The sequence below is a fragment of the Macaca nemestrina genome, chromosome 10 (genome assembly GCF_043159975.1).
Source record: "Macaca nemestrina isolate mMacNem1 chromosome 10, mMacNem.hap1, whole genome shotgun sequence".
NCBI lineage: Eukaryota > Metazoa > Chordata > Mammalia > Primates > Cercopithecidae > Macaca > Macaca nemestrina.
In genome coordinates this window covers 131,285,077-131,388,928 of record NC_092134.1, presented here as the reverse complement: position 1 = coordinate 131,388,928, position 103,852 = coordinate 131,285,077, and the positions used below count along the sequence as shown (strand labels likewise).

Below are 103,852 nucleotides of genomic sequence, written 5' to 3'. Positions count from 1 at the left end.
TCAAGCCTGTAATCCCAGCACTTTGGGAGGCCGAGACGGGCGGATCATGAGGTCGGGAGATCGAGACCATCCTGGCTAACATGGTGAAACCCCGTCTCTACTAAAAAACACAAAAAACTAGCCGGGCGAGGTGGCGGGCGCCTGTAGTCCCAGCTACTGGGGAGGCTGAGGCAGGAGAATGGCGTAAACCCGGGAGGCGGAGCTTGCAGTGAGCTGAGATCCGGCCACTGCACTCCAGCCTGGGCGGCAGAGCGAGACTCCGTCTGAAAAAAAAAAAAAAAAAAAAAAAAAAGTGTCTGGCCCACCGTCACAAAGCAGGTAGGGGCGGAGACAGAGCCCAGTACACGGACCAACACACCACCCTGCCAGCCTGCTGCCAGGAAGGTGTCCCCCATTAGGACCCAAGGTCAGCTCCTGATCCTCTCTTGTGGTGTCAGGAGAGCCACAGGCCAGTGAGGGTGGCCCCGGGGATCCCTCACTCAGTGTCCTCTGCTCCCAGACTTGGCTGGGCTGAGCCTGGCCAGTCCCACCTTTGGCCACTGATCAGCCCTGCGGGAAGTGAGATGCAGGGATCTACACAGACTGCCTATGTAGACGCTGCTGCCCAGTGTTGAAAGCCTTATCTGGGCTGCCCCCCAAGCCGTCCCCACATACCCCTCCTCTTCCGGCCCCCGGCCCTCATCCCAGTCCCAGGAATCCAGGTTTTCCTTCTTGGAATCTCTTGGCCCCAGGGAACATGGCTCACACGGTCTCTTTGCCAGTTTACAGCAAGGAAACCGAGGTTCAGAGACTGTGGGTGTCCCACGTGATTCTTACATACATTGCACTCTCCCAGGCCCCTCTTTTCAACACTTTAAATGAGGTGACATTCACATCGCATGTGATTAACTATTTCAACGCCAATCATGTGGTGGCATTTGTGCATTCACAGTCCTGTGCAACCACTCACGCCATCTAGTTTCAAAATGTTTTCATCTCCCCAGAAGAAACCTCCCATCCTCACTAAGCAGTTACCCCTCCTTGGTATCCCCCAAGCCCCTCGTTTAATGAAAGGGGAAACTGAGGCCCGGAGAGAGACTTGCCAGTGGGCGGAGCTCTGAGAAGGAATCAGGCACCCATCTGCTGCTTCAGTCCTGGTTTGGTTTTCCACCCAGCAGAGGTGACAGAGCCTGGAGGTTCTGGGAGAGCCAGAGCCCTGCCCGGAGCCTCCCCACCAGGGGGCAGCAGAGAGCTTTCCAGAACCTGTAGCGGGGTGGCGGGAAGCAGTGGGTCAGATCTGCTGACAAGCCTCATTCATGTTGACCCCAGATCGCTGTCTCTGTGGGTTGATCTTGGGAATTGGAGGCCGCATGATTGGAAACATGAAGACGGCTCGGCCTGGCTGGAGCAGCGGGAAGCGCCGTCACGTTTACTGAGGACACAGACCTCCTGCCCGCTGGGCCGAGCCTGCAGCCATTCTTCTCAGGGTGGGGTCCGCAGGTCCGGGTTGCTCTCGGCCCCCGACCCGCCTCAGAGTCTGGGGGACTTTGGAACTGTGCCTCCCCATCTCCACCCACCGTGGCTAGTGCCATGAGGGGCCTGGATCCTGGGATCCTGTTCCTCTTGGGCAGCAGAGACTGGGGGACCAGAGGAGATGATGGGTCTTCAAGCCCCACATTCAAACCTCAGCCAGCCCACCACTCAGTCTGGGGGTGCGGGGTGAGGGAGTTGATTTCTCTGAGCCCCAGTTTGGTCACCACTAAAATGAGGTCGACCTACTGGGGCAGACTGCCAGCTCCAGGGCTAATAGAGGCCTATTTCCTACTGACAATACTTCTTACTCCTAGGAACAGCTCCAACAACCACACACTAGAGAACATTCAACCCACGCCAACTTGTCAGAGGCACGTGAACCAGAGCAACTCCATCTTGAATGGGGGCTGGGTAAAGGGAGGCTGAGACCTGCTGGGCCGCATTTCCAGGAGGCTAGGCATTCTTAGTCACAGGATGAGATAGGAGGTCGGCACAAGATACAGGTTATAAAGACCTTGCTGATAAAGCAGGTTGAGGTACAGAAGCCAGCCAAAGCCCACCAAACCCCAGATGACCACGAGAGTGACCTCTGATTGCTAAAAGACACTCCCACCAGCGCCATCAGTTTACAGATGCCATGGCAACATCTGGAGGTTACCCTACATGGTCTAAAAAGGAAAGGACAGAAACTCTCAGTTCTGGGAATTACTGGAACCCCTTTCCTGGAACACTCATGAATAGTCCAACCCTTGTTTAGCGTATGATCAAGAAATAACCATGAAAATGGGCAACCAGCAGCCTTTGGGGCACTCTGCCTATGGAGCAGCCATTCTTTTTTTTTTTTTTTTTTGGAGATGGAGTCTTGCTCTGTTGCCCAGACTGGAATGCAGTGGCGTGATCTTGGCTTACTACAACCTCCGCCTCCTGGGTTCAAGCGATTCTCCTGCCTCAGCCTTCCTAGTAGCTGGGACTACAGGCACCTGCCACCACACCCAGCTAATCTTTTGTATTTTAGTGGAGACAGGGTTTTGCCATGTTGGACCAGGCTGGTCTCGAAGTTCTCACCTCAGATGATCCACCTGCCTCGGCATCCCAAAGTTATGGGATTACAGGAGTAAGCCACTGCGCCCGGCCAGAGTAGCCATTCTTTTAATTCTTTTCTTTCCTAATAAACTTACTTTCACTTTATGAACTTGCCCCGAATTCTTTCTTCTGTGAGATCCAAGAACCCTCTCTTGGGGTCTGGATCGGGACCCCTTTCCAGTAACTTACTTAACCTCTCAGACCCTTCATCTCTTCATCTGTAACCAAAGACAAAGCCTTCCTCGAGGTTCCAACAGTGAGGAGAGAACGCATGGGAAACGAGGGGCACGGAGTTGGTGTGCAGAACCAATGTCACAGACTGGGTGTCAAGCCACTGTCATATTGGAAGTAATATCATGCTCTCCCCCACAAGTTATGAGGAACAGTATCACAGGGGGGTGTGTACCTTCTCTGGTAGTGGGAGTAGCATCACCATCTCTTCCTTTAGATGACAGGAACAATATCACAGGGTGGGTGTACACACCTGAAGCAATGTCATTCTCTCTTCTAGGTTTTATGATGCATATCACAGGCGGGGTGTATACCCCTTGTTATATTGGATGGAATCTCAACCTCTTTCAATCTGTATCTTTAGAACAATATCCCATGGGGGTTGTACATCTCTTCAATATTGGTAGTAACGCCATCTTCTCCTTTCCTGGATATAAGAAACAGTATCACAGGAGGGGTGTACACCCCTTGTAATATTGGTAGTAATATCACCTCTCCCCTGTGGATATTAAGGACAAAATCCCAGGGTGGCTGTAAGGTTCCTACTTTATTGGGAGTAATGTCGTCCACTCACCCCCTGGATAAGAGGAACCATATCACAGAAGAATTGTCCACCCCCTTTGATATTGTCAGCCATGTCATCTTCTTCCCGCCTGGATATTAGGAACGATGCCCCAGGGTTGGGGGCAGTGCACACCCACTGCGGTATCGAAAGTAAAATCAGCCTCTTTCCCACTGGATATTAGGAACTCTATCACAGGTGTGTGTGCACCTTCTGGGATATTGGGAGTACTATCAGCCTCCACCCTGTTGCATATTAGGAACAATATTCGGGGGGCAGGGTGGTTACACCCCCTGCGATACTGAGAGCAATATTCTTCTCTTTCTCCTGTACAGTAGGAACTACATCACAGGCGTCTGTACACCTGTGATATTGGGATTAATGTTATCCTCTCCCCCACTGAATATCAAAAACAATATCACAGAAGGGTGTACACCCCCTGCGATATGGCCAGTAATATCATCGTCTCTACCTTTGGATAGGAGGAACAACATCACAGAGGGTGTGTACACTGCCCTGCAATATTGGGCATAATGTTATCCTGTCTTCCCCTGGATATTAAGTACAATATCCCTGGTGGTGGGGGGTGGAGTACATTAAGAACAGTATCACTGGGTGGGGGTACACCCCCTGTGATATTGGGTGTAGTATCATCCTCTCTTCCCTAGGATATTAACAATATCACAGGAGGGGTGTAGAGACACGGCCCCTGCGTGATTGGGAGTAACAGCCTCTTCGACCTGTGGCCTTTCTATGGAATCTCCTATGACGGCCTGATAAACAGTGTCTGACCAAAAAATTGGCTGGCCGGGGTAATGCTGCACCACGTGCGGGGTGCGAGGGTGGAAGCACGTGTGGACATCTACAAGGTGCTGAAGGAGAGTGAAGCCAGCGATGACTGGACCCTAATGGCATTCAACGAACAGGAGTCAAGCGTGGGGCCCAAGGAAGTCCAGGAAACGAGCCGGGGCCAGCCTCGGCAAGGCCAGCATAGCACTAGGGAATGCAACAGGGAAAAGCCCAGGAGAGAGATGGCCCTCAGCTCGAGTGGGAGGCACACGAGGCTTCAGCTGACCTCACAGCCCCTCTGCTCCCTTCCCTGCACTGGAACTCAGTTCTGAAGGAAGAACCCGGAGCAGAACTACTGTTTTCTGAGGTTCTGTGCCACGCTGAACTAAGGAGTCTTCAACAGGGCTGGGAGTTTTCACCGCAAACTCTGGAGCCCTTCTGGATGTGAACATCCAAGGTAAAGGCCAGCGGCTGCTCTCCAGGAAGCGCCAGGCGGCCAAGCCACTGACGTGACCCCACGTGCCAAGGTGGCCACCATCCCGTCTGCAGCTGAGTGAGGACCCTCTCTGCAGCAAAGGCCTGTGGAACTACCTGACCATAGAGGTGGGTCAGCTTATCAGGGACTGGAGGGGCCACCATGCGGGTGTCAGCACCACGCCCATGACCAGCAGAATCCACTCCCCCCACAGCACATGTTGGTGAAGCTGCCTGCCGAGGAGGGCATGATTTCAGCTCTCTAAAGAACCTCTCATCTCACCAGGAAGGCTATGGTTCCAGGCAGCGGCCCCCAGTGGGCCCGGCTCTGTCCCAGAGCTCGTAGGTACCAGGCACTCAAACCCCTTCCTGCAGGCTCCCGCAGCTGGCCCTGCAGCCTCGCTACTCAACGCAGGCAGGAGAGGCCCGCTCCAGAGAAATGGTGCTAACGCTCCCCTAGTCTAGGTGGCATAGAAACAGGACCCCAAGGACTGGATATATCATCTCACTTTCTTTTTTTTTTTTTTTTTTTTTTTTTTTGAGACGGAGTCTCGCTCTGTCGCCCAGGCTGGAGTGCAGTGGCCGGATCTCAGCTCACTGCAAGCTCCGCCTCCCGGGTTCGGGCCATTCTCCTGTCTCAGCCTCCTGAGTAGCTGGGACTACAGGCGCCCGCCACCTCGCCCGGCTAGTTTTTTGTATTTTTTAGTAGAGACGGGGTTTCACCGTGTTAGCCAGGATGGTCTCGATCTCCTGACCTAGTGATCCGCCCGTCTCGGCCTCCCAAAGTGCTGGGATTACAGGCTTGAGCCACCGCGCCCGGCCATCATCTCACTTTCAATCAATAAAGACAGGCTCTCCCTAAGGCAGAGAAGCTAAAAATTTACCCTGTTCTGGCCAGTATGACCGACATAAAGCCAAGCTAGCAAAGGGTTGGGGGGAAAGAGTAATAATAAATCTGGCTCATTCTTAGCACAGAAGAAACAAGTTGCTAAAATAAAGGAAAGAAAGCAATGGGAGGAAACGGGGTTCTCTTACCTGGACAACAGCATTCAGGCCAGTGTCCGTGCCCAGGCTTATTTCTGTCCCCGGGACATTGTTGCTAATCGTGCCTGGCACCACACACGGGGGATGCAAAGCTCCTGGTGGTGGCCTCATGCCTTGGACATGTCGCACGTGCTCTTGTAAGCATGAAGCAGCAGGGCCAAGCGGTTAGCGGGGGTGCTGGGTGCTCACCTGCCAGCCCCAGGGCCTGCGCTGAGGTCCAGGAAGCGACAGGAGGGGCCTGAGTCACCAGGGGAAGCCCGTTCATGCGGGTCAAGGGGCCCAGGGGAGCTCTGGAGGTCATGTGGGAGCCGGACAGGCCTCAGTGACACAGGGGGCTGCCTGGGCACAGCCCAGGTCCTCATGAAAGGGGAGGCCTGCAGGCAGCACAGCAGGGTGGGTGTGAGGCAAGCAGCAGAGCAGGTTGCAGGCAGTGGCGAGTTAGTCACGAGCGGGACAGCTCAGCTCTCGGCATCTCATTGTGGGTAAGGGAGGCCAGGGCGGTCAGGACGTTTAAAGGCAAAGCCAGTCCTGTAGCTTTCTGCAGGCAGGCAAGGATGAGTGGGATGGGGCCCACAGCTGTAAGGACCACACCAAGTGACCGCCATCATCGTGCAGAGGCGGCCTCCACGCGCAGGCAGGGAAGGAGGCAGGCAGCTGGATAACCGGGGGGCCACACTCAGCCCCGGGCCGCATCTCTGCTCTCCGGCGGGAAGCCGCACACAAAGCCACACACGCGAGCAAGAACCTGAGTTGCTGCTCTGGGGTTCCACTGGGAAATGGGCTCTGGTGTCAGCAATGGGAGCAGTTCTCAAGCTTGTGTGCACCGGGGTTTTTCAGACTCCACCTCAGGGTGTTAACCAAGGTAACAGCCGGACAGGTCCACACGCCCACTGTTCCCACCTCCAAGCGGCCCCACACAGCAAGGTGTTTTGTCATCCACTTGGTGGCAAAACCAACTATTTATGGACTTGGATGTGTCCCTCTTCCTGTGAATATCCCCACATCTGCTGCAGAAATGCTACTGTTGGGACACAGGGCGGGGCCCACATCTCCCCAGGAGAGTTGGACAGTGAGCGACCCAGGCTCTGCAGCCCTGGTGCAACCCAAAGCATCCCAAGGCCAGGAGCCCGTGTGTGGGCAGAGGGCTTTGGACAGTGAGTAGAGATCCGTGGCAGGTGAGTTCACAGCGTGGTGGGTAGGAGAGTAAGGTGGGTGGGTCAGTGCTGGGTGACCACGAGGTGAGCTGTGAGCAGGGGCCCCCGTGCCCCCATGGCACAGCCTCCACATCCACCCAGGCCCAGCTCTTGGGCTGCTCTGTACAGGCTCTGGCCATGGCAGTCTTTGCAGGACTTCAATCCGAATGCCAGCCTGCTTCCCAGCCAGAAACACTCATCTGGGGATACTCACTGGCCTGGTGCCCAGGATGTGGCCCCCTCAGGACCACCACATGCGGGGCTCCTTATGCTTTTCAGACAGGTGACGTCACTCCTTTACTGTGGAATACCCTAGCTCAGGACTGACCAAGACTGGCTGCGGGGAGCTGGCTGCTTCTCCAAGAAGCCCTTGCTGGAAGCCAGAGGGTGTGGGTGACCCGGGGCCAGGAGGGGCCTGAGGCACACAAGAGGGCAGGTGGGGGGGGTCTCAGCTCCTTAACTCCACATTGAAATCTGTGGGAATGGCCACATTGCTGCAAATCCTCTCTCCCCTCTTCCCTTCCTTCAGTCTCCAAAAAAGGGCAAGGAAGCTTCAAGACAGGGGAGACCCTGCCCAGAAAAGCATAAAACTCTCAAGACCAAACACAGCCGGGCCCCTGGGTCTGTGGTGGGGCCACTATGACAAGGAATTACAAGGCTGTGGTCACCGCCACCTTCACGACACCTGACAGCAGCATGGCACCCACCTACTGTGTTTCTGATGTGACCTGATCAAGCTTACAGGACAGAGTAATGCACCAGCCAGAGCTAAGGAATGAAGAGTCCAACCGAAAATCCCTGCAGCCACATCCTGAGAATGTGTAACACCTGCTCTGAGATATTCCATTCATTCTGTTCTGCCCGGAAGACCCACTCGCCAGCACCGCATAGATTCTGAGGGGCTATGGCGTCAGCTAAGCATCAATGCTGGCAGGAAGCAAATCATCAGTGAGGATGAGGATGAGGACGCACGTGTCCAAAGCAGATGATGACTTCACCACATCAGATCCGCCCAGGACTTCTGAAGCGCAACATGGCCACGTCCTGAGCCAGACGCCTACTATGGAACTCGCCCTGTGCTTGGAGGAAATTTCCGCAGCGTCCCTTGTCTCCAGTCCCAGGTGCTGGAAGCATCCCTTCTCCCAGTTCTAACCAGAAACCTCCCTGGACGGTACAAACATCCCCTGGGGCACAATCACCCCATGAGAATCACCAAATTGACTGAACAACTGGAGCCATCCACAGACCCCAAACATAAATTCTGCCCAGGGCCAGGCCAGGAGTCATGGGTCACAGAGGGTGTGTGGCCAGACAGGGAAGAGACGCTCACTCCCACAAGTCCTCAGCCTCTGACGGCTTCAGGACAGTGGCTGGAGTGACCTGGAGTCACCCACGTCAAGTTGCCTCATGCCCTCATTTTTTGAGTTCGCCACCAGCTCCTGTTCTACGGCCAGATGAGCCCAGTTCAGACCCAAATTCAAACCTTCTCAGGATTCACCCTGTTTGGCCGTCAGTAAACAGGGCTCTGGAGAAAACAGCTGCCATGTCCACATCTCGGTCCCTCTCCCTTCAGGGGTCCACAGAGGGATCCTCGGCGGCTTTCTCATCCCTGCCCCGACTCCTGAGCAGCTGCAGCATTTGCCAGGGTGACCTCGATCAGCTCAGCCGGCGTCACTCACCCATCACCAGACTAGAACCACAGCACTCCCAAGACAGCCTCATTCCTCGGAGCTCAGGATCAGAAGGGCAATGAGGACACACACAAACACACTAAGGTGGCTGTGCCTGGCCAACGGGAGGCTCAACTAACTACACGCTCCAGTTCTTTCTCTATTGTAATCAGTTAACTTAAGGTCCGACACAGTGGCTCATCCCTGTAACCCCCGTGCTTTGAGAGGCCAAGACAGGGGGATTGCTTGAGCCCAGAAGTTCGAGACCAGCCCAGGCAACACAGGGAGACCTCGTCTCTGTAGAAATACAAAAAATTAGCCACGCACGGTGGCATGCACGTATAGTCCCAGCTACTCAGGAGGCTGAGGTGGGAGGATCACCTAAGCCTGGGAGGTTGAGGCTGCAGTGAATCATGATTTCACCACTGCACTCCAGCCTGGGAAACAGAGTGAGGCCCTGTCTCCAAAAAAAAAAAAAAAAAAAAAAAAAAAAAAAAAAACCTAGCTTTCAGAAACTCGAATGAATGAAAAACTGAATTTAAAACAATCACATAATAAAATCACACAGTGCCTCAAAGCAGGTGGAACTGACCATTTGTGGGGTGTTTGCCTCACGTGTTTTGGTTTTCAAATTTTGACCCTACACATTTGTTACATATTTACGATCTAAAAAAAAAAAAGTTATTTATAGCAGAGGACGCTGGAATTAAAGAGAGATTTTCTTCCTGAATGAAAGTGTACATCACATACCACAAGCATCTATGCTTTGTGTGGAAACTTGAAAATAAAGTGTCACAGGGAGATCAACACCAGCTTTGTCCCACATCTTCAGATGCTCAGCTAACTGCAGTGACTGCTCTCAAATTCTCCACCCATTCCCTCTGGGCAAGCGCCAATTAGGTAACGATTAGGGAAAAAAGAAGCTTCAATCCCTCCCATTGCATACCCAACTTTCACAGACTCAAAAATCCAGCTAAAGCTGGTGAAAGAGCAGTGAAAGCCATGCTGGAATCCCCCCTCTGTGAAACAGACACTCATGTTCACGTTCCCAGCGTGAAGGTCAGCCCAGAGCCGGGCTGGACCCACAGCAGCAAAGCCGTGACGCCCGTCACCAGGATTACAGAAGCAGTGTCTAGGTCAGAGATTAGTGACTGCCAAAAATAAGGTGAAAGTTGCCTCCAAAGCCAGTGAACATGGGAAAACCTGGGCAGGTTTCCTTCACAAAGAAAGTGAAGAAAGTTTAAGACACTCAGAAAAGCAAGAAATGAGTGCTAAGCATTTCTAACCATTTGAGCTGTATGTTAAAATCTTGTTATTTTAATTACCAGTGCTCAAAATAAGTTGCATGCCAAGGGTTTACAAAAAAAAAAAAAAAACTTTGAAAAATATTCGTGAGAACTAAGTCGCACAAGAAAAATCAAAACTTGAGAATTTCTGGAAAATTTTAGACATCAAGTTTTAAAAAAATGAAATGCTTCCTGCGTTAGGTACGGATCTTCAGATTCCCACGTGAATCACCAAGTGTGACACACAAACATGAGGATAGGCATATATTTCTTTTAGCCCAGAATAGCGGTATGTGCCTGTGGTCCCAGGTACTCGGGAGGCTGAGGTGGGAGGATCACCTGAGCCCAGGAGGTCGAGGCTGCAGTGAGCCGAGATCACACCACTGCACTCAAGCCTGGGTGACAGAGTAAGACCTTGTCTCACAAAGGAAAAAACAAACAGAAGAGTATGTTTCAGTATTGTCTCTTGGCAAAAAAACTAAACTAGCCCCAATATTGCCTTGGATGTAATTTAACATCCCCAGTTTACAAAGGGGAAAATGAGGTCAACAGCCAAGACCAAAGAGATAACAAATGAAATGGTGCGTTCAGGACAATGACTACAATTATAAAACATTCAGTTCAATTTCTACCCTCAGCATCAAGGTAGGGGTTCCTCATAATGGGAATTGGAGGCTCAAAGAAAATTTAGGCTCAACATTAAAAAAAAAAAAAAAAAAAGCGGATTTTAATGCTGGTGCAATCACAGGAGACTGCGGCCCAGCCATCCTCAGCGCCGCAGGTACTCACGGGCACACCCGGGGTCTTGGCCACGCTAAGTCCGGGCCGGTGGCCACACAGAAGAGGCGATAAAACTTTTTTGGGAGTGAGATCAAAAATGTTCACTCTAAAAACCTACTTTTCCAGGGGGGAGAAAAGAAGGAGAAGCTCTCATTCAGGGTATTTGTAAAAGGCTGTTTCTAGCGCACTGGTAGATAATAATGGCCGGGGCCATCGGGTTAGCGTCAGCGGGCGCCCACCTGGCGGGGCGCACTGGGACTTACCTCAGTGATAGTGTTCAGGGCTGTGTCTGCCCTGACGCTGAAATCGGAACGCGGCACATTGCTGGACACAGTAGCGGGAACCATGATCATAGGCACAACTCCTCGTACTTCTCCTGGACGGCCGACAGTTCCAGGAGTCCCATCTAAATTGACCCAGTATCTGCACGCTGGCTGCTCAGAGGCCATGGTGTGGAACGGCCAGGACATTGCTTAGTCATACGGGGCACAAGCACCTCACTTGCCACTCCTGTGCTTCTATTTCATCAAACCCTATTTTCTCCTGAATATTGACCATAGCAAAGTCATTAGCCTTGGAGATGCATTTGAAACATCAACTTGCTTTGTTCAAGAGGTTTAAGACACACGTAAGTCTTTCTTGCCATGCTCAACACACACAGCCTGCGGTTTCTGAAGTCAGTGTTTCTGGAACAAAAGCCTTGGCCTGCCCCGTGAACATTCACGCTGAGCACACTGTGGCGAGGCTGCTTGGCAGCCAGCAGGGGGCAGGAGAGAGCCACAAGTGCCACGTGGGGTCCCTGAAAACTGCACCTCTCTCCCTCAATCAAGGGGGGTGCCTCCTGCCCATCCAGCGGCTTCCTCCAAGGCCTTCCTCTAAGGCCTCTTTAGCTGCCACGGCACTGACTTCAGACTGCTCAGCCAATGGGGCAACAGATTCAACAGAGTTCCATGTTGTTAAAGGAAAACTTCTGTTACCAGGCAACCTTAGTATCAGATTCAAGGTAAAATAACCAACAAGATTGTTTCCAAACCAACATGCTACTAGTGCCTTATCCTTCAATGCTGCTTAAACATGGGGAAGTATGAGGAACAAAGAGCATGGCACTTACTTCTTAAAAAATAACACCTCTTCCAGGTTCATGTTACCCATATCATAAAGACTTAGAACTGTGGATTCCCTACAGAAACGTGGAGTGGGGGTGGATCCCCACCGCTGACCCAGCCTCCCCCCAGGTCAGTCACCCCCCTCACCACGGGGTTCACACCTCTCCAGACCCTGTCACCTCAGCAAGGAAAGGTGGCATCTCTGAGCTCTCTTCACAGGTAGCACCCGGGAGCTAGAGAGACACACAGACACACCCATAACTGCTTTAAATTCCTGAAATGCAATACATATTCAAGGACTTCATTATTAGTTTTTTTAAAACTGTAAGAACAGAGTGAGCCTGGTTTTAACCTCTCTGCCACAACAACACCGTGTACATCTGTCTTTTACTGTTTGTTCCTTCTCCAGCAGCTGCTGCCTGGCTGGCCGACTGCAGAAGAAGAGTCTCTGGTACTCCCGGTGGGCCCTCGGTAAAAGCGTGAGCACCACGATCAAGTCTCAGGACGCCGCACACGTTAGGGTCGCCCACAGACCGCCATTCCCAATGCCTAGAAGGCACTGAAGGGGCCTCCTGCTCTTTGTAAATGTCAACTCTCCTAAGCTATGCTGTGTAGAAAATTTTTAACTGCAGTCCACACATACTTTCTTTCTGTCTTGTTTTTATCCTAGAGGCATATTGTTATGGAAAATTAAGTTTGCAAGGTTGAAGGGTTTTCTGAAAGTCGACTTCTAATCCTGGAAGGAAAAAAAAAAAAATGGGCCAGATGTGGTGCTCACGCCTGTAATCCCAGCAGTTTGGGAGGCTGAGGCGGGCAGATCGCTTGAGCCCAGGAGCTCGAGACCAGCCTGGAAAACATGGCAAAACCCTGTCTCTACTAAAAATACAAAAAAAAAAAAAAAAAAAAAAAAAAAAAATTAGCTGGACGTGGTGACATGTGTCTATTCCCTGCTACTCAGGAAGCTGAGGTGGGAGGATCACCTGAGCCCAGGAGGTGAAGGCTGCAGTCAGCCTACATTTGCATCACTGCACTCCAGCTTGGGTGACACAGTGAGACCCCGTCTCAAAAAAACAAAAAGCAAAAACAACTGTATAAAAAATCATTACAGAAGGGAGCTGGCTGGGCACGGTGACTCACGCCTGTAATCCCAGCACTTTGGGGGTCGGGGTGGGCAGATCACCTGAAGTCAGGAGTTTAAGACCAGCCTGGCCAATATGGCAAAACTCCATCTCTAATAAAAATACAAAAATTAGCTGGGCGTGGTGGCGGGTGCCTGTAGTCCCAGCTACTCAGGAGGCTGAGAGAGGAGAATCACTTCAACCCGGGAAGCAGAAATTGCAGTGGGCCGAGATTGTGCCATTGCACTCCAGCCTGGGCAACGAGAGCAAGAGTCCACTTCAAAAAATAAAAAATAAAAATGAAAATAAAAGGGAGCTAATGTTTTTCATTTAAGGGAAGGGAGAATAACATTCAGTATTTATACATCTCACACACACATCTGCAGTGGTAGCCTCAAGTATTCAAGATACACATTCCCACAAATATAGTTCAAAACTACCCACCAAGTTACACGCTAAGAGCACATGCATTGTAAGAATGCTACATTATATTTTTTAAAAGCATCTGTATCCAATATTTTAGCATACTGGCAGTTTTCCCTTCAGGTGCTGTATGCCTAAATTATTACATGTTTAGTCATTCATTTTAGAATTTATGGCCTCCTTTAGACAAAAGAAATATATTTAAACATAAGCTACTAAATTAATGACTTAGGGGAAAAATTACTAAATTAACTTGGAAGTTAAACTTTGCAAACTGAATTTGTTGGACCTCATGTAAGCTAGACGATCAGTTTTTTAAATTGTTGTGTGTTTCCCTCAAGGATGGAAGTCTCCTCTTGTCTCTCATCCACTGTGCACACCACTGCAGCCCGCACCTGTCCTCCACGGCGCCACAGTGCGGCCTGCAATTCACCCTGTACCACGCCTTCCACACCTTACCTGAAAGTCACTAAGTATAACCAAGAAGGCAATGAAAAGCAGATAAATGACCTCCACCCCCACTTCCAGCATGCAAATGTTAAACATTCATCAAAGTAAAACCAAAAACCAAAAACAAAAAACCCATGTTAGCTCAAGATTGTAACTGGTAGAGTTACGTGCATGGCAATTTTAAAAGTCCAGTTAAGTAAAAACCTAATTGAAAGTCTCAAGAAATACGAAGTTTATACAAGAAGACATCTGCAAACATTGACAGTGAGGAGAGGACTTCACTCTGCATCCAGCCTGTCCTGGAAGCCACGGCCAAACGCCAGGTTGTATAGATCTGAAAAGCAGAAAAAAACAAGCGTTGAAATGTGTACAAGTCTCAGCAATGTACAAATTCGAAGTAGGATGCTCAGAAACCTTGAATTTCCAATCAGAAAACAGGAACCTGAGCAAGTTCCCCAGCAGTGCCCACCTTCTGCCTATGGCACATGTAACAGGATCGCTGGCCACCTCGGGGGGACAGAGGCTTCCTGGTCACATTCGCTCTGGCAGCCGCACAGCTGGCCCTGCCACAAACACCTGAGTAATACTGAAGAACCACCCGCTCCCTGGGCTTTGCTCACTCTAGCCGGGAGAGAGTATTTACAGAGTACATTATCGACTGAGCCCTCGTTCAATGCATCAAGCTTGTTGAAGGCAGTGAACTGAGCAGAGCAAATGTCCCCAGTTGGACGGCACTCAGTCACGACAGCAGCAGCCACTGTTCACAGGGCACTGGCTTCGTGCTGGGAACAGTTCCAAGCGTCTTCTTTCTGTCCGAGGAATGTGCACTGCAACTCTGTGGGGCCGTTTGCAACGTCCACCAGAGTTCTGAGGCAGCAGAGTCCAGGCTGTCTGTGGGCCTTGCCGCTTGGCCGTCCATGTCCCCTGCAGATCAGACCTCACTGCAGGGACTGCGGGTTCCAGGGCTGCCTTGAGGCACATGCTCCCCCTTCGCCACCTCTTCCTGGCCCCTGACACCAACCCTCACCACTGCTGCCAACACTTTATTTTCTCATGGCTCCTGAGGGGCCTGTTCTTTCTGCCCTTCCCTGCTCCCTGCGTCCGGCTTGGAGGATGCCCACATCAACGCCAACGCTCATGTAATCACCACCCCTTCCATGGGGCTTGACGCCTAGGAGTCTCAATATCAGAAAGTCAGATTCCTGTGCTTCTTGGAGAATTTCTTCCCATCGTGGAAGTGAAGGAGATCAAATTCTAGGTGCCTGCAATCACCTCATTTCCACAGCTAAGCAACTTCAGTAGTAGCACAAAACAAAAAAGCTTTTTTAAACTTCTTTTATACAAGCTAAATACAATTTTTTTAAAAAATTTTTGGGAATTTATTGATTCGCATTTAAAAGGAACTGCTGACAAGGAGTCACTGGTAATAATCTGAACAAGTTGGAAAATACAGGTTACACTACTGAAACACTACTAAAATAATTCCAGGACACAACAAAACTTCTTAGATGCTGTCTTTGATGTGAAAATTGACTGCTTCTTACTTTTCTAAACACATGGTGGTATAATTAAAAATATTCAATCACTTCTGTTCTTTCCTGCATATATAAAAATTAAAATACCAATTAAAAAACTAATATATCCTCTCTTTATTTCTTACAGATACGAGTTCAATGTTTCACTCAATAGTGGTGTGGGTTAAGAGAATTTTTTCATTTACAAGTTAAACAACAATCCACCCAAAGGGAACTGATAGTCTATAGGCTCATAGTGCAAATAAACAGTTTAGGAATGCAGCAACTGACATTTCTAAAGTACAAAACAGATAAAATTCTTAGAAGATACATGCAAAAAGCTCTACTAAGCAGATGGCCACAGAACTAGAACACTGATAATTTTACTGGCGATGTCAATAGGACTCCAGATGTTTCCAAACTCAACTTGAACTCTCATCTTAGGCTTTGTATTTTGCTTTTCCAGTTTCACTAATGACACAAACATGATTCAAATCCCTGAAGTATTCATTATAGTCAAGGGCATATCCTACAACAAACTTGTCTGGAATTTCAAATCCAACAAAGTCTGGCTTATATCCAACACTTCGTGGAGTCCTTTTCACCAGCAAGCTTGCGACCTTGACCATCTTTGGATTATACTGCCTGACCAAGGAAAGCAAAGTCTGAATCGTTTTGCCAGTGTCAATTATATCTTCCACAATCAAGACATTCTTTCCAGTTAAAGTTGAGAGATCATCTCCTCTGATTACTTTTATGTCCCCTGTTGACTGGTCATTACAATAGCTCTTCAGTCTGATAAAATCTACAGTCATAGGAATGGATCTATCACTATTTCTATTCAGTGCTTTGATGTAATCCAGCAGGTCAGCAAAGAATTTATAGCGCCCCCTTGAGCACACAGAGGGCTACAATGTGATGGCCTCCCATCTCCTTCATCACATCTCGAGCGAGACGTTCAGTCCTGTCCATAATTAGTCCATGAGGAATAAACACCCTTTCCAAATCCTCAGCATAATGATTAGGTATGCAGAATAAATCAAGGTCATAACCTGGTTCATCATCACTAATCACGACGCCAGGGCTGCGGGTCGCCATAACGGAGCCGGCCGGCGCGCGGGCTGACTATACAATTTAATTTTTACATCCACATTCTCATCAGCTCCCATCTGGTGAGCAGGCAAATAGTAATTTTCAAAGAAACAAACTGTTCCATAATTTAAACACTTAGCATTATCACTATTAAGCAAGAATTATCCCAAAAATACAAGATGATCTTGTTCTCACATTCAAAACTTGATTGTCACACAGTGAAATAGCACTTAATGCAAAGGAATGTTTCTTTTCAGGTTTCTGCTCTGGGAAAAAAAAAAAAAGATTTCTGGCAAAGAGATAAACAATTATGTAACTATCCAAAATGCCTCCGAGAAAAATAATGTCATCAGTTAGTTCTTTAAAGTGTTACAAATGCAGCTGAGTTTTAATAGTAATTTGTCCACAATTATCAAAAGAATCTTTAAAAATCTTAATAGTGAAAGAATAACCATTAATGGATATAAAACGCAAAGCAGAAGAGTTAATATTTGGGATAGATTTTGGCCCATATTTTTAACATATGCATAGTTATTTACCTAGCTGAAGTATATCCCTCTCCTCTTAGGCTCTTCAACAAGCCTGATTTTCAAACATAGACTGGCTTTTGGTACATGAAGGCAGCTTTAAAAGATGTCAGGATCGGGCCGGGCACAGTGGCTCAAGCCTGTAATCCCAGCATTTTAGGAGGCCAAGGTGGGCCAATCTCTTGAGGTAAGGAGTTCGAGACCAGCCTGGCCAATACAGCAAAACCCTTCCTGTATTAGAAATTTTTGTAATTAGCCAAGCGTGGTGGCACACACCTATAATCCCAGCTACTCGGGAGGCTGAGGCAGGGAGAACTGCTTGACACAGGAGGCAAAGGTTGCAGTGAGCGAAGATCGCACCACTGCACTCCAGCCTGGGTGACAAAGTGAGACTGTCTCAAACAAGCACTTAGACCTCAGAAAAAACTTGAGCATCCCCCACCCCAATCAACCCAAGGAATCACATGGCAATGGTTATCATGTGATTTCGACACAAAAAAGTTCTGTTCTCTCTAAACACAATGGTAAACACTTGCCATCAGCCCACAGAAACTCCCAGGACCCAGTAACACCGGACTAGCAAGAATAACGGGCCACGTACGCAGTGTTCAGCTGCAGAAAGTGATGGCACCAAGAATGTGTGTGCGCTCAAACCAGATTCCTCGCTTTGAGGGTGGAGGGTCTCCCCGGGAAGATCATCCAGCGGGATGGTTTCCACTTCCACCATGAGGAGGAAACGGGGGTTTCCTGAGGGCACTGACAGGACTTGGGTCTCTGCCCTTGTCCTCTGTCCTGTTACGGGATGAGGGTGGGCTGAAGGCAGGTTCTCCCTACATCTTCCGGGCAGGAGAGATGGAGCTGACAGGTGGACGACGGCTTTTCCAAAATGTTCCCATGTTTATAACCTGTTATCGACCTGCTTTCCCTGGAGATCAGTGAAGCCGCATCATTGCTTCTCTTGCATTAGGGACAACCCGTTGGTACGGCCTCTGGGTCAGCCTCTGGGCGGGTCTGAGTCACTCACTTGTGCCTTGGCCTCAGCATGCTCGTCTGTCAAATGGGTGGCCCCACAGACCAGTGAATTTCAACCGGAGCTCCAAGGAGGTTGCCCAAGGACAGGCAGGGAGAAGAGAAGGAAGAAAGCTGTCCGAGGAAGTGGGGGAAGGGGAGGGCTGTCCAAGGGAAAGGGAGGGGCCGGGGGAGGAAGAGGAGCGTGGAGGGAGGAGCAGAAGCGGGGTTCTCTGAGGAAGAGGACCAAGTTGCTGAGGTGTCTTGGAATCAGAGGTGGCAGTGGCTTGGGCTCTAGGCCCTCTGTTACATAGTTTTAGGCTTTAACTATTTGTTATTTGTGGACTCTTTAAAAGATTTAATTTGAAGAAAACCGGAGATGAGGATACCTTGCTTCTAAAACACAATTTCTCAGGCCTGAGACTAAGTGCTAGGCATTGCTCATTCTGTTACCGTCATTTCCTCCTATTTAAAATCAGCCACACACCCCCAATCTCCCTTCAGTGTAAGCATCACCTTTTCAGAGGATCTCAAACAGCAGAGTGAGCAGCCCGTGACCCCGGCCGTGTGCACGAGGAGCGAAGAGCAGACGTGCAGTGAGGGCTGCGGACAAGGGAGGCTGCGGACAAGGGAGGCTGCGGACAAGGGAGGCTGCGGACAAGGGAGGCTGCGGACAAGGGAGGCCGAGGCCCAGCACCTCCCTGCACCGCTGTGCTCTGCCAGGCCTAAAGGACACCCTTGCCTCTGGGGTGAACAAGCAGCACAAGCTATCGACACTTATTCCAAAGGAACAGGAAGAAAATTCAAACGAAGTTAACACAGTTATCCCAACACAACACTGCAACAGCCCAGAAACAGAAGGGCCAGTGAGCCTGAGATGGGTGGTTCCCACAGCGGGACTGCAACGTTGGCATTAGGGCTTTTTGGCAAAAAAAAAAAAAAAAAAAAAAGACAAAAAAGGTAACATGGGCCACCCATTATTTCCTGCCAGTGGAAAGACACCCACAGGCCCCCAGATGCCAACAGGCCCCTGGAAATGAGCCCATGCAGTGCCTCAAGTCTTCGCACGAGCAGGCACGTGGTGTCCTCAGCACCCCCACCCGGGACACACACACACCACACTTGGCTCCCACACCTGAGGGTCCAGGGGAATGGCAGGAAGTCCCCGCAGGACAGGGCATCCTGTGAGGGCACTGCAGGGCTATGCACCTCAGAGAAGCCCCCGGGCAGGTGCTCTCTCCCTAGAGGATGAGCCAGTCCTGACCACACCCAGATCGCGGTGGCCTCCAAGCCAAGCGCCAACATCTCACGTCCAAAGGCATGCGCAGGTACCTGCTGTGCGTGGAGCCCAAGCCCCTCGCAGAGGTCAGGACGAAGCCAGTGTCTAGTTCCGGGGCCGTCACCAGCCAGGAGAGGCGTCCGGGGCCCTTCCCAGCAATGGCCATGGGAAGTAACAACTCAGGCCCGTCAGGGGCTTCCGCACCATGCAGGTTTTAGAAGTGGAGACAGAGGTTCAGGTCTAGTGGCACAAACATTGACAGACCCCATGGAAATGCGGGCGCGACCCCTCCATCCCACCAGCTTTCATGGCTGCTCCTTTCTGCTCCCATCACACATGTCCCCACCCAGCCAAGCCCCTTCTCCTTTTCCACATTGGATTCATCAAATCAAATGTCGCTGTCCTTGGCAAATGTACCATTAATTTATTTACAAAAGCACACTTCCAGTTAACATGACACCCCCGCTATGATAGAACAGCCTTAATTCAGACATGACGTGGAGGAACAGAGGGAGGAGGGGTCGAGGGCCGCCCTGGAATCGGCAGCTGTTTTCTGGGGAAAGCCTCCATCCCACCCGAGCCCGACATCGTGCCACACTGTCCCCATGGTGTCCGAAAGCTCCATGAAGACGGGGTCACTCTGACCCCTTCGCACCCACAACTCCAAAGAGGAGCAGGTGTTGAGGAAAAGTCTCCTGCTAGTGCTGAAGACAAAAATAATTCCTTGTGGTGCCCAGAATGTCAGGAGAAAACAAGGCACCATGTGGATGGCTTCCAGGTGAATTTTGGAATGATTCTACCGAATGCCAGTCATCCTTTTTTAGAACAAAATCCATACCAGAAAACATATGTCGCCAGCAGAGAGATGGTCCCTTTCACGGCTTACAAACACACCAACGTTACACTGAATCTATCTCAAGCCACCCTCTCTGTGCTAATGTAAAAAGTGTCCCTTATTAACCAGTAGCCTTTCTCATCTGGTGCTTTTTTAACAAGCAAGAGGATCCTGTAACACTCAGGCATTGTCTGAAACATCAAATGGAAGCCTAAAATCCTCTTCCGTGCAGCTTCACTGCAAAGTATTTTGACGTGAGCCAAATCGTGCTATTCCTACACCTCCACAGGAAACTCAATGCTTCATCAAGGAGAGCAGCATGATTTCTGCTAGGCACAGAAACTGGAGGGGTGGGGATAGGGTTGAGGGAACATTACATAGAAAGCACACCCCGATAATCACCTGCATGAGAGTCACACTGGCCGGCAAGCCCCGGTCGGCTCAGTCTCTGCAGTCACAGGTGTGAGGCCTGGAGGGCAGACACCTGGCACTGCTGACCACCCCAAGGTCATGGCTTCTGCCCCTTCTCTGCTGCCTGCCTGGCAACATTGCCTGCTGCCCTGCCTGACCGACTCTTCATGAAAAGCAAATGTTGCCAGGATAGCTTATGAGTACATTTACCAGGAAAGCAGCTCTGATTGACGCTGAAACCCCCTTCTCACAGCCCTGGCAGCTCCCCTACCCCCGATGTGTACATGCTTGCAGCTCTGACCTCGCTCAGTGTCCACATAGGCTCTGTCCCCTGGACAGCCCAATGCAGACTCAATGTTGAGTCAGAAATACACAAAGAGGCTGACGGTTATGAACCGCCTGCCTGTCCCCAAAAACACAGGTTGAAATCCTCACCCTCAGTGCGATGCTGTCAGGAGGTCTTTGGGAGGTGATGAGTTCCCGAGGCTGGAGCCCCATGAATGGAGTTTATGCCTCAGACAAGGAGCCCAGCAAATCTGTCACCCTCCCACTGTGTCAGGGCCAGAGAGAAGGTGTGTGTGAACCAGGAAGGGGCCCACACCAGAACCCACCCGTACGGCACCCTGATCCCGCCTTCCAGCCTCTAAAACTACGAGAAACAAATTTCTGTTGTTCATAAGCCACTCAGTCAATGGTGTTTCATTGCAGCAGCAGCCTGAGCTGCCTGAGGTGACAATGCTCACCGTCCTATAGAGACGGCTACTCCCCTCTCCCAGAAAGAGGGGTTTAATTAAAATCCTTGTCTCTCCTCGCTGCCACCACAGATCTCATTCCCCCACCCCGTAAGCCAGCAGATGCTACGATTAAAGGAAAAGGAGGATCGTTTTAGACCAGCCCCTCCATGTCGGTCTGAAGCATTTGACTTTGTCCACTTCCACGGTGGCCGTGTCACCAGATTCCCCATGCCAGCTCTGCATCTGTACCGGGTCCCAGGTTCTGCACAGACTTCTCCAGTTGCCCATCCAGCACACCTATTTTCCCTTCTCCTTTGCAGATTGTCCTTCAATCCGCAATCTTCTGGTTGCCTCTCTACAACCCAAGGCCTTCCAATCCAGCCATTCAAGGTGAGCTCAGCCGTGCACTGGAGTCCTTGGCTCAGGTAACCCAGACCCAAGCCATTGGCACCAACCACCTACTGGCTGTGGGGTCTGCACAGCCACCAGCTGCCCCAGCCACACCAGGGCCTGGGAGGGGAGGCAGAGGAAGCTGTGAAGCTGCCAACAGCGGGGACAGGAGCCTCTGGGATGAGGATGCCATGGAAGGAAATTCAGAGAAAGAGCCCCAGGGCTGGACGGGTCATGTCCAAAGTCTGCACTGCTGAGTTTTTGAGGTTTCTGAACTCAATCGCTGACCCCGCGTGGCGTTGGATACCGCAATAAAGCAAGACCCTCACCCCCACCCTCCCCCCACCACATACACGGGGCCTCTGTCCTGGCGGGAGGTCAGGCCTGGGCGCCCAGCTGGCACAGCCAGCCTGGGAAGGGGGCCATTTCAGACGGCACGCCTGAACTCATTAGGGACAGACACTGTCGCCTACTTATCTCCAACATTTTCTCTGCACGTCTAGTTACAAACGGACGACACAGTCTCGGAAGCACAGATCCCAGGCCTCCCCCTGCTCCTCTCCTTGGTGCCATTGACAGGGTAGGGGCCCGTATGGCCACGAGGCCGCACACCCACAGCCACACTGCCGCTGAGAGGCGGGCCTTTGACGGTTACTTCTGCCAAAGAACCCTACTCCATCTTGGAGCACACCATGGCGGGAGGGAAGCTCCACCCGGAGAAACAGCGATGCTTCTCCCCAGGGCTAATGGAGGGCACCCCCCACCCTGCATTCAGCAGCTTACTTACCTTATGGAAAACATCTGAATTAATGGGGAACACTAAAACGAAAAGGTCACGCAAGAAAGTTTAGCAGGCCCTGTGAAGTCTCAGCAAGTCCAAAGGTTTCTGAACCAAGACTGCTGGGGTCGACGAGCTTACAGGGAAAGTTTCCACACGGGCCTTCAACAAGCAACGCTCAGCAGAGAGCGCCACGCTCTGGGCAGAACCTCTGACACCACAAAGTCACATCAGAGCCAACAGCAACTGAAATACAGCGCTCTCCTAAGATGTGTGCGTTACCTGCAGGAAGTCACTAGACACTAAGATGGGGGAAGAAAAGGATAAGATTAAAAACAAATTTAAAGTAATTTCTGCATACAAAAAAAAATTCTATATCCACTGGCTTCCTTTCTGGGAGTAGTAAGTTTTACATGAGATGCACATCCCAGTTGGAAGGAGTCTGGGTTTTCCATGGGCAGAGACAAGGGCTCTCCAGGAAATGTGAACCCTTTCTCACTGAGCCGCTTTTCCTGAGGCCATCCTGACCTGTCTGAGCACCTCCCTGCTCTGCCTCCAGCCAGCTCCTTCCAGCACTCACCCCGCTGCTCCCAGAGCCTACACTTGCCCAGGATCTACTCTTCTGCTGCTGTCAATCTTCTCCTGCCAAACTTTCACGTTAGGGTAAATAAGTTGGAAACTAAAAAGTTGTAAGACCCCTTGGTTTTTTAAAAATTTGTCTTCTCAGAAAACAAAGAACACTAATTCTACTTCCATGGTTTAATATGTTGTCCCCATCTGCATGCTCATGGATATGTGCTTATATATATATTTTAATCAAAACTTAGAATACTGTTGGCTACATTCAGTTTATTTACATTTGAGGTAAGAAGTCTTAAATTCAGTGAATTCAGGCACTCAAAATTTAAGCCCTCTGACATCTATTATCCAAATGGAAATATGAGAGGTAGGTATTACAAAAATCAAGAGAAGTGTTTAATATAAATCCTGGACTTTTAGATATTTCCAGAAATGTAACGTATATATTAGTACACAAACTTTTTAAAAACCACCAGAAATGCTGGGGGCAAATTCCACCGAGCAGCAAATAATGAACCGCACCCAACAACCCAGGTACCTCCCCCCCTGAGGCATCTGGAACATGAGAATTAGGAGCAGTCTTTGGTTTCTGAGGTGCCCGAAAGTGGGGACTCCCGACTCCCCAAGTCTAAGAAGGCCTCAGTGATAAGGAAAACTAGCCAAAAAAAAAAAAAAAAAATCATCCATGCCGGCTCCCTGCCATGGGCTCCTCCCTGCCACGGGCTTACAGATCTCACTTCCTCTCCGCCCCCCAAAGCCTGACTCCTGGTCCCAGCCCTGCTGCTCACTGGGGTGAGGCTGTGGGTGTCACTGCACCTGTAAGGGGAGAAGCTGGTCAGGATACAGGATTCCTGGCTATCCTGGCAGTGCTCAAGCTGATACTGTAACTTTGTAGTGAGTTACTTAATGCAAAGGTTTAACTTCTGAGTAATTCAGATATGTGTATTCTAACAGGGAAATCCTGAACGTAGAACACAGGCCACACCCTCACACAGATGCTATCTGGCTAGCACTCTTTGGCTAGCATTCTTTCTTGTTTGCCTTTTCAATAGACGTTTTTAAGAGCAGTTTTCAGTTCACAGCAAAATCAGGAGGAAAGTACAGAGTCCTCACATATCTATCTCCTTTCCCAGCACAGGCAGAGTCTCCATCATTCTCCTGCCCCCACCGGAGCAGCACACTTCTGTATGACCGACAGACCCGCATCAATGCGGCACCACCACCCAGAGTCCACAGCTCCCACGAGGGCTCGGCCTGCTGCTGCTCACTCTGTGGGTTTCACAGACATGGAACGGCATGGATCCCCCATGAAAGCCCCATCCGGAGTTGCTTCCCCACCCTACACATCCCCCTATGCTCCTCCCATTCATCCCTCCCTTCCCCAACCCCTGGCAGCCTCTGACAATTTTACTGTCTCCACAGCTTTGCCTTTTCCACACTGTCCTGCGGTTGGACTCACACAGCAGGCAGCCTTTCCAGATTGGAGACTCACTTAGCAACATGCGTTTAAGATCCGTGTCTTTTCATGGCTTAGTGGCCCAGTTCTTTTTAGTGCTGAATAATATCCCAGTTTCTGACGTAACACAGTTTATCCATTCACTTACTGAAGCACATCTTGGTTGCTTTCTAGTTTTGGCAATTGTAAATAAAGCTATAAAGCTGCTGTCAACATCTGTGTGCACATTTCCTCGTGGAGGTAAATTTTCAGCTCCTCTGAGTGAACGTCCAGGACTGTGATTGCTCCTGTGGTCGGATTGCTTAGTTCCATGGAAAACCGCCACGCTGCCTCCCACAGCAGCTGCCCCACTTCCCCCAGCGACGAGTGACGGTCCTGACACCCACACATCCACCAGCTCACGGTCGTGTCGGAGTTCCAGTATTGACCAGGCTGGTGGGTGTGCAGTGGCGCCTCGCCCTATGACATAAGACACGGGCCATCTTTCCACGTGTAGATTTGCCATCTGTGTATCTTCTTTGTTGGGGTATCTGTCCAGGTCTTTTTTCCATTTTTAATCAGGTTGTTCATTTTCTTGTTTTGAGAGTTCCTTGCACGGTTTGGATAACAGCCTTTATCAGATGAGTCTTTTACAGATACGTTCTCCTCGTCTGTGGCCTGCCCTCTCATGCTCCTGAGACACTATTTTAAAAAACATTTTAGACAGAAGATGGACCTCCCAGCCCACCGCGGTTCTCATTTTGGCCGTGGTCACCACCCTCCCAGCCCTGGTTCCCACCTTTCCACGATCTGCTCGTCCTAAGGGGGTTTCTCCATACGAAGTTCCTAACATATCTCCAACGATGGCAACATAAAAGCAGGCAGTTTGCAGATAGCAGGGAGCTGATGGAGGCCGGAGCAGAGTGTGAAGGCCAGCGGCTTCATCCTTCGGGGACAGGCAGGCCTCTCAGATGTCCCTCTGGGTCACCTCCCAAATGAAGTACCTGCCTTGGCCGTGGGCAGGAAGCAGGACCTGGCCCAGATCTCAGCATATTTGACTTGGCACGGCATTTACAGGTGAGCCTCCGTAACCGGAAACTCTACTCTGGGGAGAACACATTTTCATTATCAAGGCTTATTAATTAAGAAACCAAAGAGCAATGCCTGGAGCGAGGATACAGGGACTCTGTGTGACCCACACGCTCGTTTCCACCTGGCGCAAAGGACCCTGGAGTGAGGTGCAGTGCCTGCTCTGAGTCACCAGCACCCTCGTCGTTTCTACATGAAGAACCCAGTGAGTCTGTCCCAGGACTTTTTAGCCTAGACTTAAAAATTCACAGCCCAGGAAACCCTAACCATTTTAGGAACCTGAGGGGTGGGCCAAGGGGATCTCACAGTTTGGTGCTGGCTTTGGAGTCAGGAAAGGGTGGTTGGGGCTTCCCGCAAGCACTCCCGGGAGGCCATGCACTGGCCTGAGGCTGGTTCCACCTCCTGTCCTCGGTTCTCATGCCCAGCAGTGACAGGAGCGCTTCTTCCGGAGCAGTCCCTGGCTCCAGGCCCTAACTTCCATGTCCAGGCCCCAACATCCATGTCCAGGCCCCTAGTGGGGCAGCTTCTACCCAGGGAGGCTTGGACTGGAGACAGCCTGGAGCTCTAGGCAATCCTGGCAACCACCTGCTTCCCGAAGTGGCTGCAGACAAACTCCTGCTTCCAAAACCTGGCACGGGCTGTGTGAGGCCTGGAACATGGGAGGCACACTTCGCAGGGTCCCTGATCAGATGCAAAAGCAAGGCTAAGAGCAGGAAAATTATTTAATTATCCTCTTGGTCATCAAATAAAGTCATAGTCACTTAGACCTCTGTGTGACTAGAAGTATACACATTATAGAAGGGTATATAAATGTAAATACATGCATGCTTATTTTCGTTTTATATATCTTACATATATATATCCATACATGCATATATATAAAACATTGATAAACCGTAGTTAAGATTTCAAATCTCAGTCACAAAGATCTCAGAAGCAAATTACTATCCTTAAATTCTAAACAAAGACGTAACATTTTAGATTCTTGTGAACAAAAGGTTCTCTATTAGCATTTTATTTTAAAAACTAAGATTTCTATTTTAAATAATCACTTTCACTGAGAGATTCTATAACTTGCTACACACCTTGATTTCCAACAATAGCTCATTAGTTTAAGAAAAACTGCTCTACGGGACTTTTGCTATTTTAAAGCATAATGATGTCGTTCTCTCTATACGCAAGAATAGAAAGATGCCCGTGCAGATGTTTCCAAAGCAATTCAGATGAGATGGTCTAGACACACAGTTTAAGACCATCACATTTTCAAGAAAAAAAAAAAAAAAGAATTACATTTTCAAGAAAAAAAAAAGAATCTCATTTTCAAGGGCAGAAGATCAAGACCAAATCCAGGATGTTCTGAAGGGGTCACCTTATATTTAAATTTCATGTATTTGTAACTTGGGTGGAACACGACATCCTTAAAGATAACCAAATAATGTACCACAGCCCTTAAAACCCGCAGTATAGTATCTCTTTTGTTTGACATACACTTAAATTTTGTCACATCTTCGTTTTATAATTTCAAGATTTCTAAAGCTCCTAAAGCCTCAAATCGAGAGAGAATTTGACTTTGGCAATTCCCAAAGTCACAAGCAGGTTGTATGTCCACAGCTATTTGGCATGTGGTTTCTGATGGAAGCTTCTATGAATGCACATGAAATCCCTCTGGACTGCAAAGACTGACTCAGCGTGTCTCAGAATGAAAATATGTATGTTTGTAATGGACAACAGAACAGATCCTAATTACTAAAACAACAGGAAAGTCTACAGCACTTCTCATACAGAACGAATGCAAAGTGTTTGAGGAAAAGTCTTTGCAACTGAAAATATCAGAGCTGATTGGAACAAAGAAGATTCTGAAGATGATCCTCCCTGCTTTATGAGACTTTTAGAATTTTCCTCATCTGCAAGTGAAAATGAACCTCCTGCTTGCCCACTGAGGACAGGGAGAGAACAGGGTAGGATAACAGACCTTCAAACACTTCATAGCGGGAGAAAGGAAGACAGGCCAGTCCCGTACACCCATCGGCACACCCACACCAGCTGTGCAGATAACTGTGATAGCCGGGCATCTCAATGAGACAGCTGGGCACGGGTGATCTGCCAAAAGACAAGATGGCCAAGTTTGGGCGGAATCCCTGGAGGGTGGTCACTCCAGGGCCTCTCAGGTCTGTGCCCAGGAATCTGCATTTCCAAGTAGCCCAGATGAGCTGCTACCCAGAGGCCCTCACCAGTCATGGCTCACACAGGCATCGGAACTCCACACGCCTCCTCCTTCTGCAAGGTCTGGCGTGGATTTTCCTTAATTGCCGACACCGTGCTCCTCTACGCCTACTCTCACCATTGGTCCCGAGTTTACTGAACTTACAAACAGAACAAGAGAAGGGAACTACAAGGGAAAACATCCACCTGAAACAGGACTGACCAGGGCTTGCGTCAGCGGACACAGCAAACACAGCACATATCTGTGCACGGCTCACCACTCACAAAGTCCACAGCAGTGCGGTTTCCACTCAGAACATCCGGGTGTCTGCGGGCATGGAGAAGATGCTGCACAGCTGTTTCTATGCTAAATACTTAAAGGTGTGAATTTTATTACATATAGAAAAATGTGTGTTTAGAATACAAATGTGTGCATTTATGTTAAATACATGAAAACACGTAATCCAGGTGTTTCGGTTCATACCACTGTGGAGACTTTTTGGTTTTCATACAACTGCCTAACTGGGGCCCAGAACCAACACCCACCAGCTGTGCCACTGCATCTGTTTTACTGTCACAGACCAGCCCTACCCCACAAAAAAAAAAAAAAAGCCATGTCACTTATTAAAAAATTAATTTGACAACATTATTAGAGATGACTTGTGGTCCTCTTTGAAGAGATTGCAGCACATGAGGGATTTCAAATACACGTATGTTCTGGGTCTCCTGATCTTAGGACCTGTCCACACTGGTGGCTTTAACGGTGCTTCGTGGAAACCTCTGGAAAGCATGTGTGTCATGTCTAAGAGCAAACTAGAGTTCACACCTCAGCACTTCTTTCCTCCATCCCACAGGCACTGCCTTCTCCCAGGGAGCTGGTGCTGTGCCTCTGTCCCGCCAGTCTCCGCCAAGTCCCTGGTGCCATTGTGGAGAACCAGCCTCCGTCTGTCCAGGTGTGTTGTGCAGAAAGCAACTCATCCAAATCTGTTTAAGAAACACACATTTGAGATGCCTATAGGCCTCAGAAGGTGGAGGCAGACAGGATAAAGGCAGCTGTCGTAGGGGCTGAAGATTAAGCCTGTCTAGCGACTGATGGACGCTGTCTGCAGTGAGCCACCGCACATTTAGCGAGGCTGTCTGGCTACTCACCTCCACCAAGCCTCCACCCGTCATGTCTGGCCTCGATTCTCTGACGCCTGCACGACCTTCACCTGGTTCATAACCCAGCTCACAAAGGCCCCCGTACAAAGGCCCCCGTACCGCAGCAAGGACGGCGGTGGTCGCACCTGCGGCCATTTATCCTCTCTGCATCTAGCTCCTCTCCCTGAGGCAACAGCACCTCTGGAGTCACAGCCTGGCCTCCCAACTCTCCCCCATCCAGGGCTTCTTGGTGTGTTGCTCTGCTTCACACACCTCAGCAAATACTGCTGATTAGCCAGAATCACCCAGAAATCTCTTGATTCTGGCTGCTTTTGTAATTTGTAATATTTGTACTTCTGGTGTGATTTGAGGAACAACAAATTTTAAAATTAGAGAAGATGTGGTTTTTATTCTCTCCTTTCTACTTGCAACCTTGAAAATTCTAGCAGCAGCAAGGGTTTGCTGAAAGTAACTTCCAACGAATAGAACCTATTACAAATGTACTACAGAGTGTCAAATAACCACATAGATGTAAATAGAGATGCAGACACAGATATAAAATCCAATGGTTAAACCAGATTGAGAAATGCTTGCCAGTTTGTAGGACTTCTAAAACTTGACATACATGTTGGCTAAGGGATATAAGATGTTTTGAGATGAGTGAGATGCTTGGCCTAGAACCACAGGCTCTCTCCTCTTTATAGCAGAAAATCCATAAGAAGGTCAAATCTGAAAGAACCAGGTACCATTGAATGGCATGATCAGCCATCCTTCCCCATCCCTGGGCCAGCTGCGGTGAGTGCAGCCAGTCCTTCACCAACATCCGTCCTCCAGACCATGGCTACACTTTACTCCCAGCTCCCTGTCATTATGTAGATTAGGCAAATCATGGCCACTCTCACCCTAAGCCTCACCCCCACACCCCACTCTGCCAGCGTGGCACTCACCCAGTCCCAACCACAGCAAGGACAGCCGTGTCCTTGGGAACGCAAAGCAGGGGTCTGGAAGGAACTTGGATCCCCAAATACCTCATGGAGTAGTCACCAGCCTGGAACTTCCTCCCTGAAGGGTTTGCAAGAGAGAAAACCTCCTTTGTTCCTGAAGCTACAATCCTGCAGAGTCTCCGGTCACAGCATCCTTACCTACCCTCATCAGGAGCCGTTCATGCTCATCAAGACATGAGAACAAAACTGCAGTGGTACAGTCACACCCCCCCAGAACGCAGACCACCTGCTGCTCACATTCATCGTATTAACACCAAAAAGCCACCGCGGTGGATATCCTGGATGTGGAAACTCTGCGGCCTTTTGCTGGAGATGCGCTTTGTGCGTTTATCGCACGACCATCTTGGTATCAGGAGGGGCTGCGCAGATGGCAGCTGTGCACGTCACAGGGAGTCTTACGCACTGGACTCTCGGCCAGCTCCCAGCATCAGCGCCCACAGGGTCCTCTCCTCCGGGAGGCACGAGCTTGAACGCCAGAGTGTCCTGTGGATCCACACAACCGCGCTGTGTGCCCCAGGAGCTTAGAAACTACCATTGCATCCACAGGTGACGCCGGGGGCAGAAGCCAACCTCAAGCAGTCATGGTCCTCTGTGGGGCTGGCGTCCAGGCAGGAAGGCGGCTCAGCAGCTCTCCTCTCACTGTGGAACTTCCTAGGTCTCCACATGAACAGAACCTAAGCAACAAACAACAGGAACGAGAACACGACCAGCAGCTTCTAAGATGGGCAAGCTGGGCTGATCATGAGACACCTGACGGGGACGGTGCCAGAGCCCCTGCCAGTGACCCGTGAGGACAGCGCTGCCGACATCTCCCTAAAACCAGCCCAAGTCGAGTTAGACTCGAGGCTTCCCAGGAGTGGGCAGATCCATTCAATCTCCACAGTCTGAACCTTCTAGGCCATCTCATGGCCCTCATCTCACAGATGGGAACCAGGACACTGCACCATAGACCCTGCCCCAAGCCCCCGTTCCTTCCTCTATACCACACACCAGTACAGAGAACACTTAGGGACTGGCCATTCATGTAAAATACCACTTAACTCAAACTTCTGATTTAGAAAATCTAATTCCTACTCACAGAGCTGAAAGTGTTCTGTGCTGGGAGGCGGCAGCTGTAATTAAGCATGAGAGAAGGAGGAGGGATCAGAGTGGTGCCAAGTACTAAATATTCATCTAAATCTATTCACCACACCTACATGCTCCTCTCATCTGCTTCATTTTCTTTCCTTAAAAGACACCATAATTAGGTGTCAAAATACACAACCTGTTTTACTGATACTTAACTATAAAGGAGGGAGCTATGTATCCAAAAGAGATATGGGAAAACAGAAAATGTCCACAAGCGATCGGGTGGGAGGGCAGCTGCAGCAGCACCTGGCTCTGTTGCGTTGTGAGCCAGCTACGTGGGCTGGACAGCTCATTTAACCACTGAAATTACATCATCTAAGATTTTTGTTTCAGTTACTTTGATAAATTCTCCCTCCTGCTATGGAGAGTAAGGGTTTAGCTTGCTTTCCTTTTATGTTTTGAGTCGGAGTCTCGCTCTGTCACCCAGGCCAGAGTGCAGTATTACAGTCATGACTCATCGTGGCCTTGACCTTCTGGCTGAAGCAATCCTCCCGCCTCAGCCTTCCAAGTAGCTGGGACCCACAAGCGAGTTTCATTTCTTTGCTAACCAATTCCTTTTCACCACCGTGCTGTGAGCCCATCAGGACCATCTGCCTGGATGTCCACCTTGCTGACCGGCTGTGTGGTCTCTAAGGAGGATGCACCCTGGTTGCCCAGGCTCTGCATGCAATGCTGAGTCTCCACGTCTGCCGCCGTCTAAGGGATTGACAGACCGGAGCATCCCCACGTGCCACCGTAAGCCAGGCTTTATTCCACAGGGTGACTCTGCTTCCCGTGACGAGATGCAGCACGTGAGCACAGATCAAAGGGTGTGAGCAATAACACATTTCCCAGATACTAAGCAGAGGACCAAGGCTTTAGTTCCTTACTTATTTGCCATAGGCTAGATTCAAAACAGCTTTCTGGGATCCTGGGGACAAACGTATCTAACTAGTGAGAATTCTGGGTTCAGTAACGGAAGACTCAACTAATGCCCACTTTGTAACTGCTGTTTCCATCAGAACTTGAGGCCGAAGAAAGGGAAAAATAAAAGGGGGACCAAGGTCCTGACACCCCAGTTTGTACAAGGCCAACCAGCCTGCTTGAGGGGTGAAAGGAGCAGTGTTTTTAAATTGCCGACTTTTAAAAACATGGCTGTAGGCTGGGCGCAGTGGCTCACGACCGTAAGCCCAGCACTTTGGGAGGCTGAGATGGGAGGATTGCTTGAGACCAGTTCAAGACTAGCCTGGGCAACACAAGACCCTATCACTTTAAAAAGTAAAAAAAGTCTTTCATTAAAATAGTAATAAAAAGGTTAATACAATAAATTACTATGTCAACATGGCACCCCCTGCTGTCAGACGAGGTGGATTCTCTGTGGCTACAATGAGGCCCAGAGAAAAATGTAATCGGCATCACAGAGAGGAAGGTCAGCCTCGAAGCCCCACGACACTAACTCCTTTGCAGTTTGTTAACCAGCCTGAAGTCTCCTCCGCCATCAGACAGAAGCCTGGTTTAGAGGAATGCTGCCCACGGGACCTGGGTGGACTTCCGACGCCAGCCAACCAGACAGCCCCACCCTGGGACCCTGCCGGCAGCCCCAACTGGAGAGAATGGCCTCGTGAGTGTCCTTTCCCGCCAGAAACCGCAGACTCTGAGCCAGTCCTGGCTGTGATTGAGGCTGCGCATAAACGTCTGTGCCCAACAACTCACCTTTGTACATGACACGCTGAGTCCGCCTCATTTCAAATGTTACACTAGCCCCAAGGCGAACATGGATGTTACAGGTTAACTCACTGCGCATGTGCTAGACTTTCCCTGTAAGTGTTCAGACATTCCACGAACCGGATGAAGAAACCCCACTTTCCCTGTAAATGTTCAGACATTCCATGAGCCCGATGAACACACACAGCAAACAAAAACCGGAAGGTTTAACGCCACGGCCTCCCCCCTTCCTGAAGGATGTGTGCTTACAGCTCCCCCGAGACCACATTTCCCAAAGCACAGACTTACTCTGAAAACAAAACCTCCTTTTTTCCTTCCTCTGTACATTTCATAGGTCATATTAGCAACTATTGCTCCAAATGCAAAGAAATCGGGTATCATCCGTGCTGGTCACCCAGTTCCTACCACCAAAGCTTCAGGGCCCCCCAGTCTGATGGAAGCTTCTGTCGCCCTAAAGCCAACTCTGGAGATGAAGGCCGAGCTGGGGAAAGGCTGCGTCACCCACAAATCCACACCCCGGGGCCTTCTGCAGCTGTGTGTAAGGAATTCTTGGCCTGTCCTGGGGTTTGGGGAAATCAGGATGCAAGCAGATACTGTACGCTCTGCAATAGGACCATGAAGTCCGCAGGACCTCAGAGGAACACAGACAAATGGCTGCACGAGTCCCACAGGCCGCACCTCGATGGGCACCCGTGTCAAGAACACAGACACGCCAGGAGAGGCAGCCGATGAAGGCAACGCTTGCAACCCCAGCACGCGGCAGTGTCCGAGTGTGGGGGTCTCTGGCCAGGCTCCACCACAACTGCCATATTCTGTGACAAAATTTTAAAAATAGGTTTTAGCTATTTACAACTCTAACTTGTTTTACAGATAAACAGAACACAGGGTTCCAACAGGCTCCAAAATACTTTGCCTAGAACCAAGTCTAGAATGCAGATGGCTGCTGCTCCGAGTGTGATGAGTCCCCTGTAGTGCCATAAATCCTAGATCTAGGTGACTAAGTGCTCTTCCTAAACCAGAAGGCACCCTCTGTCCCCAGACCAGTCCATCAGCCCTGGCAGAAGCTTCTAGAGTAAGAGCCTGTGGATTTGTATTGGATGGATGTAAACCAGGCAAAGTCACTGGGGCTCATCCTGGAAGCCCATCCATTTATCCTCTCATGCCCTGAAGATCCTTGCCCCCAGCTCCACACCCTCAGTCACGCTGAAGCACAAGAACTGGCTTCTAGGCCTTAAGCCACTCCCACTCTCCCCTGGACAGACCGTTCTCAAACCATGAGGCCCAGAGTAGCCTTAACAGGTGGTCCCAGCAGACCTGGCCGCTGCATTTTCTTACTGGCAAAAGAGTCAACAGTTACCCAAGTAGAGCAACCAAACAGGATGTTTTTCCACTTAAAAGATCTCATTTTTGTCCATTTAGAATTGATACTTTGTGTATGTGTGTATGGGGATGTGTGTGGGGTATGTGTGTATGGGGACGTGTGTGTGTGGGGACGTCTGTGTGTGTGTGTGGTGGCAGGGGTTCTCGTTCTGTCACTCAGGCACAGTGCACCGTAAGTACAGTGGTGCTATCACGATTCACTGCAGCCTCAACCTCCTGAGTGGCTGGGACCACAGGTGCACACCACCACTATTTAATTTTTTGCAGTGTCAGGGTCTTGCTATGTTGCCCAGGCTGGTCTCAAACTCCTGGGCTCAAAATTGAATTTGCTCACCTCAACCTCTCAAGGTGCTGGGATTAAAGGTGTGAGCCACTATGCCCAGCCTAGGATTGATATTTCTTAAACTATTACTGAGTTTAACACATGAATTCCACTGACATAGATACCAGCACACTCTCACAGCTCAAAGGTTTTTCTGAATCTCGATTCTGTCCATTCAAGATCAATACCTAAAGAAAGGGCCAGAACTGACCCTCCCCCTCAATGAAGCCTAAGGGCAAATGCAGCAGCATCTCAGGGTATGAGGAGACAAAGTAAGAAGGGTGGAAAATACACATTGAAATTCTGGTGTTAGAATCATAGTCAACACTTTAAGAGACAATCTGCTTTCAAAAACATGTAACTGCTGGATTAACCTCAAAGTCACCAGATTCCACAGGCAGGTGCTCAGAGAGGCACAGCTTTCTAAGGCCGCCCACGCCGGCAGCCTAACAGTCTCGGGGCAAATAAACAAAGGCTTGTTTCTCTCAAGGAAGAAGGTGCTCAAGTCCTTCCAAATAGTTTCTTCTTCTAAATCAGTTAGAACGCCTCCTACAACACTGTTTAGAGTGCCAGTGTGTTCAGAAGTGTGAAGTGAAAATACATCTCAGGACCCCGAAATCACTAAGCTAAAGTGAAGTCAAGGTGGGAAACGGCTTAGGGCAAACCTGCCTCCCATGCTCCTAACAGAGACTAGAGGGGGAAAAAAAAAAAAAAAAAGCCACGTACCTCCCTCACAACCGTTGGTCCACAAGGAAATTCCTCAGGGACAGAGGGTAGAACTCAAAGTCACCATCTGCACACGGAGATAAATGTGGATCTTACTGCTTTCTCTGGAAAGGCTCACCAGAAATGCATCTGTCTCTGATCTACCTGTGACCTGGAAACCCCTCCCCGCTTCGAGTCATCCCTCCTTCCTGGACCAAACCAACGAACATCTCATAGATTGATGTCTCACATGTCCCTAAAAAGTGTAAGGCCAAGTTGTGCCCCACACACCTTGGGCACATGTCCAGGACCTGAGACTGTCACGGCGCATCCTCAGCCCCTCCTAAGGCTGGTGTCCCGGGTGTGTCCTCAACCCCTCCTGACGCTGTGTCTTTAACCTTGGGAAAATGAACTTTCTGAATGGGCCGAGAACTATCTCAGACGCTTCTGGTTTACAGGAAGCATTCTCTCCTGCGGGTATAATGCAATCATGTGGAATCACAAAATGCCAGTTTAGTAAAGGCCGAAGGAATTAGGGTTGGATGTGCTTTAAAAAAAAAAAAAAAAAAAAGGAACGTTCTATTTATCAATGGACCATGAAACCCACACCCCCTTCTGCAGTGATGTCAACTGGGACGAGGGGCCCCCTCCTGGGGATGCAGCAAAGGCTACCCTCTGACCCCACTCCCCAGAGTCCCGGCTTCCTGCTGCTCAGGGAACAGCAACTCCAGCTTCACGGGGCTCAGGCCGCCAAACCCAACTCCCATCCATGCTGGAGAATCACCCCAGGGACTAGCGAAATGGCAAGTGCAACTCTCACCTCATCCCCTTAAAGGAGAAAAGGCACCTTCCCACTCCTCTTCCTGCTGGTGGGAACAGGAACAGGGGCAGGAGCTGGAGGGGCAGGAGTCGGGCAGCAGGAGGGAAGCAGCCTGGGTCCCTGCTAGTCCCAGGTGGCAAATGCCAATCAGCCCTGACCTTCGCTTTGCAGAGAAGAAATCCTTCTCTTCTGGCAGGTCCCTGTTAGAAGTTTGCGCCCATTCCTTTAAAAAAAAAAACTCAGATACAACATGGGTGTTTTGCTAACAATATTTCAATTGCCTGGGGGCCTTGGGTTGAGTGACGCCAAAACAGGAACCTGAACCCTGTTATTCAGGAAACCACCTTCCAGCCCCATCTACCCTCCCAGGCTGTCACCTTATGGTATTTGTCTGCTGGATGATTATTTTTAACAATAACTGCTCTTAAGAGCGAGGTGTACAGGACAGACAAGAAGTCAGCTCAGGTTGAGGGGAAGCAGGAACAGACCCCTCTCCCTGCAGGACAGTGAAGGGACCTTCAGCACCTGGGTTTGCAAGATGCTGGATCTCTGAGAGCATCGCTCACAGCTCAAGTACGGCCAGACTCTCCTCTGCCACAGCCTGTTCAGGAGAAGGCAGCACCTACCCTAGAGACCCACAGCCCTGTGTGGGGTTCAGCTGGAGCTGAACTTTCCTCCCTTGGTAAGAGCCAGAGCCAGAGCCAGAGCCAGAGCCAGAGCCAGAGCCAGAGCCAGGGGTGAGGAGAAGAGAGAAGCAGCAGGTGTGAGGGGCACTGTGGCAACTCCACACCACGCTAACTCTCATCTGACGTGCTCCAGCCAAAGCCACGCTTCTCGGAGGGCATTTCCCTTCACATGTCCAGAAATCATTAACATCTAGTCTCCCCACAGAACAGATTCTTCCCCAGGAGGCAGGGGCTTGGCTGTAACATGTGATAATGAGGGGCGCGCCTTCGTGCCCATTCCATAGTGTTTCCTGTTACCTATTTTACTTTAAAGCTAAAAATGGTCCCCGTTTACACTCTGTAGTGACACAGACAGCAAAACACACGAGATTCAGTGTGATCCCACACCCGTCACTGCTGACCTCAACATCTTTATTTGTTCATTTTGCTTCTAGAGTTTGTACTCTATCCCCGAGTTCCAGGCCTGTGGATTCAACCAAACATAGACCAAGAATACTTTTTTAAGGTGTCTGTACTAAGCATTCAGACTATTATTCATTAAGCAATATCGTTTAACTACTACTCGCATGGCATGTCCATGGTATAGGTGTTACGAGCAACCCTGACATGACTGAAAGTCTGCGGGAGGATGTGTGTATGTCATATGTAAACACGATGCCTTTTATACCAGGGACCTGAGCGCCCACAGACCTTGGTGTCCATAGGCAGTCCTGCAGCCCACCCCCGTGGGCACTGTGGAATGGCTATAATAGAAAACAGAGATTTTAAACAGTTATGTACCAAATCTAATCTTTTGTTAAGAAATTCCTGTGTATCACGTGTATTATTTGCAAGTCCTTCCTGGCCCAGAGACTTGACATGTTCTTATCATCTTTTCTTCCACTGATCTAACGAGTCATTCCAGTAAGTTTATTGAACACGAATCAATTTTACAATTAAATTCTTATGGGAATCACACTCATACTCTAAGCTGCTTTGGTTTTTAAAGTGAAATAACCAATAGTTTTGAAAACCAGCTATATCATAGAATAACAGGATAAAGCAACCCCATGACATGCAGAAACATGGGGTTTCAAAGCTAACCAGTATAAAACACGTTACAATCCCCTAAATTGAAAACGTTTTACACCACAACAAATATTCCAGAAAAAAACAAAATGTTCAAAAAAGACTTATGTAGAAAACCACTTTCCCCCTTCATTTTTCACACGGTTTCCAGAAGCTTGTGTTTGGCAATAACCATGAACCAGAAGTAGCGTCCGCTGCAACTGCTGCTACTGCAACACAGAATATTAAAGAGAAAAAAAAAAAGGACACAGTATATTTCCTATTGATGAGAACAGGTAGAGTGTTATAAGAATGAGTGTGTTCTAAAGTCAACAATGTTCCATTTCTAGGTCTCTTGCAGACACTAGACGGCAACCACCAAAGCTTATGTACTTGGCAACGTTGGAGGAGACCAAGTTCAGAGCTGTCACAATACAGCACCATCCTCACACGATTATCTCAGGAGGGTTTGAGGGCAAGTGCCCCCATCACAGCGGGAAAGCTGCCCAGCCCAGCACTTCCTGAGATCACAGACCTTCGCCTTCCCACGTCTTCAATAGCTCCTTTACACTGGGAACCAGAGAGCAAAACCTAAAACACTTCCTCAAATCTCAAGAGTTTTGAGAGCTCTTCTCCTCGCCCCTTCTCTTACTGAAAAAGCCTCTTTTGCAAGCAATCTGTGGTGCTCACCAGAGCTGCAGCAGGAGGAGAGCTAGTGTTCGGTAGACCGAGTTTCAAGCATGGGGAGACCAGGAAGCTCTGGAGATGGATGGTGGTGATCGCGGCATGACAGTGTGAACACACTTAATGCCCCCAAACCATACACTTAAAAATGGTTCAAGTGCTATATAACTTTACCACAATCAAAAGACTGAGAAAAGTCATCTGTAATTACTGTCTCCACTATCTTGCATCCTGTAAGATGCATTTGCTTTTGGAAATCCTCAGAGCAATCATGAAAGATTAATACCCTGTCGTCTCTGAAACACAGGCAAAGTCAAGGCTTTTGATTATAGGAAAGTAGCTGGAGAGCACAGCGTCCGTTAGACACGGCATCCGTGGTAGGACAAACACATGGTAGGAAGGTGGTGGTCATGCTACACGCAGATGGGAAGGCTGTGGGGAGCCACAACACCCGATGCTTGGGAGGCACCTGGGCAGGAGCTGAGAATGTACCAAACACGTTCGATCACGCAACTTTCATGGACCCTGAGTCCAGCCACGGCCGCTGACATCCACTGTGCCCGGGGTGTCCTCTACCACAGAGATACGCACCCCGTGGAGGATAGTGCACAGATTAAATGCCAAAGCACAGAAATGCTCAGGTCCACCTTCTCAGATAGAAGCAAAAACACATTTCCCAGACCACAGCAGCATGACTCTCCACCTAAATGTACCCCCGTCCCATTTATTCTCGAACCCGTCTCTTCCGGACCCCACAGCATGACTCTCCACCTGACTGTACACTGTCCCGTGCATCCCCGCACCTCTGTCTCGGCCCTCACTCACTCCCTCGTTGGATCAGGCACCAACAGTCCACTGTGTGCCTGGTGCACTGAGCCTTGTCAAGAACCTCTGGGCCGTGTAACAGGACACGCACCTGGAAACTCCCAGTGCACACGTTGGCCTCCTGCAGGACACTTGGCTCTTCTATCTGCGGGAGCCGGCACCCACCCCTGACTGAGCTCTCTGCAACCTCCACCTCCCAAGATTCAAGCAATTCTCCTGCCTCAGCCTCCTGAATAGCTGGGATTACAGGTGCACGCCACCACACCCAGCTAGCTTTTATATTTTTAGTAGAGATGAGGTTTCACCATGTTGGTCAGGCTGCTCTCCAGCTCCTGGGTCTTGTAATCTACCCGCCTCGGCCTCCCAAAGACAGGCACCTGTTTTAACAGCCACTCCTGCTCCCAGCCACAACACGACTGAAAGTTGGCAGAGGATTAACTGAGTTGTTGATTCTCTTAATCAGAAAAGACTTCCTAAATCTGAATATTTCTGCCAAACAAACATTCTCTCCTCTGCTTACAAGCTGTGAGCATGATACAGAGAAGTTTCATTTTGTTTTTCTGTGACAGAATCTTGCTGTCATCCAGGCTGGAATGCAGTGGTGTGATCTCTGCTCACTACAGCCTCCACCTCCCAGGTTCAAGGGATCCTCCCCTGCCTCAGCCTCCAGAGTAGCTGGGACTATAGGTGGGTACCACCTCACCCGGCTAATTTTTAGTTGAGACAGGGTCTTACCATGTTGGCCAAGATGGTCTCCAACTCCTGACCTCAGGTGATCCGCCTGCCCCGGCCTCCTAAAGCGCTGGGATTACAGGCATGAGCCACCACACCTGGCTGAGAAGTGTTTGACAGAGGCTGAGGGGAGGCTCCTGTCCCACCCTGGGACATCCACGTCCCACCCAGCTTCCCACCCCGACTACAACACTCAAAGCGTCACAGCAAGGGCAGCTGCATCCCCGCGGTTCTCTGCACTAACGTCACAGCTGTGTGAGCTGCCACAGCCCTGGAGCTGCCACTCAGCCTTATCATGCTGGCACAAGCACAGCAGAAACTACTGAGCTCCAAGAGGGAGGAGTGGGGGCCCAGGGGAGTGAACCAGGAGGCAGGGGTGGCGGCGCAGGGGTGGCGGCACAGGGGAGTGAACCAGGAGGGAGGAGTACAGTCCAGGGGAGTGAACCAGGAGGGAGGAGTACAGTCCAGGGGAGTGAACCAGGAGGGGGGAGTGCAGTCCAGGGGAGGAGGGAGGAGTACAGTCCAGGGGCATGAACCAGGAGGGAGGAGTGTGGTCCAGGGGAGTGAACCTGGAGGCTCTAAGGGTAGCAAGTTCACACACCTCAAATAACTCCCACATCCATCCGCGTGCAGGGAAGAGACGGAAGCCATGCAGGACCTGCAGCACTTTCTCATCGCAAATGAGAAGTGAGGATACCTACTCATGCATGAAATCAGAGCTAAAGTTCTACCGTGGTGGGGAGACGCTGTTCAACAAGTTTCATAGACCCAAATGGGAACAAAAAGAAACCAATCATACAAGATCAGTGGATGGAAAGGGATCAGAAATTTAAGCCTGTAACAAACTTTCAGAAAAAACCTCACTTGATCTGCAAGATGGCTGCGGCTCTGCCTGATCATTTCTGAAAATGTCTAACCCTCGATAAGCCATCTCAGAACCGATAAAGAGGAGTAACAAAATCAAAACGCCAAGGCACCCTCCGTATTTTAGATGACCTGCAACAGTACAGAAATGAGCAGCGGTGCCAGAACTTTCAAGTTTGTTTGAAGCAAATTCCAGCATGAGGGCAGCATCTTTCTAGCTGAACCAATGAGGTGGGCTCCTACTCACTTCATTGAGCAGGGAGATCAGCTTTCAGGTAAGGTGCTGTCAAGGGTCTGCAAACCATGATCCCCGAACCAGCCTTGGCCAGGGAACCACAAGTGGTTTTTACACTTTGAAGTTTTAACAAAAGAAAAATATGCAGAGAATTCTGTGACCCACAAAGCATAACACGTTGCCTACCTTGCCCTTTACAACAGCTTCTAAAGCTTTGTTGTCAGTTACAAAGTGTTTCTATAAAATAATGTCACTGATTCTCAAGCATGCCAAGAAAAGTCACACTTCAGAACAACCCTCAATGGAGATGCACCATCCTGTGTTTCAGTTTTCTAAAAGCCCAAATAAGGAATGTAATTCTGTGAGAAAATAAACTAGCTCAAAGTCAAACACAAAATAACAAACCAAAGCATGTTTTGGCCTCTCAAAGTGATCAGTGAAATTGGGAAGAACATTCACATAAATCATACTTCAAAAAAAAAAAAAAAAAAGGCAAAAACAAAACAAATTCCACTTCACCATTATTCCTTAAATTTATTTAACTACTGCTGCAAAATAAAGTGGAGAGACTTCTTACTGCAGGGTAATATTCGGCCATCATCACCATGAAACAGACCACTGTACAGACTCAGGCCCTCCTGCCCACAAAGGCAAGGGGAGGGAGGAGAAACGATGGTCAGAAAGAAAGGGACAGGGCAACCATGACCTAGTCAACAATTGTACCCTCCCACCTTTCTTCTGGACTTAAAATTTTGGAGGCATCTGGGTTTACCTTCCTGTGTCCATAAGTCAACAAGTTCTCGAAGCCAGAAATCTACAATACTTCTGGCGGCCAACTCCTCTCGACCTTCCCCCAAGTTTTAGGGTCCCATCAGCTCACCCCTGGATAGTATCAATGGCCTCGGAGCTCCAGTCAACCTTGCACTCTACAGACTGAAATATGCCAAGAGCCACTCGAGGCTGCCACTGCCATGACCAAAGGCTTTCAGAGACAGTCACAAGCACTGCACAAATCCATGTGGCTTCACCAGACACAAAGTGGCTCCAGCATTCCATCCAGCCTGTCACTGCCACCATAGCTGTGAGCCTATGATGTCAGAAAGGGAAGGAAGGCACCATGTAGATCATCTCATTTAAGCTTCAGTGTCACAAGGTGGATTTTGTAGTGCCCATTTTATGGATCAGGAAACAGTTTTAAAGAGGCCAAGCACAGGACCCTACTGACACAGCAGCAAGCCCTGCAGCAGCCTGGGCATGACCCCCACCCCATGCTCCCTGGGTCCTAAAGTCCACTCCTCCCCCATGGGAGCCTGATCCTGGGTCTGCCTGAATTGCTACCATTCCTAAGACACGACCCACGTGTGCCCACCTCCTCCTTTATCTGTTTCCTGCAGCCTAGAGGCATGTGCTCTTCCATCCAGCCAGACATCACACTTCAGCACCCGCACCTGACACCACTTCAGCCAAAAGCTTTTCTCAAACCTCCCCCCACACCTGCTGGTCACACAGATCTGCACCTATCACCTTTCTCACATGAATTCTCACGTATTCCTGTGTAGCACCATCCAACTGATTGTTGAGAGAAAGAAGTTCTGTAGGTAAGTCCACATGCTAGTTTGCTCCCAAGCACACTGTCTTGCATGAGGCAACCGATTAACAGCAAATTCATTTCAGCACATTTCCATTGAAGAAACGCAGAGCATAGAGCTCTGGTCATAATTAAAAGGGCATTTCATTTGTCATTGAAATTCCATGTACTGCAGCAACAGCAGCGCCCCCTCCTCGCCAGGCTCTGCTCAAGGGACATCATTCTTTCAGTGCACGACTCCCATCAGAGCCCCGACAGCAAGAGCCCCACAGGCTTCCCAGCGCCTCAGGCTGCAGCTCCCACGCTGGGCCGGCAATGGCCTAATGACAGGTCGGGAGTGGTGCCCCCAACAACGACAGGATCGGAAGCTGGCCGACTGCTCTGTAGAATGGAGACATGTTAGTAATCCCTGACATTTCCACTGACAGGCTGCTCAGCTAAACTGGGAAAAATCCACAAAAGAAAGAACTCATGGGGACGAGCACTTCTCTCTCCAACCTGACGGCAAATGGTGGCTGTGCAGACGACCTTACTCTCTTCGGGATAACTGTCAACTGCATCTCAGGTCAGCAACAGCCCCACTGAGCGCCAAAAAATCAGCTCCCCCCGGCACTCACTTCCTAAGGGGCAGCCTTCCCGGGCCGCCTCTCCTGGAAGATCAGCTCTGACGCACCCACGAGGGTCAGGAACCGGTTCTGGGGCTCATTTCCCAGGCTCCTGCCCACCGCCCTCTCTTCCTTCTCCTCCATCTCCCTCTTCACTCCCATCCTCCCTCCCGCTTTCACTTCTCTTCTCTCCTTTCCTCTCCCTCCCTCATTTCCTTTCAGCCCTCACCTTCCTCACTGCACTTCCCCATCCAACTCAGCTGACGCATTCTCAGGTCAGTAGAGGGTTTTCTTTCACTCCATGTTTTTATTGCAATGATCATTCTTAATGAACAGAAACCTGTTTCAGACCATGTGGATGCCACCTCATGACCAACTGCTGCCCCATGGCTCCATGTCCACTCAGTGTCCTCACGGCGCAGGTGCCCAGCAGTATGGCCGTGACCAGGGGCAGCAACATGGGAGAGGTATCCCAGCCAAGAGGCCCTGCAAAGCCTCCCCAGCAAACCGGAGCAAGGCCCAGGGCGGTAGGGAGAGCGCCGTGTTCATGATGTAGGCAGTTCGGCTTCCGCAAACTGTCCATCGACTGCAAATTACTTTCTTTCCATAGTTACAAAAGAACCATAAGCATTCTGAAATATGTTCTTGGTTTCATGTTTGTGAAATCTAAGCAACGTAATAATAAAAATCACCGAATTCTGCCAGAGGCTCTAGGGGTGTTTTCCTCTCTGAAAGGAGCCCCTTCTGGGACTGGGGATTGAGCGACAGCCTTCAATCACGGTTATCCTGGTGGTAACAGGGAACTCCTCAGCCTGCCGGGAGCTGGGGCCCTCGATAGCCTCACAGCTCCACACGCCAGTGTTCTAAGGATCACACGCGTGCACTTGGCAAAGCTTGCTGTACACACGTCAGGTGCTAACAAGCCCCAAATGTCTCACTCATACTTGCTAACCACATCTCTTCTCTCAGCCTCCACGGCGTTTCACGCTCTGCCTTTATATAGAGATGAACCGCGCATCCTGAGCGCCACCAAAATTCACCTCCTTCTGGGCAGAGGGTTGCATCTTTCCATCACGGGGGCCTCACTCCAGCTGGTACAGAATTTGCAGAGTGGGCGAGTCTAACGTTGATACTTTCTCAATATTCCCTTCACACCCCTCCAAAAACAAGAGTACTGCCAGCTTCTTACCGAGGTTGTAATGAGAAAAATATTTTTCTCTTGTGAAGAACGTGACTCTGTATGTACACTGTTAGCACCCACACCGTGAACATTCTGCTCTCCCGTGACTGTATTCACAGGTCACAGGGACAAAACTTCTCCATAGTAGCCAAAAAAAAAAAAATTTTTTTTTTTACCATGACTCCCACTCATCTGAAAGACACAGATGTGGTTTTTCCCCTTCATAACAAGATCCAAATGATCCACAAGCCAGGTTTAATAAACACGTTGGTCCAGGTGGGAAAATGACCCCTCAGTCTCACTCCCCTCAAAGACCAGGGCAGCCAGGAAACTGCGCTCTCCAGTCAATGACAGCTGGCAGGATTCCCTAAATAAGCAGCTGGAAAATTCCCATCTCGCAGAGGGCGCCTTTCAAGACTCAAGATGTCCCCACACTCCCTGAATGTCCTACCAAGAACAGGGCTACCCAACTGAGGACTGAGGCAGTAAACAAACATGTTTTCGGCTAGGTGCGGCGGCTCACACTTGTAATCCTAGCACTTTGGGAGGATGAGGCAGGTGGATCACAAGGTCAGGCAATCGAGACCATCCTGGCTAACACGGGGAAACACTCGTGTCTACTAAAAATACAAAAAATTAGCCAGGCATGGTGGCGGGCACCTGTAGTCCCAGCTACTCGGGAGCCTGAGGCAGGAGAATGGCGTGAAGCTGGGAGGCGGAGTTTGCAGTGAGCTGAGATCATGCCACTGCACTCCAGCCTGGGCAACAGGGCAAGACTCCGTCTCAAAACAAAGTAAAATTTAACAAGTTTTCAGCAAATAGCATCATCGACCCACAAATGAGAGGTACCGTTTTCATTTTAGGAGGGAAACACTACAAAGCATATACATTTTAGCCCATAAGTGAATTCTTTGGGTGTTCCTGGGTCTGCTGTCAAATGCAGCACATCACCTCAAAAGGCAAAGTTCTGTAAGTCACATTCAAGGTGGGGAAAAATCATTCTAAGTTTTAGCAATTCAGTAAGAACCTGATCAAGAGAAACCTACTTGTTCCAGACTCTAAGCAGCAATATATTGCTACAATGTAATGAAAACAAAGAGATGATTTAGAAAATTTCAATGCTAATAAAAGACAAAAATGTAATTGGATTTATTCTACTCTAGACAGAGAGCAGCCGAGCAGTTCACCCATAAGTTATTATTGTTGCTGTTTTTCAGACAGGATCCCAACTCTGTCAACAAGGCTTGACAGCAGGGGGGTGATCTCCACTCACTGCAAGGTCCACGTCCCAGGCTCAAGTGATTCTCTTCAGCCTCTGGAGTAGCTGGAACTACAGGTGTGCAGCCATCACATTGAGCTAATTTGTGTGTTTTCAGTAGAGATGGGATTTCACCAGGTTGCCCAGGCTGGTTTCCTGGGTCTCAAGCTCCCGGGCTCAAACAATCAGCCTGCCTTGGCCTCCCAAAGCACTGGGATTACAGGCGTGAGCCATCACGCCCCGCCTTTTTTTTTTTTTTTTTTTCTTTTCTTTTTAAGTGATTAATGTGCTTCAGAGTCTTGTAGACATTTAGAAAAAAAAAAAAAAGAACAAGCAAATTCTGTAAGGGAAAGAAACCATTAACACGTTTTACACATCTCAAAACTGAAATGCTAAGAATAAAATGTATTTTTATTCGCAGAAGCAGCATTCTTAAAGTTCTGTAAAAGTGATACCATGAACACCACCACATCACAGACGAGCATGGCAGGACTGCTCAGGTTCCGAACACATTCTCCTGCCAACTTTCCTCAATGGGAACACTTTATTCTGTCTTTTATTCAAATTAAGTATCTTGCAAGGGAGTTGAAGAAAACTGCATAGCAGATTTTAGAACTTCAATGTTTTCTCAATTTTCGCCACATTCTGATGCATTTTACTGACTACACGGCCAATAAGTTTAAAGCTTTTTGCATCGATAAAGACAACGCTCCTTTTAGCAATAGGCTTTTTCTTTTCATACAAAGATCTATACCTTAAGCTAGTAAACTGGGCATTTCACAAAGATCTGGCACAATTCCTAGCACAGATTTTAGCAAAATAACACCGTTATCTTTCCACAATTAAATAACCAAGCATAGGAAACTGCACAGTTAAAGTAACGGTTCCATTATTTTATATAAACCCAAGTGATAAAGTAGAGTATGCTTTGGAAAACAGTATTTCCATATGCTAACGATGAAGCAGAAGACAGTTCGTCAGCCTCATATGACATTTGACAACCGAAGTACTCTGGCCCAAGCCCAGCCCGGTTAAATGGAAATGAGGTAAACGTGTGAGTGACTGTGCTGGGGCACTCGGATAGCCACAGTCCGGGAAAGAACAGCTAACATCTTTCTTCTTCATGGGAAAACTGAAACATACTCAAGAGACCTTGATTCTTTAATACAGTCTGCCCCAGTACTAACCTTAAGCTCCCATTGATAAAGACTGCGATACCCACAAAGGTGTTATCCAGGCCCTCGAAAATCACGGACATGGTACATACACAATGTTTTCAAACACTCAATGCTGTCAGTATGTTAAATGCGCTGTGATACTGGAGGTCTTGGGCAGGACCAGAAGCGTCACAGCCTGGTTACCTGTCCTGGTGTTCAATGCTTTGTATGTGCAAAGCCTGCTGTTACAATTTACTGGGCCTAATATGATTCAGTTCATCACAGAAGAGAGCTATGACATTTACTTAATTCCACACAGGGATTCTCAGGTTCACCTTCCATGAGTGACTGCTCTGTCCACGAGACAGCGGAGGGAAGACCCAGGAAAGGCCCGGGAGATGCCTGGTGCTCACAAACTGGTATCAGTCTGCTGCTTTTGGCTTAAAGGAAAACAGACATAGAAGGAACTAAAAGGGCTCACTACACCTAATATCACAACGTTCTCAACTTTACCTTAGCCAAAAATGAAAGCGGAAAAGCGAAACTACTCACTCCAGGGCATGATTCCAGTGCTAATCTGAAACATGGAATATTTAGAAGACAAAGCTTATTGTGAGTGCAATTATAATACGCACATAAAACACTGGTTTCACAAAACCCAGTCTTTGTGATTGCTTTTATAAAAAGTAAAATTCTCATGAGGATCGCATACATTAACTGATTTTCAAATGAAGGGACTGGTAAACTTCAGGGCATATGATTTCTGCCACACACGAGGGGAGCAGTGAGAGAGGAGAGCTAGGATCAAGTGTGCTGAAGCTGTCCTAGGACTGACATTCAGTTTCTGCCAAAACAAAAACCCAGGAGTCTGTCAACTTCGATAGCAAGCTCTGCTTGAGAGCGTCAAGATGTTAAAGTTGCAAAGGGGCTTCTCCCGGCTATGGGTACGTGTGATCCTTGCAAAAACATAGCACAGCATCATCAAAAACCAGGAAAGAAGAAAAGCCTTCCAGACATGAAATCCAAGAGCAGAAGGGAGCAGAGTCCAAGCTTGCTCAGCAGAACTGTTCCTGGAGGAGAACGCACAGAGGACGTCACAGGGAGCGCAGGGCAAGCAACAGCGGCTTCCGTCTCACTGCAAGCAGAGCCTGAGCCAGAGGCGCAGTCTCCTCCAACCTGACAAGGAGGCACGAGGAGCCACAGAGAAGTCAATTCAGGGTCCTTTTCAGAAAGGGGCAACAATGAGAAAATCTGGTCTTACCCACACCCCCCCCACCCCACGGTAAGAGCTGAGCTCGTCTGTCACGTTCCCCACCCCTCATGCAGATGCTTTTCCTGCACCAGAGTGCCCGTCTCCATGCTGCTCCTGAGGCCACACCTGTTGTCATCCAGTAGTGACCAGGAATTCACCTTTGTCCGGGACAAGCAAACGCAGAGTTCACACACTCCTGTACGGGTTTGCTGGCTGAGAATCTAACCGCGCTGTCCGATTCCAGATGTGCTGGTACCAAGCAGAAGGTTCGATGTCCGGCATTTATAAACGGTATCAGTGGGTTCTCCTGGGACTCCCAGGCAGCCGCAAGAGGGAGGGAGATGTTGCCCTGTTACCCCGAGCCAAAGTCACGCTGTGAGGCAAACACCACGGGCCACATCACACTCAAGCACTGACTCTTGACAACTGCTTGGTTCGTGTGTTAAGAAGAGTTCGGGGTACAGGCGTCAGACAGGCCTGATCTCAGCCATGGGACAGCAGTGACTGCCCACAAGTCCCGTATCGAAGCCCCGACTTACCCATCTGGCCTTCCTTCAGGAACAATGCCCAACTCACAGTGCTGCCATGAACGCTAAGTCAGCACGTACATACACAACCAAATTCATTTCAATTGTGCATTCTACCCCAATTTAATACAACCAGGCGCTATCATCGAGACTGAATAACCAATATTAGAACAGAAGGTCAGGCCAGGGATGGTGGCTCAGACCTGTAATCCCAGCACTTTGGAAAGCTGAGGTGGGTGGATCGCTTGAGGTCAGGAGTTGGAGACCAGCCTGGCCAACATGGCAAAACTCCACCTCTACTAAAAATAAATTATCCGGGCATGGTGGCACACACCCTGTAACCCCAGCTACTAGGGAGGCTGAGACATAAGAATCGCTTGAACCTGGGAGGTAGAGGTTGCAGTGAACGGAGATCGTACTACTGTGCTCCACCCTTCCAGCCTGGATGACAGAGCAAGATTCTAGCAAAAACGTGAAAGGTCAAGATGAAAACTGATTGCCAAGGTCCACGTTCCATGTACTTAAAATATAAAATTCGTTAGCTGATACTTGATCAAGTTGTTGTTTACTTCATTACAATCTTGTGTATCCTAACAGAGCTCAGAATGTTTATATTTGAGTACACCTCACGTATAACAAAAAAAAAGTGCCGATATTTCGTAAGAGAGCAAGTTCCAGAAAGGCTGCATCCTGCCGTAGTTAATCCTTTGACAACGTAAAACTGAGCCATCCTGACATAGCACTGACAGATGGTATAAGAAGAATGACCTGCAATTAAGTCGCTAGATTTAGAGGACACATAAATATAGTTTATCACTAATTCACTAGCGATTAGCAAGATGGTAAAGGAAGAAAAAGTATCAGGACCGTAACTAGGAATAAAGGCAAATATAAACATGAGAAATTAGTCACGTTTAAATCAATACCCTTTCAGTGGGGCCGTAAGAGTGTGCACACCTGTTGTGTATACTTTATCATGCTAAGCTGTCACCAAGCTCTCTATGAAGGAGGTAAGAGCGTACCAAGTCGCAGAGCCTCGTATTCCTATTTAAACCCTAAACAGCCAACACCACACTCAGCACGCAGTGAGAACTCTGAAAGCTCAGGGGAACGCATGATGGGATGAAGGGCCCTAGCCCTGCCATCACCCTGCTGCTCATTAAAAATATAAAACAAAGCCTTGTCTTCAAGGTGCTCAGATCTAACTAGTACAAGCTTTTGCTTTCAACAAGTTAACTACAAATGAAAACTCTCAACAGCTGTGAGAAATGTAAGGCAACCTGATAAGAGGAACTTGGCTGAGACTAAACCCAGAGATGGTTTTTTTTTTTTTTTTTTTTTTTTGAGATGGAGTCACGCTCTGTCGCCCAGGCTGGAGTGCAGTGGCGTGATCTCAGCTCACTGCAAGCTCCGCCTCCCGGGTTCACGCCATTCTCCTGCCTCAGCCTCCCGAGTAGCTGGAACTACAGGCGCCCGCCACCACACCCGGCTAGTTTTTTGTATTTTTAGTAGAGACTGGGTTTCACCGTGTTAGCCAGGATGGTCTTGATCTCCTGACCTCGTGATCCACCCACCTCAGTCTCCCAAAGTGCTGGGATTACAGGCGTGAGCCACCGCACCCAGCCCCAGAGATGGTTTTTTAACCACAGAAGAGGAAAGAACTGAAGAACCTTACAGAAAATTGGCAGCAATTTCTATTTGTCTATGGTAGAACCTGGAATTTACCTTTAGAGACAGACTGTCCCTTCTGTTCTGAAAAATCAGATTATTCTTGCAGTCCTCCATCAGGAGGAAAATTCCCAAAGGCATGGAAAACCAAGTACTAATGTTAAAAACCCAAAAAACTACCTACCATCTTAGATGTGAGATTTATTATTCCCAAATTCCAAATTTGGAAATATTTTGCACTAAGCCCTTATTTTCCCTGTATACTTGAAAGCTCTCTATTCTTTTGTCCTAAATATCTTCTTTCTCATCCTTCCAAACAGTACCTGAAGATGAACTTACATATCATTTTCAATGTTAACAAAGAATATACTACATTTCTCATGAACTGTTTATATTCACAACTCTAGAAGGGATTTTGCTACATCGTGAGGAATAACACAAGGCAGTAAATATGCCACGAATAAAGAACAGTAGAAAATGGACACATTTCCTGATGAGTGGCGATTTCTCAGTGAGCTGCTGACAAAGTTATAATATGGAAAGCTAGACAGCTGCTATGTTCATTCTACCTCACTTCAGTGACCGAGTCATTGTTGTTTCGGTTCCCTCTCTCATCTGGGAATGAGACACACCTCACAGAGCTGTTTGTGATTTCAGGAACACACACATCAATGAAGTGATTGTTCCTTAATCGTTACCAAGGGTATAGGAACCTGCCAAATTTCAACTCGGTTGCAACAAACAACTGTTTTCATCCTACACTCTGGTGCCAGCGAGATGGTGCGTTCTTGGATCCCTGCGGGAGCCCTATTCCTGGTGCCATAGAACGCACACACATTTACACTTACATAGTATACGTATATGGTACACTGTACCACGTGTACATGCAGAGAGCGTACACACATCCCAATACGTATGGTGTACATAAGTGCACTACATGCGTACAGAGTGCACACACATCCAGATCCATGTAGTGTACCTGCATAGTGTACACATCCACATATGTATAGTGTACAAGAGTTCACTACGTGTGCAAGCATAGAGCATACACACATCCCTATCCATATAGCATGTGTACGTAGGTATGCTAACATGTATGCACATGCATAGCATGTACACACATCTATATGTAAAAAGTATACACAGATATACTATAACCTGTATGTACATGCATATGGCACACACATGCACATCCGTGTGTACACAGGTATGCTATTTGCTATATGTATACACGTCCATATAGCGTACATTCTTATCCAATGTATGTAGGTGCACTACAGCACGCATACACATGCACAGTGTACAGATATGCACATGTATACACTGTACATCAGTACACTAACGTATAAAGTCTAAGGTATACACATATGCAACAGTGTACATACATATGCAGCATGTATATGTATTAGTGTGTACATATCCAGAACTTTAGTGTGCCTAGTGTACATGCATGCTTGTGTGCACATATGTATATATACATGTGTACAAATAATGTGCACATAACCACATGGTGTACGTACACAGGTATGTATATGGCATTAAACACATGCATGTATGTACACATGCAGAACAGATAAGTGTCCAAGTAGTGTGCATATAACCATAGTGCCCAGTTACACACATACACGTGTACATGCATGCCTACAGCATGTACGTGTGTAGGACATATGTAGTGTACATACCTATACACTGTCAATACATGCAGTGAAATACACTTAGTATGCATACACCACATACACACATGTACATTTATCCAGTACACATATACCGAGACCCAGAACGGGTCATGAGTATTAACACTGCGGAAACGCTTCCAGTTCTACCTATGTGAATTTTTTTCCAAACTATAATAGAACTCATACAAAAAGGGTTTTAAGGAAATTAATGAATAAAACTAGTGACAGAAACAGTGGGAAGGGCACAACCACTTTCCCTCAGAGCTCTGGGCCTGACCGTGGAAGTTCAGAGGTTTCCTAATGCAGTACACGTCAGGACTGACTCACGATGAAGCGCTCCTTAAAAATTAGAAGTGTGTCCTCATGTTTTGGCCTTTGAGACAAAGCCTCTTTTATTTAATCGAGTTTTGACTGAATTTGACTCACGGTACTCTGGCAGATTCTTCATTTTCTGGTGAGACAGACGAATGTCCCAGAGTGAGGGCAATGCCAGCCCTTTCAGGGTCAGCTTTTTGAGGAGCAATGTCTGGCAGAACACAATGCAACACCATAGTAGGATCCCCCACCCAGCCACTTAGACGCTTTCTGGTACTTACTCTAGTCTACTTGTTTCCCTTTCTTGAATTCAGCTCGGGGGTGGGGGGAACAAAAAAAAATCAAAACCAAAAACAAACAGCCCATGTGTTTGTATGTCTGAGAAGTTAATACATCCACATCCAACTTTCTAAATGAGACGACAGGTATGATGGTCACAAAACAGTGGCCACTGTTGACAAAATACAAAGTCTTCTGCAAATATGAACGAGTTTCTAGGAATACAGAAGTCAAGGGAATTTACTTCACATATTAAAGCTGTCAAGGACGCTCATCAAAAATGTACTTAGAGGTTTTCTTTTCAAGTTATTTTTGAAGATTTTTAAGTTGCAATATTTAAAAGCCTCTGGGGAAAAAAAAAAGGATACGGGTGTCTGGAAGATTTATACTCAGTGATTTTAATTTTTTTTTGATAAAGTTAAATCAGGTCAGCCTTGAAGTAATGGGTTCCACTACTCTGAGGCTGTGGATGGAATCCACCACACGACGAGACAATTGAATAAACAGCAAGGCTGCATACACAGGATGCAGGCAGTGAGCTAGCCTGACTAATCATCAGGTTCTGGGTCAGTTCTACCCAGTTCTGCCCAGGCCCCACTGGAGATGAAAACCTGCCCTTTAGAAGCCTTCAATCCCCCACCTTTCAAAATCTAATCCTCTCCAACTGCGGCCCGAGTCCAAAAATCTACTGACATCATCCACGCGTTAGGCCAGCTGTCCCCCAGCCTTTTTGGCACCAGGGATGGGTTTCGTGGAAGACAATTTTTCTTGGGGGGTGGTTTTGAAAGCAACTGTCCCACCTCAGGTCAGGCATTGGATCCTCATAAGGAGAACCTCCGAGATCCCTCACATCCAGTTTACAATAGGGCCCCAACGCCTATGAAAACACACAGCTTATGATTGGACCCCAGCACCTAGGAGAACACGCAGCTTACGAGAGGGTCCCAGCATCTAGGAGGATCTAATGCTGCCGCTGATCCAAGAGGAGGCAGAGCTCAAGCGGACATGCTCACTTTGCCCACCACTCACCTCCTGCTATAACCCCGGTTCCTAACAGACCATGGACCAGTACCAGTCTGCAGTCCAGGACTAAGCCCTACTGGCCAGCACACACACCAGCCCAGGTGGAGACATCACTCGTGACCCTGCTGGGCAGGAAGGAAGCCTGAGGGCAGCTTCCTGACCAGGATGCCACACACCCAACCCAAATACAGAGGTTCTCCATAAAAACCCACTGTACACTCAACAGAAAACAGAGCCACACCTGGGCAACATAACAAGACCCCATCCCTACAACAAAGAAAAGAAAATTAAAAAGAAAATTAGCCAGGCACGCTGGTGCGCGCCTGAGGTCCCAGCTGCTCGGGCGACTGAGGTGGGAGGATCGCCTGAGCCAGGGAGGTCCAGGCTGCAGTGAGCCGGGATTACGCCACTGCATGCCAGTCTGGGTGACAGAGCAAGAGCCTGTCTCAGAAAATACAAATAAACTAAAAACCAACAGAAACTGGGTGCATTTAGGGTGGAAGAAACCCCGCAGGAGACTAAAGAATGGCATGATAGGGTTTCTATCAGGAAGAACAGCGTGTCTCCAAACCAAGTGTTCATGCCCTTATGAGACCCTGTGCTTGGGTAGCACCAGTGAGGCCACATGGCTGGTCTCTTCCTGCTTTAAATAAAGTGGAACCAGACACTGTAATGACACAAAGGGACTATGACAAAACCTGGAAGTTCTAACTGGAGAAAACAATTACATGTGTGAGTTCCTATGACATAGTCTCATAACAATGGAAAGAAGGTATCATTTTCAAATAAGACAATTTTTGGTGTCTATTCAAGTGTTACCTCTTGGGAAAATAGGGAAGACTAATTTTCTCCACAGACAGAACACACAGACCACTTTGCCACACATCATACAAGGGGATTTATGGCAGTTGCCGCATATTTTCACATGTATCAACTTTTGGGCATCTTCTAGGTTTGCAAAAGCCAGTGACTACTTTTATTCCCCACAAAACACACAAATGCATGAGAATATCTCCTCCAATGGAGCATCTACACTAATAGGAAGAGGAATGTTGTACTCCAAGTGTATCTGCAAACACGGTTTCTTCTGAAAATCCAAGCACATGCAAAGCAAACACAGGATATCACTAAAGCGCACAGGAGAGGAGCACCTCTTAGTAGAAAGAATGTATAGGACAGCTGGTTGGGAACATTACTTTAAAAAGTTTGTATGGAATGAGTTATCCCAGGGAGCCTGTTTGGTACCTGCATTAAAAGGCCATTCATTATTCTACAGCGAACCTTTACAGAAGGTCCACAGTAAGATCCCTGGAAATGGCATTCCTCTAGCGAATTTTCAATGCGCAGATTTCATTATCGATACAGCTTTGTAAGCAGTCAGGAGAGGGGTGGCTCAGAGGCCGAAAGCACACAGGTCAGGGCCCTCCTGTGTCCGACACAGCCTCGCCTGGGCCTTGCTTTCTGCACCGCCCAGGACTACTCTTGAGATTGTGCCGAAATGGATCTGTGCACGCCAAACAGCTCTTAGCAGGCGCTCAACAGCTGGAAGCAGTTCCACCACCTTCATCCCCCTTCTAACCAAATAGAGAACACCTGATACAGAAACAGGAGAAACAGATATTAAATGAGTTGGCAAAGCCAAAATCCACCCGATCTACCACTCCAAAACAAACGTACACCACTGCCCAGTATTGATGTGAGCCAAAAACATGGAAGCCCTGAGGGCCCACACTGACCACAGCCAGACACCACTTCTGCAAGAGAACCAAGCACACGCCAAGAGATCACCCGTGATGACCTAGGAGAGCAGCTTTGAGCAGAGGCAAACGTGAAGGAGAGGCACAGGGGCGAGGGTGCTGGGTGTGCCCGTCTTTGTGACCTCACTGAGATTGCTGACCTCTGGCCCTTGGTGTCCATCCTATGAAGGAGGTAGCCCCCCAATCCCTGCCTCCCTTCATCACTGACTGAGGCTGCCCTGAAGTCTCCCCGGGGCTGAGACTGCTTCTAAATCCAGTTAACTGCACACCCACATATAAAACAAAAAACGAAATATCAAGTATGCAGACAGGAAAAGAAAAATATGTGAATCTTCCCCTATTCAACAGGCATTTAAAAAGTAACAGGAAAATTGTGATAGTCTTTGAACCACCACCAGCTATCACATCCTGTTGACATGTTTTAGCTAATCAGGAACATCTTTACCAGGCACCTGTGTTTTTAGGAAATCAGCTGACAGATTCCAAATCACCTCGCAGCCTGTGACCTGACCCCCACTCATGAGCATCACCTCTCCAGCGGAACAGGCCCTGGACACCATTCAAATGGTGAGGAACAGGAACAAGGGTAGCTTTCCCTCAACACCACAAAACAAGCTCGACCCCGAGGAGCCAGGAGAACAGCAACGTTTGTTTAGACACTTTCCCACTGACCTTGTCAGAGCGAACATTCCCATCCCACGGCGCCCAGTGTTTTACTCTCCCTGGCATACCAGCAGCCGTCAACCCTCACAAACTCAAAACAGAGGCCAAGCTGACAGGAGGCCTCTCTCCATTCCCCACTGAATTCGCTCAGGACACAGATGTTTCCAAACACACACGGCCCTGAGTATTCCACACCTGGAGAACATTCAAACAGACGCTGCAAAGACGTTCCGCTAAAGAGAAACTCAGTTTCTAACTTCCCTTAGGGAAAAATATGAGGCCCAGAACTTTCCAGAAAATCAAGTCTGGAAGGAAACCACTCACCTCTGGCACTTCCTAAACCTGCCTCCCCCACAGGTGCTCAGGGATGTCCCCGCGCCAGCCCCGTCCACCCAGGACGGCAGCAGGGCTCAGGCAGCCAGCACCTGGGCAGCTGGCGAAGCAACGCCAGGGTGAAAACGTCATCCCAGGCACTGCTTCTCGGAGCCCCTCAGCAAGAAAAACAGAGGCGGGACAGAATTGAGGGCTGACTCGAGGCTGGGGAGCCACAGACCCGCACAGCTCAATCATCAGACACGCTCTGCTGTGCACAGAGCCCAGGGAGAGGCCAGCACAGAGACCCTCATGCCAGCTCCACGGGCCGGCGTCCTCCAGGGCTGCAAGTTTGTGATCACAGCTTCAGAATCTGGTTCCAGAATCTTCCAGAATCAAAGACACACCAAACTGTAAAGCTGCCAGGACAGCAGGGCCCAGGAGCAGGCTCAGGGGAGGACCAGGTAGAAACCCCACACACAGCACACACGTGTGCATGCTTACTCCACACACGCCACCCCTTCACCCAATACTATACAAACACATGTATGCACTCCATACACACCCTCAAATACACTCACCAAATGTGATGCGTGTACACGCTCCACACACACCCTCAAATACGACACACATGAACATGCTCACTCCACCCACACCTGCTAAATACACTCACCACACACGCACAATCGTGACACACGTGCACACTCATTCCAGACATCACACCCCTCACCAAGTACACAGGTGCACACACCCCCCAGTCCAGAACCTGCAGACTCCACAAGCTTTGGTTTCTCCCACTGTTTCATCACATGAGATCGACACACAGGTGTCATTTACTGACATCTAACACCCAGGGAGGCCCTTAGAACTGCAGTCACAAGTCGGCTTCATTCAGGCATTCATCACCAGTCTCCTGAAGCCACCTCCTGTCCCCAAGGGGAGCGGGGGCTGAGACCGGAGACGTCACTGGGCTTACAGATCCCCAGGCTGGAAACCCAGCGAAATCAGGAGGGCTCGGCCACGGCCCTGGAGGGAGACGGGTACTGGCCCAGGTATGCGGAACATGAGTCCTCATTTCCATACAGTGACACCTACGACAGCATCAAGTGAAAGCCAGTGGTTTGGCATTCCTGGGACAGACAGTCCTGGAATTACAAGGGAAGCTTTTTACTCCCCTTCCCTCTGAACACATGAGGTCCATGGTTCCCTCACATCTAACCCTGGGAATCGGAATCAGTGACTCCTTGTCCACCTGACCACCCAAGAGGATCCGCACACCTGCTGCAACAGCAGCACTGCACCTGGTCCGCACGGGAGCAAAGCAAATCCCACCTTTTAACTAAAACTGGATTATCCCGACACTGGCAGCCTGCAGTGTATATATCGTCAAGCCCTCACAACTGCGCCACCTGCAAGAGGAACACAAGCCCTTAGTCCCAGGTTCTCAGGACGGCCTGTGAGGTGGATGCTGGCACCTTCTCATCTCCCAGTGGAGAGGAGAGGAGAGAAGGCCAGGGTCAGGGCTGGCGTATCAGGAGGGTCAGGGTTCAAAACCCCATCTGCCTCACGAAGAAGCCCTTACTGTTCAAGTGACTTCTATCATCAGCCTTAAAAATGTACCACAGTTACCAGCAATTCTGAGTGCTGTTCCCTGGGACATCATAAGCAAACATTTTGTTAGAAAGGTTTTGCCAAATCTGCTTTCAAAATCCTATGTTATGAAATGACTAATGAAAATTTGAGCTATGAAATAAACCACATATTTAAATGAATCCCAAAATGACTATCACGAAGGAAGTTTTAACTTGATGTGAAAAATATCCTCTAAATGACATCAGCCAGAATTATCTTCTATCATTACTGATCCCATATGCTTAATGAATTATACAACATCACCTCAGATATGAAGTTAAAACCATTAGCTGAATGCACGTTTTAGCACAACCGAAGTTCTGCTCTAATAAGCAGCACAGGCGCTCTACAGAGGATTTTAATTGGGACTACAATGTGCACGATCATGGTAAGAGGTTTCATGATGGCTGTTCTCCAAGGTGCAACACAGAGAAACACCACTAACCTCGAAGACACCTGCTGATTTGTAACGAGATGACGAGAGACCATGTGGACAGAATACTCTAAATACTTGAAAAGGAGAAACAATGCAAGGAAAGAATCTTATCAGTTACTCTTGACATTCTTAGAAAAAACCGATTTCTCTTTTGGGATGATTAAAAAAGAAAATGATATTTCTGGATTTTTTTTTTTTTTTCTTTCTGAGACAGGGTCTTGGCTGTGTCGCCAAGACTGGAGTACAGTGGAGCAATCGCAGCTCACTGTAGCCTTAAGTGATCTTCCCACCTCAGCCTCCAGAGTAGCAGGGACCACAGGCATGCACCACCACACTCAGCTCATTTTTCTGTTATAGAGATTGTTATAGAGATGGGGTCTTGCTATGTTGTCCAGGCTGGTCTTGAACTCCTTGGCCTCAAGTGATCCTCCTGCCTTGGCATCCCAAAGAGCTGCCATTACAAGCATAAGTCAGCATGCCCAGTCTTTTTCTTAATTCTATAACAATTGTGCCACATTCAGAGAAAGTATAACTATTATAATAAGAAACTTGGTGAAGAAATATGTTGATACAAAAACAAAATGGTAACAATTCTTCATTTTTAAATTTGAGTTTGAATATTTGTTCCATTCATTCTACGCCACGTTAAATAAAAAAATGAAATTGTTTATACAAAGCAAAAGTGATCGCTCAAATCAGGTTTTACAAAGAAGTCCAATAGATTATGATTCCAAGTGTATGTTTATTTCTAGATTTTAGAAAGTAAGTCATAGCCAGCTTCTACAGTTTTGTTGCCATAGGCTCAAGATTAAATCAAAATGTGCGAACGTGCCGCCTCAGGGTGCGGCAGGGAACCCCATGCCCACCAAGCACGCATACGCAGAAATATTTTGCCCAAATCTATTTTCCAACATATAATTACAGAGGTCCCAGATATACTTTTCTCTCTCTCCCCACAAAGTATGTGAGGTCAAGTTTATCCTAGTATTCGGTAAAAAGGCTCAAGTGAAAAAGGTAACAGCAATGCTCAGGCGACTCACGCAGGCCCCAGCAGACGCTCTAGCAGAAGGGATGCGGCACAGGCGGGGCTGTGAGTGCACCCTCGCTAACCTGGCTAACCTCATGGTGCAAAAGCACCCGAGGCTCTACAGATTCCATTCCCAGAGTTAGTGGAAAACTCCATCCTAGCATCGGGATGCTCTGTGTTCCTAGATCTACCTGCTTTAAGATATGCGTGAACTGTTCTTACTCTACACACGAGACTCACTAGGAGACACTTTCAGATTTAGCCTAAGCGTACGATGTTTTATCGGAAAATAGACATTCCAGCAAATGCATTTCTATAAGATTTTCTACCTCTTTTCACTGTGGGGGAATAAAAGGTAACTTGCCTCCAAGGGTTGGAGACAAAGATGTTACTGCACACAAGAGCGCTGTGCACCCCGGGAACTGCTGCGCCACGAGGAATCCGTGCACCCTGGATGCAGGAGTAGCACACGAGGCTAGCACAGGCTGATGCCGGCCCTCTCCAGAAGCAGGCCTATCATCCTTCCTCCTCCCTCAGCCCCCAGCTCCCCTCCAGGCCTCAGTGGCTGCTGACAGGGCAGAGGCCACAACTAAAGGAGGCTCTCAGCTCCAACAGGGACAGGAGGCTCCAGACGCTGGGGACTCCACTGCTGCCCTCCGTGCCCACCCCCTCTGGTCCGCCCTTCTCAGGAGTCAGGCAGGGCCACTTTGAGCCTCTTTCCTTCTGTGGCTCCTACAAAACCAGTCCAGGGAGCCCAGGCTGCCACGCACACCAGGGATGCCCGGCACAGGCCACATGTCCTCATCCAAGCTCCTGGGACAAGAAGGGTCTTGCAATATTTCACTTTCTGGTTGAGCATCCCCAGCCTGAAATCCAAAGTGCTCCGAAGAGCATTTCCTTCGAGTGTCATGAGGGAGCTCGGAATGTTTGTTTCAGAGCATTTTGGAGTAGGGACGCTCAGCCTTAATTTGAACCTCTTCAAGGAAGCCACACACTGAAGCCCCCGATGTCCGCCCCACACAATCCCAGCGCACCATCTGAAGTCCTCAGCAACAACAGATTTTCTTTCTTCAAAAATAACCACAAGTCACATAAACTCACACGCAACCACAGAAGGGATTATGGACACCTGCACAGACTGGATGAAATTGAACTGTCACATTTTTACCTGGGTAATTTAAAGTCATTCCTCAAAACATACCTGTTTTACTGAGTTGCATTTTAAGGTGAACACACACAAATCATTTCAGGGAAACAAATGTCACTTTGGGCTGTGTGTGGTCTCTTGACTCCTGTGAATAACTTGGCGTTCACCCTCACTTCTGGATAAGGGAGAAGATGCCAAGAAATCTGTTAAAACAAAGACATGAAAACAAGATTAAGAAGGGTTTGAAAGGTTCCTCCTGACTCCCTGGAGGGGAGAGGAGGCCACCTGGAAGGCTCACAGGGGACAGGAGCACAGCCTCCTCAGTGCTTTCTACACTCAGCAGCGTCAGAAATTCCCGTAGAAGCAGAACACGTGAGAACCGAGACTGGAACACCCCAAAGAAAGGGGATGAGGGATCAAAAAAAAAGCATTCGTTCCTTAACAAGTAACACGGACAAGAAGCCGCTTCAAAGAACGTGTGAAAAGTCACTCACAGGCATTTCAAAAAATAAGGGTAGCATGAGATTGCTTGATCAGCTCAAACTGGCTGCCGTCCCTCAGGCCATGAAGTCCCTGAGATGAGCCTCTCAGTGAACAGAAGTCACTCGCATCTCTCTGCCAGAGAAAGTCCTACAAGCCGACATGTGACCTCACGAAACCTGGGCTTCAGCCCATCGACAACAGTGAGTCTGACATGGTACATCCCTCCAGATGGTTAAAGACCCCAGGGGCTCAGACAACCTCGAAGGACTGTGTCTGACCAGCCCCTTTCCAAGTTCTGGACGATTTTTTTTAATGTACTATAAGCAGCATGTTCCAGTAGAGACGTCATTAACTGGCTCTGGGTCCTCTTAATTTTGAAATTAGAAACATGCTTGGCCAAGCACGGTGGCTCATGCCTGTGATCTCAGTATTTTGGGAGGCTGAGGAAGCTGGACTGCTTAAGTCCAGGAGTTCGAGGCCAGCCTGGGCAACATTGCAAAGCTCCATCTCTACAAAAAAAAAAAAAAAAAAAAAATAAGCCAGGCATGGGGACATGTGCCTGTGGGTCCTGGCTACTCAGGAGGCTGAGGAAGGAGGATCGCTTGAGCCTTGGAGGTCTAGGCTGCAGTAAGCTGTGCTCACACCACTGCTTGGGCAACAAAAGTGAGACCTTGTCTCGAAAAAACCAAAGAGAAAAAGAATTATATACATGGCTAGGCCAAAATAAGAGGCCTGGTGGGACCACCTGAAGCACAGCTGCAAATTCTGGCAGGGCCTCCCCTGGCTTGATTTGTGGTGGGCGTGGGACCGCTCTGAAGGATAGGACCCCAGGCACCTTCCGAGACTAGACCTTATAGTACAACTTGCCCTTACTGGAAGGAACACTGGTCTTGGAGCCTGGGACACCCTGGGGCCGTGCCACCATCTCGAGGCCGCCATGGCACAAGGAGGCCCTAGCATCATGGAGCCTGAGATGTCCATCGGAGCAGGGCCCCTGACCTGAGGCCGCCATGCCAGGGGAGCCTGGACATCATGAAGCCTGGGACATCCTGGGGCAGTGCCACCAACCCGAGGCCGCTGTGACACACGGGGGCCCTGGTGCCCCTGAGAGGCTGCACAGCAGGTCCAAGCCCAGGCCAGGAGTGAAGAGGCTCCACATCCTTTCCATCCCTCCAGCTGAGGCCACAGACGTCTCGGAGCAGAAGTGCATCACCCTCAATGCCCATGGGTAAGTTTTTGGCAACAGAATCTGGAAGCATAAAAGATGGCTCTGGGTTGGTTGGTTGCTGGCTCGGACCAGGGCTCAGGCTTCTGCTTATGACCTGTCCTCTTTCCACACAAAACCTGGCTCACACCAAGCAACGTCTAAGTCCTGGAAGACCTGCTACACACAAGTGCAGTTACAAAGCGGAGAAACAGGGATGCCTGGAGGGGGCCGGGCGGGCCGGGCCGGGCTGTGCTCCAGTGGCACCGGGGTTTCTCAGGAAGACCCTGGGCACTACAGGGTCCAGGGCCTGGAACAAGCACCCATTCCCCGGTCCTGTTGAATATGAATCGGCTAAGGGCCGATTCCCTCGGAGGACTGAGCACCGCTCCACAACCCATACCAAGGTAATAACAAGCCCAGTACGAGCAGAAGGCTGGTGATGAAGACACGAGGACCAGATGAGCACGAGGCATCCTGACAGATCAGCCCTGGCACCGAACAAGGGGCGGACAGCCCCGCCTGTTCCTGACGCATCAGCCCTGGCACTGAGCGAGGGGTGGCAGCACGACCTGTGCCCCTGCAGATGCAGAGGGATGTGAGGGGGGCGCAGACCCGGCTTGGAGGCTAACTCAACCACCTCCGCTTGCACTTCCGTTCCTCATGGCGGGGAGGCGAGGCACAGGCAGCATTAGCGCTCACCTTGTCCCCGGGCTGCATTTTTTTCTGCTTATGAGTCGTGTTCGCTTTACGTGGACAGACATAGCCATAATAACGGTTCCCTGAGTATTTTGCTGCCTAAAGGGCTTTCAGAATTCACTTCCATCCTTAGGAAAGGCGGCCAACACCAGGTTGTCTCCCTTAAGATGCCATGTCTCATATGGGGAAAAAAAAATCAAGAGAAATCAAATAAAGGTCATAAAATATATCAGTTTCAACATTAAAATTTAATAGTATGCTTTAAATTGAAGATGAGTTAAGTCACATTTCCAAACCTCTGAAAGAAAAGTTACTGGGAGGGAGTGGTTTGCAACACACAGTTACAGGGAGGGAGTGGTAGAGGGGCCCAGGCTGGACCAGGTCTCAAACGTCAGTGCAAGGAGAAAGTCTGAACAAACGCTCTCCTGCCCTGCAGCTGTCCTCTTCCAAAACACACCAGTTATCTGTCAGTTTAGAACAAGGCCTGGGGAGGCAGGAGGGGGGCCTGGGAGGATCACCTAACAAAACCAAGCTCCTCACCCGCACCACGCTGAGCTGAGCAGCACACACAAACACCAGTAATTCTCCCCAGAGAGAAGACGGAAGGCAGCACACTGCCACACCAGGCGAGAAGACCGAGGGGAGCCAGAGGCACGTTTAATCTTGCTTGCATGGCGGAGGGAGGGGAATAACGCCACTCTCACTCAAGTGTTGCACAATTCTTTCTAGCACTGAGCAGCAGAAAACAAAAATTATAGATGCTTCCTCAGAGAAATGTTTCCCAAGAACTACACATAAATTACGTTCAAGAAATAGCATTTGAATGCCTCAAAGCGCTTTTATTTTTAATAATCTCCAAGTAATTCTATAAAACCAGGAATCACAGTCTCACCCAGCTCCAGGATCACGGCCCAGGTGACATGGGCACACACATCCTGAAGATCTAATGTTCAACTAAAGTGGGGGGAGTGAAAATGATCCTGGGTATAATTTACACTGACACAGGAAGGTGGCTGAGCCCGAAACCCCTAAACCAGGAAGACTGGCGTCCTGCAGAGGCTTCACCTCTGTCCTTCCCAGCCTCTGGGAACCACCACTCTCCTCTCTACTGCCACAAACGGCGCTCCAAGGTACAACCAGGAAGATCATTCAAAACTGAGGAATGTGGCAGAACAGAGCTGTCAGGAGACTTGAATCACCAACAACGCTGGTTACATGACCCAAAGATGATTAAAACCCCAGGCCCTTCAAGACTGAATGTTATCTATACTTAAATGCATTTAATCACTGAAACTAGGCCGCATAAAACTTAGAAACTAGGCCTCATAAAAAAAGAACTTAAAAAAATTAACACCAGGTGGCTCTGGATAGGGTCCCACCCTGCCTCGATAGGGTCCCACCCTGATAGGGTCCCACCCTGCCAATTCCTGAAACAACCTCATGGGGTCCCACCCTGCCAATTCCGGGGGTCCCACCCTGCCTCGAAGTTCCCGGAATCAACAACTCCAGGAAAAAAAAACCTCATAAGGTCCTGCTCTAACCAATTAGAACAAGACACCTTGCTCAGGCCATAGACCGACCCAATTACCACGCGCCTAAAGCTTTGTTTGAATTTCGCGCCCTAAGCTGTGTTTGAACTTGTGTTTGCCTATATAAACAGCCTGTAACAAGCAGTCGGGGTCCCAGGGCCAACTTAGAGCTTGCGACCCTAGCGCGCTAGTAATAAATAACTCTCTGCTGTGAATCTCGTGTCGGTGATCCTTCGCGGCGACCCCTGCCCAGGAGGGAATCGACAGTTCGGTTCCAACAATCACCACATTGGGGGGTTATTCCTTTGTTTTGCTGCAAATATATCCAACGGCTGTAAAAGGAAAAGGCAATTTGTTAAAGAAGCTTCTTGGAGTGTCTCAACGGGCCTCAGAGGCAGGATAAAAGGCAGGAATTCCTGGCAGAAACGCTCAGCCCAGGGCAGGCGGAGTTCTTGAGCACCAACCAAGGCAAAACAAGGTCGAAGACCACACCACACTCTCTTCAATCACGTCCTTCATTCCACGTGTCCTTCTATTTCTCGAGACTTCTCTGGGAGAGAGAATTAAATTGTGCTGAGCCTCTGAAAGCAAATGGAAACACACACCCGCAAAGTCCCTGCAGATGCTGAGAATGGGTGCAGCCGTCACAGCCCGAATGTCCTTTCCGGACCATCTGACCTGGCTGCGATCCAAGTATCCAAAGTGCAGGAATGTATGTCGGACCCGTGAAGCCAGGATTACAGCCACTGAAGGGCAGTTTTCCATCCCACCGCAACCGGCCTTGTTAGGGGCTTCCTCGGGGACCACTGACCTCACGCCACCACCCCTCAACTACTTCAACTAACTTACATCATGCCAGAGGCCTCTCCAGGCCGACCAGCCCTGCCCAAGTCCTGCTTCACGGCAAACCCTCCAGGCAAACGTCCTCAGCCTCCTCCAGGAGGCTGTGCTCTGATGGTGCCCTCACATTTACTTCTGTGGCTCTGAGACATTTAACTAGAGCCCAACACACCTCTTCCTGTTCACAGTATTGAGTTAACAGATTTTTATGGTGAACTTTCACTGGGAAGAACACTATTTCAGGAGCCCCAATGACCACAGTGAAAATGCTTTTTACCTCCCCTTACGTGACATCCACAAGGCCAGGTCCAAGGAATGTTCTGGATCTCAGAGAATGGCATATCCACTCGTAGTAAGTCTTGGTATTGTTTCACAAGCTATCAAACGCTGCCCCGAAGCAGGAAAAACCCCACAACGTGGCAGGGAGGGGCAACCAGCGTGAGTTCGAAGGCCAGACCTCGCGGGTCTGCTGACAGCGCGGCGAGGGGTAAACAATGCAGGGTCTAAGGTCAGACCACCCGGGTCCCGCTGACAGTGTGGCTTCAGGAGTTTCTTAAACCCTTTGCTCTCCAAGTTTCATGTCAGAAAAATGCGGTGATAACTGTGGCCACCTCGTGGGATGACGGGAACACACACAGTAACAGTGTCAGCAGGTGACTTGCTGGGCACGTGGTGAGGCCACACTGCTGTAGGTTGCCCCACATGAAATCCAATTCGCTTTAAAAAAAAAAAAATACCCCAAACCTACAATCCTATAAAGGTCATTAATCCTAGCTATCCCTCAAGGCATTGAACGAACAATAATGAGCCATCCATCCCCCTGCTGCTGACCTGCCTCAGCCCCACCCTCCGGAAACTGAAATCCCACAGCAGCCACTGCCTCAGCCCCACCCTCCAGAAACCCCGCATCCACACAGGATGAGGGCAGGAAAGGAGCAGGACTGTGTCTTGGGAACTTAAACTCTGGAAGCTGAGTTAAATCAGTGCCACTCAAATCTTGTCACCAACGATCTTGTTAAATTGGAAGATTCTGTCTGGGCATCTCGAGGGAACCTGAGGCTCTGCACTGAGTGAGGTGAGCACTCGTGCTGGAATGAGACGTCAGGGAAAGCAACCGAATCTGGGGTCGCAGTTGCCCGAGGCTTGGGTCCCACTGGAAAAGTGGCACCAGGGCCCTCGGGACAGTGGCGGAGGTCCCAGGAAGCAAGTCCAGGTGCAGAGACTCGTGGACCCAAGGCTTGCTCCAGGGCCAGGAGGGGCTGCTCCGCTGGCAGCCACGAGGCAGGCAGCCTTCGAGCTCCTCCACCTGCCGTCCTGCAGGCAGGGAGGACAGTGCCCAGACCACCCCAGGGCTCCCCCAGCCTGCCAGGCTGGTACTCTTACTCCAGCCACTGACAAGAGTCCCCATGTTCCAAGCTAGGTTGAAACAGTGCCCCAGGCCTCAGGGCACACGCACCCCTGCAGGGCCACTCCTACCCAACACCTGGGGATGGTTATTCCCACACATCCCCAACTCACAGCAAAACTTAAAAATGAAAGTCGGAACATATAGCCAGGAAACAAATGCTCAAGAAGCAACTCCAGGGTGACTACTCCTAGAACTATTGCTACTGAACATCTTTAAAAACATTTCCAGGGTGACTTCCTAGAGCTATTGCTGCTGAAAATCTTTCAAATTCTTCATTTCAAAATTAGCTTTTATTACACTGTCTCCCTATTCTACCCAGACTCTAGAAAACAAAATCATTACAAATTCCAATTCTATCTTATGGCAAGTTAGAAACACACATGTTTCCTCAAAGGATTCTACGTGTTTCCACGTCTTTAGTGGCTGTCTCTTTGTGAAAAAAGTAATTCTGTCTGGAAGCAAAAACCACATTAGAAATGCTCTAAGTAAGTTTCTTCCTCTTGTCAGGAGAGCAAAGCCACCGCCCTAAGCAGAGGTGAGGGCTCAACAGCTCCCAGGCAAAACCTTAACACACAATGGGGAAGGCAATTCATTTCAAGATAGTTACCAAGGGCCACAACGTGAGACCAGCATAGCCATGAAAACTGCAATCATTTCACAACAGAATGAAATTCATAAAGAACTGCTGAGAGGCATGTGATAAGTTACATAAATCACCGTTCCTTAAATTCTGACGGTTGACTAGAACAGAAGTAGCTTCACGGTACAGTTCAAACAGGAGAAAGGCAGGGAGGGGTGGTTTCCACACCACACAGGGCCTTGCAGGAAAGGGACACTCTTCCTGTAAACGGGAGATCCTGGGAGTGATGTGATAAACCACGGTGACAGGCACAGAACTGTGCAAGCCGGAGTCGCGGCCTGGGCCCCACCACGGAGCTTCTGTCCGTGAACGATGAGGCTCGAATGTCAGGCCGGGGGCAACCGAGGCAGTTATCAGGGAAAAAGAAAACGAGAGCACGGTGCGAGGCAAAGGTCTGAAACTGCGCAGCAACTTCGAGTCAAGTGGGACAAACTGACTCAAAATACAGGTTCTAAAAACACCACAGCGAGCTGTTCCTCAGCTCTGGAAAGGCTAAGTGACTATTGCCCACACTGAGCATCTGCTCCCAGAGACGACCCTGGTGACAAGTAAGGCCCAGCTCCTCCGAACCTGTGCCGAACCTCAGCAAGGAACTTTGCTGGTATCTTACGGCATATCGACATGTTCCTTTAAAATCTGATATTTCATCAACAATGCAGGCACCAGCTTTGACTCATTTACATTTCGATTAAACAAGATAATTTACACCCTGACCATGCCAGCTAAGAGTTTCCTACAATCTTGAAACAGAGCCAGAGGCTACAGTCTGCTCCTACACAACACTACGTCTCTACAAGTTCGATGGGTTTTTACTTTCCATGTCTTCACTTGCCTAGTGCTAGAAAGCAGATTAAAAACAGAAGCAGCTCTGAAACACTATTGAATGAGACTCAAATATCTTGCAGTCATCATGCTGATGCGATGTTTATTCAAGAGAAATGTTCTCACCTGTAGAAAGCAGCACACATCAACACGCACCGGTAACTGTCACCAGCATTCCAGATCATCTTCCCTTCCACGGCCACCTGCAGACCCACGGAAAGCGGGGTGACACGGCCGATTCTTGCAGCGAGCAGGCCAGGGTGCACTCAAAGTGCATCTCTTTCCAGAGGGCCGCCACAGAAAGTTACACATTTATTCCATGAATTAATGGCGCTGCACCAAACATTTCTGTAAGATTCTCTAAGCAAGCTTTTCCTTCTGCCTAAAATGGCCCGACACAAACTGAAAAAGCTCTTGGAGCTGGCAAAGACTTCAGTATCTCCTTAACTATTGTCATGCGAGCCCGTGTGAAGAGACCACCAAACAGGCTTTGTGTGAGCAACACGGCTATTTCACCTGGGTGCAGGCGGGCTGAGTCTGAAAAGAGTCAGCGAAGGGAGGTAAGGGTGGGGCCGTTTTATAGGATTTGGATAGGTAAAGGAAAATTAGTCAAAGGGGGGTTTTTCTCTGGCGGGCAGCAGTGGGGGTCACAAGGTGCTCAGTGGGGGAGCTTTTTGAGGCAGGGTGAGCCACGAAAAGGAATTTCACAAAATAATATCATTGCTTAAGGCAAGGACCGGCCATTTTCACTTCTTTTGTGGTGGAATGTCATCAGTTAAGTCCAGGCAGGGCATTTGCACTTCTTTTGTGATTCTTCAGTTACTTCAAGCCATCTGGGCATATACGTGCAAATCACAGGGGATGCGATGGCTTGGCTTGGGCTCAGAGGCCTGACAATGATAATCTTCACTTCTAAGGTGTGGGGTAAGATCATATAATCCCCAACTCGGCTCCCGATGCTGCGTCTGGCATCCAGCAACAGCACGTTCCATTCCTGGATTACATTTGAGTCAAGAGTCCACAGTGAGAACGATTTCTGGTGAATGAAACACCAGGCAGGAGGGCGATTCCGATGGGCAGCTCTTCACACACAGCCCAGGAGCTGGGGGGAGGGGGAGAGGAAGAGGCCGACGCGCGTCCACCATGCTCACGCCCCCTTCGATGCCCCCCACTCCTAGAGGCCCGGACCCAAGGGAAATCTGACCTGAAAATGGGCAAACCCTCACTTTGGCAGAGGGACAGGGACTCGGGGCCACACCTTGACCTCAGAGCAACACAAGTGCAGACACAGTACCCCAGGACACCCTCCCCACCCAAATTCAAGGAAGAAAACCATCGCCTCGCACCTTTGCGGAAACCCCGGCTGCTGGAGCAGATGCCTGCCGCCCGGTGTGTGCAGCCTCTCCCGTCCCACGTTCCGGGCTCAGCACCTGTGCCTCAGTCCTGGCACTGCTCGCCACACCCACAGGTGTGCCAGGAGGGGCAGGTCCTAAGGCCTCGAAAACCTGCAAGGCGAAGGGGCCGCTCACTCCAGCAGGAGTCCAGAAGCAGTGACTGCAACAGCGTCAGGGGGTGAGAATTCTCCCCTCGGTCTCCGAGTCTCCAGTCTGTTGCCCGCCAGAGTCTTCTGCCAACCGCGAGGCCCAAGCTGGGGGGCACATTTGGTTCTGACCATTTCACTTGTCAAGATCAATACTGCAAACATATCCAATTCATCCTGTCACTAAAAGTGAAATAATCCGCTATCTCCATCACAGATGACGCAGTCAGGTTTCCATTACCGGGGTGTTTTTCCTTTTTTTTTTTTTTTTTTGAGATAGAGTTTGTTCTGTCGCCCCAGGGTGGAGTGCAGTGGCGTGATCTCGGCTCACTGCAACCTCTGCCTCCCGGGTACAAGTGATTCTCCTGCCTCAGCCCCCCAAGTAGCTGGGATTACAGGTCCCCGTCACCGTGCCTGGCTAATTTTCGTATTTTCAGTACAGATGGGGTTTCACCATGTTGGCCGGGCTGGTCTCCAACTCCTGATCTCAGGTGAGCCACCTGCCTCATCCTCTCAAAGTGCTGGAATTACAGGCGTAAGCATCCACGCCCTGTCATTACTGGTGTAATTTCTAAGCCACTCTCTCACACCCACTCCCATTTTTTTTTTAAACCAGCTTTATGGCTATCTTTTCCAAGAGAACCAGTTACCCATTTGAAGTACAAATAAGACACCATATTTAAAAACCAAAAATGCCAATTTGCACAGAAGTCTCCAAATACCCAGTCGATTTGAGCCTTGAGAGTAAGATCAAGCTGTTGGCTGAACACAACTTTCCTATCCATCTGTCTGCCTGTGAGTTAGACACAAGGATGAAGCCACGAGCTAGGGACATAAAGGCAGGAACCACTAAGGCAGCCGAGACTCCAAATAAAAGCTTGAAGGACCAACACAAAGGGGATATTATTTTGAAGCTTGTCACAGGAACAGTTGGGAAGATGTTCACATTTTTAGAATTTTCATAGTAATAGTTATAATTTACAAAGAATTTAAAATTGTGTAGTCATTATTTTGCTTTTTTCTAGATGTGCCCCTCAACAGGGTTGCTAGCTATAATTCTACATCACAGGATTCAGAACAGTACCCTTTTGGAGCAGATGCCTGTAATCAAAGAATTCCGCCTGGTCAGTTCACTTTAAGCGTGAGACGCCCTCCTCTCCTCCTTCCTTTTCAGAACTTCCAGAGGATGAAACAGGGACCTTCTCAGACGTCCCACGGTGCAGGGGGCCAGAGGGGAAGGCAGCGGCAGCCTGAATGAGGCGACCGGGAAATCACATTCCACAAACAGAAATTCTCCATGTGCTTTACATGCGCTGTCTCTGAAGAACTATGTCAGTCTAACAGTCACTGGAAAACTGTATTCAAGTGTCATTTCACATTTCAAGCAAAGAAAACAGTGGTGGGGCATGAGGGAAAAACATAGCCATGTGTTCCGGGATATTAAATAAGCTTTTTTCTGTTATAAACGTATAATTATACATTCTCAGATTTCTGTATAATTGATATGCTTCCTAATTAGCAGACATAGTAATAAAAAGTGAATTCCAAGTGTAAGATCGGAGGACAAGTTCACATGACTTCAGGATCTGCTACTGGGTTTCAACTTAAACTGGTTCTGTGTACTGGTAACAAGGCATGAGAGTCTGTGTGAGAGTCTGTGTGGCTGTTATCAGGGTTCGTTTGGCTCCGTAGCAGAGGATGTTACACTGTTATATTATCTTCTACAAAAAATCCTGAAAAAATGAAGGCTGAATAGACATACACACTCTCCCAAAATAATCCGGATGTCCACCGATATCAAAAACAGATGAATTACTGTTTCCATCATGGAATATTCCATAGCAGTGAAAACAAACTATAGCCCCAGGTGCCAACTAGGATAAAGAAAATCTTTTAAATACGCTAAAAGTGAACTGACTAGGCGGAATTCCTCGATTACAGGCATCTGCTCCAAAAGGGTACTGTTCTGAATCCTGTGACGTAGAATTATAGCTAGCAACCCTGTTTAGGGGCACATCTAGCAAAAAGCAAAATGATGACTACACAATTTTAAATACTTTGTAAATTATAACTATTACTATGAAAATTCTGAAAATGTGAACATTTTCCCAACTGTTCCTTTGACAAGCTTCAAATACCTGGCATTGCTCCCCACACCCACAGGTGTGCCAAAATAAATGAAAATATAGTCCAAGATAGTAGAATCGAAACCTGAAGATGTACGAGCTGTCCCTGCCTTGCTATCTATACATCGTGTAGAAATTTAAGAGCAGGTAGTGACACTGCAAGGCTCAAACTAGCTGCGTATTTGGAAACTTCTGTGCAAATTGACATTTTTGGTTTTTAAACAGGTGTTATTTGTACTTCAAACAGGTAACTGTTTAGTTTTCTTGGAAAAAATACAGCAATAAACCTGGTTTAAAAACAAAAAAATACGGGAGTGGGTATCAGAGAGAGCTGCTTAGAAATTTTACTAGTATCATCAGGGAGCAGTGGCTCATGCCTGTAAAATCCCAGCACTTTGAGAGGCAGGCTCCACAGGGCCTTTGAGGGCACTGGTGTCCTCTGCTGCCTTCCTGCTGGACTGACCCCAAGACATTCACTGGGTTTCCACCCCTGTCTCATTCAACATCCCCCCAAGGGTGGTCTTCATCCCCGTCTGGGGCTGAGCTCTGCCCCAATTTCCTAAATCTCTGCCTTCAGAGCCTGAAAACACCCATGCCCAGGGTAACCTTAAGTCCAAGTTTACCCCAGAGAGTCCCGATTTTATCTGTTAACCCAGCATCGCCTTAGTGATAATTTATCCTGTAAATTCCAACTGCCTTCACACCTCACCCCTGCTGTGTCCCAGCAGACCCCACTCAGATGCACCTGCCCCAGACCCCACAGCCAGGTCTGTGCATGCTGCCCTGCTCCGCCCATGTGGGGACCACCTCTCTTTCTTGAGGAATCAGCTGGCGATCATTTCCTTGTGGAGGGCTGCCCTGACTTCCAACCCTCTCCGGCAAAGACAGAAGCCGTCCTCGGTACTTCCCCCAAAACTCAGGCCAAGTATGAAGATGGCGCAGATGCTAACTGTGCCTGGGATGCCATGGGCAGGGTCCCCAGATGCTCTGCACATGGCCCGGGACACCGCCTGAACACAGTAAGTGCTGAAGAAATAAAACGGATGTGCGCTGACCTCTGATAGGGCCTCCTTCACCATCCACATCTGTCTCCCCCTCTGGACAGTAAAATCCACAAGACGGGGAGGGCTTGTCTCACTCATCTTCAAACTCCCAGGGTCACCCTGGCAGGTAAAGGGGACTCAAATGTCTTCTGAAGGCAACAGCTGGTTAGCTGCCGAGTTAAAGGGTCTCTGGAATTCAGAGCTCTGCGTAGGAGTCCAGCACACTTTAATATGAATGACTCCAACCATGGCAGAAGTGGCTGTGGAACCAGTGCTAACCAATTCAGGGTTTGTTCACTGTTTCTCAGTTCATTATCACAACTCACTCTAACAGAGCAGCCGCGCACAGATCCTCAGACATCTACAGAGTGGGACAATGGCGCCGAGTCACGTGAACATCCCGTTGCAGACTGGGAGACACCGGTCACACGAGGACCCAGGGAGAGCGCAGACCTCTCGTTAAATTGGTTCCGTGTAAACAGCACTCCCTGCCAGGCCCTTTCCTATCTGTACAGCTTCTACAAATTCAACTCTCGCACCTGACACCAAGAATAGTGTATACCCCCATGTGAACGCCACACTTACCTCCCAAAATGACCCAGCATGGCCCAGTACAAACCATTTCAACATAAGGGAACTGGAGGGCATGTGGGGCTTTCTCGAGTCCCTGCTGCCTCCTGATGGGAAGGTCCAATGCTTCACACCCCTAGTGAAGAGCGGGTCTCTTCGGCCCCCTCAGAATCAAGAAAACCCATGTTCACTTTCTCAAGACCACACACAACCGAGTCACAAAGCAGGGCGGAACCTCGACTCTCTGGGTTCAAGTCATGTCGAGTTTACAACCTGCTGCTGTGAACACTGCAGGAAATGATGAGCCTGATTCCGGCTTTGACCTCGAGCTCATCAGCATTAACTAATTTCACTTTCCAGGACCAACTTCAAAGGCCTGCAAAGCCAGACAAGGGAGAGGAGATGGAACACGCCCTCAACCCCAGACCTGCTGCAAAAGCACACACTTGTCAGATGCGTCCCAAGGTGCACAGCATGTCCGATGTCTGTTCACGTTCAGCGACCTGCAGGTCTTCTATGTGGCATCAGCCTCCTGGGCACTGGGGACATGAAGTGTAATGGCAAGTCCCCTCTGCAGCAAAGGTGAGGTACAGGGACCCAACAGAATAGAACTGACCTTTTTCTGACAGGCTCAAAACAGAAGAAAATACTGTACAGCCAACCTCCCCTCACACAGGTTTATTTACCTGTGACTCACAGGCCATGACAGACAACTTCAGGTTTTTACCGATTCCTATTCTCCCCATCCAGGAAGGCTTTGCTTTTAATATTGTACGAACTTGCCATTTTGTAGGCCAAAAAGAGCAAATATTGGCAGTTTGCTACGGTTCAACCGAATAAAATATGATCATGACCTTTTGTGAAACCATGAAGAAAAGGTGGATATCTCAATATGTGTTTCCAGACTGGCTTTGTTCCTGAAGCACCAACTCTTTTCACTCAGGATTTTAGACACTGAAGAATAAACATCAATATCCCACCAAGGAAACCAAAAGAATGAAATAATTTTGCATCCACCTTGGAGCCTTTTTAGGACAAGGCAGGACACAAACTTTTAAAAAGCTGCAGTTGTCCCTCTGTATACACAGGGACATGGATTCCATAACACTCCCCGAGTTTACCTAAATCTATGTATCCACAGGACCGGCGGCCACCCTATGGAACCGCATGTAGGAAACGTCGGCCCTCCACAAAGCCAGGGTTTCTCAGTAAGGGTTAGGTTGGAAAAAAAAATTAACAGAAGTGATCCTTCGAAGCTCAAAACCCATGTCGTTCAGGGTCAGCTGCATTTACTACTTGTGTCATATCTGAGGCCTGAAAGCCATCATTCTCGATACCTTAACGTGACGGTTAACAAACTAACTGTTCATTCTGATAAGAGGAAGCAGCTTATTTTTACAAGCTGACAATGACAGTGGACGCTGCTACGGTGAATGGAGAACAGACCTAAGCAAGCACCAAGGCTGGGGTGACTGCCTGTGCTCAGACCCACTAGGGCCTGTTCCTCCATATCTCTCTGCTGAAAGGGATAACTCCTTCTCCCCCACAATGAAAGGGCTTTTTTAAAATATTCACACGAGAAGTGCTATGAAAAGCTGAAAGGTCACAGATAACATTTTTAAAAATAAACATTGATGTAAGCATTTCACAAGCCCATTATGAATAAAAAAAACAAAAACAAAAACGGTATTAAGTTGCTGGGTGCAGCGGCTCATGGCCATAATCCCAGCACTTTGCGTGGCCGAGGTGGGTGCATCACCTGAGGTCAAGGGTTTAAGACCAGCCTGGCCATCATGGCGAAACCCCGTCTCTAATGAAAATACTAAAATTAGCCAGGCATGGTGGCAGACGCCTGTAACCCCAGCTACTTGGGAGGCTGAGGGAGGAGAATTACTTGAACCCAGGAGGAAGAGGTTGCAATGAGCCGAGATCATACCATTGCACTTCAGCCTGGGCGTTGAGTGTGTAACATCATCTCAAAAAGAAAAAAAGTGTAAAGTTTTCCTTCCAATGAACCTATCATTCAGCCACCGAGGTATCCTATAGCTACTTATTCAGCCATGAGATACACCACAGGAGACATAGGCGAACAGGACACAGTTCCTCCCTGAAGGAAGGCTGCACCCCAACAGAAGGCAGGCACACACTGCGAATGGAATCGGCGTAGGGAACACAGATGCTGCTGCAGGTGGAACTGGCTGCACAGAGCACCCGCTCAAGTGTCTGAGAAATAAGGACCCGTTGGTGGCATCACCTTCCGCACCTCAGCTGGGGCAGTGGGGAGCCTGTCACCACCACCACCCGGGGCAAAGACCCCCAGAACCGCTTGAGCTTACAAAGTCACCGAGGCGATGACCGAGCAATGCGCGTGGAGTGATGCGAACACGCAGACGTCAGGGCCACGCGCAGCGTTCGTTTTGTGCCTCGACCTGAGCGTGCCTTGGGTGCCCAGATGGCTGGTTCTGCATTATTTCTGTGTGAGATGCATGTTTGCCTCTGGACTGAGTGGAGACCCATCCTCGCCGGTGTAGGGGGCACCACCCTATCCACCCAGGGCTCGAGTAAAACGGCAAGGCAGGGAAGACTGGGCTCACTCCACCTGTCTGGCTGATGGGCCAGTGACATCCGTCTTTTGCCACCCGTGCTCCTGGGTCTCAGCTCCTCAGACCCAGGTGGGATCTGCACCCTCTACTCCTCAAGTCTTCAAGCCACACCGTCCCAGGACTCTAGCTTGCAGGCTGTGGGTCCTGGGACTTCTTGGACTCCGTAGCCCCTGCAGCAAGCCTTCCCCTGGAGACACACGCACACGTGGCTGGCTGTCTCTCTGGAGAGCCCTGACTAAAAGCTGCCCCTAAAACAAGTGGTCTTCAGAGTTTCTTTCATAGCCCTAAGATCCCAGCGCCCCTCCTACAATTCTAAACGGAAAGATGAACGGAGACCAGTGGACAGAGGTGTGTGCCGAGGACAGCGGCGCTGGGCAGGAGGGCACTAACGCTCTCGCTAAGCAAAGAATCAATGTTGCTTTCCACAAAAAAGAGATCAGTAAAGATTTCTTCAAACAGAAATGAGTTTCATGATTTGCTCTTAATACATAAGAAATCATGAAAGTAGGCCTATTAGCAATTACGTAAGTCTTTAGAGGCCCTTGAACTACTTCTGTCCCTTTGTGTTTTTATACAAAATAAGCCTGAGGTTAAAGAGAATAACGTCACTGGCCACAGCTGGGGCCACGCGAGGACACAGCTTATACCCATGAGGTCCCTGGGTGCCCCGAGTCCTTCCCTTGCTATTTATGGAATTATGGGAGAAACCAGGAGGGTCTGAGCATGGACCTGGCCATGCCCCCAGGGGCCGAGGAAAGCATCCATCTGTCCAGTCTTCCCTCCACCCCGCGGTTCCCTCCTACCCGGACTCTTGGGCTGACGTGGCTCATGCACTCAGCAGCGCATTCATTAAGTGTTTAGCTTTGCATCACGAGGGCCTCCTCTGGCCTCCTCTGACCACCCCTGGACCTGCAGTCAGCACTAGTCTGCAGGATACGCGTGGACAAGGTTGATGGATCACGGCCTCCAACGAGGAAGGTGCCAGGCAAGGAGTCGGAGACGCCGGGGATGGGGCAGCACTCACCCGGGGAGGCGAAGGCCTGCAGCGGCCACCACTGAGGACCTCCCTTCCCACCCTGAGGGCAGTTCACCCAGGGAGGCTAAGGCCTGCTAGCACCGGCCACCACGGAGGACCTCCCTTCCCACTCTGAAGGCAGCTCACCCAGGGAAGTGAAGGCCAGCACCGGCCACCACTGAGGACCCTTCCCACCCCGAAGGCGGCTGTGATCACGTTTCCCATCGCACTAAGAGACCCCTGTATTGAGCACAAACCTTTTCAACCTTCGAATCAATAAAGAATCACAACACGGACATTCCCTCAATCCAAATGACCAACCCACAAAACAGACACGCAATCATACACATTTCCTGTGGGAAAGTCAGTCCCTCCCTGGGGCCTCGCGCCAGGGGTGGGGGAGCATCATGAGGAGACGCCCCAGCCCCAGCCTGGCTCCTCCCCCTACAACTCCTTTTCCCTCTGCCCCGGCCCCTCCCCACCCCCTCCTAGCTTCAGAGGCTCCTTCCTCAAATTCTTTCCCCTTGATGAAGTCATTCATTCCCAAAATACAAAGCAAAGGCACGGGGGCTCAAGAGAAAACCCACACCGTGGCCTGTATTTTAGATTCTCATAAGTTTGAGAATAACCAAGCAAGAATCTTTGGCATCTGAATGTGGTCTGAAGGCATCTCAGCACAATGCCCGGCACTGGCCCGGAGTGGATCATGGGTGTCTCGGACGTCTTCGTAACTCTACACCAATTATTTTGAAACATCACTAGCAGAATAGAACCGTGTGAATAGTTACTTCTCTATTAAAAGTAGCAAAAGACTCCAAGCTGCCCTCAGGGAACATCCTTCCCACGAGGAGTTTCTGCATCGAGCCTTTCAGGCACAGGCCTCGCCCCCGGGCCCAACTCCCTCATCCCTTCTCATAAAGTAGCAAAGACCGCGGCAAATAAAGCCAGTGAAGGAGTCGGTCCCACACAAAACGAGCTCCAGAAGCCACAGCCACTCTCCCAGTGTGGGAGCCAAGTCCAGAGACCTGGAAACCCCAGCGTTCCCAGCGAGGAGGGCAGAACAATGCCATTTCCCCCTAGTTTAGGAAGACAGCACCCCACGTCCTCTGGCCGTAATAGAAGAGAGACTTCACATAAATGATTAGAATGAATCCACCACACACAGAAAGTGGGCTAAGGGCTAAGACACCCATGTACATGCCCAGCAAAAACACATTAAAGGAACACACAGATAAGCAAAGTTCTCCTGTTATCCACGAAATATTCAGAAACAAATCCAGCAAGCAATCTCTTTGCAATCAAAAGAGCAATTCAGAGGTGCAGATTAAAAATCAAGATACAACTGAACCCCGAATACACCAAGAACCAAGCTCCACGGAAGTGAAATCACATCACCACCTCCCAGCTGAAGGAAGCAGCCCTGGCCACTGGCCAGCTGTTCACTCGTGGGTCAGTGAACGAAAGGCAATGCTGTCCAGGACAACGAGGAGATGTTAACCTGAAAAGGGCAAAATCGCAGAGGCTGGAGGGACTTTCCAGGTAACCCGGCCCCCTCAGTGGACAGAGGACCCCCGTGGGGCCACAGAGCCCAGAGCTCCAGTGTGTACGGGGCAAGCACTCAACTGTAACCCTGATGATGTCCGAACGCCTTCTACGTCTCTGTCCCATTAACAGGGAATCCGTGAATGCTAAGGAAATCTAATCCATTTCACAATACATTTAGATTTTTAACAAATTAAAGATAAACAGTGAGAAACTTTGGGAATTAACCAAAATATAGTTCACTGAATGCCCAAACTCAAAGTTAGTCTCCAAGAGGTGATAAGCTGTGTGTGGTGGTTCATGCCTGTAAATCCCAGCAGTTGGAGAGGTTGAGGCAGGAGAATCACTTGAGCCTGGGGTTGAAGGATGGGGTTGCAGTGAGCTGTCATTGCACTACTGCACCCAGCCTGGGAAACAGAGTGAGACTGTCCAAAAAAAAAAAAAAAAAAAAAAAAAAAAAAAAAAAAATTTTAAAGGAGTTCAAACGAATTTGCCCATACCCTTTAAATTTTCACTTGGATACATGGGGTGATCTAGTTCCTTTTTCCCTTGCAATACATGAATAATCTAACAAATAATTAAATATAATCTAACAATTAAATGGAAAAATTTATTTTCCCATTTCATTCTTCCCTATTTCAGGGAAAAACTTAAAATTATTCCCTCTTTCAGGGAAAAGCTAAAAATCATTTTAAACCTTCCTTCCACAAAACAGTATACTCAGTCATCTCTATCTGCTTTATAATGTGGAATTCTGCTTCACATGTCTACAATACAGTTTTTGTTAAACAGCGTTTATGTAGACAGGCAAGAGAGAAATACTTGGTCTATGTAGAAGCAGCAGAAGACACGTTATAACAGAAAAGGGAGAAGATACCACACCGCGTGGATCATCCGGAAATTCTATCCTAATCTTGTCCACACACACAGAAAACACCCAAGCACGTGCCTAGTGTCCAACAGGAGCACAGAAAGGACAGGGATCGCTCCAGTTGTTTCATGACCAGCCCCACTTGTCACCGCCACATAACAAAATCCGCGTGGCAACTTCAGCACGTTTCCTTCACGATTCCACAGAAATCAGGCTGAAGAACTGAGAGATGTTTTGCCCACCTTTAAAACCCAAGTGTGGGACTCAGAAATAAATCCATTATGGGTTCACTTAACTTTTCCAAATTTTTACTTGGTGAAACATATAAAGTTCTTGTCAGTTACATTAAGTTTTTCAATAATTTTTAAATGCAAAGGTCGGGCAAGACTTGTAAAGAAGTACACACATATGGCCCGGGACAGTGGCTCACACCTGTAATCCCAGCACTTTGGGAGGCCGAGGCGGGCGGATCACGAGGTCAGGAGATCGAGACCATCCTGGCTAACACAGTGAAATCCCGTCTCCACTAAAAGTACAAAAAATTAGCCAGGCATAGTGGTGGGCGACTGTAGTCCCAGCTACCCGGGAGGGAGGCTGAGGCAGGAGAATGGTGTGAACCCGGGAGGCGGAGCTTGCAGTGAGCTGAGATCACACCACTGCACTCCAGCCTGGGCGACAGAGGGAGACTGTCTTGAAAAAAAAAAAAAAAAAAAAAAAAAAGAGGTACACACACACATGCCAAGTTCTTCTCTCAAAGAGACGGGCCCTTTTATAAGATTCCAGATGTAAATGTGGTTGTCACCCTTCTTTTGAGAGGATGGGCTGTTTTAAGCATGAACAGACTTTTCCTCCATGCTCCCAGGATGCACCATGGGGGACAGTACTGCCGCCGCCTCCCCAGTCTCTGCTCAGGGCGGGGCAAGGGGAGCTCATCTGTCTCCCACGTACACCGTCTACAGGGCCAGGTGCTCAGGAGGGAGCTTCCAGGACTCGCTGTAGGCATTCGTCAGCAGGGCAGGCAGTGCCTCGTGCTGATGGGCATCCAGCAGTAAGGGGGTCTTGCACTTCACTACACCTAGGCCCAGCCCCAGAGGGGAAAGAGACACCTGTATCGTAATTAATGTGTATTTATAGACACACAGAGATTCTGCAGTGCATGGCGCAGAACTAGAAGGAATCGTGGAAATAAGAGGAAAGACATTTGGTTACGACTGGCAGAGCCACCTCAAGCCTCGGCACTTCCTGCTGGAGCCCTCACTGACCAGACTCCTTCCGGGGTCACTGCCGCTGCCTTGCCCAGCTCACGACAGGGCAGACGGTGACAGAGCCTCAGAACAAACTCCCACTACATCCTCACCAGCCCAGGGGGATGAGCTGCTCATGAGTGTCCCAAAGCCTGAATGCGGGAACCCAGAGGTGACTGAGCAGAAAGGGGGACAGCCACAATGGCCACGGGTGTGCAGATATTGCTGGGCACCCCAGCAGCCCTTTCCACCTTAAAGAGGACAGCCACAGATGTGCGGATGCTCCCGCGTGACCCAGCCATCCTTTCCACCTTAAAGGAGAATGGTCACGGGTGTGCGGATATTCCCGGATGCCCCAGAGCCCTTTTCACCTTAAGGAGATGTTCGCAGTCTCATTTCAGTCTCCAAACTATTCAGTGAGGTGGGAGGAGTATCACTGTGGACCAACACTGATGGGCACCAAGTAAGGGCAATTTTACAACCACGTCTCGACCATGAGACAATCAGGTCTTTGGTCATCTTGGTCAAAGCTTTTTCTGTAACAAAGTCGGATAATTAAGTTGAACTTTGGATTTCCAAAGCTTCTTACAGAAACCACATCTTCCTAGGTGTGGCTCCATGGTGTCACGTGCACACATCAGTAGGCAGGCTTGTCAAGACTCACGGCACGTTACACGTTCACCTGAGAAGGCTGCTCAATCGTTGATGGCTCTGGCGTGCTCTGAAATGAATTTGCCACTTCAGCCTACACTCTACTCCCTTGTTTGGTTCAAGAAAACCAAAAGGCAGAATTTGTTTTGGCCAATCGCCTGCTGCACCCAACTGCAGAGGTTTTAATTATACTACTTTCATTGCATCAGAGAAAGCAGAGTCATATAGATCAACTTATTACCACTCCAAAGGTTTAGTAAATCTCCAGATAATCAGGCAAACATTTTAAGAAGCTACATTAAGGTTTACAATACCCCAAATTTAAAATTCTATCCATGCTTCAAAAACCACCATTCCCATTTTAGAAGGCCAAATGCATAGGAGAAACAAAGAAACGTGCCGAGTGCATTTTTTTGGTAATCTTACGGAGAAACTGCCACTTTAAAAACGGCTCTAGTTCCTGGTTCCAGATGTGTGCTGGGCTGCCTCACTCAATTTCAACTCCACCTGAAGCTGGGACACTAGAAATCCATTCCCAGACTGCAGGGCATGAGAATTCCCACTTCTGGAAACAGCCTGGAATGCAGACTTGCAGCAGAGAATTCTTTCCTGCCCACCCTAACCGTCCTCTGTGGAAGGCAACAGTCAAAGACAAGTCCACCCCCCTAGGCGCAACCGCACCACGAAGAACCATTTCAAGGTGGGAGGTGCCCACTGCTCCAACGGCAGGCCTGCCGGCATCTCAGAGCAGCCAGAACTGCTCCCTCCTTCACAGGGAAGGGGAAACAAGGCCAGGAGGAAGCGATTGGGGAAGCCAAGGGGTGGCTGATTGGGGATCAGAGGTTTCCTCAGAGGGGCCTCAGGCTCGGGTAAGGAGAGAAGAGGAGGAACCAAGATTTGGCTAACAAGTGTTTTGTTCCGATTCATCAGTGGGAACAGGCAGTTTAGCTAATCACTTATAAGGCAGAGAAGGGGGATTTGAAGGCCTGTGTCTCGCCCTGTCCTCGGTAAATGGTCATCTGAAAGTCAGCCTAAGCCACATGGGAAGGGGCTTCTTGCAGTAAACAAAGTGGGGGCGCAGTTGTGGGGAGGGGGAATGTCTTAACCATCAGTTTTACAGGATCACAAGGCTCAGGCAATGTTCAGTATTGTCACACACCAAGGTTTTAACAGTCTGAAGAAAACTACAGTCCTAAGGTGTCAGTTCTCAAAGCCCTTAGGTTCCTCCTGCTAAAACTCCCAGAGGGTCTCCACTTCTTGCACCGAACCCCAACTTGCACAGGCACCTGCATCTTCCTCCTGCAGCAAATGCAGATGAGAAGCTGTGGCTCTGATGCAGTAGTGACTGGAAACTAAGAGGTGGGGAGGGTCTTTGGGAGGCCCCGCTCTCAGAATTGGGGTTGGTGTCCTTGTTGGGAGGCCTGAAGGAGCCCTCCTGCTCCTCCACCACATGAGGCCCGAGGAGACGCCTGCTGCCACGCGAGACCCGGCGAGATGCTGCCATCTGTGAGCCACAGGTCCTGGGGCAGCAGATCTGCAAGTGCCTTGACCTTGGACCTCCCAGCCTCCAGAACTGTGAGCAATAAATGTCTGTTTACAAATCACCCAATCGACAGCAGCCGGACAGAGAGACAGTCATGTTACAATATGAATCACATTCTCAGTGGGCCAGAGGCCTCCCCGTGAGCCACCACCGTAAAGCAAGAACTCCCTGGAGGATGGAAAGGGGTTCCCAAGGAATTCTACCCAGCATCAGGGCATCTATCCTTTCTTGCAGGAAGATAACTGAGCCATGGCAGGAAACTACAGGGTGGGTGGGTTTGGACAGTAACATGTCACCTGCTCATCTAAGCCTCAGTCTCCCACCTGTCAACACGACAGCGGGGGTAGCACCCCTCACCTGAGCTGTTGGGGGAGGTAAGAGTGCTGGGTGATTAACAATTGTTAGCTCTGCAGAAATTAGGCAAAGAATCCACCGCTACGTCTTATAAAACCAAACCAGCCCAGAATTCCACATCACTACTAATTTGCATGGGAAAATGCTGGATTCTCATAAGTTCTGGCATGTCATTTGTATTAATAAAGTTTGCAGAGTTTTCATATACTAAGTATATAAAACAGGAAAATAAATCATGCAATTTGGAGGCTGAGGCAGGAGAATCACTTGAGCACAGGCGGCGGAGGTTGCAGTGAGCCAAGACCGCGCCACTGTACTCCAGGCTGGGTGACAGAATGAAACTCCAGCTCAAAAAAAAAAAAAAGAAAGATTTTGCTGCTTCATACTAGTAAAGTGGGCAGATTCTACACGCCAACTCTTACTTGAAGGTCACCTAACACTGACTCAGGAACTCTGTCCCTGATGTGCTTGAAGCTTTAATCCTAACAGTGTTAAAGACCACTCCCCCAGGAGCTCTGAACAAGTATTCCAGGTATACGCTGAACAAGACCACACACACTCTGACCGAAATCTAACTTCACAGACCCAAACTACAGAACCACAGAAGACACTGCTTCTGTCCAACTTTCTGTTCTGCCATCGTTTGTGTCCATTATTTCCTACAAACCATCTCATTAGAATTTAGGGCACACAAAAGGCCGATACAACACGGTTACTTTTCAAAGGTTTGGAGGTGAAGAACAGATACAATGCATTAACTTCCTATTGCTGCTGCAACAAATTACCACAAATGCAAACCTCCTCTCAGCCCTGGAAGTCAGGAGTCCCAGGGCTGAAGCCAAGGGGTCAGTAGGTTGTGTTCCTGCCTGGAGTCTCCCAATTCATAGAGGCCACCATGCAGCTTGGCTCACAGCCACACACCCCTCCGACCACTGCCCCAGCCTCAGCCCTGCACCCCCGTCCGGCCTCTGCCCCACCCTTGTCCCCATGCCCCTCCGGCCCCTGCCCCACCCCTGCCCTCAGCCCCACAGCCCTCTGGCCCCTATCTCATCCTCAGGTCTCCTCCTGAGGCGGACTCTCATACTCCCTCTCATCAAGGCACATGTGAGGACACTGGACCACTCCTGGACAACCCAGGGTCCTCCCCCATCTCACTGTCCGTTACAGTCACATCTGCAAAGCCTCTTTTGCCATGTAAACTTCATTATACTAACATAATCATTTAATAAGTTCATTATAATGATGTAAAAATTGGCATTGTTTTCCTAATGAACAGATCAGTCACCCATATAACCTATAAAATATTTGACTATTAAATACACAGTACTGTAGGAGACAAAGAAGAGGAAGATGACTGGACCCTAGATAGAAGGATGATCATTCTGAACAGAATCAATGTAACTCGACATTTGAGTCAGAGAGGCCAAGCAGTAAGACTTTCAAAAAAGCAACCAGAAAGTATGTAATGTGCCTGTAGTTCACAGCTGAGCCTGGCCTCATGAGCACGAGCGTGCTGACACACACACCGGGCCCAAGTTTAAGATCTAATACAAGGAGCTTTCAACTGTAGTATTTAACTAGATCTTATTACAAAATAGCTTCTTGATTGCAGTTTTTAATCCAAAAAGTTCTCTGTGATTAAAGAAATTTTCCCCTAAAAAGACATTTCTCTATCTATCATTCACATATAAACTAAACTGGTATAATAAAGAAAAAAGACAAATGTTTGACTTAGGGGGTTTTCCTACGACTTGGATAAGCATGATTTTCTTCTGGCCAAGCAGGGAGCAGCTGGACCAGACTGGAGGGAAGGAAAAACAAATTTCCACTCTGACCTCAGTTGGGCACCAGAGTCTTCCCTGTCAGAATGTGGGTGTGGTGCTTCCCACACACCAGCCTCTGACAAAACTCAGCACAAGGGTGTGGGAAAAGGCCGTCTACTTCGGAAAAATCTGTAAGGTGCAGACACCTCAAAAGCTTCAGAAGACTGTAAAGCGCCAAGGAGACCACTGCACCCTTGGAGTTTACAGAAAATGGTCAGCAGCACACGTGCCTGAGGTCCAGGGTCAGCTCCCAGCTGCTGCGACGTCGTGAGCGCAGCCCTGGCTTCCCCTCTGATGCAGAGGGCTGGTCACTCCGCCAGCAGCACTCAGAGCTCAGAACATTCTAGATGAAAGCAACGTGTTCCTTTTAAAATGGGGAAACTGGGGCAGCACAACTGAAGCTCTACGACTGTCTCAACTACTGGGTTTTGGGGTAGCATTAGGAAATCATGAGAATCCAAATCTCAATTTCAAACAGATTCCAGATTCACTGCAGGTTCCAGAATTTCCTGAAACATTCTTCCAATTTATTGCTCAGGATTCCCTTGCCAAAGCTAATAAAGTCTAAATTCCTTACGGAAAATCCACCAATAAGCACCACCACAAATAAGATCAAATGACGCCCGCCCTTCGCACCAAACATACAAACTGTTACTCACACAGGACTGTGCTGGAGGCAGCTCTCAGCTGACGCCGAATCCGTGAGACTTCATTATCCCCATTTTGGATGGAGTGTGAAGACTGTCAGTGAACCAGGGCCCCAGTGTAAAGCAGAGAACAGATCCTCTGACGCCTGCCTGAACATTTCCTTCCCACCTCTGTCTTGGATAGTGAACACCCTCAGAGCTATTGAGTCACCCGCATTTGCAGGTCATTTACCCAGCCACCAGGATAACATAATTATGCCATAAAAATGCCCTCTCAGGGCTTTGTCATACTTAACAAGGAAGCTCAGAAGGCTAGGAAAGCCCAAGAAAAGGGGAAGCGTCCTCCAAACAGACAAAAACCAAGGAAAACTGTGGAGAGACTCTCAAGAGCTCTCAAACACAGCCCGCTGTAGCCTTTCAGGTCCTGCTGGCCACAGCCCAGCATTAGGTGGCACCATTTCCACAGATGCATCCTGCTGGGCCCATTTGAAAGGTCCTGTGAGAGACACTCACCCCCACCTTCCGGCTCCTGCAAGACCCGCTGCAGCCCCACTCCACCCCGGGGCCGACTGTGCAAGTCTCCCTGGCGAGACCCCTCAGAGCCTGCGCAGCGTCTGAGACTGGGAAGCACCAAGGATCCAGAAACGCACAAACCTGTTCTCCTCAGTGCTGCTTTCTGGGTTCCAAATTGTCTTCAGAAGGAGTCCTGCACAAACCCCGGGCTGGGGAGCCAGCCACGGCCCAGCAGCACCCGGCTCATGCGCTCCACCCACCCCACAGAGGACTAGGGAGGCCCCAGCACGCTCTGTCCGCGGGGGCAAGACACCAGAAACAGCCACAGTTCAGGGTTCTGCCACCCGCCCCGCTGCCCTAATTACCTGCTGTGATCTGAATTCTCATTGGTTGTGAAGGTGATCTCGCAGCTCCGCTGCCGTAATTACCTACTCTGATCTGAAATCGCATTGGTTGGGAAGGGGATCTCACTGCTCAAGCTCTCCCTGCTGCCTCCTCGCAAACAAAAAATCCAAAAACCCCTCTTAAAGAACGTTTACTATAACCTCAAAACAAGACCCATTTCGAGACCAGGGAAGATACACAAGCACATCTGACATCTGGTGGGCACCGAGTGACTGACGCCACGGCTTCCTTGTGGCCTGTGAAACGGGAGGCCTGTCACGGTAACTCAGGCTGGGGTCTGAATAGGGGTCTTCCAAGCAACTAGGCAACCAGGACACACACCCCAAAACCCAAGTCCCCGCATTCATGTACCTGCCAGAAATGCTGTGTGGCCATCACACCAGTTGTGAGCCAAGACCGATCTGTGTCCTGTGGCCCTCACAACGTCCGTACATTCCTGGGCCCTGCACAGGCCTGCAGGGCACCCTGCTCGCCTCCAGTGGGGCTCTCTCCTGCCAAGGGGATGGCTCTGAAGTCCGTTGAGATTTCCAAAGCTCTCCAAAGTCGTGCTTCCTCCCGCTTGTTCCGAAGGCCTAAAGCCCTGAAGACACCAGTGAGAACTGACCTAGCCTCTTAAGGCAGCTCAAACACCTAAACACAGGAACACTGGACCTCTCTGCCCTGGAGAGCAGTCGATAACCCACTGGACTAAGCAGAAGGCAAAGACCTCACATCCACAAGCCAGTGGCGCCCACGTTTGAATTCCAGGAGCCACCCATGTGAGTCAGTCCCTCCAAGGCTTCGAAGTCCCACTTGATTGTTTTCATCGTATCTCGATAACATCAGAGACATTATATCTCATGGTATCTATGAGATCATCTCTACTTTTATGAGCACATATGCTCCCTGACTTACCATGGGATGAAACTGTTCCAATAAACCCAGTGTAAGCTGAAAATATCCTAAATAAAAAGTGCATTTGATGTAATAGTTTCAACTTACAACGGGTTCAACCAGAGGCAGCCCATCTCGGGTCGAACAATTCACTGACTGTGACTAGTTCACACCATCACAAGGTTGAAAAAAAAAAAAAACTCACAAATGTAACCATTGTGAGCCAGGGACCATCTGTATTGTGGCTCCTGTCTTCAGAGACAATAGAAACACCTTCTTAGACAAGAATCATAATTTATAATCCTCAAAATATTAAACTAAAATTAGTTTAACAATCTACAGGTTCAAGCAAACCCAAAGTAGGCCCACAAGGCCATTTGTGCCATTCACTAAGACACACCACTCTGTAATAACCCTCACCACAGCCCCTCAGTGTGGTTCCCAGAGGCGGCTGAGGCTTGTGGCTATGGACACTAATGAAACCAAAATCAGAGTACGCAAGTGCAGTCAAGTCATATGACTTCTCCACTAGAATATGCACAAATGTTCTTCAGCAAATCTGATCTTTGCTTTACCTCCCTCCCATGACCTCAAAAGGAGTCCACCCCCCGCCCCCACACACACCCCACTTCAAAAGCATAATTGTTACTTGCATTCAATTCTGGGCATTTGGAATAGACCTAATGGGGGATTAAACCTCTCCTCCAACCCATTGCTTAGTCTTAGAGGATGAAGGATTTTGTATAACACAAGTCAGTATATAAAAGATCTTGTATAGAAACATACTTTCAAGTGGTCCTCATTATACTGATTCAAAATGCAAAGGACCCAACATACAGCGCAATGTCTATTAGAATGATTAATTTGTTCCCCTAAAAATCCTAATATCTACACAGAAAAAATAACCTATACACATTTTATCATTCTTTACCATATAGTTATACAAACAAAGGAGTATCACAAAAGCAAAAGAACACATTTGGTTTGACTCGCAGTTCTAAATTTAATATAAAATTGCTAAAACCACCAAGACAAACATGACTATGAAATATTTAACGGTCTTCACCTAAATTCAAGTCACCATTCAACCACCAATACCTCTGCTCTCCTTACAGGAACTTTCCAAAAGTAAATTCTGGAATTAACAGGACACATTTTTCTGGTGATAGAAATTAGGAAGAAATTGGTTGAAGGCTGTTCCTTGGCTGTCAAACTTTTTCTCAATATTTTGTAAAATAAAAGCATCAAACAGCTCTTTACAATAACTTACAATCTATCAAGCAATACTGGAGCAAGCTTTAAATAGCCGCATTCTATCAGGGATGACTAACATTAAATCAGCCTCAGTCTCATGTCTTGCAGCATCCACAGTTTGTCTTCTCAAAACCACTTAAGATTTCATCATTAACTCAAACTATGTAAGTAATCTCCTTCATCTTTGACATGAAGGGGTGATTTTCCCCCAAAATAGTACCTCTTTCCTTGACATGATTTAATCTGTGGTTAGAGTATTTAACAGGATTTTTTTCCTTCTTAGAAAATAAAATATACATCTTTTCAATATGAAAAACACTGATAATGCTATAGCTTAACCAGGTCAAAAGCTTTTTTTTTTTTTTTTTTTTTTTTAAAGTTAAAAAAAGAACCTAACTGCATCTTTGGACCTTATGTGAGGCAGTGTCCAGGGTCACTGGGACCCCTACTTGGTCAGTGCCATCAGGTACCAGTTAAAGACAGAAACCCAAGCGTTCACTCAAAGTCCCTTCCCAGCGGTTCATCCTAGTGGAAGCCATGGGCACAAAGGAATGCGGCATTCCATGGAGGATTTTGGGGATAGGCTGCTTGAGAACATCAAAGTGGCTCACGTCCCCCGAGTATAAAGCCAGTGACTGCTCCCGGCTTCAATGCAGCACCATCCACAGCAGCCAAGGTCCGAAATCACCTGAGTGCCCATCAACAGGGGATGAAGGGAATGTGGCCTGATCATACACAGGAGCAATACTCCACCACAGTGGAGAGCCCTGTCATCCGCGACAGCATGGATGGAGCTGGAGGACATGACGTTAAGCAAACGAGCCAAACAAAGAAACGGCGCATGTTCTCACTCATAAGCAGGAGCTGAGAGCAGATCTCATGGAGGCCAAGAGTAGGTGACCAACAGGGCCCAGCAGAGCCCACTCATAAGCAGGATGGGCAGAGGCTGGTAACAGGCACAAACACACAGCCTAACGGGAGCACAAGACCTACTATTGATAAATCAGCAGGGGGATGGCAGTGGGTCATCTACTGTGTATTTCAAAACAGCTAGGAGAGAATAACTTGAACATTACCAGCACAAGGAAAAGAAAGTATTTCAAGTGAAAGACATCCCAAGTACCCAGATTTGATCAATATAGGGATGAATCAAGATATCACATGCACTCTGAAAATATGTACATATATTATGTATCAACAAAAACCAAAACAAGTGACAGAAGCATTTGCCAAGCACATGCAGAAGAATGGGAAGCCTGACATGGTGTGGCTGTGTGTCCCCACCCAAATCTCATGCTGAACTGTAACTCTGTGTTGGAAGTGGGCCCTGATGGGAGGTGATTGATTCATGGGGGTGGTTTCTACTGGTTTAGCACAATCCTCCACGTGCTGTCCTCATGATAGTTCTCCTGAGATCTAGTTGTTTGGAGGTGCATGGCACCTTCCCCTTCACTCTGTCTCCCCTTCCAGCCATGTGAAGACATACCTGCCTCCCCTTCACCTTCCACCCCGATTGTCAGTTTCCCCAGATGTAGAAGCCTGTCCAGCCCACAGAACTGTATGCCGATTAAACCTTATTTTCCTTATTACCCAGCCTCAAGTAGCTCTTTATAGCAGTTGAACAGTACAGTCCTCAGGACCAGCAATGTTTTCCTTCTACCCAGCGGCCAACAAGGTCCCACACCCTAGCTGGTTTTCCGAAGCCTTTTCCAGAATGCTGAGGCTGTTTTGGGGATACTAACTTACCCCATCTCTGGTAAACCAGATGGGGCATCCTATTGCCTCTTACCACCTTTCTCAGAGAGATCCCACCTCTGAAACAGCCTCCGCCAGGGGCCTCTTTTTGCAGCAGCAAAGCTGAGTATTCCTTGCACTTCCCTTCTTCTAAATAAGTCAACATCTTAAGCTTGTTTTTCCATCTTCCCAGTTAATTGAAAAAAAACTCTTATGCTTTCTATTTTCCTAAGACACACACACACACAGAAGAGAAGAACCATGAGGACAGGGGCTCGTTTTCCCAGATCTGAGCCTGGCCCTCAAACACTAGTCAAATTCATACTAGCACGATATCCAGAGGCAGAAATGCAAATATCCCCACGACTTCAAATACCCTAAGGATCTAACAGGCCGAATGGCCCATGTAACTATGGTTTGTTTTGGGCCACTCCACTGGTGTCCAAATCCGTGTCCAAGTGAGCTCTTTAATTTTGGGACTTTTCAGACAGCTGGGTTTTTTTGTTGTTGTTCTGTTTTGTTTTTATTAAAGGGATCTGTTACAGTTACAATTAAGAATATCCCAGGCCGAGTGTGGTGGCTCTTGCCTGTAATCCCGGCACTTTGGGAGGCCAAGGTGAGGGAATCACCTGAGGTCAGGAGTTCAAGACCAGCCTGACCAACATGTTGAAACCCCATCTTTACTAATACAAAAATGAACCAGCCATGGTGGCAGGCACTTACAATCCCAGCTACTCAGGAGGCTGAGGCAGGAGAATGGCGTGAACCAGGAGGTGAGGCTGCAGTGAGCCAAGATCATGCCACTGCATTCCAGCCTGGGCACCACAGCAAGACTCTCACAAAAAAGTAAAAATAAACCAACACGCCCACTTAGTTCTTCACCAATGTCAGATACATCGGTTAAAAGAAAAATAGTATGAAACCATGTTTTTAAATTTCAGTGTTGAATTTAACCATATCTTTTAAGAAGATATGAAGATAGAAGGTCCCCAAGGACCGGGGGAGAAAAAAGCACAGTTAAGAAAATTTTAAAACCTCAGGAGAAAAACAAGTATGGGGCAAGAACTCAAGGCAAACTTTTTCTTTGCACTTTGATTTCAAAACAACAGAGATGCCCAAAATATAAACTCTCGCGTCTGCATTTTATATTCCTCTACGTCCTTTGAAAGGCTGGAGATGGGATCCCAGGTTCCAAAGTGCCTGGCCATGGTTCACATCAGGCGGCATCTTTCACAACCGTTTACTCCCCTGACTGTGCCTAGAGATCTCTGTGGCCCAATTTACACAAAAATGTCCTAATTTACACACGTTCATCACTTTGAACAAAGTCTCAAGAAATGAGACAAATATTGACACTCCACAGACACAAGTATTCTCTTCCAAAAAGTGTCAGGCTCCCATGAGCCAGGCAGCTTGGTTACAGAAAGCACTGGCTGACTTGCTGGTTTAATGTTAAATGCATTTAAAATGTTAAGTGGTCCGGCCCCCCTCCCAGTGGGTGTGCATTGAGCTGGCTGCAGTAGTGATGCACACTGACCATGTTCTTTCCTTTGGTTTTGCTTCAAGCAGAGCACCCCACACCCAGGAAGACGCCATAGGACAGCATCGAGGTCTAGGACAGTTCTCAGGAGAGCTGCAGGCTAAGTGCCTTGTCCACAAATAGTCTCTCATTTCAGAGGAAATCACTGAAGAGAGTTCATAACACGTGAATTTTAAAAATTCATATTTCTAATTTCATCCCATTAGAACTGAATAACAGATGTGCACCTGCTCCAATGAGAGAACACTCGGACACGAGGACAGTCCCTCACAGGTCCTTGGCCTCCACCTCCCACCTAGAAAATGTCAGCTCAAGCCAATCACAGCGCAGTGCGATTTTCTATAAATAATGTGCACACCTGCATCTGACTGAGATGTGAATGTCTGGAATGTGCCTGCCACGCCCAGGGGGAACTGCAGCAGCTGTGGGGACACAAGCCGCTAAGGAATCTGATTTGGAGGGAACTCAAGGCAACTAAAACCAGTTCCACTGTTTTTCTTGGCAAGGCTTGACCAGGCAAGCTGTTATCACTGTTGCTAATTCACGGTAATTGGGATGGGGACTTAACAGTAAGTAGTTAGAGCAAATACAGAATTTGCTACTCATTTACAATGGCACCGATTCCTGAGAATGGAAGAACTGTTGCCCAGGAATAGAGTTCAACAGGTCCTCCCCACGCCCCAGGAAACATGGCATTTCCACGCACCCCTGCTTTGGTCCCCCGGCCACCACCCTCCTGATCTCAGCCATCTGATGGCATCACTCCCCACAGCTGGAAACACCTCACCGCTTATCACCCTCCCATCTGCCCTGCCTTCCTCCAGCCCGGGATATTCAGGGATGCCCACATACAGGACCAGGAAACCAGGGTTATCCTAAACCAGTGCCTGCATTCAAAGTCCTCCACGGAGGACAATCACCAACAGTCAATACTCCCAGAACCTTCCACCTCAAAACGGGAGCACATCTGGATTCAAGCTGACAACGCTGCATTCTCTTTGCCATGTACACACGGAGGCATGTCAGGTTCCACCTAAAGGTATCATCAGGTTCCACACTGGTCAGGAGCCCAAGCCTAGTCACTCTGTATGATCTCACTTCACCATCCACAGAGAAGCCTGCAGTTTTCCTCTGGTGCACGGTGTGGATGGTGGATGCATTTCCCATGAAGACTCGGAGACAGGAGCCTGGCTAAAGAGGCCAGTCACCCCAGCCCCTGCAAGGCCTGGACCTGCCCCTCTGTGTCTGCACACAGTACCACAAGTCTAGCAGTGCTGGCTCTGTGGTGGGATCCATCTGGGCCTGCAGAGGACCCGGGGCACAGGAACCGTGCAGCCTGGCTGCAGCCAGAGGCCTAAGGGATCCCCACAAGGGTCTCCAGCTGAGGTGCCCTCACCACAGGCAGAGCCATGCAAAAGAACTGCCGGCTGAACTGGAAACGTCCCAATCTGCTCAGCCAACTCGAAGGCAACAGCCACCTACAGCTGCTGAGCCCTGAAACGTGGTCACTAGACCCAAAGGGCTGAATCTGGAATTTAACCTGTGAAGTTCTTTTCCAGTGTGATTAGCTATGTAATCAAATCTTTATTCTAATTAAAGGAGTCTCATGTTATGGGCTCCCTTGTCGGGCATCACAGCTCCAGGGAGTAAGAATGGGAAGGAGAGGCCCAGAGCCTCTCTCCATTCTCCACGCTAATTCAACACGTCATCATAAGGACAGACACTCCAGCAGGAGAGGTGTGCATGGGAAGAACTGGGTTGGCCCTGACACAAGCATGACTCCCATAGCATCACAGCTGCCTCAGCCAACAGGCAAAAGACAATGATGCCCACCTGGATAGGTCACCGGATGTGATGAGGCACCCCAAGCCCTAGTCCCACAGCAGCCAGAGACCACCCGCTGCTCATCCCAGGTGAAACAGGCAGAGCTGCCCGAGCCCTCAAAAGCAAGAATTGAGGCGATTCCCGCGATTCCCACGACACACGTGACACTCCTCAGAGACAGACACAAGCTTCGCTGTGAAAGTGCAGAGGATGGTGCAGTCCCTAGGCAGGCTGCTTCTTCCAACGATTGGGGAAGAAATCAGATCCATTTCCTTGTAGGAGAATCATTTAGTACCGTGATTAGACAGAAGACAGAAGGTAGCTGATGTTGTCAAATCACCAAGCACCGCATGGCTGCTTCTCCAAGGAGGGCCTGGAAACTTGCAGCCACCTGCCTAGGGGCCGCAGTGTTTACAATGGAGATACGTGTGACTGAGGTCTGGCTTCCTCAGGGAAGCTAAATTTGAACCTTCACCACTGAGGAATCGGTCATTTACAGTCACTCATCCTCAATACAGAAGAGGGCTCAAGACACTGCACCAGACTTCAACACTCAGGGTTAGGGTCAGGGTCAAATTCACAAGTTTTACAAAATGTATTTACTTGGGATGCCAGAAGAGATGTAACTTCACACACCACCCCCCCACCCCCCAGGGTTTGCTTAGCCCCTTCACCAGTGGATCTCACCAACAGATGACACATCCAGGCCTCGTCCACGGCAGCACAGAAAAGCACTTGGAAGACAGCCACTCCCACCAAGCTTCCTGGCTTTGGTGTTTAAATTCTGCATCTCATATGTGAGATTACACTCCTCCGAACAGACATTGCGACTGTCATTTCACCCAAAAGGGCTTTAGGAAATGACACGCGGTCCAAACGCCAGAGGCCGCTGGCTGCCTTACTCTAGCCTAATTCCTTTGTGCCTCTATGGAGGCTTCACAGATATAGCCCGGTCACATTAATGACCGTATGAGAAGCTCAGGGCATAGACGAACTCAGTGCTGAATTTTTCCATTTATCGCCCCTTTGTTTTATTGAGAAGACAGCTGAGAAAGGCTGGGGAAGATCATCTCCTCCAGGGTAATGACTCCCCACTTCTCTTCACCCCAGGTCACCCCCTCAGTCACACACTTTTGAGAAATCAAAGCAATTCTGTTCTCTTCACTCTGGGTTCCAAGTACTAAATTCCTCCATTTTCTCAATTAGATTATCAAGCAGCCGTTTGTAATCTGGACTGCAATCTGATACAAAATGTAAAGCTAATTTAGGTTGTGGTAATAGCTCCTATTTATAGACAAGGCATGAATGAAAACTTTAATCTGTTTGTTCATAGGACCAATTTTGTAAATAAACCAACTATTCAAGCAATGATTGTCTTCAGTCAGATGCAAATTTGCTCATAAAAGATTTTCCAGTAGGAATTTTTAAATCCATGGTCTGTATTCCCTGAGCCTGTCTCTGCACCTTCCGCAGAGTGCACAGCAGGACTTCCCAGGGCATCCCATCAGCAGGCCCACTGAAGAGAACAAGCCCGCAGCCCCCAGCCCAGGAATCAAGTCCGAGCCCCAGCAGCCCCTCGTCCAGCTGAGGCTTCCTCACCAGCACAGCACCCAGAGGTCCTTCCAGGCTTAATGCCACGTGTGTGTGGAGAGTGCTGGAAGGACCACAGTGGACATTCTGCAAATGCAAATTCCCTCCTGCAACAGCCCAACAACCCTCTGTACTTTACTCAAAGTACCCATGCCAGGCAGGCGTAGAGTCCAATGGGGTGCCTAGGAATCAGCATTTAACACAACTCTGATGAATAAACAAGTTTGAGAGGCCGGTCAGTGAGAGGCTGCCGTGGCCTCCACTCATTTGCAGGCTCTGAAGAGGCAGATTCAGGTAACAGGCCGGATAGGACAAGGATGGGGAGGTGGAAGGCAAATTACAGGGACCACCAACCACCCTGCCACCCCCACTGAGACTCCGTGATTTAAGGAGAGGCAAAGCCAGGGAGAAAAGATGCCCACACCACGCGAGGGACTGAGATTTCACCTAAAGTGTGCAGCATGTGGCTGAGGGCCAAGGTTGGGCAAGCCAGGAGCACAGAATGGGGTTCACAGGCCCAGAGGTGCCCCCCCACACCCAGACCCCACGCAGACCTCCCAAGCACTGCCTGTGTCTCCTGCCTGGTTTATTTCCTGCCCCCCCTTCTACTGTTTTGGTTTCTCGGCCGCCCATCACCACCACCACACACCCCTCTCAAGATTGGTGGACTGAAAAGAGCAGGTGGGGTAAGAGCTGGGCTCTGGGACCAATCCTGCCTGAGACATGAGTTCTAACCCACCCAGCTGTGATGTGAGCCTGTGAGATTTCTCAAATGAGAAATGGAAAGGTAACTGAACCCACGTCCCAGGGTGACTGTGGAGACTGAGATCACATATAGCCACACCTCGGCGTCCAGTACACGTGGGACACCAGCCGTGTTGCCCCTGATGGGAATCCCTCTATGCCCCCTTTGCTACCAGAGTCAACTCCCAGAAGTAGCTGTGGAGGGTGCGTCCTCCATTCCCACTCCACTCACCTCCCATGGCTCCACGCAGTGACCTGCCATGCAGCGGCCACCAGCAAACGCGGTCCCACTGGATAACTGACCATCTCCCCCCCCACTTTGGGACGTCTTCCATTTGCAGTTCTGAAGCAGGCCGAGAAATTGCCTTCAAGGGCACTCACCTGTTCCTTATTGCACGTAATGACCTGCCACGCAGGACCACCAGCAAACCCGGCGCCACCATCCAGGCTCCAGGGAATAACTGACCCCCCCACCCCCCACCTTGGGTCTTCTTCCACTTGCGGTTCCCAAGAGGGCTGAGAAACCGCCCTCAAGGGCGCTCACTTGTTCCTTATTGCACGTAATGACCTGCCACGTAGGGCCACCTGCAAACCCGGCTCCACCGTCCAGGTTCTGGTGGGTAACTGCACCCCTCCCCTACTTCCCCCTGGGGTGTCTGGGAGGCTCAGAAACTGCCCTCCAAGGACACTCGTCTGTTCCTTATTGCACTAATACCTCGTTTACAGAAATCCACTTTGACTTCCAGCACTGCAGGTGTGACAATTTAGGAATCCTGCTTGCTTGCAAGCTCCAAGAGCTTGAGGTCACGTCCACCTCACCAGCATCCCAGAGACCCAGTACTGTCTCACTCTGTTTAAAATTCCAAAATACTCTTTCAAAATGCTATTGGCATTTGGTTTGTGCATAAAATGCTAAAAACCTTCAAGTGAAACAAGTATCTTCAACAGTTTGATTCAATCATAACATGTGAGTTACATATCTGCCAAGTTGTAAAGCCTCATGCATTTATAACATTTTATGTATGGTCAAATGGTTCATTAATATAAATTATGAGAATCTCTAAGAAACAGTTTTTTTTCTGGCATTAGATGACCAAAGGAAAACTGGGTTCTGGCTGGCTTGCGGGACCATAGAGGCAGACATATCTGCTGACACAACCAAGCTCCTTGCCACTGACGTGGCCTCATCCCAGGCCCCTCACCCGGATGCCTGCACGCACCTGGAGGAGCAAGCTGACCTGCCCACATCTCTCAACTGCACAGCTGTTGCTCACACCGCAGATGGAGCTCAAGGCACGAGCAAGCCACCACACTAAAAATACCACGCAGCGTCCACGCCAGGTGACGGTGCTTTTCACTCCATCCCAAAGCCCCATGTATGAGTTTACAGCCATGACTACTAAATGGATTTTTGGACCCTCAAGACATACTTTGTTTCCTTTATATGCAACAAAGTTAAAAGACTATTCCTCACATATAGTCTGTGAAACTGTGGAATTATTATTTGGGAACAGAGCCTCTGCCAGATCAGGATAAGCACTTGGGACAACACCCCATGCCCTCGATCCACACAAACCCATCCAGACCAGATGCCTCCCGCACTGCTCTGGAATTTCTGTGGATTTCTATAAATGAGGTATTAGTGCAATAAGGAACAGATGAGTGCCCTTGGAGGGCAGTTTCTGAGCGTCCCAGCCACATGGCCACGTTCTGGATGAAGCCACACCACCTCCAGAAACACTGTCCCTCGCCGAGGTGTGTGGCTTCTCCCTTTTTCCAGAACTTAAAACCTGAAAGGACAGGTCTGTGTAGAAAAACACAAACTACTTGCCATTCCTCTTCCCAGTTCAGGCTGTAGGAAGCTCATTTCAGCCCTCACTGTGTTCTGACTGTGGCTTGGTTCCCGTAAGAAATAAAGTCAGAATTCTAGTCCCTGTCTCCTGGGTGGTGTGGCAGGCATACATACCTTCAGTTACATGAGGAAAGGCGTGGCGAGCTCCCTTCCTTCAGTAAAACTGCACGGTTCCCAGAACCCTGATGCCATCCCCCTCACGCCACTGTGAACACCTGGACAGAGCACATTTCAATGCGTGCACCTTCGTGGACTAGTTTTCTATTTCTCCACTAAATCACCCCAAATTTAGCGCCCTAAACACTGACTTACTTTCTCACATTTCTGGAAGCTGGAGTCCAAAACAGGTCCCACCACCTAACATCGAGGTGTCGGCAGGGCTGGCTCTGGGAAAGCGACCGTCTCCTTGCCTCCCGCAACCTCTAGAGGCTTCCACACCCCCTGGTCCATATGGCACCCACTGTCTTCAGGACCCACAGCGGCCCTGACGGCCCCTCAACAGGAAGACACAGAATGTCAGGAGCCCGGGCTCTAACGCTAGGGCCATGCCTCCCCACCCTCCTAGCTCCTCACGTACTCCCGTACGAGCTAATATAGATTCCACTTCAACTAGTGTCACCTGTGTAAGGGGTAAGTGCCCAGCTGTGAACTGGTTACTCTCGCCCACACAGACCCCGGGAATAAACTCACAGGCCATGGACCACTTCATAAGCAACAAATGACCACCTGCTCGGGGACCTCCATGGCCCAGCGGAGTCCTGTGGTGCCTCCCCGTGGGCTCAAGGGACCGGTGGCTGGGGTCTGCAGCGCCAGAGGGCCCTGGATAAAAAAGAAAGCTCCCATGTCGGCAGGCACCCACCTGCGGTTGGGTTCCCGGTACTTTAAGGAGCCCAGGTGGACAAGATGTGAAGCGTGCAACTCCATCACCAGAATAGTGGCTGCACGTGGCGATTGCACGGGTGGCCACCCCTCAGCCCAGCTGGCCGCGCTAAGCACATCACCGCCGTGACGCCCAATCAGACTCAGCTGCTGGCACAGTCCAGGCATCCGCCCCCAAGAACATTCTGGATCACGATTCACAGTAGTGATTGTGATCAGGGCCACACGTAGCTGAATGTATTTACAGGAGGACGCCACAGCCGATCTGGGTGGACTGAGAGCATTTCCCACTGTACCTTCTTACAACACCATTTTATTTGCCCTTTATTAAACTTTTATGGCTTTTTTCTGTTTATCTACTTTATGGGAGTGTTTCTTATTCTTATGACTGCAGCGATACTTCAAGCTACAACTATCAATGTGTAAAATTAGTTTGGAAGGCGCCTTATCATTACACATTTCACAAGCAAGCAGTCAGAGGCACCCAACCCGGAGGCCCGTTTTCTTCTCTGAGCCAAACCTACATTGGACTCAAAGAAAACGGCACACGGAGAGGGGCTGGATCTCCAGCTCCCATTCCTGGGGGGCCTCCTGGGGAGCAGATATGGAAGGAGAAGCCCTGGGCTACGGCACCGTCTTACTAAAGAGAAGTCCATTTGGGTAAATGTAAGCACCAAACTGAAGAGATTAAGCAAACCATGAAAAGAGACCACTAACCACAGCTTCTCTAAAACAGAACTAAACTCCCTTTAGTTTGAATTGGAAAAGCAGAAGTGATGATCAGGATACAAAGAAAAAATGACAAAGTATCTGAACACAGGAGAATAAACAAGGGCCACTGTCTCTTCCTGTGTCAGCGGGAGCCTCACATCTAAGCTGGATTTAGAAGGTTGCTACTTTGGACTGAAAGTTATCCCCAACCCTAGTTTGTAAGCAAGCGGAGCAGAACGCTTCAATTATTTCAAGGTTTAGCGGTAAAGCTCTGCAACTCTCACAACCATTTTAATTGGTGTGAATTTTAAAGTGACTCAATATCTTGTCTGGAGCTTCTAACGGCTTAACCATGGGGTCATGTTGGAAAATTATTCCAATTGCTTTTGTTTTTCCTACTGAAGATGCATTTGAACGTTCTTGTAGTTTGCAGTTGGCTGGTTCTGATGCTTGGTCCTGAGGAGGCCCAAGTACCCGGAGAGGAAGAATCTGAAACCTCAAGACACTCGAGTGCTGTCTGGGGAGATGGAGGCCCCAACCCGAGGGCCACTGTTGGACTCAGCACGGGCGCAGGGCCGCCCTAGGCAATGGGCCATGTATTTGCCGCTTACAAAACAACATAAGCACACACCCCCAGGTGTGCACACACGCTCTGTACACGCTCACGTCTGTCCGTGCCAGCACCAGCAAACACTCCCAGGTGTGCACACATTCTCTGTACACGCTCACGTCTGTCCGTGCCAACACCAACACACAACCCCGAGGTGTGCACACACGCTCTGTACACAACTGTCCCTGCCAATGCCACCACATATCCCCAAGGTGTGCACACACATTGTGTACGTGCACAAGTCTGTCCATGCCAACGACAGCACACACCCCCGAGGTGTGCACACACGCTCTGTACACATCTGTCCCTGCCAATGCCACCACATATCCCCAAGGTGTGCACACACATTGTGTACGTGCTCAAGTCTGTCCATGCCAACGACAGCACACACCCCCGAGGTGTGCACACACGCTCTGTACACATCTGTCCCTGCCAATGCCACCACATATCCCCAAGGTGTGCACACACATTCTGTACATGCTCACATCTGTCCCTGCCAACGCCAGCACATACCCCCAAGGTGTGCACACATGCTCTGTACACGCTCACATCCCTCCCAGCCAATATGAGCACACACCCCAGGAGTGCACACACACTCTGCACATACTCACGTCTGTCCCTGCAGCCTGAGTCAAACAGTCACAGAAGCATAGGAGGAGGAGGAAGGACGCGATGGGCACTGAGGTCCTGGGCCGGTTCCCCTCTCTACCTCGGGAGAGATCCCTCATGTGATCCTGCCGTCACTCACCCTTCCACCTCCATCCTCTACCCTCCCACGTGGATTAGGAGGACGCCCACTGCACAGAGCTGTGATGAGCATGAACAGAAGACAGCAGGAGCTCAAGCCAAGGTGCTGAGCACGAGGCCTACGGAGTGCTTCTTTCTGCTGTGGCTGACATCATCAAACAAGAGGCTGACACGACTTCTGCAGAGAATGTCACTCGCTGAGAAACTGAAACGTGTGACCTAGGAGCCTGTGAAGATCTAAGAACAAACCAACAAACCAAATGGCTTTGTTTGTTTTTCAAACACCATAGCCTGTTTTTTCTTTTTTTTTTAATGCTCTACCTTGGGTATCATTTAGTTTAATTTCAAAGTAAGTCCAATAAATACACAAAATCATAGGACTGAGCATGGAACATTGTTTCACTTCATGTCCTCCAGCCTTTAGGACACATTAAGGAAAGACACGATTCCAGGATTCCCATTAGAAAGGCTGCCCTGAGGCACCTGCTGCGACAGCCAAATTGCAGCTGTTCATGCTGCCCCCAAGCTGCTTGGATGAAGCAGAAGATTCCGGAGGTCTCTTCTCTTCTGCCCCTCGACCAGGAGAGAAGGTTGGGGGAGAAAGGTGACAGAAGACAGGAAGAAGGAGGGGGGAGGGAGGGAGAGAGGAGGGGGGAGGGAGGGAGGAGGGGCATGTTCCATCCACCAAGGCAGCCGCAGTGCAGAGAGAATGGAGGGTGTGTTGCCTCTCAGGACAGCAAGTTCAAGCTGTTTATAATTGGTAGCGTAAACAGGGACCAGCAGAGGACAGGGCTGTAATTGGAGGTGACAATGTTTTATTTTCATAGTTGATATTGGGGACTTGGACCTAAAGCACTGTGCCTTGCCCTTTCACCAGATGGGCCATGCCTCTCTATACTTGAGTCTATTTGACTAAATACCCGATATTGACTAGGAATTATGACGTGTAGGATACCCCTTACCACAGTAACATCGAATTCACGTTCGAAATGCAATTTGCTCAGGGACTGGCTTCTAACTCTGGGTGGGAATGTTAAGCTCAGTCCCGTTCAATTCAATAAGCATTTATCAAGAAACTCCTAGACCAAGAGCTGTGTTAGACACTGGCTATGGGGTGATGGAGATACGAAGATGTGGAATTAGAGCTCGAGAAGCTCAAATGCTTTCATTTAATTCCCTAATGCAATTACCTAGCTTCAACCTGATGGCTGTAATGTCTAAATTCACTTTTTCTTTATTCCAGTTCTACATGACAAAGCATAAATAATCACAGAGGAATGATTCTGTGTTGGACTATTCAGTGGACAGAGAAGAGCATTCTGACCTGCGTAAGACACTGTCTCCGTTCCTGGGGAGCCCGTGAGGTGGCTGCACGGAGCACACGCTTGAAGATTCGGGAGTAGGAGCGTCAGGTGATGGGAGGGGCACGGAGGCAGCACCAGGCAGATGCTTGCTGAGGGGCCACTGCAGCCGGGCTGGCTGGGAAGGTCACGGGAGCGGGCACAGGCATCTCCCTCCAGCCGCACTTGGTTTTCATGAGGACGCGTGCAGGGAAGGGGATGACACTGAAATGCTGTGGCGCTGAGGGGAGGAGGGGAGGGACGCAGGGCTGAGGGCTGGCCACCACCCCTTTCGTCCATGCCCCTATGAACACTGCCAAAATCAGCCCCAATGGGGAGAAGTGAGGTGGGTGAAAGAGATGGACAGACTTGGCTTCCATGGAATTCACAGATTCCAGTCATTAAAAATCCCGTCTGAGTTTTCATCTGGAAAACTTTGCAAATGCATTTAGGGACAAGAGGCAGAAGATGAAGCCAACACAGTTGGGCTCAAAACGTCGCCCTTCTCCTTCTCTCTGCAGCCAGGACCCGCCCCGAGCCCCTGAGTGTGAGGACCTGGAGCTGCCCAGCTCAAGGGCGCGGCCCCTGACCAGAGGAAGGAGGCGCACAGCAGGGCCCCCAGCAGTGGACGGCAGGATCTGTGCTATCTCAGTCCCAGGGCCCCAAGCAGAGAAGGCCTGGGGCTCCCAGCTGAAGTTTTGCTGTCTCCTCTGTCACCAAAGTCGAGAAGGACTGAGTGGGACCAACGCCGGACCTGCCGGCTCCTCGGTGGCTGCTGATGTGGCCCTCAGGCTGCGGGCGAGACCGTCTAGGGTAGCCCAGACAGCGGCGGGAATCACAGCCACGAGTGCTCCAGGAGCCCCAAAACACAAGCGCAGCCTGAGGAAGGCAGCGCCCGCTCAGATCCCCGTCCAGGCTTGTGTGCCACACTGGAGAGGCACACGGCACCAGAACATGGCGCTTTAAGTGTCTTTGTGGGGTGTAGGAACACAAAGTGGGGCCTCGAGTGGCTCAGAAGTCACTCCCACCAGCCCGCGGGGACCTGGGCGGCCCCTCTGGACGTGGCTGGTGTCTCTCCAGGGCGGGCTCCAAAGTCCCCTGGAGGAGGTGAGCTTGGGTCTTGCTGTGACCTGAGGGAGCCCCTGACAAGTATCCTGAACATGCAGGCACACAGCTGGCTGACTCATCTGAAGGGACCTGCTGAACCACGAGCCAGGGAAGGCTGGAGAGAACTGGACTAACACACGAACCCTGCCCAGGCACCCACCTATGGCGCCCACGAGAAAACTAGGGAAGCTGTGAAGACGGAGGTGTGCATGGGGCTGGGAGAACCCAGGGAGGAGCTGCACTGGGGACCGGGAGGGATGGAGGGCTGGGCCCCACAAGCAAATGAGGGAGGCACTCAGTGCCCTGAAGATACCACTGCACCCACAGTAGCAGGCCTGGCTGGCAGCAAGACCTTGACTGCAGGGGCCCAGGAGCACGTGTGTTTGGCAGGAGCTGCCCTCCTGATGCCGCACTACGGGTACCGTCACTTTAGAGGCAGGTACCTGATACCAACGATGACAATCAAACATGCCACCCTGAATTACAGCCGTGTCCTCAGCGGGTCACTGTTTACACTGACAATTACAAAGAGCTTGAACTCGCTGTCCCAAGAGGCAACA

General features: G+C 49.2%; 1 long non-coding RNA gene and 1 pseudogene across 2 annotated transcripts; both read right to left on the bottom strand.

Annotated features, from left to right (window-relative positions):
- Window positions 1-12,907: 12,907 nt before the first annotated feature.
- Window positions 12,908-98,201, bottom strand: LOC139356873 (uncharacterized). Of its 2 annotated transcripts, none has more exons than XR_011609355.1 (3): window positions 98,013-98,201; window positions 60,427-60,575; window positions 12,908-14,055 (listed from the first exon to the last, which is right to left on the bottom strand). It is a non-coding gene; the product is annotated as an uncharacterized lncRNA (long non-coding RNA). The 2 variants fall into 2 exon arrangements; XR_011609354.1 differs by lacking the exons at window positions 60,427-60,575; window positions 98,013-98,201 and adding exons at window positions 14,191-15,014; window positions 17,456-17,864.
- Window positions 15,347-16,374, bottom strand: LOC139356870 (hypoxanthine-guanine phosphoribosyltransferase pseudogene; annotated as a pseudogene).
- Window positions 98,202-103,852: the final 5,651 nt, after the last annotated feature.